We start from the raw sequence: 119,088 nt of genomic DNA, 5'->3' as shown, positions 1-119,088 counted from the left end.
TCAAGTATGGATGTGAGAGCTGGACTGTGAAGAGAGCTGATCACCGATGAATTGATGCTTTTGAACTGTGGTGCTGGAGAAGACTCTTGAGAGTCCCTTGGACTGCAAGGAGATCCAACCAGTCCATTCTAAAGGAGATCAGTCCTGGGTGTTCATTGGAAGGATTGATGCTGAAGCTGAAACTCCAATACTTTGGCCACCTGACAGGAAGAGCTGACTCACTGGAAAAGACTCTGATGCTGAGAGGGATTGGGGGCAGGAGGAGAAGGGGGCAACAGAGAATGAGATGGCTGGATGGCATCACCAACACAATGGACATGAGTTTGAGTGAACTCCGGGAGTTGGTGATGGACAGTTCATGGGGTCGCCAGAGTCGGACACAACTGAGCGACTGTCCAACAACAAACCTGGGAGGCAGCATCTCAAGTAAGCCTCACCCAGGAGGTGAGGGCGGAGACGGGTTATAGGTTTTGCAACAAAGGGCAGGTAGTCTGAACGTCAGAAGAGCATTATTAATTCAAGAAACGGAATATCCCAAGTTGAGGGATTTAGTGCGTTTGCCTGTGTGGAGGATGCCGGAGTCTGGGCTCCGCACCTCCGCTGTGGAGGCCCGTTCCCTGTGTTTTTCCACATCCCGAGCTCCCGTGGGGCTCTCTGGACGGCTGGCTGCAGCCTGAGGACCACTGGATGGCAGGCGTTCCTGTCCTTCCTGAGTGCCCTTAGCTCTCCCCGGCTCACGTTGGAGGGCTGCAATCCCAATGGTGTCACGTCCTTGTTTACTGATATGGCGGGAAATACTCCACTTCTCAATACCCAGAGCAGCCTGTGCTCAGACCCCGCTGCTCCCGTTCCCACAGTGTGAGTTCGGAACGTTTGAAAGTTCTGGATGCATGATGTCAAATCACTCTCCAGAGCCTTGTACAGAGTATCATCAACAATCATGCAAAGAAAACAAATCTCACAGTTCTTGACGGCCAATTTATTCATCTTTGACAGTCCTTTTCTAAACAGGTTTTGGACAAATTGTGAGATGCCACCCTGAGCTATGAATTATAAATTATGAAACAGCTAATATCATATCTCTCATGTTCCTGTCCTTGCTGTTGGAGTTTCTCTGCTCCCACGGTGTCTAATTAACAACCTTTAGCCCCACGGGGCTACCGAGCCCCTGAAATGTGGCTAGTTCAAACTGGGACGTACCGCTAGTCGAAAATACAATCCAGATTTCAAAGGCTTAAGCTCAATAAAGGATAGGTAATTGATTTCTTATATGGATTGCATGCTGAAGTGATAATGTTTTGGATATATTGGGTTGAATAGGAAATACATAATTAAAATAAATTTTACTTGTTTGGCCTTACTTTTTAAAAACAATATGGCCACTAGGAAATTTAAAATTAATACTTGGCTCACACTTCTGGTTTTTGCAATTTTTCTACTGAACAAACATTCTATTAGGATACATTTTTCATTTGAATCCAGAGAGCAGTAGGCCAAGATTCCTTCACAGCTGATTTCTTAATCTGTGCCTTTTCCTGTTCCTACCCTGAGGCTACTTACTACCTCAGACAATTTCCAAGGGGATTACAGTAAAACTGCTTCTTGCTTTTGAAGCCCTGTTTTACAGCTCGTGGAGAAGGAGATGGCAACGCACTCCAGTAGTCCTGGCTGGAGAATCCCATGGACGAGCCTGGTGGGTTACAGTCCAGGGGGTCCCAAAGAGTCAAATGCGACTAAGTAACTAGAGAAAGAGTGAAGTCGCTCAGTCGTGTCTGTAGCCCACCAGTCTCATCCATGGGGTTTCCCAGGCCGGAGTACTGGAGTGGGTTGCCATTTCCCTTCGCCAGGGGATCTCCCTGACCCAGGGATCGAACCTGCGTCTTCCTCATTCTGGGCGGATTCTTTACCAGCTGAGCCACCAGGGACGACCAAGTGACTAATTTTTTTTTTCTTTCTTTACAGCCACGCGAGTAGAGAGCTGTAGTTTCCGCGCGTCGCCAGTAGAGGGAGCCCTTGCCACACTTAGGACTGACAAGCTGGGACCCCGCACAGCCAGGAGCCTCAGTTACTTTAACGGCTGGTTAATTGCTTTATAGATAGATACGTTGGTTGAACCAAGAAAATTGATTCATACTGAATGGGAGAATTTCCTTAAATTTGCAGATTAGGGGACTGCTTCAACAGCCAGAAAAATTATTAAAAGGAATAATACTAGTTGAACTCCTTTTATTTTCTTCATAAAACTTTGAATTTCAATTTTAAGAATAATTTGAATTTCCCTTTCAGACCTCTAGATACTGAAGAGTAAAATCTGAAAGTTCCTGATGTAACTACTTTATATATAAAGTGGCTTTATCCTTTGTCATTTGTATAAAATATTTACAACAAAAGGATAATTTGGTAGTCAATATTTAATGTCCTGCCATAATTAATGTTCTTAATGGAAGTTACTCTCCTGAAGCTAATTGTCCTAGGGTTCTGCTGCCCTCGGAACCTTCTGGAAATGTTTGGATAATAAATTACTTTAATATGGTAATGCCATTACTCAGAGTTCTTGCTTGAGAACAGCAGCAACAAAAATCAGACTTTTGTATTTGAAACAAAGGAGAGGGAATTATGTGAAAGGATGCTCGGACCAGGAGGGAACTGAAGGGAAGCCCGGAGAATCCAGCTCAGGAATTAAGCAGGAACCAAAGGAGACCAGGGCTTCCCTGGTGGCTCAGATGGTAAAGAACCTGCCTGCAGTGCAGGAGCCTGGGGTTCAATCCCTGCATCCGGAAGATCCCCTGGAGAAGGGGTACGCACGCCAGTCTTCTCGCCCGGAGAATCCCATGGACAGAGGAGCCTGGTGGGCTACAGTCCCTGGGGTCGCAAAGAGTCGGACACGACTGAGTGACTGACAGAGGGGTCAGAAACCTCCCCTCTCACCCACCCGGGGGCCACAGCCACACACAAAGCCACTAGCCCCACTGCTGGTGGACTGTGGAGTCTGACTTCACTACTCTGGGCCGCCTGCTCTGGATTCAACGCCCAAGTGGAGTCTGTAAGTTCACAGGCTCTGTCCACCCGGCTGTGCCCCAGCCCCTCCACAAGGAGGAACTTCTGCCTCTGCTCGGGCAATCTGAGTGTTGTAGGTCGAATTGTGTCCTCCAAAGATAGGTATGTTCAAGTCCTAACCTTCAGCACCCATGAAAGTGACCTTGCTTAGAAATAGGATCTTTACAGATGCAATCAAATTAAGATGAAGTACACAAGGGGAAAAAAACAGTGGTCAGTATGTGCGGTGATAGATATTAACCATATTTATTGTGATGATCATTTCACAATGTATACAAATATCAAATCACCAGGGGCTTCCCAGGACTTCCCTGTAGCTCAAATGATAAAAAATCTGCCTGCAATGCAGGAGACTAGAGTTTGATCCCTGGGTGGGGAAGATCCTCTGGAGAAGGGAATGGCAACTCCAGTATTCTTGCCTAAAGAATTCCATGGACAGAGGATCCTGGTGGGCTACAGTCTATGGGGTCGCAGAGTCAGACACAACTAAACGAGTAACACGCATGGGCTTCCCAGGTGGCACTGGAGGTAAAGAACCTGCCTGCCAATGCTGGAGATGCAAGATCCCTGGGTGGGGAAGATCCATTGCAGGAGGAAATGGCATTCCACTTCAGTATTGTTGACTGGAGAATTCCACAGGCAGGGGAACCTGGCAGGCTACAGTCCATGGAGTCACAAAGAGTCGAACATGACTGAAGCAACTTAGCATGCACACACACACACACAAACACATCTTGTGTGCCAGATACTAATATAATGTTATATGTCAATATATCTCAGTTTTTAAAAAATTCAGAAGTCGTAATCCAAGGTGGTTAGTGTCTTTAGAAGGAAAGGAAAATTTGGGGACAGAGGTTTGGATATGAAGAGACCACGATGTGATAACAGAGGCAGAGACTGGAGTGGTTCGTCCACCAACCAAGGAGCACCCAGGGGCATGGACACCCAGACACCAGGAGAGGTGAGAAAGGACCTGCCCCGGGAGCCTTCAGAGGCAGCATGGCTCTGCCAGCACTTAAAATATTTTTTCTTTTTGATGTGAACCATTTTTAAAGTCTTTATTGAATTTGTTACAATATTGCTTCTATTTTACGTTTTGAGTTTCTGCCTGCAAGGCATATGGGATCTTAGCTCTCTGCCCAGGGATCTAATCTGCACCCCCTGCATTGGAAAGTAAAGTCTTAACCACTAAGACCACCAGGGAAGTCCCATCTGCCAATACCTTGATTGGGGACCTCCAGCCTTCCAGCACTATGTTAGTCATTCAGTCGTGTCCAACTCTTTTCAACCCCTAGGACTGTAGCCCACCGGGTTCCTCTGTCCATGGGCTTCTCCAGGCAAGAATACTGGAGTGGGGAGCCACTCCTTCTCCAGGAGATCTTCCCAATCCACAGATTTAACCCAGGTCTCCTGCATTGCAGGCAGATATTTTACCATCTGAGCCACCAGGGAAGCCCCCCAGCCTTCCTGGTGAGAAATAAAAATCTATTGCTTGAAGCCACAAAGTCAGTCCCGTCTGATCACAGCAGCACTAGGACATGAAAACACTTAAAGTAAAGGGTGACTTTGGAGCTGAAGCGCCAAAAGCCCCAGCTCAATCTTCTGCTTTCTGTGCTTAGACTTTTGATATGGTTTCTTTTGAATTATTAATGTCTTTCCATCCATCACAGAAATATTCCAGACATAACAAAGAACCAGGAAGTCTACAGACTGACTATATTTAGATTTATTCACGGAAATATGTGAATTAGTTTGTGGATAAACTCTGGAGATAAACATGTGCGACGCCCCCGGTCCCAAGCGTATATGGACGAGGGCCAGAGGGAGAGGGGACACCTCGCGGGTCCCCAGGGGCTGTCTTCTGCCACGAGCATCTTCCGTCTAGCAGCAGCCCAGCTGACACACTATCCAGCCAAGCTCACACATCCAGTATGCGGCACCCACTTTTCTTCCCTGTCTCAGGCCGAGAAACGTGCGTGGCAGACAGGAGCTGATGAACAGATTGCGCGGTAAGAACCCGCCGCGTGACTTTGCGCACAGACCGCGCGGCCAGCTCCATCCGGCCCCACGCCTGGCCTGCGCGCCCCTCCTTCGAAGGCCAGCTCGAGAGTCCGCGCCCGCCAGGAGCAGCCTGGTCCGGCCGGGAGCAACCTCTTCTCGCTCCTGCAGCATCTGCTGCCGGTAACACAGCTCACACTTGTCTCCAGGGACTGTCTACCCCGATCCCTCCAGAGAGGAACGGACGATAAACTCTGAGAACAGGAATCACGCTTTATACAAGGAGAGGCCGGGAAAGGCATCGCAGCAAATACAAATCAGTGCTCACTTGTGAGAATCAACAGGAAGTCCTAGGTTCAGGAACAGAGAATGACAGATGCTCGAACGTGGGATAAACGAACTCATTCGGAGCTGACTCCTGAATCCAACATCACTGTGTAAAATGTAAAGCGTTTCTAACTTTGCACCTCACAAGATCACTATTGCTCCAAACAAGATGAAGCAAAGAGGTGAGGTTGCCGGAAAGCTGCCTGCTGTTCTGCGTTTGTCTGAGAAAGAGGAAGCGGCATCCAGCAGCACCCAGGGGTGGCGAAAATGCAGAAGCACAGCGCAAAGGGCAGGCGACATGCCAGGGTGGCGGCAAAAAGAGGAGCCTGGAAGGAAAGATGGAGAACAGTGCCACGGAGAGAAGATTCATCCAGGCCATACTGTAGCCCTTCAGGTTAATTTTGGGGCCAACCTAACGAGCATCAAGTGTCAGAGGTAACTGTAAGATCTGAGTAAAGATATTACAGAAGGAACGTCCAATACCTTTGTAAAGCAGTGGGCTCCATCTGAAGTCCATTAACACATTTTCCTAAAATTTCATACCTGATCACCATCTCTATTACAAAAGAGAGCATTATGCTGTCCACCACAAAACCTCCCTAGAAACTGTAGACTGTTATGAAGTCTATTTTGTTCTCCCCAAGGAATAATGCTACACTTTGGCATCGGGTGGTTCATGGAGGTGAAGGTAAAAAACACTGCCTTTTATTGAACGCCCAGAATGGGCCTTAGACATTATATTTCCTTATCTCTTACCTTGTAAAGCAGGAGCATTAGTCCAGTCTTAAAGGTAAGAGAACTCGGTTTCAGAGCGGCTAAGTGCCTGTCCTTGGCTCTCACCTCAAAACCTCTAACACTTAATGTTACACCACAATGCCTCGACAATCTGGCAAGAAACAAAGGTACATCTGTAATCCACAGTCATTTCAAGGACCGTATGTTTCTGCTACGCTTTGAGGCATTGATTTAAGGCAATAAGAGATTTCAGAGATGATCTAGCTCATCCTCATCACAATCAAGCAAACTAAAAATAACAGACGCTAATAATGACTCTCCTAAAGTGTTCTTGCCTGGAGAATCCCAGGGATGGGGGAGCCTGGTGGGCTTCCGTCTATGGGGTCACACAGAGTCGGACACGACTGAAGTGACTTAGCAGCAGCAGCAAAGTCAGAAAGCAATGGAGGGGCACAGCTGAGTACACACCTGGGGACTTCTGATGAAATCATACCAAGTCTCATTTCAGCTCCTCTTAAAGCTAAGAAATGCTAGGACGCTGTTGAATGGGAGAGTTGGGCTTAGAACCTCGGACGTTAAACTTAATGCCCAGAGGGAGCTCTTTCTACCACACGGTGTGCTGAGACCACACAGTAAAAATTACAGCATCTCTTCTGGCATTTCTCAAACATATTTGTGTTGTAATACCCATTACTTAGACATCAATGCACAATGCTCACCTTTTTTGTTCGGAAAATTTAGAAGGAGCTTGGAGGGTGAGATGCCTTTCACTAACAGTCAGCTCAATTTAGATTTGTTGATTGACATATTGTCCACTGGGATCAATTACATGATACTTTACACTCTAGGGTCTTTGAAGAGAGCCAGCTTCATGTCTCCATCTCTCTCCAAGGTATGTATTTTCCCTGACTTGAGTCTACTCCTTAGGGGCTTTTACAATATCCCTCTTCTGGAATTTCTCACTGGCACAATGAAGCCACTTTCTTTGCAGCGTATTCTTTGCCTCGATAGGAGTATATACTTTCTCTCTTAAGAGGGAAACTGAACTCTTCACTTCTACAAAGCCCACCATAAAACGGGCCCTGAAGGTGAGGAGTGGAAGCTGGGTTTGTCAGTCTTTCCACATCTTCACTTGTTTTAGCTCGCTCGCTCGCTTGACGTCTCTGCTGTGGTGTCTGTAACAGCAAATACCGATCATCCCACTGTGTGGAAGGCGCTTGTCATTAACACCCAACCTGCAGCTTTCTCCCGTGACTTTCATAGGCCTAAGTGGTCTCTTGCAAAATCAATTACAAAATTGCTTCTCAGATTGCTGCTGCTGCTTAGTTGCTCAGTTGAGTCCAACTCTTGTGGCCCCGTGGATGGTAGGCCACCAGGCTTCTCTGTCCATGGGTTTTTTCAGGCAAGCATACTGGAGTAGGCCGCCATTTCCTTCTCCAGGGGACCTTCCTGACCCAGGGATCGAACTCACGTCTCTTTACATCTCCTGCACTGCAGGCAGATTCTTTACTGGGTGAGTCAATGGGAAAGATTGCTATTAGTTGTCATTTGTGTGTTACTGAGTGTGTTTTCCTTTAGAATGGACTGGTTGGATCTCCTTGCAGTACAAGGGACTCTTGAGTCTTCTCCAACAAAAGACTCTGATGCTGGGAAAGGTTGCGGGCAGGAGGAGAAGGGGACGACCGAGAATGAGATGGCTGGATGGCATCACCGACTCTGTGGACATGAGTTTGAGTGAACTCCGGGAGTTGGTGATGGACAGGGAGGCCCGGCATGCTGTGATTCATGGGGTCGCAGAGAGTCGGACACGACTGAGCGACTGAACTGAACTGAACTGAGTGTGTTTTACATTGATAAAGACAAGGCTCCGTTGCATTAGATTGGGTAAGCCTAGGAACCCTTCAAGGGTACCAGGGGTGAAGGATGGAATTTTCCAATGAAAAACACAGCCATTTTGCAACTTCAAAAGCATCACTGGCCAGCAGTTGCCCTTGGGAGTAGTTTGTCTGGCACAGAACCCTTCATTTTCCCAGCATGACCTTAGGATGTAATTCGGTAATGAGATCATCTGGCAACCTTGAGCTTTAATACAGTGAAATTAAATAATTGAATTGGCTGTGGTTTTTAACCTATCCTTACTCTTCCAAGGTGGAATTTGGCCAACATTATGAATAAACGCTTGAGCTTTCAAGACTCCCATTTTGTAGTTATAGTTTGAATAATGTTAGAGGACACCTCCCGCAGTAGCACAGAGCGTAGTTTATGAACAAATGTAAATTCCTTCGTCACTTCTAAAGTCCCCTCTCCAGGCACAGTTCAGACCAGGAATGATCATGACAGACAGTCAACATTTCTCACCACTCATTTTTAACTCATAATGCCTACATTGTATCTAGTACTCATTTTTCCTTGTGGAGATTGCTGTTTGTTAACTACTCTGTTTTTCAAACTATACCAGAAGGTGTGGGGAGAAAGGGCCAGGTTTGACCTTTCATTTGGATTTATTTCAACATCAAATGCAGGTCTGCCTGAATAACAGGAGCTCAGTCAGGAGCAGTTGGTTGGGTAACTGAAAAGTATTACGGGTTCAAGTGTAGGTATGTCACCAATTCTACTGTCTCCTTTTAAGTCTCAGTGAAAAGTGTACTGAAAGTGTTAGTCACTCAGTTGTACCCAACTCTGTGTGACCCCACAGACCCACCATGGAATTCTCCAGGCAAGAATACTGAGGTGAGTAGCCAGCCATTCCCTAACCAGGGGATCTTCCAGACCCAGGGATTGAACCTGGGTCTCCTGCATTGTAGGCTAACCCTTTACTGTCTGAGCCACCAGGGAAGTCTTTAAAGTCCCAGGGTTCACCTCTGTTGGGTCTTCCAAGATGGCACTAGTGGTAAAGAATCTGCTTGCCAATGCAGGAGACTCAGGTTTCATCCCTGGGTCGGGAATATCCCCTGGAGTAGGAAATGGCACCGTACTCCAGTATTCTTGCCTGGGAAATCCCATGGGCAGAGGAGCCTGGTGGACTATGGTCCATGGGGCAACAAAGAGTCGGACACGCCGGGGCACACCACGTGTTGGACATGTGTGCTGTCTCTACGTCCCACACATGTAAATAAGCATTCCACCCCACATGCTCTGATTCCAAATACCTGCACAATTGCAAGTGGAATTTAATACAAGTGTGAAATGTCTTATCTAGTTAAGGTATTGACCTCAAGATTCACTGATACAGCAGCTCCCAATAAAGAATTTTTTAGGTTTGACAATTCTTAGTTTTTCATCTCACCATTGAAATGTATCCTTTTTGAACCCCTTCTTTAAAATGGATAAATCACAAAGAAGAAAATTGCTAGCTAATTTTCAATCTTACGGTGGTCAAGTTGACCTTTACTCAGGGCTCCCCAATCCTGCCTCAACACCCCTGTGTACCCAGAATATCACCCTCACTCAGCATTCAGACACTCACCACAGTGCCACATATCGTTCAGCTGGTAATTAAGTCATGACACGTACACAAAACTGCAACCAATTCTTCTTTTCTGACATAATGATATCTCTTCAAAAATGTATGCAGGTGCAAGTATACACACTTTGAAAAGGAAAATGGAAACGAAGCTTAAGGTCTCAACAGATTTGCTAAAATGGATAGTAATGAGCTTCTAAAAGAGTGAAGAGAGAATGACATTACTTTCAGCAGCAGAAGGAAAAACACCACTAAACATATCACATTGGAACCCTCTCCTATAAAACACATAATGCTACTCTAAGAGTGTATTCGTTTTCTTTCTGCTTAATCTTGTGGTAGAGTTGATTTAATTTAGCAATCATGTAGGACAATGAACAACTAAATTAGACTACAATTCGTGGGAAAATGTCGGTGTAGATAACAAGACCCAAAATTCCTCTGCTAATCTAGACAGGCATTACCAGACGATGGCATTCTTGCTCTCTGGAAGTTGGTGCTATCCTGTGCTGGGGGTTAGTCAAGATAGTCCCTAAACTCTTCTCCTAAAACTAGTCCATGAGAAATAAATGGAAGTTTATTTTTGAGCTAAAAATGGTTCCACCCCAACAAATCTCACCCCAGATTTGTGCGTTAGTTTGGCGATAGCAAACGTGAGAGATTTTACCTGCTCGAAAACAACAGGGGTGAGTCATCCTGGAGAAGGAGCTCTCAGCGGACAGCAAAGGCTTCTATGTGTAAATCAATTTTGCTGCTAGAATGTGTATCGGTCTGCATATTCCTAAGATACGGAGAAGTTGTTCCTCTTCCTAAGCCGGATGCTTCCACTCCACACACTCTTCCAAGGCAGTGATATTTCATGAAGTCTTTCTTTCTAGGCGTCTGTCTGTATTCACTCCACCGCTTTTTATTTTTGGTGAGGATTATATGGTTTCCAGTGTTCAGCACAGTGATTCACAGTGTTTGTAGACCGTGCTCCCTTCATAGTCATTATAAAGTCTTGGCCAGACTCCCTGTGCTGCGCACGATGTCCTTGTAGTTTACTCCGGCCGTGTGTCCTTTGGGGGCCACCAATTCACTCTCCGTCACTCTGCCTCTGCTTTGTGAGGCTCACCTGCTGGGTCTATTTTTATACCCATGTATAAGTAACAGGTTGCTGCAGTCCTCTTTCTCTGCCAGTTACTCCATTTTCTAATCACCTTAATGATCATAATACTCATCAGAGCCCTGTAAAACGTAGATTAGAGAACCAACAAACATTTTATATACTATTTATAATATGGAATCTTACACATATCTCTTATGTTAAAACAAAATATTAATTTTTTTCATCTCCCTTACAGAGATGTCTTATAAAATATTACTGTGGTGGTCATACTCTAAGCGACCCCCGCAATGAGTCATAGCCTTATGTAATACCTTCCCTTAAGTACAGAAAGAACCTATGACTTCGTTCAAACCAACAGAATATGGCAAAGGTGAAGGGATTTTGCAGATGTAATGAAGGTCCCTAATAATTTGACCTGGAGTTAATCAAGGTCATCCTGGGTGGGTCTGATCTAATCAGGAAAACCCTTTAAGAGAGAAGTCTGAGCCTTCCCTGAAGCCAGAGACTTGAAGCAGCCAAGATCGTGTGTGTGTGTGTGTGTGTGTGTCTCTGTGTGTGTGGGGGGGGTGTATGTATGTATGTGTGTGTGTGTTTTCTTGGTTTTGATAAAGTAAACTACCATGAATTTGGCCAACAACTTCAGGGAGCTTAAAAGTAGCGTGCATGCGTGCTTAATTGCTCAGTCGTGTCTGACTCTTTGTGACCCCATGGACTGCAGCCCACCAGGCTCCTCTGTCCATGAGATTCTCCAGGCAAGAACACTGGAGTGGGTTGCCGTTTTCTCCTCCAGGGGATCTTCCTGACGCAGGGATTGAACCCACATCTCTTATGTCTCCTACACTAGCAGCTGAGTTCTTTACCACAAACGCCACCTGGGAAGCCCATCTAAGTGCCCGCTGCCAGGGAATGATCACCCAGCTTGCAAAACTGTTGAAGGCAGGCCCCTCACCTTTCCTCCTGAGCAGATGCCTTAGACAGCGTTCACTGTAGACCAGCCCCAGTGAAGAACAGACGCCTCCGTTCACACGCCCATCCTCAGAGGGCTGACTGACATCGATGGGCTGGTTCCTAAACCCACTAACCGTCCAGAACCCTCTGTAGCTTCATATGAACAAAATAAACAACAGTAAACAGGCAGGGGTTGGGTCTCCAAGTGACCAGCACGTCCAGAAAGGTATGCTGCCTGGTGCGGAGAGCAGGTTTCCAGCCCGAGAACCCAGATGAGTCACTTCCTTCACGTGATCAGCTGTCGGTCCTTTGTCTGCCTTATTGCTGTGTCCCGGGTCAGGGAGGGAGCAGGTGACTCAGCAAGCAGAAACCTGATCCTGGGTGGACGTGAAGAGCGGCCCTGCTCACGCTGTAAGGGCTTCAGACCGTGCGCTTCCTTCAGGGAGCTCGAGGGAGACAGATTGTTCCTGGACAGGCTGATGGTGAGACCCTGCAGAAGGGTGAGTCCACAGATACCGTCTGCCAACCAACCAACCTCCCAAACCACCAAAGATCATTCACAAGGAGACTTCACTTCATTCAACAAACCCTAGCTATGGGCTTCCCAGGGGGCGCTAGTGATAAAGAACACACCTGCCAGTGAAGGAGACGTAAAGACAGGCGTTCCATCCCTGGGTGAGGAAGATCCCCTGGAGGAGGGCATGGCAACCCACTCCAGTATCGTTACCTGGAGAGTCCCATGGACAGAAGAGCCTGGAGGGCTACAGCCCATAGGGTCGCAAAGAGTCGGACACGACTAAAGTGACTTAGCCTGCATGCACAGCAATTTGAGCAAATACTGCGTGTGTGTATATGTGGGAAACAAGGGCACAGGGCCAGTTCAGTTCAGTCTCTCAGTCGTGTCCGATGCTGTCAGAGGAGGAGGTTACAAAATGAACAAGGTGACGTGACGTCTCAGCCCTTACTGACCTTACGGTCTAGAAAGGAGGGCACTGTGATGTCGTCTCGTGGACAAGTTTTGAGCATCTGTTATGCTCCAGACACTGTATTCGGCACTTAGCCTCATTACCTGAGGACAATTCAAGGTCCCAAAGTTATGAAAGTTTGAAGAGTTTTTGAAGGTGTGCTGAGTAAGAGACATTGAAACAGGTCTGTGAATAGGTACGATTTCAACAGGCTGAACGGGTGAAAGCAGTCGAGGGACAGAGGCGGTCCTAATCAAGGTCCAAATCAGAGCTCCGCTTAAGGAATGCGGAATCGCATTTGGCACAGCAGATCCTGTTTCCTGACACGACAGGCTGTCGAAGTAGCCTCGTGCTTGACCTTCCTGCCTCCTCTCTTTCCCTGGTCCCTCCAAAAACACATTTTCATAAAACCAATACAGGTCTCCCTTGCTTTTTGAAAAGTTGCTCTGCACCACTTTGCTTTCATGAAAGATCTGCATCGGTACCTGTTTTTGCTAACTGAAAGAAATCCGAAGAGGAATCTTACTTTTATGAAAAAAATCAGGGAAAAAAAATACCATTCACAGTTTGTTCTGCAGTGAATTGTAGAGGTAAGCAGGCTTCCTTTGTGTCTCAAATGGTGAAGAATCTGCCTCCATGCAGGAGACCCAGGGTTCAGTCCTTGTGTCGGGAAGATCCCCATGGGGAAGGGCATGGCAATCCACTCCAGTATTCTTGCCTGGAGAACTCCATGGACAAAGAAGCCTGGCGGGCTACAGCCCATGGGGTCGTAGAGTTGGACACAAGTGAAGTGACTTAGCACAGCACATACCGAACTTCTCTTACGGACTCAGTTCAGTTCAGTTCAGTCGCTCAGTCGTGTCCGACTCTTTGCACCCCCATGGACTGCAGCATGCCAGGCCTTCCTGTCCATCACCAACTCCCAGAGTTTACTCAAACTCATGTCCTTGAGTCGGTGATGCCATCCAGCCATCTCATCCTCATCCCCTTCTCCTGCCCTCAATCTTTCCCAGCATCAGGGTCTTTTCAAATGAGTCCATTCTTTGCATCAGGTGGCCAAAGTACTGGAGTTTCAGTTTCATCATCAGACCTTCCAATGAATATTCAAGACTGATTTCCTTTAGGATGGACTGGTTGGATCTCCTTGTCATTTAAGGGACTCTCAAGAGTCTTCTCCAACACCACAGTTCAAAAGCATCAATTCTTCAGTGCTCAGCTTTCTTTATAGTCCAGCTCTCACATCCATACATGACTACTGGAAAAACCATAGCCTTGACTAGATGGACCTTTGTTGGCAAAGTAATATCTCTGCTTTTTAATATGCTATCTTGGTTGGTCATGGCTTTTCTTCCAAAGAGCAGGTGTCTTTTAATTTCATGGCTGCAGTCACCATCTGCAGTGATTTTAGAGCCCCTCAAAATAAAGTCTCTCAGTGTTTCCAGTGTTTTCCCATCTATTTGCCATGAAGTGCTGAGACCAGATGCCATGATCTTTGTTTTCTGAATGTAGAGTTTTAAGACATTTCTTAAAGACATTTCTTATGTACTTCTGGTCATCAAATATGTGAAGACTTTTCCTCATACCCAGCAACTTTCAACACGAGTTGAGTGTCTTAAACTTTAATTCAATTCTGACACTGGAGACAGCGTCAGATCCCACAAATTGAGGGCTCAGTCCCGCAAGACTGCCTTCCTGCCCGCCCCCACCCCTCACCCTGACACTCACCCTCCTCAGATGCCAGTCACAAGCCTGGGATGTTACCTGTGCTTTTGGCTGTAGATCAGAGTTTACAGTGACCTCCCTCCTCAGGTTCAATTAACTTGCAAAGCAGCTCACAGGACTCAGAAAAACACTTAACTCATTTTCATCAGTTTGCTATAAAAGGTTTGGATAAAGGATACAGCTGAACGCCCGGACAGATGTGGTGCACAGGGCAGGGTGTGTGGGAACAAAGGGCCTGGAGGTCCCGAGCCCCATCGTAGCCCACCACCCTCCCAGCACCTCCACCTGCTCACCAACCCAGAAGCTCTCTGAAGCCCGTACTTTGGGGATTTTTACAGATGATTCCCCACATCACATGGGCATGAGCAATCATTGACTCCACCTTCAGCCCTTCTGCCTTCTTAAGAGAAGGCGGGTGGGGCTGAAAATCCCAAGCTTCAAATCATGGCTTGTACTTCCTGGTGACCAATCCTCATCCAGGAGCCTACCCAGGGTCACCTCATTGGAACAAAAGACATTTCAATCACCCAGAAAACTCCAAGGGTTCAGGAGCTCTGTGTCAGGCAGCAAGGGCACAGTTCAATATGTATTTTCTATTTATCTCACACATGTAAAAGGAAAAAAGTTTCTATTCCACTACAAGGTAAGCTCCAAAGAGCAGGACTTTTTAAGGAACATTTTATCTTAAAATAATACTTACAAGAGTTGCAAAAATAAAGAGAATCCCATATACACTTCACCCTATATCTCCTGCTGTTAACATCTTTAACAACCATGGCATATTTATCAAAACTAAGAAATTAGCATCATTACAATACTATTAGGTAAAATACGGATTTTACTTGGATTTTATCAATTTTTCCACTGTCTTTTTCTGTTTTATAATTCAATCCAGAATCCCATATTGCATTTAGTTGCCAGTCTCCTGAGTCTCACTTCCCAGGTGGTTCAGATGTAAGGAACCTGCCTACCAATGCAGGAGCCACAGGAGACTTGGATTTGATCCTTGGGTTGGGGAGATCCCCTGGAGGAGGAAATGGAAATCCACTCCAGCATTCTTGCCTGGAAAATCCCATGGACAGAGGAGCCTGGCGGACTACTGTCCTTGAGGTTGCAAAGAGTCAGAAATGACTGAACGGCTGAGCACACGTGCGCAGGTGCAACCCTAAAATCTGTGATGAGTTTCTCAGCCTCCTTATTTTTTAAGACTTTCACATTTTTGAAGCACACAGTCAGGTATTTTGTAGAACTTAAAAAAAAAACCCAAAACTTTAATTTGTGTTTTTATGGTACTTTCTCATGATGAGACTGAATTTTTTAAATATCATAGGTGACACTTTTCTCATTGCACATTAGGGAGTACATTGTATCAACATGATTTATTACTGTATAGGTTATAAAAGAGAAATTACTGACTCTTTGGTTCATATCCAGAACCTAAAACAGCCTGGCACATAATGATACTCAATTGTGATACTCAAATAAATTCTCTTTTTATTATCACATGTCTGTGCCTTCCACTAAATTGTAAGATCCTAAATGGCAAAGACCACACCTTATTCATTCATATTCATAATGCGCAGTAGACTTGTCTTTAGTGGGAGTTTGGTAAACATTCAGGGAGTGAACTGAAAGGTAAATTGGAGTCTGGTTGTATCTTCGGGCAAAATCAAGCTTGAAAGTCATTAAGGAATCAGAGGCTGTTCTAAGCAGCTCAGTTAAATAGCTTAATATTTACTAAATGTCTAGCATGTGCTGCCATTCGAAGGACTGGATTCGTTATAGTATTCTATCAGTACCTGGAAGGGGAGAGAAGGGTGGGAAGAACTAGTAGACACAGGCAGAGAGGGGTCTTCAGCTTTAAGCCTGGATGATGGAGAGCTGGTGATATTTTGAGGAGCAAACAGAGATGGAAGTTTGGTGTGTATGATAACTAATTTGACTTTTACTGTGTTGGATTTTTCCTGTGGGAAAATCCCATGGCTTTTGGAGCTCTCTGGGAGGTAGCTGTCAATGATGGACAGAGGACAGGGAAGGCCTAGAGATTTAAATTTGAAGCATTTCTATTCTATTGCATCTAGAACCCAGTAAGGAGATAAGATGCGCAAAGCTTGAGGAGTGAAAGAGAAGAGGGTGTCAGACTCTGAGGGAGCTCCGGCCCTAAGAGTGGGGAGGGGAGAAGTGGAGAGGATAAAGGACGTTAGGACGATACCCGGAGGAGATTTCAAGAACTGGGCAGTTGCCGATACCAGATACGACGCAGGAGGGAAGTTCTTAATTTAGGAGACACCAGATGTCCAGAAAGAATTAGGGGAATGAGTGGGAAAGAAAACGTTGGAGTGATTAAACATCTATTTTGTTTTCCTTTGTGAAGCTAGAAAAGGAAGAGCAAAAACAGAAAGAACTGTCCCTGCAAACAACAGAACGCTGGGGAAAGATCTTATTTTAGTTTTGCCACTAATCTCTGACTTTCCATCGTCCCACATAAAGCACTTAGCACTTAACCTTCCCTGTCACAATAACTGGAATAAATAATATCTGATCTGACAGTTTCAGGGCTTCCCAGGTGGCACTAGAGGTAAAGAGCATGACTCCCAATGCGGGAGACATAACAGACGTGGGTTCGTTCCCTGGGTTAGGAAGAGTCCCTGAAGGAGGGCATGGCAATCCACTGCAGTGTTCTTGCCTGGAGAATCCCATGGACAGAGGAGCCTGGTGGGCTACAGTCCATAAGGTCACAAAGAGTCGGACACGACTGAAGCGACTCAGCAGCAGCAAACAGCTCCACAGGATTTGTTCAGGTGCCACACCCCACCAATCTACTGGAAACTCCTTGAAAGGAGGGCCTGACACAATTTTCATTAAAATCCTCGGGGCTTCATCGAGCCATGACAGTAACCATTTGGGAAAATGCTTGTTGGATGAAATGTAAAGTGTGAGCAATAATAAGTGCTAACACATCCTGAGATCCTCCTGTCACTCATCACCGTGCAACGCGCCTAGTCATGCAGCACTAGCATTGTCCACAGTCCTGGGAGAGGTACCATAATTATCCCATTTTGCAGAGGAACAAATGGTAACCATGACACCACCTTATAACAGAAAGCAAAAAGGAACTAAAGAGCCTCTCGATGAAAGTGAAATTAAAGTGAAAAAGCTGCCTTTAAACTCAACATTCACAAAAGTAAGATCAAGGCAACTAAATGGGTAAACAGTGGAAACGGTGTCAGACTTTATTTGGGCGGGGGGGGGCTCCAAAATCACCGCAGACGGTGACCGCAGCCATGAAATTGAAATACGCTTGCTCTTTGGAAGAAAAGCTATGACCAACCTACACAGCGTATTAAAAAGCGGAGACATTACTTTGCCAACCAAGGTCCATCTAGTCAAGGCTATGGTTTTTCCCGTGGTCATGTATGGGTGAGAGTTGGACTATAAAGAAAGCTGATCACCGAAGAATTGATGCTTTTGAACTGTGGTGCTGGAGAAGACTCTTGAGAGTCCCTTGGACTGCAAGGAGATCCAACCAGTCCATCCTAAAGGAGATCTGTCCTGGGTGTTCATTGGAAGGACTGATGCTGAAGCTGAAACTCCAGTACGTTGGCCACCTCATGCGACGAGTTGACCCACTGGAAAAAGACCCTGATGCTGGGAGGGATTGGGGGCGGGCGGAGAAGGGGACGGCAGAGAATGAGATGGCTGGATGGCATCACCGACTCGATGCACGAGTTTGAGTGGACTCCGGGAGCTGGTGACGGACAGGGAGGCCTGGCGTGCTGCGGTTCATGGGGTCCCAGAGTCGGACACGGCTGAGCGACTGAACTGGTAACCGGCCCAAAGGCCCCACCAGTGGGTCTGGGAGCTCGGATGACAGAGCGACAGAGCACGCCCCACGCTCAGTCGCGTGAGAGGCGCCAGAACCAGTAACTCATCTCAAAGTACACCACAGCCGCAAAAGGAAGAAGCAGGAACAGCCCTGCATCCCCAGCAGCCCCACCGGCTCAGCGGAGCCGTAGTGCGCCTGCGCCCAGGCTGACTTCCGCCAGGCCTCAGCGGGGTTCAGGGACCCGCGTCCCGGTCTCGCGAGGCCCAGGTCTAAGGCGAGACCGCGACAGTCAGAGACGGGGTGGGGCGCGTGCTGATGACGAAAGCGGAAGCTCTGCGGCAGGGGCGGGACGCGAGCGCGGCGCGGGGGGCTGGGATCGCGGAAGCTCGGTGGGGAGGGTAGGGCGCTCTGGCAGTGCCGGGCGATTTCCGAACAGGTTCCCGAGGGAGGCAGCCGCGAGGTTCCAAGCCGCCGGCGTCCGTGCGTCCGGGCCGCTCCAGGTGTGAGTCGACGTCGCCCTGTGGCCTGCCTCCGCCCCCGGCCCTCCCCGGGGAGCCGCCTCGGCGCTCAACCATGGCGTCCACCCCGACCAACCTGCAGGTACCCTCGGCTGCAACCCCGGAGCGCGGCGCGGGAGGGTGGGGGGCGCGGAGGGCGGCCGCGGCCGCGCCCCTCGCGGGGCGGGGAGGGCGGTGCCCGCGCCCCGAGCCGGGGGAGAGGCCGGCTTTCCGCCTGCTCCCGGGCTCGCCGGATCCCCCCTCGCGGCAGGACTCCTGACTTTGGTTGAGGCTCTTCTGCCGTGTGTGTGTGGTGGTTTTCCCTTTCAAACCAGCCGAGTTTGAACCGAACTGGTTGAAGCTTGAAGGAGAGGCATAGACCCCAGTGGGTGTGAGGGAGAAAGGAAAGAACGGAATGCGTACACTGCACTGCTCTGGATCAGATGAAAATAGGAAGGTTGGAGTCCTCTCCTGGTTCCTCAAGCTGCTGTGGCAAAGCCTTTCTTTCGAGCTGTCAGATGAGTAGAATCTTGAGCTCAGAATCTGAGGAATCCGTGAATTCCTGGAGCTCTCCGTTCAGGTGCGCCCTGATGGCTCCCCAAGTGTGGCATGTAAATAAGATCATGAAGTAGGCTTCATTTCAGCTCCTTTGTTAATTCACCTTTCCACCCCTACCGCAGTGAGTTCCGTGTTTTATTCGTAAAGCACGTGATCCTAATATTTTAGACAGTTGTTCAACCTCTGTGGAATGGAATTCTTTGAGATGAGACATTTTTTAAACAGTGCCTCCCGTCCCTCGAACGGATATAGGACTTAAGTGGGGTTTCAGTTCAGTCGCTCAGTCGTGTCCGACTCTGTGCGACCCCATGGGCTGCAGCACACCAGGCCTCCCTGTCCATCACCAACTATCCGAGTTTACTCAAACTCATGTCCATTGAGTCGGTGATGCCATCCAACCATCTCATCATCTGTCATCCCCTTCTCTCTCCTTCAGTCTTTCCCAGCATCAGGGTCTTTTCCATTGAGTTGGCTCTTCGCATCAGGTGGCCAAAGTATTGGAGTTTCAGCTTCAGCATCAGTCCTTCCAGTGAATATTCAGGACTGATTTCCTCTAGGATGGACTGGTTGGATCTCCTTGCAGTCCAAGGGACTCTCATCAATCTTCTCTAACACCACAGTTGAGAAGCATCAATATTTCGGCGCTCAGCTTTCTTTATAGTCCAACTCTCACATCCATACATGACTACTGGAAAAACCATAGCTTTGACTAGACTGACCTTTGTTGGCAAAGTAATGTCTCTGCTTTTTAATATGCTCTCTAGGTTGGTCATAGCTTTTCTTCCAAAGATCAAGCATCTTTTACTTTTATGGATGCAGTCACCATCTGCAGTGATTTGGAGCCCCCCAAAATAAAGTCTCTCACTGTTTCCATTGTTTCCCCATCTAATTGCCATGAAATGATGGGACTGGATGCCATGATCTTAGTTTTCTGAATGTTGAGCTTCAAGCCAACTTTTTCACTCTCCTCTTTCACTTTCATCAAGAGGCATTTTAGTTCCTCTTCACTTTCTGCCATAAGGGTGGTGTCATCTGCATATCTGAGGTTATTGATATTTCTCCCAGCAATCTTGATTCCAACTTGTGCTTCATCCAGCCTGGCATTTTACATGATGTACTCTGAATGTAAGCTAAATAAGCAGGGCGACAATATACAGCCTTGAGCTACTCCTTTCCCAATTTGGAACCAGGCCGTTATTCCCGGTCCAGTTCTAAGTGGGGTTTAGAATGTGACTTAATCTCGAGGGCAGCAGTCCACTAGGTAAGTTTGGGACAAAAGAGTGGTATGAATACCTATGTTGAATCTTCCTCTTGGTTTAACGATTGAAAAGTCATCTATTGAATACAGGCACCTAGGATAATTAGCAGAGGATCTACTTAGCCCAGAATGGTTGATCCTGAAGAAAGATCACTGAAAGTAGACCAATTTAAATCGAATCAAATTTTCACCAGAAAGGGGGTGAAGTGCTTGCTTGGGACTTTTATATTGAAAATCGACGAAAAAGGTTATAAAAATAAATGTTTTGTTTCACAAAATATAATTGCAACTGTGACTTGTTTCTTAGAAAATGTCATGTGTTGATTTTTATATGTGTATCTTTTTCAACAAGATTTCATTAAACAAAGATGCAACAATAATGTAACCCCATTCAGAAGGGGTCTTTTTGGTAAATGTACTTGGAAAAAGTATTGGTCATTTGATAAAAGTGTTGTTCCCTTGAGTACCAAAGGTGGTTTCTTTTGAAGTGCCCATCTTGCCTTCATCCTTGTTGGTTTGTCAGTTAACTGCATGGTTTTATTCCACCGTCTGTAGAACATGTTTTTTATTGAAGTTTCATTGAGTTACAGTTTTATACTGGTTTCAGTTGTACAGCGTAGTGATTCCGTTTTTCTGCAGATGATGCGCCACTAAAAGTGTTTACAAGATGAAGGCCGTGATTTCCTGTGGCCATCTGTTTCCTTGTTGCTCATCCACCTCATGCATAGTCCACCAGCGTTTCATTTGTCAAGAATTTGCATGTGACTTGGGCTTTCTACAATATAATTTTCATCTACTGACCCATGTTTTTTCTTTTGCAAGATTGCAGTTTCATTCTATAATTGTTTGCATTATATTGGAATTGGAATTGGACTGTGAATGTTCTTAAGTGAATCAGTTTAAGATTGACCCGTCTTAAAGGCATAGTTGCTAGTGTTAAACAGGAAGAGAGAAAGAGTTGTATTTTTATCAGTGGTTGGGTCAGGTGCACTTTCTCATTCAACCTTTTCGATCTTCTAATGTAGGAAATTTGGGTGAAGAATATTCAACTAACAAATAACTTTCTAACCAAATGAGGCAAAAATCCCCATAGCCAGATGCTTATAATTAAATGGAGGAATGCAGATAATGAAAAATCAAAATAAAATAATGCAACGATGCTCTCGTGAGGGAGGGCAGAAAGGAAGGGCTTGTGTAACTCTCTGAGGATAAATGAGAATGGTTCCACAGAGGAGGTGATGGTGAGCTTCGGTAAAGTGAGATCCTGACAGTAACTGTCTGCCCAGGGTTTGGTGTGACCTCGTCTAATCCTCAGAACGGCTCTTCATGGAGAGTATACTTCAGTTTCTCAGTATAAGAATCCAGAGCTTATTAAGGTTATCATTTACCCAGAGACATACAGTTAATTTGTTGAAGGTAGTTTTGAATCCAGACCTATCTGCTTATATGTTGGTGCTTTTTCATGATAAAATCATGCTTTCTTGGACAGGAGAGTAGGATGCATACCAAGCAGAGAAAAGGAACTTACGCGTCAGTCTAGAATTGTGATAGACCTCAGGGAGAGTAGGATGCATACCAAGCAGAGAAAAGGAACTTATGCTTCAGTCTAGAATTGTGATAGACCTCAGGGAGAGTAGGATGCATACCAAGCAGAGAAAAGGAACTTACGCGTCAGTCTAGAAGTGTGATAGACCACACTCTCAGGGAGAGTCGGGAGAAACTGCAAGTTCATGTGCATAGAACTCACGTTTCCTCAGTCTGGAATGTCGTTAAGAGTGTCTACGTGTGGGGGCATCATATAAAAAATATATCTTCCTTGATTTCCAAGGGCTTGTATTCTGATGTGAAAACAGAGATATACAGTGACTGTCGGGGTATCCTGTGACCTTTGGAAGGCTGTGCAGGGGGCAGTGGGCATTCGGAGGACACATGGTTAGGTCTCCTAGGCTTGCTGGGGAGGGCTGACAGCAGGACCACAGTGCCTGTGCTGAGTCCTGGAGAAGCGGGAGTTTTACAGGGAGACGCTAGGGCACAGTATTCCGGGTGGGCCGCACGCTGTACACACAGGTGCTGAGTTTGAGCCATCTGGGTTGTCCCAGTAGTTTGGTGTGACGGGAATGGAGTGTGCCAGGGAGAGGTCGAGCCTCGGCGGCCACCTCCTGAACAGCACTGCGCGCGTGCAGGTGATTGGCCCCATCCTGCTCCACATGGGGAGTCAGAGAGGGCAGGAAGCTCCCGTTTTTGTTTTAGAACAAAACCATTGTGTGTGCACGGGGACAGCTTGATGGGTGGCAGGCCTGGAAGCCCCGAAACCAGTTAGGAGGCAGGTTCTGTCTCTGCAATGGAGTGTGGCGGAGGCCGGGGTGGTGCAGTAGCTGTGAGAATAGAGGCAGGGCTGGTGAGAGACAGGCTGAAGAGGAAGGGGAGTTGGGCGCGCTCTCAAGGCCTGGCGTAGTTATTCATGGGGTCGCAAAGAGTTGGTCACGACTGAGCGACTGAACTGAACTGAACTGAACTCCACTTAAAAAGTGAGTTTTCTCCCAGATTCCTTGTTGGTGTCTGAGTGGGTTGGTTCTGGGATTACAGGGAGAGAGGGGGCAGCTTTGGGGCCGGAGGGGTTCTGAACTGTTGGGGCTTGAAGTGCTTGTGGGAACAGTCAGGTGGCAGTGTCCGCTGAGCAGTTGGGTTCGTGTGTGTGGAACTTAGACGGGTGGGGATGAGGATTCGGGGGCTCCAGGTGCACAGCAGTGGAGAAGGAGATGGCAGCCCACTCCTGTGTTCTTCCTGGAGAGTCCCAGGGACAGGGAAGCCTGGTGGGCTAACGTCTATGGGGTCGCACAGAGTCAGACACGACTGAAGCGACTTAGCAGCAGCAGCAGTGCACAGCAGAGGTGGGGCATCGTGGAGTTCATGGAACGAGGGGAACAGGGATGGAGGCACAAACCGAGTGGGCTGGCAGCGTTAGGAGAGAGAAGGGAGCCCGAGAGTGGTGACACCTGGGAGGACGGGGGAGGCCACGCCGCGGGCCTGTCTGATGAGGGCTGGGTGCTCACCTGGTCACCCGGAGCCCGGGAGTGAGAGATCGGGCGTCAGGGAGCAGTAAGACGACTGGGAGGAACCGGGAAACCGGGATGCATGCAGGGTTCTCCTTGGGACGTGGCTGTGGAGGTGAAGAGATGGGTAAGTTGTTAGTTACATGGAACCTTAGAATTAGGGAGAGGTGGTGCATTTTGTTGGTGTTTTGTAGCTGTGAGTCCAAGATAGGACTTACATTTTTACGCTAAGGGTTGCTCCCTTAAAAAAGGGGAAAGTTAGCTTGGGGAGAACAGTTGCGCTGATATAATTGAGGGGGGTAATTGTCAGAGGAGGAAGCGGGGGTAGGTTCCAGAGCACTGGGGAAAAATTAGTCTTGAAAGACGGGGGCTGGGCCACCCTTCCTCTTGAGACAGGTGGTTCTGGAATTTACTCAGGGTTTTCTCGCATGCACGTGTTGTGGTCTCCTACCTGAAAAGGGCAGTCCTAGGAGTCCCCAGCCTTTGTAACTCCACGTCAGTGACTAGATCCTGGCTGATCCCAGCGTCCAGTAAGTCGCGTGCCGGCCTCTGTGCTAGACTCTGGAATATGAAAGAGCCGTTACAACAGCCGTGACTCTTGTCCTCAAGAAGCTTATATTCTGGTAGGAGAGGACAGGCCAAAACCAAACCCACCTGCACAGAAAGAAGCTGCTGGAAGCATTTTAAACAGAAGAGTGATATGTTTGAAAATTGAATTAATTTGGGAATCATCAGCCTAAAGATAGTTTTAATCATTGAGAACAGCTCACCTAGGGAGGTAGTAAGCAGAAACCCCACCCAAGCTCAGAGGAACCGTATTATCTTTCAGTGTCGCTTACAAGAAGAATCACCAAAGGATACTGAGCAGGATCTGTCAGAGAGGTGGGAGGAGAGTGTAATATTCTTTTGTAGAATATTGTCGTGGGATCATGATGAAGACAGCTGGCCTTCGGATCTGGCGTCACAGAGAACCTTGATATGAGCAGTTTTATTGGTTAGATAAGGGACAGGAGCCCAGGTTGATAGCTGAAGGGTATGCAGAAAAAGGGAATTGGAGAGAGTAGAGGCTGCTTTGGTGAAGTTTGGGCTCTAAACAGTAGCAGGGAAACAACCAAGCTGAAGGGGTGTTAGTGTCAGGGCTCTCTAGAGAAGGGTTGATTGCAAGCACACAGAAATATCTGGTGGAGAGAAGTTGTCAGAGATGACAGGTGGAAGCCCCCGTCCTGGTGGAGGTTTTCTGTATGGAAGGAGATGGCCAGTGAGTGAGTGTGCCGGGGTGGGATGGAATAAGCACAGGGTACGCGGAGGGTGCCATCCTAAGCATGAGGATGGGACGCAGCCTTTTAAACAGGGAATCAGCCTTTGAATGGAGCCTTCCTGAGGACAGGCTTCCCTGGTGGCTCAGCTGGTGAAGAATCTGCCTGCAATGCGTGAGACCTGGGTTTGATCCCTGGGTTGGGAAGATGCCCTGGAGAAGGGACAGGCTCCCCACTTCACTGTTCTGGCCTGGAGAATTCCATGGACTGTACAGTCCATGGGGTCGCAGAGTCAGACACAACTGAGCGACTTTCACTTTCTCTGAGAACTGGTATTTGAACTATGATCTGAGGGCAGAGCATCCTCAGGAGATGGACCCGAGTGTGCAGGGACCACAGGGTTTCAGTTGACACCCAGACAGACCCAGGCCCCGCAGATCATGACCCAGCATTGGGGACAGATTGTCTGCAGGGGGAAACTGCCAAAGGGCGCCCCTCCCTGGTGCTGTATGGATGTCAGCATCGCATGTAGAGCAGGCTGACTGCTTAGAGGGGGCTGGGCAGAAAGTCCGACAGAGGCAGTAGAGGATGAGCCGGGGTGGCAGTGATTGTAACTTTGTTTCAAATGCAAAGTGCTCACAGAAATGAGGATGAAGTGAAGCATTCAGCAGAGGGAAAACAAATGCATGTCCTCAAATCCTCATCTGTGATTAGAGGTGAAACCCTTGCTGTCCAGTGTGGTCGCTACCTGTGGCAATTTACATGTCATTTAAATAAAATTTAAAACTCACTTTCCAGTCACACCAGCCAAAAGTTTCAAGAGCTATATGCTCCTGTTCTGGACGATGCAAATACAGAGGTGTACCTCATCAGAAAAAGTTACTGTATATGGAACTAGATTATTAAGTACTGACTATACAGGTTTCAGCTGGTGTCATTTTGGTTCCAGAAGAGGGCCGACTGATGCGTCCATGCTTTATATCCTGCTGGGCTGACCAGACTTGCAAATTAAGCTTTGAGTTCAACTATCTGAACTTTGAAGCATGTACTGCTACATTTGATCAACTCTGAAACACACCTGCTACAGCAGTGGGAAGGCCTGTTCCTCCCATTTATCCCATTTATATGCAGCCCATGAGCAGTTGCTTCCAAATATACTATTTATAGCATATGATTCGTTTTTGCATTATATGAATAATTTCCTAATTGTGTGCTTATTTTTGGTATAGCATGACCATGATCACTTTTTCCTACTGGCTCTTATTTCTGTTGAATATAGTTTTACTACCTAAATTAATGCAGGCAGAATGTTTCGTTAACCGTGCTTGTTCTTCATGTGTGTGCATATTTTAGAATATTAAAGATAGCTTTCTTAGTGAAAATCTTGCTGAGATGATCATAGACCCACGTGCAGCTGTGAGGAATACTGGAGCCTGTGTAGCCGCCACACTGTCGTCCGCAGGGGCAGCGTCCCGTGTGGTAGAGTCACATCCCGGATGTTGACCTGCCCAGAGTTCCCCGGGTTTACTTTGTGTGTCTGTCAGAGTTCTGACGCATGAGTTGATTCTTGAATCCCTTCCCCCCCGACAGTCACGGTACAGAAGTGCTCTGTCCACGGGCAGCTCTCTTGCAGCCTGTTTACTTTGTGTGTCTGTCAGAGTTCTGACGCATGAGTTGATTCTTGAATCCCTTCCCCCCCACGGTCACGGTACAGAAGTGCTCTGTCCACGGGCAGCTCTCTTGCAGCCCGTTTATAACCACAGTCCCTTCTCTCTCTCTTCCCCCTGCATCCCTGTCTCCTGGCGATTAACTGTTCTTCGCCTCTGGTTTGTCATTTGAGGTTGTGTGAATGGAATCATGCAGTAGGTAGCCTTTCAGGATTGGTTTTTTCACTTGTTCCAAGATTCATCCACGTGCTGTGTACCAGTAGTTCACTACTTTTTGTTACTGAACAGTACTTTCTCCCTGCTGTGGGCGTACCAGCCTTCAGCCATGCAACTTTGAAGGACATCCAGAATGTTCAAGTACAGTTTTTTGTGTGAACGTAGTCTTTTCTCTGGGCTGAACACCCAAGAGTGCAGTTCCTGGTTCGCATGGTAGCTGCCTGTTTAGATTTGTAAAACACAGACCTGTCTCCCAGAATACCTGTGCCGTTTCATGCCCCAGCAGCGCATAAGTGACTCACTTCTCTGTGTCCTCATTACCGTTTGGTGTTGTCACCGTTTTTTGTTTCAGCCGTTCTGACACGCGTGTTGTGATGTCTCCCCGGGGCGTTTAGTTTGCACTTCCCTCGAGCTAGCGGTGTTGAGCGCCTTTTTATGCTCTTACTTGCCATCTGTGTATCCTCTTTGGTGAAACGTCCGTTTATGTCTTTAGCTTTCTGCTTCAGTTGTTTTTAAACTGTTGGTTTCTGAGAGTTCTTTCGTGTTCTGAGTACTAGTCCTTTCCCTAATATGTGGTTTGCAAACATCTCCCAGTCTGTAACTTGTCTTTTCATCCTTTTAACAGGATATTTTGCAAACCAAAGGTTTTTGAGGAGGCCCAGTTTATCATTTCTCCCTCCCCCCGAGGTGTAATTGATGCATATAGCTTGTCGGTTTCAGGTGTGCAGCGTGGTTCGCGGTTTGTGTACGCTGTGAGAGGATCCGCACAGTGAGCCTAGTTAGCATCTGTCACCACGCATGCTTGCAGAACTTTTTCCTTGTGGTAAGAACTCTCTGGTAATAGCCATTCAGATGGGTGTGAGGGGACATCTCGTTGTTTTGATCTGCATTTCCCTGACAATTGCCATTCTTGAGCACCTTTTCGTGGACCTGTTGGCCATATGTGTGTCTTCTTTGGAAGGATGTTTGTTCAGGCCCTCTGCCTATTGTTTTGATTGAATTGTTTCGATTGGGTACTGATTTGTTTTCTTGGCCCGACCCCTGTCAGACACGGGCGATTTGTAAGTATTTTCTCCCTTTCAGTTGGTTACCTTTTCGTCCTGTTGATTATTTCCTTTGCTGTGCAGAGCTTTTTTGTTTAATGTAGTCACACTTATTTATTTTTGCTTTTGTTGCCTTCATTGTGTCAAATCCAAAATATTGTCACCCAGGCCAGTGTCAGGGAGCTTCTCACTTGTGTTTTTCTTCTGGGAGTTTTATGGTTTTAGGTCTCATATTCAGATCTTTAATCCATTTTGTGTTAATGCCTGTATATGGTGTAAGGTAATGCTTGTTTTCGTTCTTTTGCATATGACTATCCACTTTTCCCAGCACCATTTATTGGAGAGACTATTCTTTTCCCACCATGCATTTGTTGCTCCTTTACGGTAAATTAATTGACAGTATATGTATTGCTTTATTCCTGGTCTTTTTCTTCTGGTCCATTGATCTATGTGTCTGTTTTTATGCCAATATCATACTGTTTTTATTTTTTTCTTTTCATATGTTGTGTTTTGCTATCAAGTCCTTTGCCTAGGACTCTAGGCCTAGCCCTCTGATGGTGAAGATATGCTTTGTTTTGTCTTTTATGATTTTATGGTTTAAATCCGTTATCCATTTTGAGTTAGTTTTTGTACAACGTGCAGGGTTTGGTTTGCGATTTCTCCTTTATTTTATTTTGGCTCATGGATGTTCAGTTGCCCTGGACTCAGTTCTGAGGCCTGTCTCTCTGCCCTTAACCTGCCTTTCTGTGTCTTTGTCAAAGTTCAGTTAGATGTATTTGTACGGACCTAATTCCAGTAGTTCTTTTTATTTTTGTTTTTTTAATGCTACACAAAGTTGCCCGTTTCATATTTGAAGTTTCCAGGTCTTGTTTTATTATTTCAGACTTCTCTGGTTACTCTGCTCAGTGAACCTTTAAGTTAATTGCGGAGTTAAAAGATTGGGGTACTTTTCAGACTTTTGGTGTTTTCGCTGCTCTGTTGCTTCTGAAGGGCTTTTCCCCCGTTTAAATCTTACTGTCGCCATATGCTTTAGACATCACATATTGTCATATGCCTTAGACATAACGGCATTTGATTTTTGAGAATTTCCGTCAGTGCTTTTAAGTTGAATTTTCGTCTTACTTGATTATTCCTTACTAGCCCTGAGCTTGACTTTTGTTGAGTGAAAAATTATGTGAGACTTAGTGATTGGTACTAGGTAAGTTAGTGTTCCGATGGCGTTTACCTATGTGACAAACATAATTTACATTTTATAAATGGTTACCATTTATAACGTGATGCAGTTGTGATTTAGAGAAGAAATTAGAAATTTAGAAAAGATTTGTTTTAAAGTTGCTTTTACTTTTAAAGAAAGCTTTCAGTAATGATTATTGACTTCAGAGTTATCCTGTGCTTTGATTTTGATGGTATGGTTTTTGTCTCCCTTCAAACAGAAAGCCATAGATCTTGCTAGCAAAGCAGCCCAGGAAGATAAAGCCGGAAACTACGAGGAAGCCCTTCAACTCTACCAACATGCTGTACAGTATTTTCTCCACGTGATTAAATGTAAGGTCATCGTTTGTTTTGTTATTTTAAAAACAATGAAAGAGAAAAGATTCTATTCATTTGTGTTCCAAGGAATAGAAAAGATTATCCTATTTCATTTATAAACACTGAAATACAATCCTAGAAGATTATAAAACATCAGTTTGCAGAAAAGTCCCACTCGCTTCTTAGTAGCTCCTCAGCCCTCAGCCAGCAGGCGCGTGCAGCTTCCCAGTTATTACTCTGTGCGCCTGAGGGACTGCAGTGCCATCTGGCCAGCGAAAAAAAGGGTCGTTTTGTTGGTAACGTACCCCGATCTGTAATCTGGACTTGCTCATTTTCTAAACGCCTCTTTGAAAATAATGTTCTAAAAAGAGGTAGGGAGACGTTTTATCTGTGTAAGTCCAAATTTGTGTTCAGTGTTAACACCGCCGCCCCCGCCCCGAGCGCTGTTCCAGACGGTGGGATACAGCAGTAAGGAAGACACGGGTAGAGAAAAACCTTTCAGACCTAATGCTGAGTGTGTGAAATAAGACGTTAAGAGAGTGTGTGAAATAAGACGTTAAGAGTGTGTGTGAAATAAGACGTTAAGACAGTGTCTTTCTGTCTGTTGCTGCATTAAATAAAAATTTTAGCAGCTGGGTAATTAAGAATTTTCTTCTGAGCTTCCCTCTTTAATTCTGAGGTTTTTCTGTCAAATTAAAGTGAAACTAAGAATAGATAAGATAGATAGGGCTAATCCCATGAACTGTATATATTGCTGAGGTCTCCTTTCAGACAGCCCTCACTGGGGCTTTTATGTAATAAAATTACTGTTTTGGTGGTACACATAGTATCTGGGATTTCTGTCACTTTTTATATTCTGAAAAAGCTTACATACGCATTAGTGGGAATGGCTAATATTGCTTTACTTTTGTCTAATAATTGGTTTTGTGTGAGATAAGCAGCTTTCAGCTATCTGCACAGACTGTGAGGGAAGAGTGTGAGCCCCACAGGGTGTTACAGGATTTCTGCTTATTCTTTAACATGAACCTGAAGTATACTGTGATTCATGGGGTCGCGGAGAGTCGGACGCGACTGAACTGAACTGAACGTACACTAGTGTCTTGCTCAGAACTCTTTCTAACTCTCACTCACTGTTGAACCCTGCCAGAGGGAGGGTCAGAAAGGATTGATCCTCGTTTGATTACCATGAACCAGAGGTGACTTCTGTCTCCTCCAAAATAGACTGTCCTTGTTTGCAGCGCGTCTCAGTTTAAACCTGTGTGTAAAAACCTCTCGCATTTCCCTTCACTAGACGAAGCGCAAGGTGACAAAGCCAAGCAGAGTATCAGGGCGAAGTGCACGGAGTATCTCGATAGAGCCGAGAAGCTGAAGGAGTACCTGAAGAAGAGAGAGAAGAAGCCCCAGAAGCCGGTGAAGGAGGGGCAGCCGGCCCCCGCCGACGAGAAGGGGTATGCGTCCCAGGGCCTGCGCCCGTCTCGTATCGAGGCACAAAAGTGCAGGAGTTTGTGAGGGAAATTTCTCTTGTTGAAACTGTGGGTGTTAGAAAAGGGCGGCTCCTGGGCCAGATGTGGCCCACTGCCTGCTTCCTTACGTTGTGTGGGGTGCGGCCCCCTCCCTGCAGGGCCCTCTTGTCTGTGGCTCCTTTCGTGCCAGACCTGCAAAGCTGACTGGTTGTCAAAAGGACTGTGGCCCACAAAGCCTGAAATATCAACGGTCTGATTCTTTACAGAAAAAAATTTTTGAACCCCTAGTTTGCCAAGCTCAGGAGGTGATACCCATCAAATCGCCTCCTTGACTGGCTGGTATCAGAAAAAACACTTGGCAGGAATGCTTCTCAGTTCTTTCCCTCTGGCTGTCGTGTAATGAGGTTTAAAATTGTAAGAGTGGAGTGCAGGCTCCTGAGATCATCCCTGTGATCACCAGGCACAGGGTCCCTCGAAGGCAGTGCTTGGGGGCCTGTGGCTACTCCCGTAGGCAACTTTAAGATCTAAGAGTTGACAGGCTTCTTCAGACTGCATGGGAGAGTTGGAAGAAACTTTTAGTAGGCTCAGGATTTTTATATTCTCTGTTCAAGACGTGGTCAGAGAACCAGGAGCTCCGGTGACATCCTAAGAATATTTTATCTTCTCACAGATCTAGCGTTGACAAAAATGAGACCCTCGCTGACTTCATAGTTTACTGAATTTCAAAATCAGTTGAACTTCACTGGTTTTCCTGTGTGAAAATCGGGGCATGTCTTGTAAGTTGAAATGAAATCGCTGGGAAGGATCGGTTGACCTCGGGTCCGTGGGCCCTCAGATCTCACCGAGGCCCCTTGGCAGCAGAAGCACCCTCCTCACTGCGGGCTGAGGCCCTCCTGGTCGTGCTTGGAGAGCCTGCGGTATCCCTGCAGAGGTGATGCCCTCCTTTTGTAGGGGCAGCGGGACCCGCTTTAAACTGAGATGGGGTAAAGCGGAGAAGCCACTACTTCCTGGTGATAGAGGTACAGAACACGGAGAGCGAGCAGAGGCTCCCGGCCCCTGGTCCGCGCTGCAGCTTCTCGTGGCTGAGAGGCTGGTGTGCTTCCCGGAGGGAGCGCTCGCTGCACAGGGTCGCACTGCCTCGAAGAGCTTGCTGGGAACTCGGCGCTGAAGGCAGTTTCTGCCATTTGCCTTTCCTCGTAACAGCAGTAATCCTCTTTGGCTGTCTTGCAGTTAGTGGAGACAGGTACTGAAGCAGGACTTTTATAGAAGCACAGTGTCATAAAGCACACTCTGGGAGACCTGTCGTGTGTTCCCTTACGGGATCCAAGGGCCAGGGAGACAGGTGTGGATTCCACATGGCTAGGGGCCTAGGAATGGCAGGTTTTCTTTGAGCAAGTACAGTCTGTTAAACAAAAAAGCATGGTAGAAAGAGGTTAGAGAGTTGGTAGACCCCCAACTCCAAAGTCGAGGGGAGTCAGTTTGGAGTCTCTCCCTCACCCCACCATCCTGTGAGAGCCACGCAGTCCCGTTTTGAGATGAAACCTGCCAAGTTTTTATGTAATGACATTTTGTAAATATTGTAAAAAATGTGTCTTAAAGGCATATTTTTTGCATTAAAGATGGCAGCGTGTTCTGTGTGCTAATCCTTGTAGTCGAATGCACATTATTGCTGATTTTTTTCCCTGTTCTCAGCAACATGGGCATGATTATCCTTGCAGTCAAGTCCCTGAACTCATTTTAAATTGTGTCCTCAGAATAAGTCCCTCAATACGAAATGTCTGGATTGATCTTGTTCTTTGGGGTCGGTCATCCATCCTCTGGAACCCCCAGACTAACGTTATCGATCTTTGTACCTTAAATAGTATTCTGGGTGTCCCCCCCTAGTTATGGCTTGTTGGTCTGATACATAGTTTACCTGGTCCTGATTTTTTTAATTGTTGTTTACAGCACTCTTGTAATTCATCTTAAGTCTTTTGTGGAATGAGGAATGGGTCCTGCGTTTATGAATTACTATATCTGTAGGTATGTTGCGGGAACTTGGAGCTGGTTCCTGGCTTCATTCTGGTCTTTTCTCCAGTTTCCGTTCACGATTCCATTTTGATGGGTAACAGGCCGGCTTCCTGCTAACATGTGTCCATCCCTGGGTGGGGAAGATCCCCTGGAGAAGGGCACGGCCACCCACTGCAGTGTCCTTGCCTGGAGAATCCCATGGACAGAGGGGCCTGGCGGGCAGCAGTCCATGGAGCCACAAGAGTCGGACACGACTGAGCAGCTAAACAACAAATGCCTGCTTCCTGTTTTGTTTAGTGTGTTCTTAAAAGTAATAAAATGAGCTAAGCTTTTAGTGAATGTCTTATTTTGCCACTTTCATTACAGATATTTCTTTTCCTTCATTTTTTGCCTTATTTTGATAGCAATGAGTGACCATTTGAATGTATTAAATTCTTTTTATTAGGAATGACAGTGATGGGGAAGGAGAATCTGATGATCCCGAAAAAAAGAAACTGCAGAATCAACTTCAAGGTCGCTTTAGATTTCATTTTTAAAGTTACTTATTTTTTAAAAACTCATAGTGAATTGTCTCTCTGAGTTGGTTTTTCTTTTCCCCTGTCCTTAAATGAGGCCCAAGAGCTGGCTTTGGTCCCAGTGACCGCATGTTGGCTTTGTTTGAAACCGTGTTTGTAAGATTTCCTCTCTAGGGTCTCCGGTTGGCTGGTTTTTTCCTAGGCTGTTGTTTCACATTGTATCTGCCTTAGAAAGTTTCCTCGCTTTCATTTTGTCTTATCTGCCCCGTTTTAGAGCGTGTAGCACGTTGCACTGTGTAACGTGCTGTGAAATCTGATGGTGTTGGAGTCAGCTGTCAGAGGGACAGGACACATTAAGACTCACACGTGGCCTCTGTTGCTCTTGCTGTCACTGTTTATTTCATGGTCCCGCCTGCTCCTCCTCATTCTTTCTTGCCCTGTTTCACTGTTGCTACTTACGTTGCTCTCTCCCCTTTAATTTTCACGCCTTCCACACTGTAAAAGCCCTTTCTGTCTGCTGTAGGGAATGGGGTGATGGAGAGGGTGTAGACTGTGGCTCCATTCACGTCTGGATTCCCCTGCAGGCTGTGCTGGTTTGGGGCAAGGTCCCTGATGTCTCAGAGCCTGAGACCCCCCCAACTGTAAAATGCAAGTTAAAAATGCTTTCAGGGCTCTGAAAAGGTTAATGACAGTGTAAAACTACCTAGTATTACATCTGACAAATACTGGGGATTCAGTAAGGAGTCCCTGGAGAAGGGAGTGGCTGCCCGCTCCAGTGTTCTTGCCTAGAGAACCGCATGGACGGGGGAGCCTGGTGGGCCACAGTCCATGGGGTCGTGAAGAGTCGGACACGACTGAGCCACTTAGCACGCAGTAAATAGTAGCTCTGTGTATCTAAAAAGGCATCTCGTTAATTACTGACTTCTTTAATTCCTGAGATTTGATTGTATTAGCAGTGGTTTTTCAAGTTGAATTTTATGCTCAGTCACTGGTAGCCTGGATTTTATTCATTTGAATCTTGCCAGGCAGAAGGCGTTGTATCTGGGAATGATAGCCATCCCACAGGGCCAGCCTCAGCGACTGGTGGACGTTCCTAGCTCGGACAGACCTTTAACCTTGCTGTTCTAGACTCTTCATTTTGTTAGTATTTCTGTCTTAGCGACCCCACCGGGATGGATGGGGAATCCTATAAGGAGAGTATTTCGGAAACCCTACAGTTGGAGAAGGTGTTTTTATGTGTAGGGAGCGTCAGTGGTGGGTGCAGTCCAAGGGCGGTAACTGGGGTTCCCACGGCCTCGAGCACGGCGGGCCTGTCTCCCCCTCAGTTAGCTTTTCAGGGCAGACCCACGGTCCATGCCGAGTGGCTTCATGTTACTGGTAAAGCAGAAAGCCTTTTTCTCTCCGTTCTTTTGGTTTTGTTCCCCATCTCTCTGGCTCTACCCCACTGAAGGGAAAATTGAGATTTTTAATATCTTTAATTTTGGAAAAGATACAACCCAGTTTTAAATAAGGAATTTTTTTCTACATCTCCTATCTGTGATGAAAAGGCCCAGGGATGTATAAAAATACAGATGCTTAAAACATTTAAACGAGGAAATTTATTTGGAATTTCAGGATGAAGTAGAATATGGCAAGAGTCCTTGCTTTTCTTATCTGAGAGTCCTTTTTTCCCCATCTTTTAGTTTCATGATTTGCTGATGGATTTCATTGTATAATAGTCCTTTTTTGAATCTTTTCTCACTTTTCCTGAAATAATTTTCCAGATCTTTTGCTTCTGTTTTAGGTGATGATATTAAGTGTAATATTTAATTATTAAAATTAATGGTTTGAGTCTTCTGTTAATTTTGACATTCAGTGACTTTGAGGTTAAAAACATATTAATATCTGGAGTAGGAAATGGCAACCCACTCCGGTATTCTTACCTGGAAAATTCCATGAACAGAGGAGCCTGGTGGGCTGCAGTCCATGAGCTTACAAACAGTTGGACATGACTGAGCAGCTGAGCACACAATACAGAGCGTATGAGTGTAATAATAATACCACAGACTGGATAGATTCATTCAGGTGGGAACAATCAAAAGTGTTCGGCTTTTATTTTCTAATAATCCTTCCCTTTTAATTTTAAAAATCATAATCCATGTCTAGTAATTAATATTACTTTTATCTAGATGTTCTTTTATCAGTGAAAATTCCAAAGTCACCTAGTTTAAACTTTAAGGAGAAAAGCATTAGTTAAATGTGAAGGTAAATCATGACATACTTAGAAAATTCATGACAAAACATTTTAGTTGACGAGATAATGCTTGTGTATAAATGTACTTTTGTTTAATAGACACAAAATCCTGTCAGATGACATAATGTTTTTCTCATGTAGGGTTACTAATCAGAATGGAACATAGAAAAGAAAAAGTGAATTGGGTTTTCCCTTCAGTTCAGTTGAGTTGCTCAGTCGTGTCTGACTTATTTGGGACCCCATGGACTCCAGCATGCCAGGCTTCCCTGTCCATCACCAACTCCCGGAGCTTAATCAGACTCATTTCCATCAAGTCAGTGATGCCATCCAACCATTGTATTCTCTGTCGTCCCCTTCTCCTCCCGCCTTCAATGTTTGCCAGCATCAGGGTCTTTTCCAATGAGTCAGTTCTTCACATCAGGTGGCCAAAGTATTGGCGTTTCAGTATCAGCATTAGTCCTTCCAATGAATATTCAGGACTGATTTCCTTTAGGTTGGATCTCTTTGCAGTCCAAGAGACTCTCATTAGTCTTCTCCAACACCACAGTTCAAAAGCATCAATTGTTTGGTGCTTAGCTTTCTTTATATTCCAACTCTCACATCCATATATGACTCCTGGAAAAACCTTAGGTTTGACTAGATGGACCTTTTTTGGCAAAGTAATGTCTCTGCTTTTTGATATGCTGTCTAGGTTGGTCATAGCTTTTCTTCCAAGGAGCAAGCGTCTTTTAATTTCACGGATGTAGTCACCATTTTCAGTGATTTTGGAGCCAAACAAATAAAGTCAGCCACTGTTTCCATTGTTTCCCCATCTGTTTGCCATGAAGTGACAGGACTGGATGCCATGGTCTTAGTTTTCTGAATGTTGAGTTTTAAGCCAACTTTTTCACTCTCCTCTTTCACTTTCATCAAGAAGCTCTTTAGTTCTTTACTTTTTGCCATAAGGGTAGTGTCATCTGCATATCTGAGGCTATTGATATTTCTCCCAGCAGTCTTGATTCCAACTTGTGCTTATCCAGCCCAGCATTTTGCATGATGTACTCTGCATATAAGTTAAATAAGCAGGGTGACCATATACAGCCTTGATGTATTCCTTTCCTGATTTGGAACCAGTCTGTTCCATGTCCAGTTCTAACTGTTGTTTCTTGACCTGTATACAGACTTCTCAGGAGGCAGGTAAATTTTTCCCTTAATTTATACTTAATCTGAACTTTCAGAATGCAAAAAGAGTTCATAGTTTTATTTCATGTTAATGTATAGCTAAAGAGTTTCATAATTTAGGGAAGTTGCCAAGTATAAGCATTCTTAAAATAACAGATGACCTTTCAGAGCAAGAAAAAAGTACCTGTAAAGTTATGTCATAGGTTAGGGTGTGCTGTGTAAGTGGAAAGCAAGAAAAGAGTACCTGTAAAGTTATGTCATAGGTTAGGGTGTGCTGTGTAAGTGGCGATTTTACAGCAGCTACACATCACCTTAGAACAGGCTCCTTCGTGGTTGGCGTTGACCGTTTCTGTAGACTAGAAGATTGGGAAAGCTTTTGATGACAGATCCAGCAGTAAGCTACAGTAAGAGAAATGTTTGTGGACTGTTACTAATTTTTACTTGTTCTTACTGTGACAGTTTGCTACGACTTTTGAATATATTATGTTAAAAAACCATATCATTTAAATAGCTTTGTTAATGCACAGAATTTGTAAATAGATCTGTTTAGAAGTCGGATGGAAACTGGCAAATCTTGGGAAGTACCGCAGGTCTAGGAGCACACCTCCTGTCTCCACCCTCCCCTTCCCCTCTCTCTGTCCGTCCATCTCTCTGCCTGTCTGTCTTCAGATAAAGGGGTTAAATGTGTTTTATTTCTGTGGTTAAGGGGAGCATTAGATCACTGATTCTTTTGGTTAAAAGGAGAAATAGGAGATATTCCAGAATCAGTGTGGTCAAACATTATAAATACTTTACGTAATGTTTGGTGCTTTTCCAGGCACTCTGATATTTATTACCTCATTTGATCTTTACACTCACCTGTCTTTAGTAGTCTGGCCAGACGATGGTATTTCTATTTCATAGTGAGGTAGTGGAGATAGAACAGTTGAATGGCTTTATGCTGGATTATCCAGCTACCGACCCCAGGTCCCGACTCCTCCTCACTGCCCCCTAACAACCACTTCCTCGTCACACCCTCCTAGAACTGTCTTTAATACATAAAACTTTTCCAGACAAATTTATAAGGCATTTCTTTAATGTCATTATTTCATGTTGTTATCTAAATTTGATAGACTAGTTCTCTTTGATTGAAAGATGATTTAATTTCCTGTAGGTGCCATAGTTATAGAGCGGCCCAACGTGAAGTGGAGCGATGTTGCTGGTCTGGAAGGAGCTAAAGAAGCTCTGAAAGAGGCTGTGATACTGCCTATCAAATTTCCTCATCTCTTTACAGGTGGGATGGCTTGTAAATAATTTTTATTGATGATTTTTTAAAAAAGGCACTGATGACTGAGGTAAAGTATTGTGAACTCTCGTCACTGTATCGTAAATTGTTACTTTAAATCCTCTTCTAAGGCAGTGGTATACCCTTATACAGATACTTACTTCATATGCATATACGTATTCATAATATGTATGTATTCCAGAGCAACCTAGATGTCAAGCAGCAGGGCGTAGGGTAAATCAGGGAGATACAATGGAGTACAGTGCACTCACTAGAATGGAATGTGCCATCTTTATTATAATTGATGTGGAAGAATGTCCACCTGTATTGTAAAGATCGAGAAGCAAGTTATATAGTATGTGTTCATTATTTAACAGTTTCAGATGAAGCGCCTGTCCTCTCGTAGCTCATGATCACTGCAGGGAGAATGTTGCTAACCCACCATCTGGATCCAGTTGAAGTTATAGCGCCAGCAGTTTGTCTGTGCTGAACCATCCTTCACGTTGTCCCTTTTGTCACCGATAGCCTGTGTTCATGATATGGCTATACCGTCAGTCTTAACAGTGAAACAGAGGTTTTTCCTTTTAAAAACAAGCTGTTTTATGTAGAAAGCAAATCTGCGATACTGGCCTCAAACTGAGCAGGTCCAGACAGCAGTGTCCTGTAGAGCAGTGAGGAGGAGCAAGAGTCCGCTGTCCAGCCAGCTTCGAGCTGCAACTCAGAACCTCACTTCAGGAATATGAAATTAACTGTAAAAGTTGTCATCAGAATCCTGTAAAGGTGCAAAAGTGCAGCTGAACTTAGTTACTCATACCAGGGTTTCCCAAACACGAGTCCTATATGTCATCTTCATGAATTTTTCCATATACGTGTACTATTAGTTTTTTAATTTTCTTCTTTAAATCACTTTTAGAGAAACTTATTAAATTGGATTATAAATATACAGAGACATGCAGGAACCCATGTGCATTCAGCTTCATAGATTATCACAGGCTGTAATCATGCCCAGATGAGAAATCAGTCTGAAGAGCTGAGAATCCCCTCCCCGTGTCTTCCCTCCAGAGAGGGAATCTCTCTCTTGACTTCTAACATCACAGCTTGTTTTGCCCACATTTGAACTTTTTAGTCATCTCATTTGTTTTTACTTAATAGCTCTTCTATAGAATAATTACTTGGGGGTCTTCCCTGGTGGTCCAGTGGTTACGCTTCCACGCTTCCAGTGCAGGGGCGGCAGGTTTGGTCACTGGTGGGGGAACTGAGATCCCATACGCTGTGCGATGTGGCCACAGACATTTTTTAAAGTAATAAAAGATGTCTCTGTGTCTCTATGGATGTCTCTGTGTCTCTGTGTCTCATAGAATGCATTTTACAAATTATTCAAATGGAAAGTGTTTGTATACCACCTGAAAGCGTTTCACCTGCCACCACTGGTATATGGCCGACACTTAAGGGGACGCTGACTTGCAGTTGCAGACATTTAAACTAGGCGAATAGAATTCAAGTAAAAGTTGAGGCTTTCCTGACAACAAACATGGTGCTCAGTTTCACCATCAGTCATCTGCATACCGTTCTTTCACGGGCACCTTGTGCCCACCCACAGTGTGCACCTAGTAGTTGTTTGTTTTTAAATGTGTATTTGATACTTTATTGCCAGTTGTAACCCAGCCTGGTTTATTTAAGGCAGCATTATAATTTCTCTTTAGTAGAACTGATGTTCAAAGAACTGATTTTGTTCACTTGTTACTATCTTTTGGCAAAACTAGAATTTAAGGTGGAGTTCCCCTATTATTCTCCAATCATCAGGATGGAAATCTGCCACCTGTAATAATAACCTGTGCTTTCTGTGGAATCAGGAATTGAGTGTAACTTCACGAATCCTCCAAACTGTGTTAGTCTCACCCCTGCAAATGTCATGAGTATTAAACGAAATACTTCCAGCTGCCTCCCCCTGTGGGTATAGTTTCTCCTGCAATATTCTGAATTTGAGCAGTGCACATCGTGGATGCTCAGCACGTGCCTTTTAACTGAATTCTTTTCCCCTGAGTAGACTGGAGGCCTTGGAGGTCAGAGACGCTTGTACCGCAGTTCCCTGTCTGCACACTGGTTTCCGTGCGTGCTGGTCAAATGAGAGAGCACGCCCATGAACTGCCTGTTGGGAGGACTGTAGCTGTATAAACACAGTTTTGACAAAGTGGTCTCTAAAAAGGAAACAGAGTACATTTGAGACATGTTTACCTTAGATTGATTTATTTAAATTGTGTTTCATCCTCCTGCCAGGTTTAGAGTGGAAACCTCTTCATGGTATTCTTCACTGTGGATGACGAAGTTAAGTGTTGAAGTTCTCATGTTGGTTTTTAATGCACGTTTTAGGCAAGAGAACGCCTTGGAGGGGAATCCTGTTATTTGGGCCACCCGGAACAGGAAAATCCTATCTGGCCAAAGCTGTAGCCACAGAAGCAAACAACTCAACGTTTTTCTCAATATCTTCCTCTGACCTTGTTTCTAAGTGGCTCGGTGAAAGTGAGAAGTAAGTAGTAAATTGACTTTTTTTTTTTAAGTTTTTCTTTGCCTGGTAGTCATTATATCAGTCTATAATAGGTTTCTTACATCACTGGCAGGCATTCCAAAAAGTGCTGTGACTCAGGTGGTGTTAATTTCTCTGTCAGACTGTTCCCTCGTTCAAAATTTATTTCATAGGGAAAAGATAGCATGTGTGACTCATGTATGGTTTAGCATGTATGACACATGTATGGAGAAGGAAATGACAACCCCCTCCAGTATTCTTGCCTGAAAAATCCCATGGACAGAGGAGCCTGATGGGCTACAGCCCATGGGGTCACAAAGAGTTGGGTACAACTGAACACCTGAGTGGCATAGTTTAGTAAATCGTAAAAATCCAGATGTAGTAGTCTTATTTTCTAGATCAAAATATCATAGGCTTTTTAATCTGCTAGAGTTCCTGTTGATACATTGTTTTATTTTAATGTTTTCATTGTCATGTGTCATTGGCTAATTTGTAGAAATTGAAACTTTTAATTTATTTTTAGGCTAGTTAAGAACTTATTCCAACTTGCCAGAGAGAATAAACCTTCGATTATCTTCATTGATGAAATCGATTCTCTGTGTGGTTCAAGAAGTGAAAATGAAAGTGAAGCTGCAAGAAGAATTAAGACGGAATTCCTAGTCCAGATGCAAGGTAGTGCTCGGCCGTAGACGGATTGATTTCTGCGTAGTTGTAGTCATCTCGGTGTGAGCAGTGAAGAGACTTACTTATACACTCACCTATTCCAGAAACAGTATCAGTAGAAGGAAAAAGGAGACTTCAGATTTAAATCTTTTCAGAAATATTTTGAAAAGAATATTAATAGTATCTTCCCACAGTTTAGGAGATTCTACTGTTGGGAATATTTATGTCATATTCTAGTAGTATGAAATATGGTTAAATACAGCTTTTTCAGAGAGAGACTCTCAAGGGGAGGCATTTTTAACGAAGAAATATCACATTTATAAGAGACGATACAGATGAGGTTTAAAGAACACTGAAATGACAAGTTACCTGAAACTTATCTATTTTGCTGTAGGGGTTGGTGTGGACAATGATGGAATTTTGGTTCTGGGAGCTACAAATATACCCTGGGTTCTGGATTCTGCCATTAGGCGAAGGTATGACAATACAGGAAATACTTTATTTCTAATTACAGAATAGTAAGTGAATACTAATTCCCACTCTGTCTAGAGAGGAGGCATTGCGATAACTTTAGCATGTGTTTCAGTGTGCTTGAGCCCTGCTGACCCCTGACTTGGACAGGAGAGGCAGGCATTTGTTGTTAATGTGTGCTGGGTATTTCAACCCTTTATTACCCTAAACATGTATGTTTAATTATGGTGGCTATGGGCCCATTTAATGTATTCAGCTTAGCTCTGTACAAAAGAGAATATCTAAATATCTTGCTTAGTTCTTGGAAAAGTAATTTTTAATTGAAATTAAATATTATCATGTGGTAATATTCTTGATGTAATTTTTCTTTGATTTTAAGGTTTGAGAAACGAATTTACATTCCTTTGCCCGAGGCCCATGCCCGAGCAGCAATGTTTAAACTGCACTTGGGGGCCACTCAGAACAGTCTGTCCGAAGCAGACTTCCGGGACCTTGGAAAGAAAACCGAGGGTTATTCAGGGGCAGACATAAGTATCATCGTACGGGACGCACTTATGCAGCCGGTTAGGAAAGTGCAGTCAGCTACTCATTTTAAAAAGGTAAGGAACGTTTATCTGTCTTTTCATGTATTTTGAAAATCAAGTTTTGAGACCACCGTTGACTTGTCTTTGAAGAATTTTAGAAAGATTTCAGTTTTGTGTAATAAATAAGTGGATTTACATAATAGACATGTGTCCGTTCCACTGAAATAAATTCTCCCGACGTGTTTTAAAACTACTTTGTGTGCAGTGCTTTGGAAGCATGGTACCCATACATTTACGTCTCCTTATCATAGTAAAAATAGTGATAGCTGAACACCGTTTAGATTAACTCAGTCGCTCAGCACTGAGGCCTTAACCACTCTCCTCCCCTGCTCCTCCCGTGCACTGCTTGGCCTCATGAGTGATGGAAGCATATATGGTTTTAGAGGGAATTTTGTGCGGTCTTAGGAGACTCAATTTAAGAAACTGTAGAATAGGTAATATGGACCTGCACTCTTGCTGGGAACAGCAATCGCCAATATGTTCATGAACGTAGATGTGAAAATCCCAAGACACTGTCAGCAAACCTAATCCATCAGTATATGACGGACTAATATGTCACAACTCTGATAAACATGTGCGTGTCTATTGCATTACCATGTATTATGTCTACTGCATACCATGTCTATTGTATACCATGTATTACCACGGTAAGTAATTTCTTTTAAAAAATTAGGAGCTTGAATTAAAACCTGAATTTGAAGCCTGACTCCACAATTTACTCTTTTTATCTATTTGACCAAATTGTGTTACCTTCCTATGTCTCGTTTTATTTATCATCTCTTAAGTAGGGCTGGTAACACTGCTCTGAAATGCTGGTATGAGAGTGAAGGAGGGGGGTTCACAGCGTGGCGGCCATGGCGCCTGAACGTCCGTAAACACCACATCTCTTCCTCCATCACTTCATTACTGAGAGAGCAGTTAGCTCGGGACCACGTTTTATGCCACAGCCATTGTGTTTCTTCTGCATTCTCTTTGCCATTTTGGAAGGAACTCAGTCCTTCCCTGCTAAGAACTTTCCAGTCAGTTTTCTGTATTCCTGTTGGGGGCAGCTTATACGACCCTAAAGCCAGGCCCTTGTAGGAGGATAACGGTGCAGCCGCCAGACCTCTCAACATCAGGCCTTGTGTATTCCCAGTCCAATACATCTCTGTGGCTCCATCTTCTCCTCCGCTTTTCAATTAGTAAGAACACGTTTGCCTGTGATTTAATTTGTTAAATGTATCAGCACTAATCTGGGCCCAGAGGTGGGTCAGAAAGTACAGTAGTCGAAAAACACAAAAATCCCTGCCACTGAAATTTTTGTGAGAGAAGACAGACAATCGAATACATAACAAGTAAAGTGAAAATGTTTATTTCTCTGCCCCCACCCTAATCCTAAGACCATATTGAAGACCGATCATTTAAAACAAGTGCGAAGGATGAAGCAGCCCCTGACGATACACGGGTGTTGCAAGCTGAAAATATGTGACCGTCACAGAGGCTCTTTTTCTCGATATTATGAAAATTCTTTACTTTACATCAGTTATGAGTTACAGGTTCAGCTAGCACTGAAACTACACTCAGCATTTAATTTTGTACTTATATTTGAAGGAGTTTCTGTTGGAGAGACAATAATTTCACAGTAATAAACCTCCCAAAGATCACAGAAATTTCTTAGTATGGAAAATAGAGTAACTTAAAGGAATTTTTAAGTAGGTCTGCTTTTTATTAATTTTTATTTTATTGATACATTGGGGTATAGTTGCTTAACAATGTTGTGTTTCAGATGAACAGCAAAGTAATTAAGTTATCAATATACATATATCCATTCTTTTTCAAATGCTTTTCCCATTTTGGTTATTACAGAGTACTGAACAGAGTTCCCTGTGTTATACGATAGGTCCTTGTTGGTTATCTGTTTTAAATATAGCAGTGTGTTCTGCAGTCCTGTTCTTGGTGTCTAGGATTATTACCACTTAATAACCATTAGAAAAGAAAAAAGGTATTTTTAGGCACAGGGAATTTTTTTTTTAACTTATTTTCTCCCTATGATCATGTAAGTAATTTATTGTAGGAAATTTCAAATATAGAAGATCATCAAGTAAAACATTAAAATCAAACACAGTCTACCCCATCACTCAGAGATAACTGCACTTTTTATGTATATTCTGTTTATTTTCAGAACTAAGCATTTTAATAAAACATGATAATAGTACATGTTCAGATATCCTGATAATGGTAAGAATCTTAATATCTATTCAATTTGTTCAAGTAAATATCTCAAATGACTGTCTACTACAGGTTCGCGGACCTTCCCGAGCTGACCCTAACAGCACAGTAGATGACCTGCTCACGCCCTGCTCTCCAGGCGACCCTGGTGCCATTGAGATGACATGGGTGGATGTCCCTGGGGATAAACTTTTGGAGCCAGTTGTTTGCATGGTTTGACATTTTCTTTGCCTTAAAAAAAAATTTTTAAGCATTATATTTTATAAGTTTAAAAATGTTAGTATGGTCAGACATGTTTAATATGAACACTTTAAAGGTTATAGAGATTAATTGAATATAAAGTATCAAAAATAATTATCTTTAAATGTTTTCTTGAGCTTCAAGGAAATTTTAATTATTAGTGAATAAACTGTTTTTTAAAACATACAGGTTTCTGACATAGATCTTATAGTAATATTATGAAAAATTTTTCCCTGAATCTCTGATTTAGTAAAATATCCAGAAACACTATTGTGTGAATCATAGTATTCATAACAGTGTTTTTCTGTTTTACTTCTCAAGGCATCATAGAAAGTTTAAATAATTAAGTACTTTTTTTAAAGCTCTAAAAACAAGATTTTTATTATAAGAAGTTACATTTCTATAGTTTATATTGAAAGAATTAAAATAGTCATAAAATATTGCATTTCTATAGTTTCTTTTGAGGAAATAAAATAATCTGTAAGACTTCTGCAGGGGCACAGGTTTGATCCCTGGTGAGGAAATTAAAATCCCACACAGCATGCCGTCAAAAAAGAAAGAAAAGATACCTATTTATTATGAGCATTCAGTTTTTTCCCCAAACTTTAAACTTTTTATTTTGTATTAGTGTGTAGCCAATATGAACATTCAGTTTTAAAATCTTCTCTTAAAGATTTTGCAAATCTATATGTCAAAATTAACAGTAACTTTCATATGATATGTAGACCTAAATTTTTAGACATATATGTATATAAGCCTGTCTGTATATGTATATAATATCTGTAAACATATAGAAATATGTGTTAATTAACCACCGCTTATCTGAGAAATTATTTAGAAATCCTTTATTTTTTAAAGCTTTCATTCTTTTGATCATTTTCCCCTACTGTTTTATAGGACTCATGGCCTAAAAGTTAATTTTTTAATAAATTTTTTATATTGGTATATTTTCTTACCATTTTGATTATGATTTTAGCTAATAGTTAAACTTTTTGATAAGTTGATTTTGATTAAATGGTATTATTCTGTTTCACATACGTGAATGAGTATATCCCTTCTGAGTTGCATTTTGACAGCTGCTCTCTTGAAAAGTAAACATACAGCCAGAAGAAGGGTAGGGGTTTAATTCTAGAGGCCTCCGTCCTTGGGCGAAGAGGACTGTACTTCCTTGGGTGCTGAGGAGCCTGTGAAGGCTGTGATCAGGACAGGGCAAGCAATCGGAAGTTTATAAGCAAAGGAATAACGTAGTCAGAGTTGTCTTTCAGGAAAGCAAGAGAGTTTGTCATCAGTGGTCTGTGACACAGTGCAGATGTTCAGATTTAACCTCGGTGAAAGTTAGTAATAGTAATGCTGTAATGAAATGTCTTTTATTCAGTTAAATCAATGACTAATCCTCCCCCGTTCTTTTTCCTGACAGTCGGATATGTTACGGTCACTATCCAGCACAAAGCCCACAGTCAATGAGCACGACTTGTTGAAACTAAAGAAGTTTACAGAAGATTTTGGCCAAGAAGGCTAGACCAAAGACAGCAAGGACGACGTTTGCCAAGTGTGTTCTCTTTCATAGGTAGTTTTGCTTTTCCTGGATGGCAGTCAGATTATTTCCGGTAAAACTCGGAAAATAGAGATCTCACTTCAGTGTTCCTTTAAGTTTTATATGTACTTTTGCTCCATTACCAATTAAATCCTCCTGTTAACAAAAATTATAAAATAATGGGCTATAAGAAAATGAATGATATACAAAAACAGGAAACAAAAGAAAATGAGTGGTATATAAACAGAAAAATAGAAATTACCCAGTAAAAAGAAAATTAAAATTGATTGACATACAGATTTTTTAAATTGTTAGCAATAGTGGTCTTTCCAAAGAGCATTCTTTTTTTTTTCCCCAACTAAAATGAAATGGGGCTTATTTCATATTTTGAAAAAAAAAATCTTAAGCATCATTCTCATCAAAGTAAAATTTATTTGCTTTACTAAAAAACTTTTAAATGCTTTACTCTCAGGGATGGGCAGTGAAACAGCAGAGAGCACTGTGATCAGGCTTGAAAGGTTCTTGATTGTGTTTTAGCAAAGGGTCTTATTGATTTTTGATAGGTTGACTTTTTTCCTCCATGTAGATTTAAACAGTTTCTATAAAAGCTGCAAGCTTCTTTATATTTAACTAAGTGACACCTTTCACTGTGCAGTCTTGAGAGAAGGACTGTCTGGGTTGGGCGTTGTCTTTGTTTTGAAGAAGAAAAGTGTGTCTTTCAGTGTCTTTGTAACAAGATTGACCAAAACAGGTGGTGAATAAATATGTCCTTTTTAAATAATTCTGTCATGAAATACTGTATGGGAACCTTTACTTAAAGGAACAGATGGCCTCCCTTTGGATTATGGAAAGTTTCTTGTATGTGATATCAGGGTATGTGTGTGTGTGTGTGTGTGTATATATATATATATATATATAAATTTTTTAAATATAGCTAGAGTCTTGTCTTTGACCTTTTAAGTTCAGGGAACAGCTTGTCCTGACCACACATATGTTATCAGTGTAATGTTTCATGAAGCTTTAGAAATGAGCTGATAGTCTCCTTAAATAATAAAATGCAGACATGATTTTATGTTATTTTAATACCCTCAAATAATCTGAGGGGGTGTGCTAGACACCTCATCACCGACACTAAGTTGTGCCTTGTATGTTTGCATTGGCCTCTCCGTGCAAAGAGTTATTAAGTCAACCAGAATGAGGTAGATTTCCTTAATTTACTGTCAAGTTCTGCCTTGCAAATGCTATAGAATAACTTGCATTTTAAAGTCTATTTGCACATTTTACATATTATGCTATATGGTTGCCTTGGGGTTTTCTGTACAGATTGTTTTTGTTGATATTAAATGGAAATCATAGGCCCGAAATACGCTGTTCTTATGTGAAGTAAATTGATATAACCTACTGTTGGCTATATTCTGCGTACGCTTCTTTATTTCGGGATCTTCTGTATAGGAGAAAATATTATCTAAATTGATTAGATACAAAGAGATCATTAAAAATTATTAATTAAGGATGTATCCATGAAAATGCTACTTTAGCCTCCTCAATCATACAGAATTGCTATTAAAATCTTGTCATTAAGAGAATTAACATAACTGTATTATTGTAACCTGTATAGTAATTGAATCCAGAATTCTTTGAGGAAGTCTTTTCCTTCAGTTCAGCAAACAGCGTGTGAGTGCAGCCTCAGTGGCCAGGGGACACTTTCTCCCTCGACTCTCCCGTGTGCTCTGAAGACCTCGCCTCAGTATCTGTCACTGTCAGCCACTTCCCACATTTCTGGTTTTAAAACTGTTTCTAGAATGTCGTAATTTTAAACTTATTCATAGACCATTTCCATGTGCTCTTTATGGGCAGATAACTAACTACTCAGGAGGAAGCCGAATGTTCAGGCTGTCTCTGCCTGGGTGTTGCCCATTACGATTTTTGCTGTTGTTGAGTTGCTCAGTCCTGTCCAACTCTTTGCAGTCCATGGAGTGCAGCACACCGAGCTTCCTTGTCCTTCACCATCTTCCAGAGTTTGCTCAAACTCATGTCCATTGAGTTGGTGATGCCATCCAACCACCTCATCCTCTGTCGTCCCCTTCTCCTCCCGCCTCAATCTTTCCCAGCATCAGGGTCTTTTTCAATGTGTTGGCTCTTCCCAGCAGGTAGCCAAGGATTGGAGCTTCAGCATCAGTCCTTCCAATGAACATTCAGGTTTGGTTTCCTTTAGGATGGACTGGTTGGATCTCCTTTCAGTCCAAGGGACTCTCGAGTCTTCTTCTAAGCCAACAAGTAAAGCTGACTTTCCTTTGCATTAGCATGGTGCTTGACACTGTTTATTATGTACTTAATAAAGCCTTGAAAAAATGAAGGGAGTTATATCCATATTTATCAACTTCCCAGATTATCTGTGAGACTTTTCATAAAAGAGATAATTTGAAGTTACTTTGTTCCTGCTGGTCTCCTGCCGTGGTGGTGAATGTCAGTCTTGGTTCTTTTAGCTGAAATCAGAGGTGTGCCAGAGCTGACTCCTCTTGGCCCCAAGAACCAGATTTTCTTATTGCTGACCGCCTGTGGTCACTGCCTGGGCGGCTTGAAACCTGTCACGGCGGCTGTGATCTTCACTGCAGAATCCAGCAAGTTTCCGTTTACATGGTGCAGTACAAAGAAAGAACTGTAGTTTAAAATTGAAAACTTTGTATTTATCGTGTTTACAGAAATAAAGGAGAAAAGTTATGTCTTTGAAGAGTCATAGAAAGCATTTAATACAACTCCAGCATCATTTGTGATTTTTTTTTTAACTTCATAAACTAGGGATTGAAGAGAACGTCTTAATTTACTAAAGAACATCTACCAAAGAAACAAAAACTCTTAACAAATACTATACTTTATTGTGAACTATTGAAAACTTGACTCCCCAGACATCAGGAAGAAGACCAGGGTGCCTGCTACCACCACTCTTTTTCAGTTTTGTGCAGGAGAGTCTACCCAGTTGTAGGAAAAATAAAAGTTTAGGGGTTAAAAAGGAAGAAACTCAGTTGTCATCAGGTGACATGATTCTGTATGTAGAAAATTCGAAGTAACAAACTTAGAATCTGAATTTAGCAAGATTAGAAGATGCAGGTTAGTAAGTAAAAATTGTGTTTCTCTCTTGTAGCCACAGTTAGAAACCGAAGTGAAAACAGGGCCCGCCCCGGCCTTGCTTCTCTGCAGTTCTTACCCTCGCCCAGCGCGCTGCGTGACTGACTGTTTTTCTTATTTGTTGTCTCTCACGTTTGTTCCAGGAAAGCTGGGGCTTCCTTGACTGTTTTTCCCTCTGCTGTCCCTTCAGTATCTGGAACGGTACTAGTGCCTAATGGGTGCTCAGTACTTACTGAGTGAATGAATCTTCGTATTTTTCCTGAGTCTGAATACTTTACAAAGAGTGTGTATGATGTTTGCCCCTCTTGCTCTCCCTGTCAACCCTCCATTTCTTACTTGTAAAAGAAGAAAATTAGGAAGGAGAACACATCATGAATTTGGTGGTTTACTTGCTAAGTTGCGTCCAACTCTTGTGACCCCATGGACTGTAGCCCACCAGGCTCTTCTGTCCATGGGATTCTCCAGGCAGGAATACTGGAGTGGGTTGTCATTTCCTTCTCCAGGGGAATCTTCCCAACCCAGGGATCAAACCCAGGTCTCCTGTACTGCAGGCGGATTTTTTACCGACTGAGCTACCAGGCAAGCCCACATCAAGAACAATGGCTAAATCTGTGTGATAGAAATATGGATGCTTATTAATGTTTTAATTTGTTTTTATCTTTACATATGTTAATTCCCCCAAATTAAACGTCTTTAAGAAAGAATTGCAGTCAACTTGTCAGCTCGTGACAGGAATTTGTCTCCTCTGGAACCTGATGAAATAACAGAAAAGGAAAGGTTTTAAGGAAAAAAGGACAGGAAGGATATTCACCAAACAAATGTACTTTGGAGGAATGTTCATCCCCATTGCCTACAAGGTTGTGGGGACGCCCCGCCCCTGATCCAGGGAGTAGAGAGAGGAGGTCCTCCAGTGGCCGACCCTGCCCGGGCCCCGGATCCAGGGACCACGGTGAGGAGATCCTCCTTTCCTCCGGTGGTGGACCCCGCCTGGGCCCCTGACTGGCTTTGGCTTTTCAAGCTCTGCTGCCCAGTCCTTCAGTCTTGAGCACCGCAAAGATGGCAGGACTTTAGAAACAAGAGCACAGCAGCATCAGCAGCATCTCAGTAAGTGGATGGGACTCTGGTAGCTAATTATTGTCTGTGGCCTCATGGAATGAAGTGTCCAGTGAGGGGACGACGTACAGCAACTGCAGGAGACGGAGGTTCCATCCCTGGATCAAGAAGACCCTCTGAAGGAGGCAATGGCTCCCCACTCCAGTCCTCGTGCCTGGAGAATGCCATGGACAGAGGAGCCTGGCGGGCCTACATCCATGGGGTCACAAACAGTCGGACACGACTGAGCGTCTAAAGAACAGTAGTACTAAACGAAGGCACGAGAACTTCGAAGACTGCCAACTGGAAACCCGGGATTCTTCGTGACTGTGCTGAAAGAGACGGTTGTAGCCACAGTACTAAGGTAATCAAAAGCCAAAGTCAGCATTTGGTCCTGCAGGTTGCCAAATTATATCGTGGAATACACAAATTTCATCAAGAGTTTTTATGTGACGGTAAGGAAATTTAGCCGAGTAGGAGCCATACTATTGAAATATTTGTATTTGTGAGGATTTGGAAGATTCTGAGTATCGGACAATATGTGGAGGGCTGTGTGGGAATGGATGATGTTGGTGATGAGCCAAGAGTCTGGATGGGGAGCTTGTAGCTAATTCCTGAGTTTATCAGTACGGGTTCTGTTAGCACATTCCGGATTTAGAATTTCGGTCTGAGCACCTGAGACTGACTTCAGCTGTTTGCTAGACTGGCTGAAGAGACTGAACTTGACCGTCAACTGCTCTGAACCCCAGTAAGGGGATCCCTGGGTTGGGAAGATCCCTGGAGAAGGGAAAGGCTCCCCACTCCAGTATTCTGGCCTGGAGAATTCCATGGACTGCATAGTCCACGGGGTCGCAAAGAGTCGGACACAGCTGAGCGACTTAAAAAAAAAAAGTGTTGTAAAAGAAAGAATCCCATATCTAGGAAATAGGAGTGCTGGAGTGGATTTGTCACATGAGAACCACTCATAAAACCACACGTTCCTGGAAGAGACCCAGAACCCAGCCCCTTGAGCAGGGCACTGATAGGTGAAAGGAGTGCCTTCCAGAGTGTTTTCCAGTGTCCTTGCTTTCATCGGAGCTGGAGCAGTCTCTCGGCTGCAGAAGTCAAGTAGAAGCAGTTAGCACAAGCCAGGGGGACTGCAGTGATAACAAGTGGACTTTCCTGCAGAGATCATGACCAGTGGTTCAGTGATGGCAGGATCCTTAAGACCATCACTAAGGCGCTGCGGCAATAGTATAACCCAAAACTCCGAGCTGGGTGAGCAGAGGTCCGGCCGTCGTGATTCCCAGACCGGAATCAGGTCATAGAGTCTGTGCCACTTGAAAGAAGTGGAGACTGTATTGTTGAGAAAGGCTTCTGCCAGAGCATCTCAGGTTCAGTGGGAGCTTTGCCTTCAGCCTTCCCCAAAGGGTGTGGGGCTGCTTGAGGCTGCTGTGAAATAAAGAGGAGTACTTGGGTTATTGGACATTGACTCTGAGCTAATATTCTCTACTGGAGAACCAGGAAGTCCTTGTCCACTGTTCAAGAGAGGATTTATGGGGAGGAAGTGATAAGTGAGGTGGAGTTTTGACCGGACTCTGCGCCATAGCAGGCCCAGGGGAACTCTGAACAAGTCAGCTGGGGTCAGGATCATCTTGGCCATTCACTGGTCCAGGGAGTGAAGGTTAATGGAAAAAGAAGGGCCCCTGGAGCTCCACCCTCCTGAGAAAACAGTGAAGTAGTATTTACAGCCCTAGGAGAAATCCCACAAATTCATTCCACCATTCAAGACAAGAAACATGCTGGTGTGGTATTAGCCACCAGGGGCCCATTTAACTCCTCAGGATGGACAGTGCAGAAAAAGAGTGAGTTTTAGAGAATATCAGGGCCTACCTACTCACCTGTTCTTCTGTTTGCCTAACGTATCATTAAGATGCATCTGAGATGGTTGAGAATTGAAAGAGGTGTGTTAAAAAGAATACAGACTCATGTTCCCTGGTGGTCCAGTGGTTAAGATCAATGCTTTCGAGGGCCCAGGTTCAATCCTTGGTCAGGGAGCCAAGATTCCACAACGCGATGCGGTCCCCACAAAATAATAAAAATATTGAAAAAAGAAAAAGTCCTTAAAAGGAAACTGGTATTATATAAGCTTAATCTTACAAAATGGGTAGTAATGCCAGGTTTCAAAAATTGATGGAACAAGAAATAGAGATTTTAAAATGGTGAGAGTTTCAAATGTAACCAACGGGAATTCTAAATGGTGGTATTTACTATGAAAAATTGGGAGGGAAAAGAGAAAGGTTAATGTAAGTGAGCTAAGGTCGCATCTATCAAAACAGGAAAGAATGCTGTCTAAGGTCAACAAATCAGGATGTAATACAATAAGCAGACACAGTGATAACCCCCAAATGACTTCAGCTCTCTTACTGCGTTAGGCATCCCAAAACCTCCTGGTTGAAAACACTGCTTTTTCTCTCAGTTTTGGTGGGTCAAGAGCCCGGGAGCATGGCTGAGCCTCTTGCGCGGTTGGGGTCAGTGGCTGGAGCTGGGAGCACGTCTCGGGACAGCGGCCATCTCTCTCCAAGGCTCAGGTTCTCTCCAAGCGATGGGGTGCAGCACCAAATACACTCAGAAATTGTTCCCACCGGAAGCGTGTAATCTGAATCCAAACCACAGACCTGGCTGCTGGTTACAGGAAATTCAGCGGAGAGAGAAATAAACCACATCATGGGGAACCGGTCTGGCCAAAGAGCCTGTAGGACATCTGCCAGACAGCTGGCCTGGTCTCCAAAAGGTCAGGAAGGTTGAGGGGATTTCCTAGGTTAAAAGGATCCTTTAGGCCAGAATACTGGAGTGGGTAGCCTTTCCCTCCTCCAGGGGATCTTCCCAACCCAGGGATCCAGGTCTCCTGCACTGCAGGCAGATTCTTCACCAGCTGAGCCACGAGGGAAGCCCTAGGTTAAAGGAAACCAAGGACAACCCAGAACCTAATCATGGTAAGAACATTGATTTGAATCCTGATTTGAGGGAAAAACGGCTGTAACAGACACTGGAGGTAACTGAAGAAATCTGACTACAAACCAGATAGTAGATACTTGCGAATCGCTCCTGTCTTGGGTGTGATCGTGATACTGTGATTACGTTGGTGTCTGTGGGGCCCCTGTTTCCAGGGGATACACCCTGGATTCTACACAGAGAGAGACGGTGGAGGAAAGCCCACGATGTCCGCAACCACTTTAAAGTTGTGCCTCCCACCTTCACACCCCACAGAGCAAAAGTGTGGCTGAGCAAAGAAACAGGACAGAAGGGTCGGTCATTTCTGAAGGAGACAAAACTGAAGAGTCAACTTTAAAAACACGTAGTGGTTTTCAGAAAATCATCACCAACTGATCTTCATATTTCCCAAGCACGTAACACAGACCCAGGACTTAGCTATGAACAAAGTGGTGGAACTGTCCTTGTCGTATACAACTGAGCACAACCCTGGTTGAAATGGTGCTTGAGTGTAGGTATTCCTTGATATGGGAATAGTTGTGTCTTAGAATGTTGTCAAAACTCTTAAGACTTATATCCTACTTTTCCAAAGACTTCTATAAAATTGCCAGTGGCTTCTTAAAAGATTTATGGCCTAAGACATCCTGTGTTGCAACATTAAGAGGCTTTCCTATATTTAATTGCAAGGTATGATGTCTTAGGCCATAAATAATTCCTTTAAGAATTCACTGACAATTTTATAGAAACCTTTAAACATTTCATATTAAAAAGTAGTAACACAGTATCAAAGGAGTTTTAGGTTATTAAATAAAAACTTTGAAAATGGAAGAAATTGGTGGCAACCACAGGTAAGTGAGGGTTTCCTTGGTAACTCAGACAGTACAGAATCTGCCTGCCATGCCCAAGACCTGGGTTTGATCCCTGGGTTGGGAACATTCCCTGGAGAAGGGAAAGGCTACCCACTCTATTCTGGCCTGGAGAATTCCATGGACTGTATAGACCATGCAGTCCCAGAGTCAGACACGACTGAACGACTTTCACTTCACAGGAAAGTGGGAAGGATGATGTTAAAAGTGTTTAACATCAGGGATATGGTGGGCACAGCACTGGCCATTCAGAATAGCCGTCTGCTCTCAGTACTGGTCAGTCTCCAAGGCGACAGGTCTAGAATCTTAATAAAAGTACACACACACCTTTCCAATAAGAAGTAGAACCTGTGTTCTCAGATTCCTTCTGCTACAGGTTTGACTACAGAGTAGAGAACACCCTTTGACAATTTTGTCTGTTTCTTTAGGGGATGCTGAAATTATGGGAGCTCGCTAACAGCAGTCTAAATTTCAGTTCACAGACTCCAGACAGAAACATCATATTTCTACACTATCAGTAAGTCAAACCCGAACCTGCTGTGCTGTCTGGAAAATCACTGTTGGTCTTCATAGACCTTTTCCTCCAAGGATCACACTGAAGTTCTCTGGAGCGGGAGGTAGATCTCTAGCCCAGAACCGCTGCGGCCGTTTTCATTCTTGAGGTTCGCTGATGTCCCTGCGCTCTGGTTTCCGCCGCGGAAAGCAGGCCGAGAATCTGCTCAGGCGGGAACCCAGCGCCACCGGGTGTGAGGTCCGGCCCTGGGGCAGCAGGTGGGCCAGCCCTCGGGTCTCTGCAGTGAGGAATTCCCCTCTCCCGCCCGGAGCCTGCAAAATCTCCTCTTTCTGCTGTTGCCCTCGAGGGTATTTGGCTTAACCTCCTCACTGACAGGAGAGGTTAGCGTCTGTTGGTGAGGGAGCCAGAAGGAAGGAGAATATTGCACAAGAGATTGTGTTTCAGCCTCTTTACTCAATGCGAGGGAAGCCTGCCATTTTCAGACAATAGGGGAGGAGAAAATAGAAAAAATAATAACCCTGCCACACAGGGTTAGGTCATCCCAGGAAGGTGTCTCCAGTAAAGTCTGGAGCTAAAAACAGCTCCCTCTGAGTTGTAGAATTGCTAATTAAACATTTTTTCTTTATGCTCTTATTTTCTAAGTTTTATGAAGGGAGCATATTTTTATTGAGGTAAAATATGCATAATATAAAATTTACCATTTTTTAATGTTTTTGAGTGCAATACAGTTCAGTGGCATGAAGTCCATTCACAATGTTGTGGAACCATCAACTCTGTTTCCAGAACTTTCGACCCAAATAGAAACTCTCAGCCTCACCTCCCCTTTCTCCCTTCCCTCCAGCCCCTGAGAACCACTGCTCTGCTTGCTTTCTCTGTGAATTTGCTTATTCTAGGCACCTCATATGAATGGAGTCTATAGCATCTTCCCTTTTGTATCTGGTTTATTAATGCAGCATGTATTAAAGCATTCAGACAGTTTCAGTAAAGATTATCCCTTATGAGTTACATTGTTGATAACTCAACCTACATTAGATAAATTAAGGAGAAAGGATCAAGCTCATGCCTCACAATAAAAATGCTACATAGTGTAATTATAGGCGTGTAATGAAAGATTGAAGGCAGGAGGAGAAGGGGACGACGGAGAATGAGATGGCTGGATGGCATCACCGACTCTGGACATGAGTTTGAGTGAACTCCGGGAGCTGGTGATGGACAGGGAGGCCTGGCGTGCTGTGATTCGTGGGGTCGCGGAGAGTCGGACATGACTGAGTGACTGAATAGCAATATGAGCCATTGCTGCTGCTAAGTCGCTTCATTCGTGTCCGACTCTGTGCGACCCCATAGACGGCAGCCCACCAGGCCCCCCCGCCCCTGGGATTCTCCAGGCAAGGACACTGGAGTGGGGTGCCTCTTCCTTCTCCAGTGCGTGAAAGCCGTTGCTAGCTCAGTCATAATTTTGTCATGAAAACAAAATGATGGAAAGCCATCAGTGTCATCGTGTGTCATTTACTTGTGCCCGACTCTCCGCGACCCCATGAATCACAGCACGCCAGGCCTCCCTGTCCATCACCACTCCCGGAGTTCACCCAAACCCATGTCCATCGAGTCGGTGATGCCATCCAGTCATCTCATCCTCTGTCGCCTCCTTCTCCTCCCACCTTCAATCTTTTCCAGCATCAGGGTCTTTTTTAATGAGTTGGCTCTTTGCATCAGGTGGCCAACAACTATTACAAACTGTTGCTTCATAGTAACTCCAAAATTCAATGGCTCAAAATAATTTATTTTGCTCATGAAACAATTTATTTGATGACCATTTATTTTGCTCATGAAACTGCCAGGTGTATGGGCTCCATGCGCTGTCACTGTAGGCAGAGGATGCTCTTTGAAAATGGCTTATTCACACAGCTGGCAAGTTGGTGTTGGCTAATGACTGGGAGTCCAGTGGGACTGTGGGCTGGAGGCCTCAGCTCTTCTTCGAATGGACCTCTCCATAGACAGGCTGAGCTCACTCAGAGAAGAGCGGATCACTGCAAGGGCGAGTGCTCCAAGAAAACAAGGGAGAAGCTGTGGGGCCTCTTCCAGGTTTTACTACAAGGCCTGCCGTTTCACCGTGGCCACAGTCCTTTGGTCAAGGCAGTCACAAAGGCCCACCCACGTTCACAGACCCCCTCCCCGCTGAGTGTGATCACACTGAAGGGACATATGGGATTGGAGAGATTGTGGCCGCCATCCTTGGAAAATACAGTTTGTGGCAAAAACAATTCTCTGTATTCACCACTTTTATGCACACTTTCCATGAACGGCCTGGACAATTGTGTCCCCCTTCTTTACGATTGTTCAGATTACATTTATTAAAATGCATTTTTAAGTCTGTGGACTCACTCTTTGTTTTGGTTTGCTTTCATTTTTCTAATTGGTTGGCCACAGAAAGGAAATCCAAAAGGAAGCTGGACATGCAACACAATTTGAGAAGCACCGGTCTCGTTGAAGAGTGGAAAGGGCAGTATTGCCTGGGGGTCTCCCGTGAGTCCTGCAGAACACGGAGGGTGCTGAAGAGGCGGAGGCGGCCCAGAGGCAGAGGCAGATGGGCGCTGCTTGTGGGGAGTGCTGCCCTCCCTCCGCCTTCTTCTCTCTTTATTTTGGCTGTGCTGGGGCTTCCCTGCTGCTTGCGGGGAGTGCTGCCTTCCCTCCGCCTTCTTCTCTCTTTATTTTGGCTGTGCTGGGGCTGCCCTGCTGCTTGGGCACAGGCTCCAGGCTCATGGGCTTCAGAAGCTGCAGCTCCAGGGCGGCTCTCAAGGGCTTAACTGATCCAAGGCACGTGGAATCCTCCCTGATCAGGGATCGAACTGTGTTCCCTGCGTTGGCAGGCGGATTATTTACCACTGAGCCACTAGGGAAGCCCCTCTCTGCCTTCTTTTTATAACCTCTTATTAGCATAGTTTGTAGTAGTGTTTGCCTGTATAATTATACCTTATTTAGCCCGGGATCCACTTCTTTGATGGGATCTCTGAGTCTTTACCATAAACAATGATAAAATTTGCATACTTCTTTTGAGTCGATAATACATTTCTGCTTTTATTCATTTGGCTGTGTCGGGTCTTTGTTGCAGAGCGTGGGATCCTTCTCTGTGGCGTGTGAGCTCTCTGCGGCCTCCCTGGCTGTGGCGCTCCCCCGAGGTTCCCCCGAGGTCTGTGGGATTTAGTTCCGCAACCAGAGACCGCACGTGTGTCCCCTGCATTGCAAGGCAGATGCTTAACCACTGGCCACCAAGGAAGCCCCAATATATTTCTTAATGTTTACCTTTACCGTGGTAAATATTTATACTTCTGTGACTTGACTTGTCAACTTTAACCAGTATCTTTGGGCATCAGGTGCAAATGAGGCAGTTAATAAAGTCATCCTACCTTCCAGGTGTTTTCCTTCTTCCCCTCCCAAAACGTTCTATTATCTCTACCTTGTTAAGGTATAACACGTATATACCGTCTTTACCCTAGACGCTACATTTGTTTTCATCTTTGTTATACAGTTAAACTTGTTTCATTTGCCAAATTCTCCAAAGACGGTCCTTCCACTCTACTCTTCTCAGTCATCTTGTGACTGGCTGAAGTTTCTGCTGGAAACTGAAGGTCTGTGCCCCAAACTCACATGTGAAACCCTGGTGCCCAAAGTGATGGTATTGGAAGGTGGGGTCAAGAGAGGTGGTTTTGGCCTCACGAATGGGATCAGCAGCCTGGTTAAAGAGACCTCAGAGAGCTCCCTGCCCTCTTCAAGCGAGGCCACAGTGAAACCATGGCCTCCAGGGACCGGGAAGTGAACTCTTACCCAACACCCAACCTGCCAGTCCCGTGGTCTTGGATTCAGACGCTAAAATAGAGAGAAATGGGTTTCTGTTGTTTATAAGCCTCCCAGTCTATGGTCTTCTGTTGTAGCTGCCCAGACAAACTAATATAATAATTATAATAATATAATATTATAATAATATAATGCTCTTCTCAAGAGGCACTCATGGGAAAAGTATTGATCATTACACGTTCAAGGGTGAAATTCAGATTAGCTAGATAGAAAACTTTGGCTCAACATTTCCTTCCTGGAGGATCTTACGGATGTGTCATTGTTCTCACACATTGAAAGTCATTGTGGAGAAATCTGAAACTAGCTGGACTGTTTTTTTAAACAAGTAACCTGATTTTTTTTTTTTTTTTTGGCCTGATTGGCCCAAGTTTTCCTTCTTTTAACCACTGTGGGTTTTTTCCCTATAGTTTTACATTTAAGCTCATGATCCATTCTGTATTAGATTTCTCCAGAAAACCAGAACTAATAGAAGATAAGAATAAAGATGTATATGAAACACAAGGTGCTGGCGCCCATGGTTTTGGAGGCTGGCGTATTCCAAGGTCTGCAGGGTGAGTTGGCAAGCTGGAAACTTAAGAAGAGCTGATGTTTCAACTCAAGTCCAAAGGCAAGAAAAATGGGCGTTGTTCCAGTGAAAAGTTCATCAGACAGGAGCAACGATCTCTTCCTTGGGGGAAGGTCAGCCTTTTGGTTCTCTCCAGGCTTTCAGATGATTGGGTGAGACCCTCCCACACTGGGAAGGCTAACCTGCTTTACTCTGCCTCCTGATTGAAATGTCTGCCTCATGAGATACACTCTCACAGAAGCGCCTAGAGTAAGGTTTGACCAAAGATCTGGGTCCCTAGTGGTCCAGTCAATTTCTTTTTTCTTTTTTTTTTGTAGTTAATTTATTTTTTATTGGAGGCAAATTATTTTACAATATTATATTGGTTGGTTTTGCCATACATTGATATGAATTTGCCCCGGGTTTACATAAGTTCCCCCTCCTGAACCCCCCTCCCACCTCCCTCCTCCCTGTATCCTCCCTCTGGGTCATCCCCGCATGCCAGCCCCGAGCATCCTATAACATGCATTGACCCTGAACTAGTGATTCGTTTCACATGGTCCAGTCAATTTGACACATAAAATTAACCATCATATTACCTGAGTCAATTTTTGCAGAAGGTGTAAAGTTGAGGTTGAGTTTCATTTTTTTGTCGATGGATGTCCAATTTTCCCAGCATTATTTTTGAAAAGGCTACATTTCCTCCATCAAACTGCTTTCACAACTTTGTCAAAAGCCTGCGGCACATGTGGGCTCTGGGCTCTGCTGCTGCTTCTCTCTCTGCGGCTACCGCACCGTCTGTTACTGTAGCCATATAATAAGTCTTGAAATCAGGGAGACTGATCACTCCCTCTTTCCCCCATGTTTTAGGTATCTAGTTCTTTTGCCTTCACATATAAATTTTAGAATAATCTTGGCTATAGCTACAAAGAACAATCTTGCTAAGATTTTGATGGGAAAAACATACTTTATAATAAAATAATAAAATAAATATTAAAAATTGAAAAAATAACAGCAAAAAAGTAAAACTAAGCCCATGAAGTCCAACAATGGGCAAGGAGCTATCCCATCAGGTGGATGTCATGTGTGGCGTGCCGTCCTCAGAGTGAAGGTCTCAGAGAACTGGAACGGGGATTGGAACGGCTGTGACGGGGAGTGGGGCAGGCTCACACGCTGTCCTGAGTGTGTGCGGACGTCAGCGTGAGGAACCTAGAAAGGGGCCGCTTGATACACTTCTCCCCTTTTCTGGGGGTTCTGGAGGAGAAGGGGTGCGGAGAACGCTGACGTGACTATGCAGCTCTTCTCACAGAAAGAAGATGGTGTGACTATGGTTTACTCTTTCTTTCTTCACAGCGCCTCAACTTTCTTATTTTCCCACCTGGCACAGTATTCCCAAGGACCAGTGCTTAGAGTGTGGGTGCTGAATCAGGGATCATCCCTAAGCAAGAGGCTGTGACTATACTTTGAAACCTTTATACCAGAATCCCTTATGGCTTATGGGTGGGTAACACCTTCACTTTACCTGGCAAACTCATGAATTGATCTACCTGACTGACCGTGAATGCAGATATATTGCCTATGCTGCGCTGTGTGCTATGCTTGGTCCCTCCGTCATGTCTGATCTTTGCGACCCCATGGATTGCAGCCCGCCAGGCTTCTCTGTCCACGGGGTGCTCCAGGCAAGAGTACTGGAGTGGGTAGTCATTCTCTTCTCCAGGGGATCTTCCAGACCCAGGGATCAAACTCGGGTCTCCTGCATTGCAGGCAGATTCTTTCGTGTCTGAGCCACCAGGGAAGCCTCCGTTCCGTTCTGTTCTGTCGCTCAGTCGTGTCCGACTCTTTGCGACCCCATGGACTGTAGCCTACCAGGCTTCTCCGTCCATGGGATTCTCCAGGTAAGAATACTGGAGTGGGTAGTCATTCTCTTCTCCAGGGGATCTTCCAGACCCAGGAATCAAACTCGGGTCTCCTGCATTGCAGGCAGATTCTTTAGTGTCTGAGCCACCAGGGAAGCCTAGTGGTTGCCGAAAGCTCACTAGCGGCGTGCCGGCGCCACCCTACCATACACAAGTCAGAACGGACTGAGAGGAGGGTTTCTCTAGGTTAACGTCTGCGCCAGCAGTCTGGAAAAGCGGGCACTAGGCTGAACACAACGTCCCTCCCAGTGTGTTCAGTACTAGGTTGAACACAGTGTCCCTCAAACACAAAGATTTGAGCAAAAGCAAATCATAAATAGGAGGAGAAGTGGTAACCAAAGAAAAAGGAATGAATCAATGGATTATGTGACAAGGAAAAACCAGCGTTACACAAATTCCTTGAGGGAAGCTCAGAGCACGAGATGATGGTCTCTGAAACCTGCAACCCTGAGCAGCATGCTTTGGGAGACACTCTGGTCAAATGATGTGTTGATAAGCTGGACCAACTGTTGATAATTGAGTGAAACTGTAGCAAATGTGACACTATCTTTGTTAAATCGGGACAAAGTTGCTTTACAATGTGTTGTTAGTTTCTCTTCTACAATGAAATAAATCAGCAATGTGTATTCATACAGCCTCTCACTCTCGGACCTCCCTCCTACCCAAGCCCCATCCCATCCCTCCAGGCCCCCACCGAGCACCAAGCTGCGCTCCTTGTTCTGTCCAGGGGGCTGCGCGCCCACGTGCTGTCTGTCTGACGCACGGTGGTGTCTGTACGTCAGTCCCAGCCTCTCGGTTCACTGCTCTCCTCCCCCCAGGTCCACGCATCTGGTCTCTATATCTGCACGTCTATTCCTGCCTGCAAACAGGTTCGTCTGGACCGCACGTATATGCGTTAACATGCGCTGTTTGTTTTTCTCTTTCTGACTTACTTCACTGTGTCTGACAGTCTCTGGGTCCGTCCACGTCTCTACAGGTGACTCAGGCCCACTCCTTTGAGTGGCTGAGGGACAATCCACTGTGTCTGCGCACCACATTCTCTATCCACTCACATGTCAGTGGACCGCGCGGCTGCCTGTGTCCCAGCCGTTATAAACAGTGCTGCAAGGAGCACTGGGGTGCATGTGCTTTTTTGAATTATGGTTTTCTCAGGGTATATGCCCAGTAGTGGAGTTTCTGGGTCCTCTGGTGGTTTTATGTTTCATTTTTTAAAGAACCTCCACACTGTTCTCCATAGTCGCTGTGTCAGTTTACATCCCCACCAGCAGAGACAGAGGGTTCCCTTCTCTCCAGAGCCTCTCCAGCGTTTATTATCTGTAGATTTTTTGAGGACGGCCGTTCTGACCTGTGTTTTGAGTTGCGTTTTTCTAGTAACCCGTGAGCTGAGTCTCCTCTCTCGTGCCTCCCGGTCGTCTGCATCTTTTCCTGGAGAGGCGTCCGTTTGGGTCTTCAGTGCATTTCATCCTCTTTTCCAGGCTGCATCTACTCCTTACACCCAGACAGGGCTTCCCAGGTGGCTCACCGGTGAGAACCCACCTGCCAGTGCAGGAGACGCAGGTTTGGTCCCTGGGTCGGGAAGATCCCCTGGAGAAGGAAATGGCAGCCCACTCCAGTATTCTTGCTGCAAAATCCCATGGACAGAGAAGCCTGGCAGTTCATGGAGTCACAAAGAGTTGGACAGGCCTTAGCAACTGAACAACAACGAGAAACACACCTGGATATGACGTAACGCTGGCATCATCTCAGCAGCAAGACTGCAGTATGGATACTGGAGGTTAAATCTGTTGGGAAATTGAATTAAGAGCCTGCACATTGCCTCCTCCAAATACTAGGCATATGTTTGTTCTGTTGTAGAAGAGCACTGGGTGGCCTGGACCCCAGAGAAGTTCTTGCCATTTCCTTTGGCTTCTTGCAGGTGTCCTCCCTCAGACCTGGTGGAAGTGTCCTTGTTCGGATGAGGGCTGGCGAAACTGGACTTTAGGGTGTGGCCTTCCCATTCTGGAAAGACCAGTCATGTAGGTGGAAGTTCGCTGTTATCTGCTAACCTGGAGACTGCCTTCAGCCACAAAGGCAATCAGTCAATTCTATTATGAATGAAGCCCCTATTAGTAACGAAGCCCCAGTATAAACTCTGGACACCAGCAGAGCTTCCTTGGTGACCTGCCCTAGTTCGCAACTCTCCATGGGAACTGTCACACCCAGTGTTGGGAGGTCCACGTCTGGAGATTGCCAGACTGTGCCCTTGTTGTTGTTTAGTCGCTAAGTCATGTCTGACTCTTTCTTTGACCCCGTGGATTGTGGCCTGCCAGGCTCCTCTGTCCATGGAATTGCGCAGCAAGAATACTGGAAACTTCTCCACAGGATCTTTCAGACCCAGGGATTGAACCTGCAGCTAAGCGTCTCTTGCATTAGCAGGCATATTCTTTACCAATGAGACACCAGGGAAGCCCAGACTTTGCCCTATGTACAACTTCTCTTGGCTGACCCTCATAAACCATAATCACGAGTGTAACAGCTCTCACTGAGCGCTCTGAGTCCTTCTAGCAAATAATCACACCTGAGGGTGGCTTGGGAACCCCTCCTCCAAACATTCAACTGATGTCAAAAGTCTTGGGGACGCAAATCATGTGATTTGGCTAATTCTGGGCAATAAATTAAGAAGAAAAACTCAAGATCAATTCCTTTGTTTCTGAGCCCTCTAGTATTTCTCAGAATAACTTCAAAAATAGTAAAGCACATAAGCAAACAAAAAACACGTGCCTTTTGCAAACTAAAACCTTAACAAAATGTGACTCTGCACCCACAATGGAGGCTGTAATTAAAAAGACAGATAAAAACAAGTGTTGGTGAAGATGTGGAGAAACTGGTATCCTTATACACTGCTGGTAGGGATTATAAAATTGGGCAGCTGCTTTGGAAAACCGTCTGGCAGTTCTGGTTAAACAGTTATTATAAGATCCAGCAATTCCACTCCTAGGTATACACCCAAGAGAAATGAAAAACTTCTACATGAATATTCATAGCAGCATTGTTCATAATAGCCAAAAAGTAGAAACAACCTAATGTCCATCAATTGATGAATGGATAACTGAAATATGGTTTGTCCACACAATGGAATTTGGTCATAAAAAACACGAATTACTGACACACTGCACCACATGGATGAACCTTGAAAACGTTATGCTGAAAGAAGTCAGCTACAAAAGGCTATAATTCCATTTATAGGAAATACCCAAAGAGGTAAGTTCATGGAGACAAAGATTAGTGATTACTTAGGACCCGAGGGGGTGGGAGGCAATGGGGAGAGACTGTTACGGGGTAGGGATTTGTGTGTGTATTTTCGGGGTGCAGCTAAATGACGATAGTGATATTTGCACGACTCTGACTATATAACGCACTTTAAACAGGTGCATTGTATGGTAAGGGAATTAGATCTCAATAAAGCGTTTGGCTTTTTTAAACCCTGCCCTGTTAACAGGTGAACTCTGAACTCAAGGAAGCTGAATGACCTGAGCGATTCTACAACTCCCTGTCCAGGCCTTCCCGGTCCTCGGCAAGCGAAAGTGCGCTGTGACCATTTTCTAAGCACGAAAGAAAATACGAAATGGAGCCCGCGACTCGCGGGCCTGATGCCGGGCCTCCCGCGCTGGAGCGAGGCCCGGAGGTCCGGACCTGCGCGCAGACAGCCCCGGGCCGCCGCCTCCGACACGGGGAGGCTCGGCGGCCGGCCCTGCGGCCCTGAGGAGGCCGCTCCTCCCTGGCGGAGGGCGCTGGTCCCGTGCGCGCGCCGGGGAGGTGCAGGGTCCCGCTCCCAACATCGGCTAAGGCTCCGCCCCCGACCAGGCCCCGCCCCGGGCCCGCCTCCAACCACGCCCCACCCCGGCCCCGGCCCGACCAGGCCCCGCCCTCCAACCACGCCCCCGCCCCGCCCCGCGCGCCGCCGAGCCCCGCGCTCCTCCGCGCCCCGCGCCCCACCGCGCCCCGGGGCCAAACACCGGCTAAGATTCCGCCCCCGACCAGGCCCCGCCCCGCCCCGACCAGGCCCCGCCCCTCCAACCACGCCCCCGCCCCGGCCTGACCAGGCCCCGCCCTCCAACCACGGCCCCGCCCCGCCCCGGCCCCGCCGCTCGTGACCGCCGAGCCTGCGCCGAGCCGCGCCCGGGCCGCCGGCCGCGCGATGCTGCTGCTGGCCGCCGCGTCCCTCGTGGCCTTCGTGCTGCTGCTCTACATGGTGTCGCCGCTCATCAGCCCCAAGCCCCTCGCCCTGCCCGGGGCGCACGTAGTGGTGAGTGGCCCCCGAGGCTGCGGAGGCGCCGGCCCCGGAGCGCGGGCCCCAGGCCGGCCGCTCCCCCGCGGGCAGGCCCGCCGCCCCGCCACCCCGCCGCCCCGCCGGCCCGCGCCGTTTCCCCCGCGGCCGCTGCGCCCCCGGGGTGGCGCGGGCTCGGAGGGCGCGCGTCCGCGCCCGGGGCGTCCCCGGGGCCCGCGGGTTTGGGCGTTTCTGTGCTCGCGGTCCCCGGTGGGTCCGCCGAGGCGCAGAGGGGCTGCGGGGCGCCCCGGAAGGCGGCCTGCGCGAGTGACGGCGGGCAGAGCGGTCCGGGAAGTGAGCCTCTCGGGGGAGCGGCTGGGGCCCTTCTGCGCCGTCTGCACGGCCCGTCCCTGCTGGACTCGGCCTGGCCGGGGCCGCCCCCGTGCAGTCAGACGCCAGAGGACCTGGCTTGTGCGTTGCGAATGAAGGGGACGTCGGTCGGTTGGTTTGTTTCTTACAAGAAATTCTTGTCTTCGACGATCCCTTTTCTGCACGTAGACCACCTCACTTAAACAGAAAGCCTTCTTTTTTGCGCCCAGTATGCCACCATTTGCTGTGGCTTTCTGGGCCCTTTTCTTACTTGATTTTTTTTTTTTTTTTTTTACAAGCCCGAGGCACAGAGAGGCGGGAGGTTATGAATAAGAAAAGTTAGTTACTAAGCAGTTAGCGCAAATCCTTCTGGTGTGGGAGGTGACATATGGGTGTCCTGGCTAAGATCCGAGCATCGCTGGGATGAGATAGGATGGGATGGTCGTTGCTTTTAGCGTGTCTGACGTCCCGCGGAGAGTTTGTGAATGGGAATGTATATTTTGTTTAATTTCTTTCGTCAGACTATCAGTGTACTTCCAGCTCCTGCCATTCCTGATGCAGAAGGTAGATAAGGAGATGAGTTGTTAGTTCATTAGCAAGCCTTCTGAAAGGGTCACGTCTGCGAGAGAACTTCTGCCTCAAGAACTGTGGCTTTAAAACTTGGGTTTTTTAGCATTGATGTTTGCAGCGCATACCTTGTAGTGTTTATAAGGGACTCTCACTTATCAGCGACTCTGGTCCTACCAACCCCATCATGCTTCTGCAGGCCGTGACTAAGATAACGGACACGTCTGCTGGGGTAGATCCCACAGAATTTCTTCCTTTCACCGTCTCATTTGGCTGTGCCACTGTAAATAATGACGACATGAATAATTCACATGATGTCACCGTCTGTCTTCTTTTTTTAATGACATAAAAACAGTAAAAGTGTAATTGTTTTTCTTGAGATTTGTTAGGACTGCACCCAGTCGTTTCAGGAAGGGGGTCAGTGTTTATTCTTTTGCTTTTAAAACAATTCTGATTGCCTAGTGTTATCTCTCTAATTACAGTGGTAAAGCTGTGCAGCAAGTCTTACACAATATGTGTGTGTGTGTGTGTGTGTGTGTGTACACGCCCCTGTGCAGACAGTCACTCAGTCGTGTCCGACTCTTTGTGACCCCATGGACTGTATGTAGCCCACCAGGCTCCTCTGTCCACGGGATTTCCCAGGCAAGAACACTGGAGTGGGTTGCCATTTCCTTCTCCAGGTGATCTTCCCGACCCAGAGATTGAACCCACATCTCCTGCATCGCAGGCAGATTCTTTACCATCTGAGCCACCAGGGAAGCCCTCTTATACAGTATATACTTATTTAAATCAGCTGTTTTTTAAACAAAACTGTTAAGCTGATTTGGTGAGAACTAGAAAATCAAGCCCACCCTTTTGGGGAGATGGATGGAGAAGCTGTTCTGACAGCATAGCGCCCTCTCTTGCCCTGGATAAGAGGTGTGTGGTGCAATTCAAGAGAGATTAACATTTAAAACAGTAGTGGCAAAAAATAGAGCGAGTGATAAAGGCATTAAACTGTTATCTTTAGGGTCTCATGTTTCAAGTTACCAATGGTCAGGCAACTCAGTACGTATTTATGGTTTTCTCAGCCATTAGGAAAATCTCTTATTATGTTTTCTTATACTACTCAAGGGTAACGTAGCCTCGATTAACTTACACATGTTCTTAGATACCGTCTGTGAATTAGCTGGCTTGGACTGGAAGGTCAGTTTCCCATGAACCATGACTCAGAAGTTGAAGTCTTATTCTTGTTTTTATGGACAAATCTTATAAAATTACACCCTGTTCTTCGTTGTGCAGCAGTTTGACACAGCTTGCTTACCTGTTTCAGTCTAGAAAAAGGACGGTAACAGTCGTAATGTCTACAGAGCCCTGGAGAGCATATACATTTTCTCAGTCACCTCATCACTTCAACTTCCATGTGTTCATTGAATAACAGGGAATTTTTACTTACAAGCTTTTTGACTTTTTTTTTTTTCCAGGGAAATGGCATCGTACACCACTTCGCAAATTAATGGTAGGCAAGGATTTATTTAGCAGCTGTTTGTTAGCGGAATGAGGGGTGAGGATGTTAGCAGGGATGAGGATGGTAGCTCAGACTTGATCCTCAGAGTCTGACCTGGAAGCTCAGGCAGGCACAGAAGGAGCTGCAGAAGGAGCAAAAGTGACAGGACAGACGGATGGAGTCCAGAAAGGCTTCCTGGAGGAAGAGACGTTGGGACCGGCCTCTGCAGGTTCCATAGGATTTGGAAAAGCAGGTGTGTGGGAGATGTTAGGTGAAGGGACCTGTAGGCAGCAGTAACAGTCAGGGACATTTTTAATGATCTTGCTAACTGGAATGTCTGATAAAAAGTAATAAGCCAAAACCACCTATGAAATATTTATATTTTTAATACTTATCTACATTGACTCAATGGACATGAGTTAAAGCAAACTCAGGGAGATGGTGAAGGACAGGGAAGCCTGGCGTGCTGCAGTCCATGGGATTGCAAAGAGTCGGACACAACTGAGCAACCGAACCACAACGTTTATTTATATGGATAGTCTGGATCTTAATTGCAGCAACCACATTCTTTGTTGTGACATGTGTACGCTTAGTTGCAGTTGTGGGATCCAGTTCTCTGACCAGGGATAGAACCCCGGGCCCCTGCACTGGGAGTCTTAGCTACTGGACCACCAGGGAAGTCCCCCTATAAAATATTTCGATAGCAAAGAGCTCTTCAGAGGTGACTCTTAGGTGGGATAGCAAATGTATCTTAACAGTAACTGGTAGATAATTGGTTAATTAACCCAAAGAAATCCCTTCATTAGTGAGAAGCTGAGGCTCAGGAGAAACTGGGAGTTCCATGGAGATAGGTACATTGTGTCGGAAGGAGTCTTGATGATCTTTAAAGTCATGAGATGGGATCAGAGATATTCTTTACAGCAAGATTTATATCTAATGATAAAATATTCAAAACAATCTGGATGTCTGAATATAGGCGAATATTAACTAAGTTTTGATATAGCTGTCTGATGCAGTGTTGTGTGTCCTTTTAGTTTTTTGACTATACATTTTTTTTTAAGGTAGGATACAAAAGTGTGTAAGGGCAGATGCCTCTCTTACTCCTCTTCCTCCCTCACCTGCTCCCCTGGCCTGTGTTATATCATGTGCGTAGGAAAAATGAATAGAAAGATAATGTTACATTTGTATCATTAAGTTAAATATATTTTGAGCCCTTTCTGTATGCCAGGCATTATACTGCTGCTGCTGCTGCTGCTAAGTCACTTCAGTCGTGTCCAACTCTGTGTGACCCCATACACGGAAGCCTACCAGGCTCCCCCATCCCTGGGATTCTCCAGGCAAGAAGGCTAGGAATATAGCATGTGTGTTAGTTGCTCAATTGTGTCCAACTCATTTCGACCCCCCCCCGCCGCCCCCACCAGGCTCCTCTGCAGGAGGAGAATTCTGCAAGCAAGGAGACTGGAGTGGGTTGCCATTTCCTTCTCCAGGGGATCTTCCCGACCCAGGGATCGACCCCAGGTCTCCTGCACTGCAAGCAGTCTTTACCATCTCAGCCACCAGAGAAGTCCAGGATACAGTAGGGAGCCCAAATAGAATTGGTACTTTTAGGGAGTCTGTGGAGTAGTAATAGGAGAGGTGACTGTGAATCAGACAGTCACACAGGCAAACACATGGCCGTTTGGTTATGGAGTGCTGTAAAGGCAAGGGGAAAGGCTGCAGTGCTGAGAAGCGGGCTGGGGGCGGGGCCTCGAGGGCAGCGTGTGAGGCTTTCCTGAGGTTGTGGTCGTTTGCTGCTGCTGCTGCTAAGTCACTTCAGTCGTGTCCGACTCTGTGTGACCCCATAGACGGCAGCCCATCAGGCTCCCCCGTCCCTGGGATTCTCCAGGCAAGAACACTGGAGTGGGTTGCCATTTCCTTCTCCAATGTGTGAAAGTGAAAAGGGAAAGTGAAGTCGCTCAGTCATGTCTGACTCGTAGCGACCCCACGGACTGCAGCCTACCAGGCTCCTCCGTCCATGGGATTTTCTAGGCAAGAGTACTGGAGTGGCTTGCCATTGCCTTCTCCGATAAATTGGTATAGATACTATGAAAAACAGTATGGAGATTCCTCAAAAATTAACAACAGAACTACCATATGATCCAGTAATTATACTCCTGGGTATTTATCCAGACAAAATGAAAACACTAATTAGGAAAGATCTATGCACCTCTATGGTCACTGAAATATTATTTACAATAGTCAAGATATGGAAGCAACCTAGCTGAGATTTATTGGGTAAATAGATGCCAGTTGGATGAAAAGAGGGGAGAAGAGCGTTTCTGGCAGGGAAAATAGAATGTGCAGAGGTCCTGTGGCTGGAGAAGGCATGACTGGGAGCCAGCCAGTATGGCTGAGCCGTGGACGGTGAAGATGAGAATAGTGCCAGAAGGAAAGCTTCACTGTTTCCTGTTCCCACGTGATCATGTGTTGCTTTATACTAAGCAGTCGTTTAAAAGATCATAAGATACATGCTGGTGATTATGCTTTTCATCCCCTGTAGAACTGGTCATTCATAGATGATATATAGAAAAACAATGTTCATTTGGATTTGGACTCAAAGCCAAAATAATGTGTTTATTTTTATTTTTTAATTATTGAAGTATGGTTGAATTACAATGTGTAATTTCTGCGGTATAGCACTGGGATTCAGTTATATATAAATATACACATTCGTTCTTTTTCATAATGGCTTACCACAGGCTGACTGTGATTCCCTGTGCTGTCCAGTAGGCCCTTCTTGCTTATTCATTTGTGTATAACAGTTTGCATCTGCTAAAGCCAAACTCTGAGTCCATTCCTCCCCCCGCCCCGCCACCGCCCGGGAACCGCAAGCCTGTCCTGTGTGTCTGTGGGTCTGTTTCATAGATAGGTTCATTTGTGTCATATCAGATTCTACGTACAGTGATGTCACGTGACACTGATATTTGTCTCTCTCTCTGCTTACTTCACTTCGTACGATAATCCCTGGGCGCGTCTGTGTTGCTGCAAGCAGCATTCTTTCTTTCTTCGTTAAAGCCAAGTGGTATCCACTCCATTCACATGTGCACGCATCACACGTCTTCTTTATCCGTTCGCGGACGTTTAGGTTGTTTGCACCTCTTGGCTATTGTGAATAGTGCTGCTGTGAACATAGGAGTGCATGTATCTTCTCGAATTATCAGACTAAAATGTTGTTTGTTAGCTAGATGTATAGGGCTCTTTCCCCACAGTGGACTCAGAAATACAGGTGTGCAGTGGATAGTTGAGTACTGGAAACAGTCAAAACCACACGCCCTACTGACAGTTTGTTCTTAAACTCCATTCGTTCAGTCTGGGATGACGATGCCACGGTAGCTGAAGATGTAGTTTCTGTAGGTTAGATTTTGCAGCCCATCACAGCTGTTTTCTTTGTTTGTGTTGGGTCTTGGTTGTGAGGCACAGGCTTCGTTGTCCCGGGGCATTTGGGATCTTAGTTCCCCAACCAGGGATCAAGCTGCCTCCTCTGCCTTGCAAGGCAGATTATTTTTTATTGTTATTATTTATTTATTTTTAACTGGAGGGTAATTGCTGTACAGAATTGCGTTGGCTTCTGCCAAACGTCAGCGTGGATCAGCCCTGGGGAACCGCGCCCCTGCCTCTTGACGCCGCCCCGCTCGGCTGTTCCGGAGCCGGGGCTTGAGGTCCCTGCGTCAGACGGTGAATCCCCACTGGCTATCTGTTTTACATGTGGCGGGTTCCTCACCCCGGACCACCAGGGAAGCCCCCCGTCCTAGTTTGTTTAAATTTCCCACAGAAGGGAAGTGTCAAGTGCTAAGATTTCTTCCTTTCTGCTTTTAGGTTACAGGAGGCTCTAGTGGCATCGGAAAGTGCATTGCTATCGAGTGCTATAAACAGGGGGCCTTTATCACGCTGGTCGCGCGGAATGAGGTAAGTCTCCCGGTTATGCTGTCAGAGGCTCAGTGAGCACGACGTGGGGCGTGGAGGCCGAGTGAGCCCCGCAGTGCTCACGCCTCGTCTCTGCTGGCGCTGTGGTTCCTGTGCTGTGCTCAGCCGTGGCCGACTCTGCAGCCCCGTGGACTGTGGCCCGCCAGGCTCCTCTGTCCATGGGATTCTCCAGGCAGGAATGCAGGAGTGGGCTGCCATGCCCTCCTCCAGGGGATCTTGCCGACCCAGGGATCGAACCCAGGTCTCCTGCATTGCAGGTGGATTCTTTACCATCTTACTGGTTATTTGTGTTCTGGGCAAAAACTTCCTGGTTGAAGTCAGGTTATCTCCACAGATATTTATTCAGGGCCAGGAACTCTGAGGCGACATTGCAGAGACTGCAGACCTGGGAGAAGCAGAGACTTAGGTGCACCCCTGGCCGTAGGCAGCCAGGGAGGCTGCCCCCTGCCCAGAGCCGCCGGCAGCGGCGTGGTAGGGCCGATCTGAGTCCTGAAGGGTGACTGTAGGCATTTCTCTGTAATTTGCTTCTGACGTCATCTCCATCTCTAGTGAGACCCAGGCTGCACAGGGGAAATCCCCCTCCTCCCCAGCAGTCCCACACACCCCGGGTTTTCTGTGCCGCGTCAGCACCAGATGGTGTCCTTTTCTGTTCAGTGTCTGTTTTGCTTGCCCGAGCCCCGGGCCGGGCGCTCTGGTCTCTCCGACAGTCCCGCATCCTCCTGCTCCCCGGATGGGGGGACCACGGAGGGCCTTCTGGGCTTGGCCTCGAGCTCGGGGCACAGTGGGCACTCGGGACGGCTCTGTTGGCTGAAGAAATGAAGGGAGGGTGATGGACTGAGGGGCAGGTGCCACGCAGCGTCGTTGGTGGGGTTTGATCCACTCGTGAACAGGGAGGGTGGCAGGGTGCTGGCTGCCCCGGGGCGGGGCGCACAGCTCAGCAGTGCCCCGGGGGATGACCGGCCACAGGGGTCCTGGGGGACTGTGCAGATCAGGCTTGGGCAGCCAGCATCTCCTTAAAAATGAAGAAAGGCAGAATTAGCTCCCTTTTATTTCTCCCCGGACTCCTCTAACAGCGCATCTGCTTTGGCATTGAAACCACCTTCCACAACTGAAAACCCGGCTGTGATGAAGGCATCCTGTGAGATTTGTCCAGTGCTGAGGTTTGACAAAAGACACAGGAAACGCAAGGCAGGGCAGGCCAGCGTGTCAGGTCCTCCCAGGCTTTCTGTGGCTCCTGGCATTGCTGGGGGTGAACGAGCCTTCTTGGCACCAAGAAGGCCTTGACTTTCCAGTCGGGTGGTGTTCCTCTGTATTGATAGAATAATATGATTTTATTCAGGCACATTCTTGTTTAGAACACCTCCACGTCTTTTGAAAGGACTCGCCTCTCCTTTTGCTATTCTCTGCTGTCCTGCTGTATTTAAATTCTAGCATTTATAGCAAATTGAGGTGCTGTAAACTGACCTCCGTCTTCCTGAAAATGACTAAAACAAGTGCCATTGAGACCTTGGGAGGGTTACTCAGTTACTGGACAGTTTTGCTTGTCCTCAGAGTACCTTTGGAAGTCGCCAGCCATAGGTTTACCTCGTCCATCTCACAAGTGATTTTTACTTTATTAGCTTTTTTGGTGGAGGAGGGACTCTTTAGATGATCTTGTAGGAAATCATTATGCCATGAAATCACACACACCCTTCAGTTTGGGAATATGTTTCATATCTCCGTAATGTCAAATGAAAACATTTATTAGAATTGATGGGAGACCCTTAGCAATTAATACTGATGATTGGGACTTTGAGGTTCATTACTTTTTTTTATTATCTTTCTCTGCAGTGAATTTAAAACTTCACGATCCCTCAGTCACAGCTTAGCCTGCTTCACAGCCGTGCAGTCCGTAGCTCTGCACAAAATTGCTTTTTCTCTCCTTTTAAACAAACAAATGGACAAATAGACCATCACCAGAACTAATTGTTCTCTGTTGCTTTCAGGACAAGCTGTTGCAGGCAAAGAAAGAAATCGAAAAACACTCTATTAATGATAAACAGGTAAAGTCACAGTGATCGTGATATATTTTCTGTCTAATCAGTACAGGTGTGCAAAGGAAAAGACCGTGACTGCATCTGTGAATAGTTCATTGAAAGCACGTCAACTGATCCTATTACATTGTTTTTAAAATGGTGAAATGGTTTGAATTGTCTTGGATTTCAGGTTATCACCAAAGCAGTGCATAGACTCTCACACATACACACACTCAAGTGATCCAATAACAGAATGCTTTCCTAGAAAATGATTTCATTTCAGTTATGTATTCAAATTAACAAAGGGGAAGGAGGTATTAAAAATATTTTTTGATTATGCAATTTTTTGATGAATGCAATGGTATGTGTATGTATATAATATATATGTTAGGCTAAAATATAATGATGAATTAATAGCCACACACTCATCATGCAACTTAAGAAATGGCATTTTCTGGGACCCCTGAAATCTCCTCTGTTTGCCCACATCAGCCTTATTCTTCTGTCTCATTCCTAGAGGTAACCCCCAACTTGATTTTTATAGTTTTTTTTTCCTTTTGTTTTTTAGTTTTTTGGCTGTGCTACATGGCATGTAGAACTTTAGTTCCCTGACCAGGGATCGACCCCTCGTCCCCTGCATTGAAAGTCTTAACCACCGGACCGCCAGGGAGTTCCTTTCCATTGTTTTTTTTTAAATAATTTGACCATAAGTGCATGTCACCCTAAGAAGAGTATAGTTTTCTTCTGCTTCTTTTTGAACTTTATGGCATCATTCTTATTTTGATAGCTTTGTTGAGATAGAATTTCACATACCGTTCAGCTCCCTGGTTTAAGGTGTGCAGTTCAGTGGGTTTCAGCATATCCAGAGTTGCAGTTGTCACCAGAGTCAGTTGTGGAACACTTTCGTCCCCCATAAAGGAGGTCCGTGCTCTTCAGGAGCCGGTCCTTGTTCTCTCCCAACCCCTCCTGGCCCTAGCCAGTCACTAACCTATTTTGTCTACATTTATACAACTCTGTGTATTCTTAGGCAACTTGAAGACATCTGATAATTGTTGTTAAAATCCCTCTCAGTTGCTGCATTAAGTAATGGTTCATTTTTTTTTGCTGCTGTCTAGGGTTTTCTTGTTTGTATAGACTGCCCTCCATTCATCAGCTCTACTGTGGGTGGATATTTAGGTTGTTTCCTTTTTTTCCGTTGGCTTTCTTTCTTGCTCTTTCTGAGGTTAATCTCTGTGCGCTCTGTACAGGATGGAATGCGCCTAGAAATGAAATTGCTGAGCCGAGTGTGTGCGTCAACAAACGGTGACACTCCTGCCAGTATGGCTCCTTGCCAATACTGGGTATTAACAGACTTTCTAACTTTCGCTTTTCTGATGGGTTTTAAATGGTGTTTCACTGTAGTTTTAATTGCCTCATTTTTTCCCTCCAGAAATACATTAGAGACCTTTGTTGTTTTTGTTGTTAAGTCGTTAAGTCACGTCCAACTCTTTGTGAGCCCATGGACTGCTGGACTGCAGCATGCCAGGCTTCCCTGTCCTTCACTGCCTTCCGGAGTTTGGTCGAACTCATGTCCATTGAGTTCGCAATGCGAAGATGCTAAGGTGGTGAAGCAAAGAGGACTTTGCACGTCAGTCAGATAAATCTGCCTTGTGTGTTAAAACAGCTGTGGCATAATCCTGGGGACCCCAGAGTTTATTGAATCAGTTCCCTTTTGTTGGCTGTTTGCATTTTTCTTCCTTTGCATTCCGTGCTGCAAGCAGACGTCCTCATCCACCTCTCTCTGTGTGTGGGGGGGTTTCTCTAGGACCAGGGCCTCTGCCTGTACCCCCTTCTCTGAAGCCCACAGACATTGGAAGGCCGCCAGCTCGGCGGGTCCCCCAGTTTCTTTCTTTTGTCTTCCTGTCCTGTGAGCTCTGGCAGAGAAGGCGCCTCATCTGGACCGCGGATCCGCAGCGTCCTGGTGAAGGCCCGTCTCGCTGACGCCGCGGCCGCTCCCTCTCCCCCTGTTAGCCCTGCTCTTCACCCGGCAGGAGCCTCAGGGTTTGTGGAAAGTCCTTGACTTGCACGTCCAGTAAGGGGAATGTCCTCGGGGCTAGGGCGTGCAGGAGGGGGCCGGGGTGGCCTCCCTTCCCAGAGCTGGCCTGCCCCTCCGCATCTCCCCGCGCGGCGTGTCCCTCCGCATGGCGTGTTTCTCCGCATAAGCAGGGCCCTGGCGACTTCACCTGGTAGTTTGTTAACAGTTTTCCCCCCTGCCAAACATTGCCCACGTGTGCAGGCTGAGTTGCTTCAGTCATATCCTACTCTGTAGCCCCCCAGGCTCCTCTGTCCATGGGATTCTCCAGGCAGGAACACTGGGAGTGGGTTGCCATGCCCTCCTACAGGAGAACTTCCCGACCCAGGGATCGAACCCCAGGCTCCCGCATCTCTGGCATTGTGGGCGGAGCCTTTTACCGCTGAACCACTGGAAGAACTGCCCTCCCATCCCCAATTTGCCCTTCCTAATTGCTGATGACACTACCCTTATGGCAGAAAGTGAAGAGGAACTCAAAAGCCTCTTAATGAAAGTGAAAGAGGAGACTGAAAAGGTTGGCTTGAAGCTCAACATTCAGAAAACAAAGATCATGGCATCTGGTCCCATCACTTCATGGGAAATAGATGGAAAAACAGTGGAAACAGTGTCAGACTTTATTTTTGGGGGCTCCAAAATCACTGCAGATGCTGATTGCAGCCATGAAATTAAAAGACGCTTGCTCCTTGGAAGGAAAGTTATGACCAACCTTGATAGTATGTTAAAAAGCAGAGACATTACTTTGCCAACCAAGGTCTGTCTAGTCAAGGCTATGGTTTTTCCCGTGGTCATGTATGGATGTGAGAGTTGGACTGTGAAGAAAGCTGATCGCCGAAGAATCGATGCTTTTGAACTGTGGTGTTGGAGAAGATTCTTGAGAGTCCCTTGTACCGCAAGGAGATCCAACCAGTCCATTCTAAAGGAGATCAATCCTGGATGTTCATTGGAAGGACTGATGCTAAAGCTGAAACTTCAATACTTTGGCCACCTCATGCGACAAGTTAACTCACTGGAAAAGACTCTGATGCTGTGAAAGGTTGGGGGCGGGAGGAGAAGGGGACGACGGAGAATGAGATGGCTGGATGGCATCACCGACTCTGTGGACATGAGTTTGAGTGAACTCCGGGAGTTGGTGATGGACAGGGAGGCCTGGTGTGCTGTGGTTCATGGGGTCGCGGAGAGTCGGACACGACTGAGCGACTGACCTGAGCTGAATTGCATTATCAACAGGTTTCAGACCCTGCTCTCGGAACCTCCAAACTGGGCTCCTTACCTACCGGAAAAAATTGACTTTAATGTTTAAAAACAGTTCTTTTAAAGCCCTGCATAACTTTGATCGTTTTTTTCTCTTCCTAACAGGTGGTGCTTTGTATATCGGTTGATGTATCTCAGGACTATAGCCAAGTAGAGAACGTCATAAAACAAGTAAGAGGCTGGGTCGTTTGGGGTTAACGCGTTCGCCTTGTGATTGGTCCTTGCCAGTTTGACGTGTGGCTTGGAGTTGGCATGTCTTCCCTGTAGGTCTAGTAGCTTTACAGATTCTATTTATTGGCATTGGTTGGCTACTAACGGATTCTTTGTTTCTCTTCCTTAATGCCCGATTTGATAAACTTCCAGGCGCAGGAGAAGTTGGGCCCAGTGGACATGCTTGTAAACTGTGCAGGAATGTCACTTGCAGGAAAATTTGAAGATCTTGAAGTTAGTACTTTTGAAGTAAGTAAAAGTTTGTTTCTTTTCTCACTGTGGTAGCCATGCACTGAAATGGCTAACTAGTTTATGGCTAAAAGCTTTGTGAATGAAATAGGTGAACTGCATTCCAAGTTAACAGAAGCTTCAGCAAACTAGAGGAAGGCTGGGCAGGGTTTCAGTCCCAGTGACCATCCAGCCTTAGAAGTTTACGCAAGCTGCTGGACGTTGGCTTCCTCAGCTGTAAAATGGGAAAGCAACCTCCAACCTGACACAGATTAGTATTGATTCGCTGAGGTCATATTATCAACAGAGCTCTCTGTAAGCCAAAAGATGCTGGATTTTCTTGTCAAGTATCAGTGTTTTTAACAATGAAAACCCAAAAAAGTTGAAGAGCAGACTCTGGCATTCTCAAGCCAAGAGAAAAAGACAAGGCATCATATTTTTGTTTATGTTTTTTAAAAATGTCAGCCAAAGAAGCGCACAACAGACTTGAAATCCTTCTTAAGTGCGTCACACGTTTCTCTTCATTTGATGTTGCGTCAGCTGCCTCTCTCTTACTGGTCTCTAGAGCCTTCATGGTGGTGATGGGCTTTGAATGATCTTCTTGGTGAAGTTAGAGTGCACCCGCTTTTATGGAAGAGGAGACTCCCAGAGTGCAGTTCAGACGTCCTGCTCTGGCAGGCTGGGGGAAAGCACTGTAAACTCTGTGATTTCAAGTCAGGCTGGGCAAGTCCAGTGGAGGCAGAAGCAGAGTGATGCCTTATCTGGGACTCTGGTATCGTAAGGCTTCTTTATCAACTCAGCAGAAAAGATAGTTGTTGGATCAGGACTTCCTGGTGGTCCAGTGGTTACGACTCTGCCTTCTGAGGCAGGCACTGTGGGTTCGATCCCTGGTCTGGGAACTAACATTCTGCATGCCATTCAGCACAGCCGAAGGTGGGGGGACTCAAAAGATAGATGTCTTGACCTATAAGCCTTTATCTCTAGATATTGACAGGAGATTTTGAAGATTATCTCAACGGCTGTGTAAAGAATTAGTTGGAGGAGGTAGCTGTAGTCTAGGCCTGAAGTGATGAGGGGAAAGACTTCAGAGGTGGCCAGCGAAAGAGCGGTGTGACTGTGTGTGCCTGTGTGTGGAAGATGATATGAGGGAGGTCGGCAGACTCCCCAGTCGGCCGTGGATGGCGGAGAGGACAGGTGTGCAAGGGGCTGTGTGGCTGCAGCATGTAAACACACAGCTGTGCGGCCGGGCGCCGGGAAGCAGGGAGTGGGGGGGGTACCCGCATCTGTGTCTGATGGGGTCTGGAGGCCACTGAGTCAAAGATTTGTGGGGTCATAACCGAGAAAGAGCAGCAGGAGCTAAGCACATAAGACCAAGGGACTGTGCGGGCCTGCCCTGGCGGTCCTGGTTAAGACCGTGCTTCTACTGCGGGGCTCACAGATTCGAGCCCGCCAGGGGACTGAGATGCTGCCTGCCTTGTGGCATGGCGTAAAAAAAAAGTTGAGGCAGCTGCGGGTGGGTGTCAGTGACAAGGAGAAAACACGAAACGGGTGAGGTGAAGGAAGACATGAACACACGTATGGAATATGACGTGTGCCGCAGCATTTTAAAAATGGTGAATCTCATCTTTCTAAAAACACGAAACGGGTGAGGTGAAGGAAGACATGAAACACACGTGTAGAATATGACGTGTGCCGCAGTATTTTAAAAATGGTGAATCTCATCTTTCCAAAAACCTCTTTTATTCTCAGCCTGTCTCCCATCACCCTGTCTCCTCCCCTGTCTCTCTCACTTTGTTTGGAAAAGCAGTCACAGTCCCTTTCTTTGGCACCCCGCGCCCCATCCCCACCCGACACCATCCCCACACCGGCACCGCTGCACACGGACTGTTCACGCTCTGTCCGAGCGGTGGGGTCGTGCGGGCTTCTCTCTGAGTTGAGGCTCTTGGGCTCAGGCGCTTCACAGCATGTGGGATCTTAATTCCCTGAGCAGGGATCAGACCCACATCCCTGCATTGCAAAGCGGGTTCTTAACCATTGGACCACCAGGGAAGCCCCAGTAGGAGTTATTTTTGATTGGGATTGCACTGACATTATAGAGACACGTGAGGGAAACTGACATCTTAACGATATTTGGTCTTCTAACCCATATAATGTTATATATATGTTCATTTATTTAAGTTTTTAAACAAAATTATCTCAATCATGTTTCATAATTTTCAGTGTGTGGAGCTTGCAGGTTGTTTTCCAGTATTTTTTGATGTTAGTGTAAGTGATTTTTTTGTTTCAATTTCTTGAGTTTTCATTGTTCATGTAGAAGAAACTACAATTGATCTTTGTGTATCGATCGTGCAGTGTTGCTGAACTCAGCTATTAATTCTTGTGTTCACTAGACTGTCTACATCAAGATCATGTCATCTGCAAGCCTTACCTCTTCCATTGCTATCTAGATACGCTTATTCCGTGGCCTGGAAGTTCCAGTGCAGTGTTGACTAGAAGTGGCCAAAGTAGACATTTTTGTCTTGTTTCTGACTTTAGGGAGAAAGCAGTCTTTTACTCTTAAGTATTTTTTAGCTGTAATTTTGTTTGTTTATTTTTGGTAGATATCCCAGGGACAGGGAGCCTGGTGGGCTTCCGTCTATGGGGTCACACAGAGTCGGACACGACTGAAGTGACTCAGCAGCAGCAGCAGCAGCCCTGTTATCAAGTTTAGCAGTTTATCCTAATTTGCTGAGAGTTTTTATATGAAATGGATGTTTAATTTTGTCAGGTGCTTTTTCTGCCTCTACTGTGGTGATCATAGAGTTCTTTTTTAGTGTGTTAATATGGTGAATTACACTGATTAATTTCCAGATGTTTCCAGCCTTGTGTTCCTGGGATAAACCTCCTTTGGTCAGGATGTATTATCCTTTCTGTGTTCTTGAGTAACATTAGCTGTAGCGTTTTGTAATGTTACTTTTTGGTTTTGTGTTACTTTTTGGCCTCACAGCATCAGTAGAGGAATAGTTTCTCCTTTTCCGTTTTCTGGAAGAATTTGTGTAGAATTGATTTATTTTTCCTTAAATGCTTGGTGGAAGTAACCAGTGAAGCCTGAGGTTTTCTTTGTGGGAAGGTTTGAACTTTAATTTCTTTGATGTAGTGTGTGCCTGCTCAGTCGCTTCAGTCGCATCCTACCTTCACGACCGCACGGACTGGGGCCCACCGGGCTCCTCTGTCCATGGGACGCTCCAGGCAGGAATCCTGGAGTGGGTTCCCACGCCCTCCTCTGGGGGACCTTCCCGGCCCAGGGATCGAACCGCCTCCCAGCCTCCTGCATTGCGGGCGGGTGCTTTCCCTCTAGCGCCACCTGGAGGGCTTCCCTGATAGCTCAGCAGGACACGCAGGAGGCATGGGTTCCACTTGGGAGCCTCTATTATTTTTTCTGTTTACATTGCACATGGTGACAGACCTAGTTTTTTATGAGACCTTTAATGTAGAAGCGTTGTAACACAGTATCGCGAGACTTCAGGTTGAAGATGTAAACGTTTTTAAGAGTTCCCAGGGTGAGGGCAAAGGAGACCCTTGGTACCTGTGCGAGCCCATATATTCTGGGTAGTCACTGCGGGTGGGGCTGGTGGGGTGCTTATCTTCTATTTCTTCTTTCAGTCCTCGCCGCAGGCCTGTGAGATCACACCCTGTGAACCCAGTTTTCGTGGAGGAATTAAGTAGAGTGTCCGACTTTGCCGTTCGTCATCAAATAGGCGTGAATGGTAGAGCCTGGCCAGGCAGTCCGCACTCTTAGCCTGTCCTGCTCTCTGGCCTGTGTCACTTAGAACTAACAGGCCTGGGAATATTTAGAAGCTCTTTGCTCCCGCTGTCTTTCAAAAGGATTACCTGCACTGTGCAGTGTACTTTTTCCAAGGAGAAGACTAATTTTGTCCAGGCTTCAGCAAAGACCTAAGTGCTGTCGTGTGAGCGTGAGGTTGGAGTGAAACAGGAGATTGAAATAGGCTCTCACAGGCGGACACAGGGGAGTGGGTGAACTGGAAGGTTGAGACTGACCTGTATGTGCACCAACCCGTGTAAACAGGCAGTGGAAGCTGTAGGCCAGGGAGTGAGCGCGGCGCTCTGTGATGACCCAGAGGGGCGGGATGTCCGTTTGCACGGAGCTGATTCCCTCTCTTGCACAGCAGAAACTAGCGACTGTACGGCAGCAAAGAGGAGGGAGAGAGAAAGAAGAGAAACGGGCCCCAGGGGGAGCCCTGCGTGTCCCGGTCACTTCCGGACCCTTTAGTTCCTGTTTGTCCAGCAGCTCCGCTGAGCGCCCAGTGACTCGGGCTCCGACTCTGGGCAGGGTGCCCGTGGGGTGCACGCTGGTGACTCGGGCTCCGACTCCAGGCGGGGTGCCCATGGGGTGCACACTGGTGACCCGGGGCGGGTGCCCAAGGGGTGCATCAGTAACCCAGGCTCTGACTCCGGGCAGGGTGCCCGTGGGGTGCACGCTGGTGACTCGGGCTCCGACTCCGGGCAGGGTGCCCATGGGGTGCACACTGGTGACCTGGGGCAGGTGCCCAAGGGGCACGCTGGTGACTCGGGCTCCGACTCCAGGCGGGTTGCCCGTGGGACACACACCAGTGACCCGGTGCCTGTGGCGCGCGCCCTGCTCGGGCTCCCGGCCTCTTTGTTCCCTGCAGAGGCTGATGAGCGTCAACTACCTGGGCAGCGTGTACCCCAGCCGGGCAGTGATAGCAACCATGAAGGAGCGCCGCGTGGGCAGGGTTGTCTTCGTGTCCTCCCAGGCCGGGCAGCTGGGCCTATTTGGTTACACGGCATATTCTTCGTCCAAGTTTGCCATCAGGGGACTGGCGGAGGCTTTGCAGATGGAGGTAAGAGCATCTTCACTTTTACGTTGATTACTTTCAGCCCAGGGGGACATGTTCCCCTTTCAGTTCAGTTTAGTTCAGTCGCTCAGTTGTGTCCGACTCTTTGTGACCACATGAACCGCAGCACGCCAGGCCTCCCTGTCCATCACCAACTCCTGGAGTCCACCCAAACCCATGTCTATCGCGTCAGTGATGCCATCCAACCATCTCATCCTCTGTCGTCCCCTTCTCCTCCTGCCTTCAATCTTTCCCAGCATCAGGGTCTTTTCAAATGAGTCAGCTCTTTGCATCAGGTGGCCAAAGTATTGGAGTTTCAACCTCAACATCAGTCCTTCCAATGAACACCCAGGACTGATCTCCTTTAGGATGGACTGGTTGGATCTCCTTGCAGTCCAAGGGACTCTCAAGAGTCTTCTCCAACACCACAGTTCAAAAGCATCAATTCTTCGGCTCTCAGCTTTCTTTGTAGTCCAACTCTCACATCCATACTTTGAAACTAGAACTTCGTATATCTGTCTTCAGTGTAAGAGAATTGATTCCACCCCTTGAATTTGCAGTTATCCTGTTTTCATTGCATAAAAGATGATAGGTGTTGACAGAAGCAAGATGGCTGTGAGGTATTTGGCTTGCTTAATTTAATACACAGTTTGCTTCTGAACTGTGGTCTTGGAGAAGACTCTTGAGAGTCTCTTGGACTGCAAGGAGCTCTAACTAGTCCATCCTAAAGGAAATCAGTCCTGAATATTCATTGGAAGGACTGATGTTGAAGCTGAAACTCCAATAATTTGGCCACTTGATGCGAAGAACTGACTCATTTGAAAAGACCCTGATGCTGGGCAAGATTGAAGGTGGGAGGAGAAGGGGACGACGGAGGATCAGATGGTTGGATGGCATCACCGACTCAATGGTCATGAGTTTGAGTAAGCTCCGGGAGTTGGTGATGGACAGGGAGGTCTGGCGTGCTGCAATCCATGTGGTTGCAAAGAGTCAGACATGACTGAGCGACTGAACCTAACTTAGCAGTACTAACATCTTCATGGTATTACGGGCAGACGGCAGAGCACTTGTATTTCAGACATCTGCAATGAAGTGAGTATCACAATAAAGCAAGTCGCATGAATGTTTGGTTTCCCGGTGTTCGTAAAGGCTCTGTTTACGCTATACTGTGCCATTAAGTATGCAGTAACATTGAAAGAAACAAGATACATTCCTTAATTTAAAAATACTCTATTGCTCAAAAATGTTAACCATCTCTGAGCCTTCAGTGAGTCTTAGTAGTAACATCAAAGATCACTGATCTCAGATCACCATAACAAATATAGTCCTGATGAAATGCTTGAAATATTGGGAGAATTACCAAAATGTGTCACAGAGTCTTGAAGTGAGCAACTGCTGTTGGAAAACTGATCCCGGTAGACTTGCTCAATGCAAGGTTGCCACAGACATTCATTTGGTAAAAAGTGTGGTATCTGTGCATGAGTGCTAAGTCACTTCAGTCATGTGTGACTCTGTGCGACTCCGTAGACGTAGCTCGCCAGGCTGCTCTGTCCATGGGATTCTCCAGGCAAGAATACTGGACGGGGTTGCCATGCTCTCCTCCAGGGCATCATCCTAACTCAGGGATCGAACCCTCGTCTCTAATGTCTCCTGCATTGGCAGGTAGGTTCTTTACCACTCTTGCCACCTGGGAAGCTCAAACCTTCAATTGGTAAAAAAATGCAGTATCTATAAAGTGCAATAAAGTAAAACACAATAAAATAACTGTGTCAGACTTCCATGGTTTTCCAGTGGTTAAGACTCCAAGCTCCTACTGCAGGCAACACGGGTTCAATCCCTGGTTGGGGAAGTTCCGCATGCTGCACAGTGAGGCCAAAAAATAAATAAAAATAAGAAAGATGCGCCTTGATTAAAATAGTAATAAAAATTTTAAAAAACCCAATAAGCCACGACTGTATTGACCTAATACTGTGTGAGTATGCATAGGGGTAACCAGATGCTTCACCTCCTTTTCTGTCATTGTGCTCTAACACTCTTTAAAGACACTCTTTTAATGAAAAGATCCGTCCTTTATGCGTGCATATTCAGGTGTTCCGTCGTCTCCGACTCTTTGTGACCCCGTGGACTGTAGCCCACCAGGCTCCGCTGTCCATGGGGTTTCCCAGGCAAGAACACTGGGGTGGGTTGCCCTTTCCTCCTCCAGGGGATCTTCCCGACCCAGGGGTCGAACCTGCGTCTCCTGCATCTCCTACGTTGGCAGGCAGGTTCTCTGCCACTGAGCCACCTGGCCTGCCTAATAAAATGAGCATGTGTGCGAGGGAAGAGCTACTGTAGAGCCCTCAGTTTTTAGGCAGATCATTTAACGTGATCTCATCATCCTTGTTGGTAAAAATCAGAATAAGACTTGGACTAAAAATTGCACTTGGCTCTCCTGATACTTATGTTTTAATATCCTAAAGAAATATTGGTGAACGGGAGTGCTTTTTATCTTCACGGTTAATGGAACATGTCGTGGACGGAGGGTGTGGTTAGGGTTGGCGTCGAGTAGGCACCTGTCAGGTGTGTGCAGCTCCCTGCCGTCTGTGCTGCTGTCACGGGGGTGCTGAGAAAGCATTGCGTGGGTCTTTCCAAACATGTACTTTAAGGGGAAATTCTTTCTAATTCTATATATAGTTGACTTTGAACATCACGGATTTGAATTTCACAGGTCCACTTGTGAGTGGCTTTCTTCCAGTAAAGATGATAGAGCTACCTGATCTGAGGTTGGTTGACTGCTCAGATGCTGCACCGTGGGTGTGGTGGGCCCCTTGGAAAGCTAAATGTGAATTTTAAAATGTGGTCATGCAGGGAGTCAGTACCTTTGACCTCCACGTTGTTCAGGGGTCAACTGTGTACTGAAATGTAACACTACCTCATGATGTTAAAAGCCCAGAAGAAAATTAATTGTGGCCGTTTCTCTTAATGGAGAAGGAAATGGCAACCCACTCCACTATGCTTGCCTGGGAAATCCCATCGACAGAGGAGCCTGGCAGGCTGCAGTCCATGGGGTCGCAAAGAGTTGAACACGACTTAGCGACTAAACAACAGCAGCAGTCCTCTGACAGTAAGAGTGTGGTTTGAGGATATCATTTCATGATTTAGATTAGGAGTGGGTACTTTTTTTTTCATCCCCAAAGCACCAGAGTGAATATTTTTGCCTTTGAGGGCTAGATGGTGCCTGTTGAAACTATTCAGATAGCAGAAAGCAGCCCTGTGGGAGGTTTAAATAAACAGGTATGGATGTGTGCCAATAGATCCTCACTCATAGAAACTTAAAGGGCCAGATTCGGTCCTCAGGCCATAGCTGGCCGACCTCTGATTCAGAAAGCCCCCAGAGAGCCCTGGGTGGTGCTGAGCAGAGTGCCATGCTGCCCCGGCACTGGATGAGCTTGTGTGACACAGATATGTCCCGGGTCAGTGAGAGTCCCCACCGGCCTCTTCGGGACCAGCACGCTGTGCTCGTCTCATCCCACAGGAATCGGCCACAAATTTCGTTTTCATCAACGTCCTTGATAGGCTAATTTGATAACAGGTCTCTGTAACGTATGCTTAGCCAGTGGGGCACATATGGCTGTGAAATTTCCAACAAGAACACCAGTGATTTCTTTTGTAGCTTTCACTTCGATACATCCCTCTATGAATAACCATCTTCTTTTATAACAGTTTCCTGAAATACATGAGGCAGACGTCCTTGTGCCGCCTTCTAGGTAATAAAACTGAGCTTTCCAAAGTTCTGTAGGGTTGCTGGAAGCCAATCATGACTTTGTAACAGAAATAGTAACAAAGTCTGTGCCTTTCAGCTCCCTGTCTGCTCTATGATGTGTCTGTAATTTAGGTCAGGGTTGCCTCAGCCCTTCCCCTTGGTCTCAGAAACCCAGCAGAAGGCACATTTGGGGTTTGAAAGGCCTGTGTCCGAGGGCTTTCTGTCCCCAAGTCTGTCTCGCAGAAGGACTCCAGGAATCACTCAGGGCACATCTCTGATCTGCGTGGCCTGGTTCCCTTTTGGGTGGAAGGAAGATGCTAATAAAGAAGAGGGAAGAGGCAGGAGCTGCCCTTCTGAGCAAGTCCCCGAAGCCTCTCAGTGACATGTGTGATTCATAGGCTGCAAGTGGCCGGTCTGGACTTGCCAGTTGGCTTAACTTTGCTCCATAGTTGGACTCTATTAAAATAAAATGTCCTCACGTAAGCAAAAACTAAAATCAACATGTGCCATGGAAAATAGAGTTGAAGGGAAGTAAGTTCGGTCATCAGAATCTAGCATGTTCATAGCAGAACCTCCACTGACACAGTTGTCTCCTTACAAACTTGCCCCGCTGTGTTCTTGTCGGTCTGTTTAGCCAGGGTGGTCTGTGGTTTCTGTGAATGAAATGGTCTGTGCTTCAGACTCTCGGGGCCTGTGGTTGTTGCTTCTGGTTTAATGAACTCCTCAGCCTTCTTCCACCACACCCATGCTCCCTAAGCTAGAGCTGCGTCTAGAAAAGCTTTATGTGCAGTGACTCAATCTGGAAAAATGCTTTGTTGGCATTTGTTTGCTTTCTTTTTTAAACTCAGTCTTTTAGGTATAAAGACATCACTTAAAGATCTTAGAAGTTTAGGAAAGCAGACTCTTGAGATGGGAGTGTAGCCAAAGATATGGCAGCAGAGACCAAGTAGAAGAAATCTAGGTATCCCACTTTCCACATCCCTGCTCCCGATCACCCCCCACCCCTCCCTCATCTTTTCCTGCTCAAAAAGAAGCTGAAGCTTAAGTTCTGGAGCTTCACTGTCAGCAGCTCTAATGCTTTCTTTTTTAATGGTTGTTTGTTACTTTCTTTGGCTGCGTCGGGTCTTAGCTGTGGCACAAGCTGTGGCTCTCTGGTTGCGACCTGTAGGCTCAGTGGTTGCAGCTCAGGCTTCATTGAGGGCTCTCTGGTTGTGACCTGCAGGCTCAGTGGTTGCAGCTCAGGTTTACTGCCCCGAGGCGTGAGGGATCACAGTTCCCCGAGCAGGGATGGAACCAACCCTGCGCTGGAAGGCAGGTTCTCCACCCTGGGACCCCCAGGACGCTCCTCCCCACTCTCTGCCCTTGTCTTTGCTTTGATGGGATGAGGACCAGCACGCCTTTAGGTGAAATTGTTTTGGTAATAAATTAGGTCCTGAGTAAGTGGGCATCTCTGAGAGTGAGGCCAGGTGGAAGACAGGAAATGATGGGAGGGTGGGAGCAGGCAGACCTGGGGTGGAGGCGGAGAGGAGAGTTGGTCAGCAGGGCCAGGGAGACGCAGACAGTGGCTAAACCAACAGAGAATCAGTGCAGTCCTGGCTTAAATTCTTTGCAGAAGTGGTCTTGAGGGGTCAGCACTATCTTAGCAAGAACCAGTGAGGCCACAGTGCCCTCATTTCCTTTTCTGTTGAGGTCGGGGGTTGATGTGTCCCCTACATGCAAACCTTCAAGCTGTGAACTTTCAGAGATGCGAACGTGCCTTGGCACGCCGTGAGCGAGGCTGTGCCTGGCCCTCCGTCCCCTCCTGCTGGCGACCCTTCAGCTCTGCCGTCCCCCGCCCCGTCTCCCGCCCCCGGTCAGAGATGCTCCTCGCTGTTCACGCAGTGCCAGCCCCTGTGTGCCAGCTGTCTGCACTTCAGTACTGTTCAAGGTACTGTACTGTAAGATTTAAAATGCTTTATTTTTTATGTAAAGTTTTGAAAACTGTTATATACCTACTACAGTGCAGGACTGCGTAGCCGATTGTGTTGGTTGGGTACCTAGGCTAACATTGTTGGACTTAGGAACAAATTGCACTTAAGCGAACTCGCTTAGAGTGGAGCTCATCCGTATGTAGGTGACTTACTGTAGTTAATTAAATCAAGGTGTGGAGTTAATTTTGGGGGGCTTCCCTGGTGGCTCAGATGGTAAAGACTCTGCCTGCAGTGCAGGAGATCACCTCCAGCACAGGAGACCTGGTTTCGATCCCTGGGTTGGGAAGATCCCCTGGAGGAGGAAATGGCTACCAGTGTTCTTGCCTGGAGAATCCCATGGACAGTGGAGCCTGGTGGGCTACAGGCCAAGGGTTCGCAAAGAGTCGGACATGACTGAGTGACTAAACCACACCCAGAGTTAGTTTGTTTAGATTTTAACAGATTATTTGACCAGAAGTTTCCGGAGCCTGTAAGCCCTATGAGGGCATAGAGATGGTGCAGCAAGCGTCTGCTGGGCTGTTGCTGTTTATCAGTCGCTCAGTCGTGTCCAGCTCTTGCGACCCTGCAGTCGCAGTGCGCCAGGGCCTCTGGTCCGCCACGGTCTCCTGGAGTTTGCTCACGAACCCACGTCCATTGAGCCAGTGATGCTATCTAACTGCCTCACCTTCACTTGTTGGATAGATAAATGCAATGGGGACTTCCCTGGTGGTCCAGTGGCTAAGACTCGGAGCTTCCAGTGTAGGGGAAAGTGTGTTTGTCTCTGTCAGGCCCGACTCTTTGCAACTCCATGGACACTAGCCCGCCAGGCTCCTCTGCCCATGGGATTTTCCAGGCAAGAACACTAGAGTGAGTCACCATTCTCTTCTCCAGGGGATCTTCCCAACCCAGTGATCAAAACCAGGTCTCCTGCATTGCAGGCCGATTCTTTACTGTCTGAGTCTCCATGGAAGCCCCGAGATTTGGCACAGCCAAATAAATAAACAGAAATTAAAATAAATACAGTGGTTAAGTTCATAGCCACTGGAGGTATCCAGCCATAGGCTGAGAGGGTCATCTGGCTCCAGGATTATACCGATGATACCAGTCCTCAGAAAGGGGCTGGACTGGTTTCTCCCAACCCCACCCCTGGGAAAAAGCTGTTCTGAAAAGCAGTAAGCTCTTCTGGCAGCTCAGCCGTAACCTTGAGTTAGAGAAACACCATTCTGACGGCCTGCCATGGCGCTTACAGCCCCACCGTCCTGGCCCATCGCAGGGACAGGAGGACTATCCCTGCAGCGGCCGCGTCTGAGCCGCCCGCTTCAGGCTTCGGGTGGGCTGTCTGATTCCCGCTTATTGACTTTTGTTTTTGATTCCCGTGGTGTTTTTCTCTGGTCTGTGCACAGCGAAGGGCAAGGCCGTGGGAGACACTTTCTAAAATCGTTATCGTGAAAACAAGTGGAAGAGAAATTGCTTGCTCATCAGCCTCCCTGCCTGGCCCGAGTCCAGAGCCGTTATGAGCTGGGCCTTGGGGCTGCCCGCCCCGCGGTGCCGAGCAAGTGCGTCTCACACCTGGGTGTCCGGGGCCCAGCCAGCGGGGACCGTGTCCCCTGCTGGTGCCCGTCCCGGGCTGAGCGATTCGGCTCCCCTGCCCCTGCAGCTCCTTCCTCGGCCTCCAGGACCGCGCTTCACGGAGGGAAGCAGGGGGAAGAAAGGCCGGATGTCAGACAGGACCCCGGAGTGCTCCGAAGTGTCATGTGACTCGTGCGGGGCCTCCCTCAGGGCCAGTGCCTGTCCGGGTCCCCTCGGTGTTCCCGTGGGACTCAGCAGTGAGCCAGGAGCAAGCAGAGTCGTGGCCGAGGTTCCGAAGGTTTGGATCAGCCCCCTTAGCATCACTGAGCCGCAGGGGTGTGCAGCAGGGGTCCCTGGGGGGCCACGTCCCAGCCGGGTGGCAGGACAACCTTGGGGGTCGTCGGTGTGTTCTGAGTGGAGAGGTTCTGGGGGGGACACGCGGCAGAGAGGGAACCGAGCCTGGGATCCTGTTGAGGTCGGGCAGGGGTGCTGGAAGAGGAGCTGGGGAGGAGTTTCCGTGTTTAGATGCGGGTAAGGCTGTCCTGGTCTAACCTGGGGGAAGCCCTGAGGAGCACCCTGTTTGCTGAAGAAGTGAACCCTGAGCCCTCCCTGGTGCTGGGGGCTCCTGGGCCAGCAGGCTCTTGGGATGGGGTCACTCTCCACCTGGGTCTGGAGCAGAGGGGAGGTGTTTGAATGGTCTTAGCCTGTATCGTCGGAGAAGGCAATGGCAACCCACTCCAGTGTTCTTGCGTAGAAAATCCCAGGGACGGCGGAGCCTGGTGGGCTGCAGTCCGTGGGGTCGCTACGAGTCAGACACGACTGAGCGACTTCCCTTTCATTTTTCACTTTCACACACTGGAGAAGGACATGGCAACCCACTCCAGTGTTCTTGCCTGGAGAATCCCAGGGACGGGGGAGCCTGGTGGGCTGCCGTCTATGGGGTCGCACAGAGTCGGACACGACTGAAGTGACTTAGCAGCAGCAGCAGCAGCCTGTATCGTAGGTGAGATTAGCAGAGCGGTAGTTTGAGAAGCACCATGAAGGATAGCAGCTTTGTAGCCGGCTGGCCAAGGGACAGACTTGCCCATGACTGTGGCTGCCGTGCTGAGCGGTCGGGGTGGGGTCGGGGTCGGGGACAAGTGGGCTTCCTTTTAGCACAGTTTGCTGTCCTCACGGCAGCTTCCAGGCCCTGGTCAGTGGGAGCGAAAGAACCTCAGAAGGAGGTGAGAGAACCTCTATAGCTCAGGGCCAGCCGTTTTCTGGAACAGAGGCTTGGGTGAGCTCTTTAACTTTATTTCTAAATGATCTTCAGGGCCGAGAGTTTCCTGATTCAGCCAGTGGTACGGGCTTCTCCGCTGTCTCAGCGGGGAAAGAACCCACCTGCAATGCAGGAGATGCCAGAGACACAGGTTCAATCCCTGAGTGAAGGAAACGGCAACCCACTGCAGTCCTCTTGCCTGGAGAATCCCATGGACAGAGAAGCCTGGCAGACTGCAGTCCATGGGGTCACAAGGCGTCAGACACGACTGCGCACACGCACGCTCCGCTCCTCGTATAGAACCACCCTGTTGGTCTCACCACCTTTGAGAAAATCGGAGCGGCGTGCAGAATGTCTGCCTGGCAGCCAGTGCAGGTTGATAAGGGAGGGTGTGAAATGGTATCTTGCTTTACTAAAGGGCCGATGTTGTCTCTGAAATACAGGTGAAGCCTTACAATGTGTACGTCACGGTCGCCTACCCGCCAGACACAGACACCCCTGGGTTTGCAAAGGAAAACCAAACCAAGGTGAGTGTGCCTCTCTGGGCCCCGTTTCCAGTCTTGAACTCTGGAGACCTCTCTTCCTGTTTTCTGTCTTTCCGCCCTTCAGCTTGCAGGCATTTTCGTCAGAAAATTGAGCTTCTTTCAACTTATGTGCTTGCAAGAGGCCTCAGAACTTTCTGGAACTTTCACTTGAAATCTTGGAGGCTATAGCCCTATTTTCTTTGTTATTTTTTGGCAGTGCTACACGGCTTGTGGGAATCTTAGTTCTCAAACTAGGGATTGAACCCAGGCCTCTGCAGTGGAAGCACTGAGTCCTAACCACTGGACCAGGAGGAAAGTCCTGGTGCGACCCTGTTTTCAAAGGCCATTTTTGCTAACTCTTCAGGCTTGATGTAATGAATAAAGTGTTTTCTTTCTGATGGAGAGTATAGCTTGTATTTTAAACTAACAAGTTAATAGTCTTTGGCTTCCCAGGTGACGCTAGTGGTAAGAACTGGCCTGCCAATGCAGGAGACTTTAGAGGCGCGGGTTCGATACCTGGGTGGGGGAGAATTCCATGGACAGAGGAGCCTGGTGGGCTACAGTCCACAGGGTCACCAAGAGCCCTACATGACTTACTGACTTAGCATGACACACAATACTCTTTACTGATAATATTTTCTCCTCTGGACTTAATTTCACCTAAGGACTTGAAGTGGTTACTGATCCATTGTCTCTGCCTGGAGGTCTAATGGGCGCCTTAGACGTAGCATTTCAAAAACAGCACTTTCAATTCCTCCTCGTTGCCACTTACTATTTTCTGTCTCATTTCTGGTGCCCACCGCTCCCACAGCTGCTCAGGCTGGAGACCCTGAGCCAGTTTTGATGCTCCCTTGCACAGCGCCCTGCCTCTGCCCTCAGGACCTATCCGCAGTCCGACATTTTTGTTTAAACTGCAGATGTCACTACCATCCCAGCTGCGTGAGTCACTCATGCTTTCTCCTGATCTGTTCTAATGGTCTTCAACTGCTCCTAGTTCTTACCCCGCTGGAGTCTTTTTCATAGCATAGCTAGTGATCCTTTTAAAGGACAAGTGAGCTCTTGTCACTCCCCTGTTCAAACCCCTCTTGTGAGTAAAAAGCCAAAAAGCAAAACTTTAAAAAAAAACACACAAAAGGTCAAAAACTCTTGTGCAGCATGGTCTAATAGAATGTTCTAGAATGGTGGAAATGATCTATGCAGCTCTATAATGCAGTCACATTGTGGCTGTTAAACACTTGCCATGCAGCTAGTGTGACTGAGACACGGAATGTCTAATTTTATTTAATTTGAAGTTAGAATTAAATGCCACACGTTGGTGCTGATGGCATTCTGCAGCGTGAAGCTCCCCGGGCTCCCAGCCTGCTGGGAGTAGAAGCCAGGGGCCTCAAGCCGTTTGGGACCCCTTCTAGACCTTGGCCACCCGCCCTCCGCGATTTCTCGTCTTCTGGGCCTCAGCCGCGCCGGGGCTCTGTCCACCCCCTGAGCCTGACGGCCAATCCAAGTGTGGGCTGCGCTCTTGCCGCCCTCTCTCTGGGTGTTCGAGTGGCTCTTCCTCCTGTGTCTCTTTTCATCTTTGTGCAGCCGTCACCTTGGAGAGGACTCCGCTGATTTGCTGCATCTCAGCGTCCCTCCCGTGGGATGCTAACCATCCTCCGCCCCGGCCTTACTGTTCTCCGTGGTGTTTGCTCGCCTCTGGACTTTAACAGGATACAGTGACTGTCAGTCATCCCAAGCTGACAGCAGGCTCTGTGCTTTGTTCATGTGAACCTGCCTTGTCGCCTTGTAGGCACTCTCTGAGCAAGCGAAGCGGGGAAGAAAGAACTTCCCCTCTGGAACTTGGCGTTGATTGGTTTTCTTCTCTTTTGTAGTGATTCTCACTAAGTGTGAATCTGCACCTCATAAAAACTAGCACTGAAGCTCCTTGGGCTGTGTATTTTCAGAAAGATGTCTATGGTTTAGAAGCTTTTCCCCCATTCACTTCTTTTTGACTCTGCTTCATAAAATGACTGCTATTTCAGAGAAATAAAGTTAACCTGAATGCCCTGTTTTAGAATAAGGGAAATCTGCTAAGCAGATTTGCAACATTCGATAAGTGGTCTTTTAGGTAGAAGCCATAGCTGACAACAGGTGGTGATTTCCCCATGAAGATTTGATTTTGATGTTAAATTGCTTTTTGTTTTTCCTTGTCTAAAATGTTGGGCTGACTTGTATGGGTAGATAAAATTCAGCCTTGCTCCGTGAGTCCTGCAGAGGGCACACAGTGCTTTGACTTCTGCCGTGGGTCTGGCTGCACTTGGTCATGTTGGCCTGGGGACGTGGGAGAGTGGTGGCACCTTCAAAAGACCTTTTCTCTTCATTCAGGTTCATCAGGAAACACTTGACTTTTATGAGCTCTACGCTTTTCTATTTTAAGGAAATATGTTCTGGTTTTTATTTTTTCAAGCCCACATGGTAAATAAAATTTATCGTTTCATACCATTTAAGGCCTAAGTTTTGAAACTTGTAACTGAAACTCCCTTCTAAAGAATTTTTGGGCACATGGGTTGCATGTGGCTCCAAAGATTTAAAAATAAAAATGACAAGGCAGGGTCTTTTTTTTTTTCACATTTTAAATGAAGCTCTGATGGTTCTCACTGGAATTAGGACTCTCGTCCCACAGAGTAACTGGGGCGCTGAGGGGCTGAATTTTACACGGTAACCAGGTAGAAACTGATCTGGAATCCAGATGAACTTAGTTCTAAAAATAGGAATCCGTTCAAAGGTAGAAAACTAGAATTGTGTATAAACTAGGCGAGGAGGATTGTCAAAATTACTTACTTTTTAATGCAGTGGGTAGTAATGGTATTGATAATGTCTATTTTTTTTTCACCTTTTTAGCCTTTAGAGACACGTCTTATTTCAGAGACCACGTCGGTCTGCAAACCGGAACAAGTAGCCAAACAAATTGTTAAAGACGCCGTAGTAAGTAAGCCTTGTTTCCTTGTGAGTAGTCACAGTGCTGTATTTCCAAAAGGTATTTGTCCCAGGGTTTATTTCAAAATATAAAATTACTAGCATGTGTGTGTGTGTGTGTGCATTCAATCCATCATATCTAATATCATAGACTGTTTTTCTTCCCTGGTTAATTCCATGTTAATTAACAAGTTCTGGAACTAGTTATGTATCTTTTTACTCTTGAACCTAACTTTTTGTTTGCGCTGGGTCTCTGTTGGTGCGTGCCGCCTTCTCTGGTTCTGGCGAGCGGAGGCTCCTCTCCCTTGAGCTGCAGAGGCGTCTCACCGCGGCAGCCTCTCTGCTGAGGCGTGTGGATGCTCCAGGCTCTGGTTTCTGGCTCTGGAGTCTGGGCTCAGCAGTTGTTGGCACACAGGCTTAGTTGCTCTGTGGCATGTAGGATCTTCCTGGACCAGGGATCTAACCTGTGTCCCCTGCGCTGGCAGGTGGCTTCTTACTCACTGGACCACCAGGGAGGTCCCACAGTTGTGTCTCTTAAGCTTAGGAGCAGGCTGATCAGTCTGAGAACCTCAGTTCTTTGAAAGGAAAACGAGACTTGCCTGTGATGTGTGAGCGATTTGCACTGTAGACTGTGTGTGGCATGTTGTCACCTTCCTTCTCTGCCACAGTATTTTCGGTTCTAGGTCAGTTTAGGTGTCTTACTGCCACCCTGGGTTAAGGATTTTCCTGTCCCTTTCCTGCTTCCCGGGATCGTTTCCGAAATGTTTACTCAGAAGAAAGTGCTGCCAGCCCCCTCGGCCATCATCCTGTCGACTCGGCTGCTGCCCCTCCGCGTTCCAAAGTTGATTCAGAGTCCAAAACGGTCTTTCTCGAAACCAGGTGCTGTTCTGTAGGACGACGTGTGGGCCACACTTTTTGGCAGCGTGTTCCTATTAATTCACATTCAGAAAAATATACACATCCCGGGGACATGTAAGCAAACATGTAATCCTTAGGCCCACATTGGATTTAGGAGACTCAGGGACGATCAGAATGAGAATTGTCGGCTGGCTGGACCTTGGCCTTGAAGGAACGTCCGTTGCATGTTCAGGCCGAACCCAGCAGAATACAGGAAACCTTAAAGGCTATTAAAACATCTGTGGATGTGGGAAGGACTTTGCCCTGATTGTGTTCAAAGGCGTAGGAAGATGGCACCAGGGGACTGGGCGGACTTTGTTTTTCCTGCTTATCTCAAGTCAGAGCAAACACGCTCCATGTTTTTAATGATTCGAAGCAGCTCTTTGTATTTTGGCAGGGTTCCTTTAATCTGGAGGTTCTCATGCTTTTTTCAGCTCTTGAGCACTTTCCACCCTAAACTTTTCCACGGCCCCAGAGAACTTTTGTTTCCATGGCGTATCCTTATCAATATTTACTACATCAGAAAGTGAAATTGTGCCATTTAAAAAGGATTTATTTATTCATTTAAAATGACAGTGATAAATTCAGTGTATTTTACTGTAAAATTTTTATAACAAGTATTTTTCAAAACAAAACTTCGGGGGAAGGGGGCATTGTTTTTCGTCCCACCAGCCTCTTTAACGTCCATGTTGACGGAGAGCAGCTGCCCCTATGCTGCTCCTGCACTCCGTCTGTGGGTCATTCTGCATGAAGGGTGCGAAGTGAGGCTGCCCGTGCAAAGACGGTGGCTGGGAAAGGAAGGGAGACTCTGCAGGCGCTTCAGGTGATTGTGGACATTCCTTTTTTTTGATATAAACCTAAGCTAGATGAATAGTAGTTTCTTAAAGTTGAGTTGCAATGTGAAATTGTGAATTCTAGCAATGAACTCTTTGTTCTCTGTTCCATGACAAGCCATCATTCTGCCTTGCACTATTTTGTACCCATTCATGATTTTGTGACATTATGTATTTGTCATTGGGAAAATATGGATTCCCTGAGTTACCGAAAAAAATCGCATTCATTCACATCATTGCTGATCTTATGATAGAAGTCTTTCTGTAACTGAGAAGCTGACAGCCTCAAAATGGCAGACACACGTTTTTCCCAATTCTGGCTCAGGTTTGCACATGGACTACAAAAGCTGCCAGTTTTCCTTGAAGCGACGGTCATTTCATTCATTTTCTGCTAGGAATCTTCCAAGTCCCCTGTCTGAGTGACCACAGATTGTCAGTCCTGGTTCTTGCTGCAGAAACGGCCTGTGGAAGCAGCGGGACCCTTCCTGGCGTGCACAGTGGGAGCAGGGCTCCTTCCTGGCGTGCACAGTGGAAGGCATCCATCCCCTTCCGCTGGCGCGGAGCACGGGGCACGCCCGTGTGCCTCTCTCTGTCGCGAGGAATAGGAAGCTGGCACGTCCCGAGTGCTGAGCAGCTCCCGCGCTGCACGGCGGGCTCGTCACGGCCTGTTCGCCCGCAGTTGGGACACGCGGCAGTCCCGATGGCCCCCTTGGCCCCACGCCTCCTCTCTCCCGTGGTCGTCTGTCTGTTTGTTCCCTACACCCGTGTCTCTGTTTCTGCTTTGTAAATAAGTTCATCTCTACCGTGTTTCTGGATTCCACATATATGCATTAATACGCAATGTTTGTTTTTCTCTTTCTGGCTGAGTTTTCTGTGGGGACCTAAATGGGGAGGGGACCCAGTGGAGGAGAGGGTGTGAGCACACGTGTGACTGGGGCACTGGACTGTCCAGCAGAAGTAAACACGCCATTGTAAAGCAGCTATACACCAACTGAAAAAAATCAGAAAAAAAAATGTCCTCCAGGGTCAAGATTGAACAAAAGGATTAATTGTACTGCTTAACAAGTGCAGCTTTAAGCAAAACTGACCTTTAAAGTTTTCTTTGGAGATTTGAACAGTTTGTTTTCTTCCTGTGGTTATTGATCACTGTACGTGTTGGGGACCGGGGGAGGCGCCACCACTGTAGGCCGTGCTAAGCAGACAGTGGCATTTCCCGTCAGTGCAAATGCCGGGGTGAAAAAGGCGATTAACCTCTTAGTGTTGGCGTGACTGTGGTTTTGTCTTCGGGGAGGGTCTCCCGACACTCAGGGTCCGTGGCCCACATTTTGAGAACTGTCTGTCCAGCCTCCCCAGCCTGTCTGCCATGGCCACGTTCATCCCTGAGCTCACGCCTGTGCCCGTGGCCGCTCCTCCTCCCGACGTGGACAGACACGGGTCTTCATCTCTGACGTGCTGAGCTGATTCCTTCCCCTGATGCTGCCACTGCTTCTTTCCTGTCTTTCTATTTCAGCAAGGAAATTTCAACAGTTCCATCGGCTCCGACGGGTACATGCTCTCATCACTGACCTGTGGAATGGCTCCAGTAACGTCCATCACGGAAGGGCTCCAGCAGGTGAGCCGTGCCTGGGCCTCAGGACAGACAGACAGCTGGGCCTCTCACTGAACCTCAGTGGGCAAAGGCTGAAGGGAGACATGGCAGCTTTATCTGAGGATGCGAAGGGTTGTTACTGAAGTATCAGGGTTTTTCTTCCTCTACCTGGGAGAAGTAAACAGGAAATATTTTAACGTTGTTTAGTCACTAAATCACAGCCCGCCAGGTCCCTTTGTCTGTGGGCTTCTCCAGGAATACTGGAGTGGGTCGCCATGCCCTCCTGTAGGGGATCTTCCTGACCCAGGGATGGAACCCACGTTTCCTGGGTTGGCAGGCAGATTCTTTACCATCTGAGCCACCAGGGAAGCCAGGTTAAAGATGTACCGTGAGGAATTCAGACTGGAATAAGTCTTCCCATGGCACTGCGGGTGTACCAAGAAGGCACCTTGCTGTGCTGTTAGGGTGCTAATCTGGTTTTCCTCTGAGAACACTTCATCTTCTGGGATTGAAAAATGGAAATCTCTGCCTTTAGGGGGTGCGTGCATAAGTTGCTTCAGTCATGTCCAACTCTTTGTGACCCTCTGGACCGTAGCCAGCCAGGCTCCTCTGGGATGTCCGTGGGATTCTCCAGGCAATAATACTGGAGTGGGTTGCCTTTCCTTTTCCAGGGGATCCTCCCCACCCAGGGTTCGGACCTGGGTCTCTTACGTCTCCTGTACTGGGAGGCAGATTCTTTACCACTAGCGCCACCTGGGAATCCTGGTAAGTCTCTAGGGGTTAGAGGTGGTCTTGCCTGAAAGTCCCAGGATATTAGACCAGAAACTTTCCAGTGAGTCAGACCACAGAAGCTCAGTGAGGTAAGTCAAGGGTGTGATGCAGTCCCTGCTCTCATGGAAATTACAGTTCATCCGGAAGAGACATAAAAATTAACTGCTCCTTGATGCGGAGAAGGCAATGGCAAGCCACTCCAGTACTCTTGCCTAGAAAATCCCATGGATGGAGGAGCCTGGTGGGCTGCAGTCCGTGGGGTCGCTAAGGGTCGGACACGACTGAGCGACTTCACTTTCACTTTTCACTTTCACACATTGGAGAAGGAAATGGCAACCCACTCCAGTGTTCTTGCCTGGAGAGTCCCAGGGACGGGGGAGCCTGGTGGGCTTCCGTCTATGGGGTCACACAGAGTCGGACACGACTGAAGTGACTTAGCAGCAGCAGCAGCAGCAGCTCCTTGATGAGCCTGCTGCTGTGTCTGCTGTTGGAGAATCAGAGGTAAGGCAGCAGCCTCTGGACACCAGGAGGCTTGCGGTCTGGCGGGAGAGACTGAGGAGACTCATGAGAGAGTACAGTGCCGCGTGATGAGGGTTTTCACAGAGGGACCGCTCCGGAAAGACCAAGCGCGGGGACGGCAGGGAGCCGGGGGCCGGGGAGCCCCTCAGGGGGCGGGTTATGACAGAGGGATGTGTGGTCAGCCTCATTCACCCCGTAAAGTCCTGACGAATCGGGTGGGGAGAGGCTTCTCTTCTCACTCTGCTTCTCCCAGGAGGAGTGATTCTCCCAGGAGGAGATCCTCGGAACCCCCGGGTGGTCCAGTGGTTGAGTCTACACTGTGTCCACGGGGCTTGCAGAGGCAACCCCTGCTCAGGGAACTCAGACCCTGTGTGCCTCTGGGTTAGCCAGCAAGAACAAAAAGAGCAGTCCCTCAGTTTCTTTTAGGTGTTCATAGAGAACGTGCGTAGAAGCCCGTGGGTTCCCACAGACCTGCTCTCCACTCCCCAGTGTCTCCTGTTGGTCACGCCTTGCACGGTGGTGTGGCTCTCTGCTGCAGCTGATGAGCTGGTATCGATACGTTATTACCACCCGAAGTTCAGTTTGCCTTGAGGTTTATTCATGGCGTCATCCATCCGTCATCCATCCATCCTGTGGGTTCTGACGACTATAGAGTGACCCACATCCAGCATTAAAGTGTCCTACAGATAATTCGCTACCCTGAATATTGCACTGTGCATGCTAAGTTACTTCAGTCGTGATCGACTCTTTGTGAACCTGTGGACTGTAGCCCTCCAGGCTCCTCTGTCCATGGGATTATCCCAGCAAGAACACTGGAGTGAGTTGCCATGCCATCCTCCAGGGGATCCTCCTGACCCAGGGACTGAACCCACGTCTCCTGCATTGGTAGGCGGACTCTTTACCGCTGGGCCACTGGAAGCTCCGAATATTCCCTTGGGTCCACCTGTTTCTGAAACCCTGGCAACCACTGATGCTTTCATGTCTCCAGAGTTTGCCTTTTCCAGCTTCCCTTTGGTTTTTACACTTTTCAGAATTATCTTTCTGCCTTCTTGAGAGAATGAGGTCGTTTTTGAGACTTGATATGAAAAACAGCAGACCCTCATCCCGTATCCCCCGTTCACCCTTCTCAGAAGCAGTCGGGCTGTCCTTTCAGCTGGACCTTCTGACCTTTGCGTCCTTCTCCCTGGAGCGGACCCTTGCACGGAGGCTTTTGGCTACGTTCTCGGTTCTGGCTCAGGTTGACATCCTGCTGACGGGCGCACATGGAGCTCTCCTTTCTCACTCTCCTCCCCCCGCCCACTCTTGCCCTCCCTGTTTAGTGATACTGAGATTGTGGTTGGATCTGGACTGAGACAACCATCATTAGGCCTGTTTCAAGGCTGTTCATAGCTGAGCTGTGTAATACACACAACCCAATCTCCTTTCTCCTTTCTTCTACAGTCTTTTTAATTTTTCCCTGAAACAAAAGGTTAGCTGGCCTTTTACTAGGTATTACTTCATGGGAAATAGATGGGGAAACAGTGGAAACAGTGTCAGACTTTATTTTTTTGGGCTCCAAAATCACTGCAGATGCTGATTGTAGCCAGGAAATTAAAAGACGCTTACTCCTTGGAAGGAAAGTTATGACCAACCTAGATAGCATATTAAAAAGCAGAGACATTACTTTGCCAACCAAGGTCCGTCTAGTCAAGGCTATGGATTTTCCCGTGGTCATGTATGGATGTGAGAGTTGGACTGTGAAGAAAGCTGATCGCCGAAGAATGGATGCTTTTGAACTGTGGTGCTGGAGAAGACTCTTGAGAGTCCCTTGGACTGCAAGGAGATCCAACCAGTCCATTCTAAAGGAGATCAATCCTGGGTGTTCATTGGAAGGACTGATGTTAAAGCTGAAACTTCAATACTTTGGCCACCTCACGCGACGAGTGGACTCACTGGGAAAGACTCTGATGCTGGGAGGGATTGGGGGGCGGGAGGAGACGGGGACGACAGAGAATGAGATGGCTGGATGGCATCACCTACTCGATGGACATGAGTTTGAGTGAACTCCGGGAGTTGGTGATGGACAGGGAGGCCTGGCGTGCTGTGATTCATGGGGTTGCAAAGAGTCAGACACAACTGAGCGACTGAACTGAACTGAACTGATTCATAATGATTGTGTTCATCTCCTCTTAGAAATATCAGATACCCTGTCAGTTTCACCTTCTGGAAGGACTTCCTCGCGGAGCCTTCTGACCTGCCATCAGGACTGGCCGCCACCCCTGAGTCTGGCGCTTGGGTGACCCCGGCCCCCCCTCCGCAGTCACCCCAGGGACCCTCCGTCTCTTTTCAGCGTCGGGTCCCCTGCTTCCTTGTGTCACAGGACGTTGCCTTTCTCTGTCAATGCCCTTCTCTTTGGCTGTTTCCCTCTTCCAGTAGCTTCCTGAAAAACGGGTGCTGCTTGGGTAGCAGTTTTTTTGTGGCATTTCTGCATGGCTTGTGGGATCTTTGTTCCCTGACCAGGGATCGAACCCAGGCGCTCAACAGTAAAAGAGTGGAGTCCTAACCACTGGATGACCAGGGAATTCTTGGGAGGCAAATTTTTTGATGCTTTGTATCTTTGAAAATGTTTCTGTTTGTAGTTTCCTGCCTTTTAAAAGTTGCATTTACAGGTGTTACAGTGAGAGTCCCTTACTGGAAAGGGCGAGAATTAATGGGTATGGTTAATTGCTTTCTTAACCCTGAGACAGTAATTGCTCTTTTTCAGTTGGTTGTCTGCCCAGGTCTGGAGCGAGCTGGTGGCGGCTGGCACTAGTCATTCTCAGCGCCTGGCATAGGGGCTCCCTCTTACAATCAAGATTGTAGTTTGGATATTTGAGGTGCTTCTCTGGATCCTTCCTAGCTCGGAGAATCCTAAGACTACTAAGAATCTCTATTTTCTTCTTTGTATAATTTGTATATGTTTTTAATAACTGGACAACGGTTTTGTCATTACCTGTCTGCAGGCCCTGTGCTGTCCAGTGGCACAAGCAGACAGCTTCTGTTCTCTGTGCTCTGCGGGTGCTTACGAGTGTGCCGCCCGTCGCGTGAGCTCACAGTTCCGTCTGTCTTGCAGGTGGTCACCATGGGTCTCTTCCGCACGATCGCGCTGTTTTACCTTGGAAGTTTCGACAGCATTGTTCGTCGCTGCATGATGCAGAAGGCGAAATCGGAAACTGTAGACAAAACTGCCTAATTCTTACCCCTTGGAAAAAGACTGTGAATAACTTACCAGCTTGCTGCTAAGTGGGGCACAGTTTTGGGCTTGCAGACACGTATGTCTTGCTTTCTAATCTGTGAGATTGGACCAGTGATCTTCCGAAACCTGGCTGCAAGCAAGGGGATCGCCGTTCAGCTCCAGACTGTTATTAACACTATGCAAATACAGAGGAGACCCCTTGACTCGGAGAGGTGATGGTAAGGGAACAGATGGCGTGTGAGCAGGACCCCAGAAGGATCACTGAGATGTCTCTTCTGTTCTGTCTTTCCCATCAGAAGTCACGTCCAGAAGTGGGTCTCTGGGGCCTTTTCCTTTTCTCTCGCGCTCTCTCACCTTGGTGTGTTCTACTCCAGAGGCGTGTTGCACGCTGCCGTGGGGTCTGAGGCGGCGGCGTGGCCCTGACTCACTCCCACGCTGCTGGTCCCTCGTGGTTTCTGTCTCTTTGATCCCATAAAGCTGCGTGGGGGACGGGAGAGGGCCATACGGAGGAACGAAGGAGATAAATATTTTCCAGTAGGAAAAAATAATGATTTTTTTGTCTTCTTTAGACTCGAATGCTTAGGGCACGTCTCATTTTTCATTCATGGAGAAAGGCAGCCTTCTAAAATATTTTCTGAAGAGAAGTAAAAGCTTAGAAGCTTAAAAGTTTACAGTTTCAATGGCCATAATGACCCGAAGCTCACCCATTGCATTGTAGCTTCTTATCCTTCCCATGCCTTCCTTTCCAATTTTGCTTAGACTGCTATAATATTTTTATAAAAAAAGAAGAGACAGACCGATTTTTTTTCTTGACTTTTTAAATTAATTAATGAATTTATTAAAGCAAATGAAAACGTTAAAAAGTGTGACCTTTGTCTCCTAGTAGCATATATGTAGCTTTTAAGAAAAACTGAAGGGGGACTTCACCAGTGGTCTAGCGGTTAAGACTCTGCCCTTCCAATGCAGGGGCACAGGTTCGAGCCCTGGTTGGGGAACTAACATCCCACATGCCATGTGGCACAGCAAAAAAGAAGTGCTGGCAGCACATTTCAGCCTGGGGTTTCTCCTGAGACGGTCATGTGGGTTTTCCCCCTTTGCTGCGCTCGTGTGGTGCCTTACACTGACCCAGGTTTGTGTTGGGCCTTCCTTGCACCGCACAGGTAGGTTCCATCTGGCCAAGGTGTACAGTCCTTTTGATATGCAGCCGAAGCAATACTTCTACGGACCCACCTCCTTATAAACCAAGTTAGAAAAGCCCCCCTTCCGTTTTCTGCCGGTGTTGGGGGGACTCGTGCGGAGGCGCGCACTGTCAGTTTACTCGTTAGGAAAAATACTGTAGGACGCCAGGGCTGCGCGGTGTGGAAGACGCTTGTTTCTGAAATGAAGTGATCGCCCTGTTCTTTCCACGACTCCACTGACCTTGAGAACGTCTCCTACCGCGTGTTAGGAAAGCCCAGCCGTTGCCTGGACACGCCGTTCCCCTCCGGACGCGGCCCGCTGTCCACCAGCGGAATTCCGCAGCGAGGCCCCCAGGCCGCTGCGTCAGCCGATGCGCTCTGCCGCCCCGAGACGAGGGCGGCCCCTGTACCGAGCCCTGCGCTCTCGCTCACGCGGTGAGTTTACCCATCTCCACCCTCCAGTTCCCGTTATAAGAGACCACTGCTTTGGAAGAAGGAATTTGTGTTTTCTTGTTCAGAAACAGCAGCTGTACAAGAGATTAAAGAGTGAACACTATGGCAAACCTTTTTTGCTCTTGAGTTTTTGAACTCTTGACTTTGAAATGTCTTAATTTTTACAAAGTAAGATGTTTAATGGCTTTTATCCACAGTGTCTTTTTAAAAGACACGAGAATGGCACATGTTCAAACACTGACGGAGACAGAAGAAATTATTACTTAATATATAAGTTGCTTGGGATGACTTCATTGCAGTCTGTGGGGGTGGGTTGAACCCATCAAGTTTTCATGAATCTTTCAGCCTTGAGGAGCCATCATCTGCAAACTCTGTTGAGTCATATTGGGCAGCTTCTAAAAGGGAGTAACGACTGTATTTTCCTCATTGGAAGAAAACAGATACAAAGTAAAAGCTGAGTGTTTCTCAATTTTATTATTTTCTCCTAAGTGTTTCTTGAATGTGGGTATCTTCTACTGATGGTCTATATTAAAGTCTAGTCCCAAATGGTGCATTCTTTAATTAAATTAACTATTTTACAGTAGTTATTTCAATATACATTTCTCAAGGTATCCTCAGAGACAGTTCAGCCATTCCAGGTCACCTGCTACCTGAACACATCTAAGATCCCACGTTCCACAACAGGGAGATATCCCCAGCTGAGATGAAACTCAGGCATGAGAGCAGATTCGTGGAAATCATAGCATCGGGGAATTGTAGCATAAGATTCATGGAAATATAGCATCTCTTTGTCAGAGATGGCAAAAGTCTAGGTTTGTAAACAAAAAGGTTTGGAAACTGAGGTGTTCCTTTTTTTCTTCCTACACTTGGTGCCATAATTCTCTTGATAGCAAAGCCTGACTTGAGATTCCTATAGTTTTTATTTATGTCACACCATGGACTGTGCACTTGTCTGAAGAAATACCAACGGTTCTGGTTACAGGGATTGCCCCAGACACTGTGGAGATGTTTATATACTATCCAGTGTAGACCCCACATTACCTTTTCAAAATGTTAAAAAAATTTTTTGTTTTTTTTTGGCTGGGAAATTGTAGATACTTAAGAAGCATCACACAGTGACCTGGCTTCATCTAAATCGTGAAACTATTACCAGGCAAATTCTATTTTTTATCTTTTTTGGCTCAGTTCTTGTTAACCCTTTTATTACACTGATTTCTTTTTTGCTCGTAAAGAAGAGAAAGACTGGGTCAGACTGCAGATTGTTAGGGAAACTGTTGGCTTTTTTTAGGATCACATTGGTTCAGCACTTGCTGTTGGACCCAGAAGTGGGTAAGTCTTACTTGTGGCAGAAGAAGTTTAATCTTAATTCTGTTGAAAGGTGGGTTCTGTGTATGTGACCAACAATAGCTTATTATGTGAGTTTCAGGTCTGATGTGTCTGCCTCTGCTAGCTTGGGTTGTACTATTTTATTATAATGTATTTGTGAGTATATTTATTTTAATGTTTAACATTATTCAGCCATTGAAATTGCAAAGTATGTTCAAGGACCCTTTATCATTGAAGAAGGTATAAAAATTCTCATTTATTTTTGCCAAAACAAAGTCAAGAGAGTTGTTCTTTTTTATATATTTTAAAATTTAACTTTGACAGCTGAAAAGAGAAGAAATTAAAAAATGCTGTTGTTGATGGCCCCTTTACATGAAATTATATTTGTTTCATTATAAGTCTTTGTTTGGATCCTGTAAACCATTTATTGTTGATTCTTGGAAGTAAAAAATTTGAGAGACCATTTCTAATATTAAATGACAAAACCTTTTTGATAACAGTTGCTTTGATTCACAGAATTGTATGTCTTTGTCTTTTCAGAAGAAGGTAGTCCCATAATAATTTTTTTAATGAATTGTATCAACAGATTTAATTTTATTGTATCATATTCCAATTTAAATATGTCTTAACTTACTTGAGGACACTTAAGCTATTCATACTTTTTGACTTAAAATGTTTTGTATCTTTCTCATTTCCTTAACTTCTTAGTGACTCAAAGTTGAAAAATACCTACTAACTGTAACCTTCCATATTCTGGACTAAATCTTGTTTAGTTCAGGGCAGTGATGGCAGATTTGGTATTTTGAAGAGGAGAGACTAGCTATTATATTTTTCAATTGCTTGAGGTGACAACTCTAAAGGCATTTTAAAACTGATAAGAGTGCATATGGCTATTTTGATATATAATAGAACCTGTGTTTGCTACTTTAGAAGCTTTTGTGGCAGAATTGTAACCTAATTTTCATATCTTGTACTTCTGAATCACGACAAAAAATAAATGGGGAACATGCTTTACAGATTTGAAAACTTATTTCTTAGAAATGAGTATTTTTAAAGACACATTTAAACAAAACACCGTCTCTGTCGTGGTATCACTCTAACCCTGCATCTTAAACACGTGACAAGGCTTAATTTTTTGGAAGTATTATTTTCACAGTAGATGTCTTGGCCCTTGTTTCAAATATGTTCTGGATTTGTGTGACTCTTGTGTGGGGTATATGAATGAAAGGAAGAAATACGGAATTTAAGAGAATTTCTTAGGTAATTATGTTTCATACACAAATTGATTTTCTATGCATTAAGCCTTCATATTCCAACAAGGAAATATCTTCTAGACTCTCAAGGGCATAGAAGAGAGAGACGGGAAAGAACACAGCTTAATATTTCTCGGTCCTTATTTTCGGCCTGTATTTATCGAATGCCTATGAGGAGCTTGGTATCCAGGCGCCGGTGATGTAAACGGTGCTGGGTGTAAACAGTCTGCCCCTCCCCATGGGGATCCCATTTCTGGTGTGTCCCCCGGTCACTTCTTCGTCCCTCTGAAGGCTCTGACAAGTCTTCCTGGAGAAAGAGGAACCGCTCCCCATTCCTCTCTTCAGGCTTCTGAACGTTATGCCACCATCATTTGAATGCCAAGCTCTATTCTAGGCTGGGAATGTACATGGAAAATATGGTCCCTGTCCTCAAATAGTTTATAATCTGGCGGGGGGGATGCATGGCAGAAATTACATGGTGGGGTTTCCCTGGTGCTCCAGTGGTTAAGACTCCGCGCTTCCCATGCAAGGGGTGCAGGTTCGGTCCCGGTTGGGGAACTAAGGCCCCATGGTGCTGCGGAGTTCTGCAGGAGAAAAAAGGAAGCAATTACCTGGTGACCCGACAACAGTCAGGCATCGTAACTGACGCTTGCAGATGCAGCCCGTGCCAGCCCCTGTTGTGAGCGCGTTCCGTCTAACTCACCTAAACCATCACTAACCCTGCCAGTGGCACCCTTACACCCCATGTTGTAAGTGAGAGCACAGGCACAGAGGTTAAGTCACTAGACCAGGGTCGCAGCAGCAAAGCGATGAAGCCTGGATCCAGATGGGCTTTCTGACGTGGAGACTTCTGGCCTCCACATGAAACCTCTTTTAGCGGCATGAAGACAATCCTCGGACTGCCCGGGACAGGCGGGGAAGGTCACATGGAAGGAAGTGGCTGAGATCAACCTTGAGGAATGAATATGAATTTGCCACAAGAAACCTGGGTTCCTTTCAGGGAGACAAGCATGTGTCCACGGAGAAGAGTAGAGAGACCCCGGCGCCTCCCAGAAAGCCCATGGCGGTGACGCAGCTCCAGGAGAGGGCGAGCAGACTGGGGGTGGTCTCGGGGTGGGGGCCTCGGGGAGAGGCCTGGGGGGCAGGCTTGGGCCACATCACCCCACGTGGAGGAGCTGAGGCTTCGGCCTCTGAGGAACTCTGAGCACAAACGGAATGGCTGGAATCTGGAAAGAACATGGCTCTTTGAAATTTAGGGGTTGCTGAGCCCTTGAGCTTTGGAATAAACATTCCTCATTAGTTTGGGGAAAAAAAAAGTCAGATACATATTGTTATGGGTTGACTTGGTGTGTTCTTAAAAGAGGCTGATGTCCTCATCCTCAGAACCCCTGGATGTGACCGTACTGGGAATGGGGTCCTCACAGATCTAAAATGAAAGTGAGGCTACTAGTATTCTCATCTGATAGGACTGGCTACCTCATGAAAACTGGAGAAAACAGAGAAACTGGGAGAACGCAACGGGAAGACAGTGGCATGGATAGAAGTAATGCAGTTGCAAGCCAAAGATTGCCAGCCTCCAACAAAAGCTAGGAAGAGGTTGGAAAGACCTAGAGCCTTCAGAGGGAGCATGGCCCTACTGACACCCTGGTTTGGGACTCTGAGCTGCCAGAGCCGTGGGAGGATAAGTTTCTGCTCCAAGCCACCCAGTTAGTGGTCCTTTGTTACTGCAGCCCTAGGTAACAAATGTACTGACTGTGCTTTTCCTAAACGTGTTCATCAGCAGTTCATGTCTGGGAGATACTGTGTCTTGTGCTAAAGAGCATAAGCGGGGGCTTGCCTAGTGGTCCAGGGGTTAAGAATCTGCCTGCGAGTGCAGGGGACACCAGTTCAATCCCTGCTCCAGGAGGATCTCACGTGCCCCGAGGCAACTAAACCCAGGTGCCTGAACGTCAGTGCTCCAGAGCCTGCGTGCTGCAACTGCTGAGGCCCGTGCACCAAGAGCCTGTGCGCCACAGCAAGAGGAGCCGCTGCAGCGGGAAGCGCCCACACCACAGCTGGGCAGAGCCCCTGTGCGTGCAGACCTGGTCCAGCAAGGAGTAAAGGGCACGGAATCGACAGCAATCGCTGCGGGTGAGAACATGGCTTCTTTGCCTGTTCTCGGTGCCGAGGTGCTTCGTGTTACTCCAGCAAGAGGAGCAAGCTTTTGAGAAGGCTGAGTTCCTAATCTCCGTTTATTCACTTCAAGTGCCGGTCACTAATCCGAAAGGAAACAAATCGCACGAGTTTACTGTGCTTTCCTTTGTAACGTCCGCTGAATTCGCACAACACAGTGATCCACCTGCGCTTCACCGCCTGCGTTCAAACATTATTGCTGAATTATTCCAAACATTTATTGAGCTTTCAGTTCAGTTCAGTTCAGTCCAGTCGCTCAGTCATGTCCGGCTCTTTGTGACCCCATGAATGACAGCACGCCAGGCCTCCCTGTCCATCACCAACTCCCTGAGTTCACTGAAACTCATTGGGCTTTCAGTTCAGTTCAGTTCAGTTCAGTCCCATTAAAAGTTAGCAAGGGAGGCTTCCTGGTCACATCAGGGCTTGTTGGGTTAGATCCCGTAAAAGAGGGTCCTGATGCGGACCAGCACGTTCAGAAGAGGGGCTCTGGAGTGTAAATGAGTCAGGAGCTATTGCTGTTGCTACACTAACGAATGCGGAGTTAGCATTATAACAACATTATCAGGCAGTGTTTGCCACGAAGTGTGCAAACCGTCTCAGAGCACATGGCACTGTGCAGCATAAGCACTTATAATGTTTAAGATACTATGTCAATTATATGTCAGTAAAGTTGGAAACAATGTCGAAATACTTGATATTGGAAATTAGTGTTTTGGATTGCTTATCTATGCCTGTGAGAAGTTAGTTTTTAAGCAGTTCATTTTTCTTTTGTGCAGGCTCTCTGCTTGTTTTCACGCTCCTTAGTTCGCTTTATTTATGGGCTCATTTGCACTTGTTTGCCCACTGGTTTGGGGTCATGTTTTATATTTTTCACTTTCATCTTAGCTATTGCTAATATCCACTCAGTTCACACTATCTTTCTATTCTTGCTTTAAATAAAAATTTTAATAGTTTGGAAGAATTTGATACATACCTATATTAAATATTAGTATGTTTAGATTAGAATAATGTCCTTTTGGGTTTCATAAACTTTGGGAACATTTATATTGGTGATGAATAGACGGGGGGTGGGGGCTGGAAAAAGTGACAGATTTTTCCTTGGGCTTCGAAATCACGTGGATGGTGACTTCAGCCACAAAATTAAAAGACACTTGCTCCCTGGAAGAAAAGCCACGACAAACCTAGACAGAATATTATAAAGCAGAGACGTCAATTTGCTGACAAAGGTCCGTCTAGTCAAAGCTATGTTTTTTTCCAGTAGTTATGTATGGATGTGAGAGTTGGATTGTAAAGAAGGCTGAGCATCGAAGAATTGATGCTTTTGAACTGTCGTGTTGGAGAAGACTCTTGAGAGTCCCTTGGACTGCAAGGAGATCCAACCAGTCTATCCTAAAGAAGATCAGTCCTGAATATTCATTGGAAGGACTGACGCTGAAGCTGAAACTCCAGTACTTTGGCCACCTGATGCAAAGAGCCAACTCATTGGAAAAGATCCTGATGCTGGGAAAGGTTGAGGGCCTGAGGAGAAGAGGGTGACAGAGGATGAGATGGTTAGATAACACCTATGCTATCCAATGGACATGAGTTTGAGCAAACCCCAGGAGATAGTGAAGAACAGGGAAGCCTGGCGTGCCGCAGTTCATGGGGCACAGAGTCAGACGTGATGACTTGGCAACTGAACAATATTGGTGATGAAGAGAACTTTCTGAATGATACTGTTAAATATCAACCAGTAGGTGGCGAAAACTGGCAATAAAACCCTTTTTGTTTGGCAGATTGGAGAATAAAGAAGGGAAGCGGAGGCCTTTGAGATGCTGGATATGATCTCCATTCCCCGTGTCTTTTCCTTTTCTCTCCCTGGTACCACCCATCGCTAGAACCCAGCCAGTAAAGCTGGGAAAAGGACCAACCATCGGCTCTTAAAAGTGGAAGATGTCTTGGCAAGTGAAGTCCCACAGTGCCTACATTTGGAAGGTTATTGGAAGGCCTCTAGGTTTGTACCTAGGACGCCCGACTCAGACCAGCGCTCTTCCGATTAGGTCACCAATACTCGTAACAGTTAACTCACACACTTCTGAAGAGTACCTGCCCTGACACTTTCGGTGGAATCTGATAAGCATGCAATCTGAATGGAGCAGTGGTTTCACTGTTTTGATGGAAGGAGTACCCAGAACATTCCTAGGGAATATTTAGCTTTAGTCAAGATTAACGCAGACCTGTCCTGAGAATGTTGGATTATGATTAAGGTGCCACTTAAGTGTGGAAGGATCTGTGGAGTAAAGGAGAGAAGAAAGCAGGTTTTCCTTCACTCGGAATGGGCTCTGTTTCCTTCTGGTCTCCCCCCGGCAGAAGGACAGCCTGGTCCCAGCTCTGGCCTCGTTTCCTCACTCACATGCTGGGTCGCAAGCACGAAGGCTTTCAGGAGTGAAGGCAAGTTCTGAGAAGACTGCTACCCCAGGGCGGGTGGCCGCCACTGGGCTTTCCTCCGTTTCTGAGAACAGACCCCCAGGCCGGTCTGCACCCAGTGCGGCTCTCCCAGCCTCCGCTCCTCGCCATCACGGCCGTGGAGAAAAGGCCATGGTCCCAGCAGCTGGAAGCAGGAAGGACCTTCTTCCTTCACTCCTTGCCTGGAAAAGACATTTGTACCAGGTACACATTCCTACAGGCAACAGGTGGGCTGGCATGTTGGCTGACTGGCTTTGATAAATGAAGAAATGAAAATAATTTGCTGCGCTTATTTTACCAAAGAATGAATGTGTTGATTTTAGTCTAGGAAGGAGACCAAATAGTGTGAGAACGTCTGTGTACACACGGCAGTACGCAATCCTTGTCACTCAGTTGTGTGTGTGCGACTCTTTGCAACTCTATGGACTGTAGGCCGCTAGGCTCCTCTGTCCATGGAATTCTCCAGGCAAGAATACTGGAGTGGGTAACCATTCCCTTTTCCATGGCATCTACCTGACCCAGGGATGGAACCCTGTTCTCCCTGCATTGCACGCAGATTCTTTACTGTCTGAGCCACCAGGGAAGCCCAATTAACTAAGCCGCCATGCTATTAGTAAACATTTTTTTTCTTGGCACTTTGTCAAAGACTTTTAGAAATAAAAATAAGCACATGCAACTTGTCTGCCCTCTATGCTTTTTTACTGGAGGCCATTTGCACTGATGAATTTTTTTAAAAGTTTACGTATATAAAATGTAAATATATATGAATGTGTATAAAAATATTAAAAATGTGTACACATATGTGATGAGAAGGTGCGGACGTCTAGAACTGAGTGCTGGACAACCACGGGGGCCTTTAGAAACCCACCCGCCGTGACTGTGGGGCTGCGGGCCTGAAATTGCCCGGTAGCCCCCGCGGCGCCTAACCCAGGGCCGCAATGGTGGAGCGAGGAAAAAGGATCTGCCTGCAATGCAGGAGACCTGGGTTCGATCCCTGGCTCAGGGAGATCCCCTGGAGAAGGGACAGTCTTGTTGCCCGGAGAATCCCATGGACAGGGGAGCCCGCGGGCCGCAGTCCCTGGGCTCGCAGAGCCCTCCGCCACCACTCGCAGCGGACAGCGCTCGGCCGCCCGGGGCCGGCCGTCCGCGGGCCCCGGGAGCCGCGTCTAGCCTGGGCCCGGGTGGGGTCTCCGAAGCGCGCGCTCTGCGTGGACAGCCAGGAAGCAGCGGGAAGGAAACGCGAGGCTCGGGGCTTCCCTCGCGGAGGCGCGCGCGGCGTGGCCGCTCTTCTCGGGAGGCGGCGCCGAAGCCCCCGCTCGGGGTCAGCATCGGCCGCGTGTGGACACCCGGGGTGCGGGCGCGCGCGCCCGCGGCTAGAAAGGGTCCACGCGACTCCCGGCGCCGGTTTTCTCGGTGTCCCCCGCTCCCCGCCCCTGCCCCCGGCAGCCGACATCGGCCGCGGGCGGTTCCTCGGGCGCCCCCGGCCCCTCGCGGCCACGGAGACCCCGCGCGCGCGCCCGGCCGCCGCAGGCCCGAGGAGGCCCCTCGCGCGCCCACCGCGCCGCCCGCGCCCCCCGGCCCGGCCGGGCGCGCGGAGCGGGCGGGGCTTCCCGCCCCCCGGCCCCCATCCACGCGGCCCCCGGCCCGCAGAGCCCCGGCGGGGCGCGCGCTCCGCGCCGGCCGCGGCGCCTTTAACCCGGGCGCGGGGCGGCTCCGGGGAGGGCCCGTCCTTTCTTCTTTTTTTGAATGAACCGTGTGACGCACGCACAGGAAACCGGGCGGTTCGCGCGGAGAATGAAGTCAGAGGCCGGGCCCCCGCGCCGCCCCCTTCCTCCCGCCGCCCCGCCCCGCGCCCGGTCCCCCCGCCGCCGCGAAGGTGCGGGCGCCGGGCCCCCCCGGGCGGCGTCCTCGGCCGCAGCGCGCGGCGCGGGGGCGGGGAGAGGGCGCGCGGCCCGGAGGCGGGGTGCGCCGGTGGGGTGCAGCGGAAGAGGGGTCCGGGGGGAGAACTTCGTAGCAGGCATCCCTTTTTAGGAAAAGAGGGGGAAAAAAAATAAAGCCCTCCCCCGCCAGCGCCGCCTCCCACCCTCGCGGCACCACACACAGCGCGGGCTCCTCGCGCTCGGCACCGCGGGGCCGGCGCGGCCAGCCTGCGTCTATCGGCAGCTCTTCGGAAAATGCATTGGCCGTTCGGAGTTTGATCCGGAGAGGATCCCCGCCCGCGTCCGCGGCTCGCCCGCCGGCTGCGGCCCGGCGTTCGCTCCCCGGGGAGGCGTGAGGCGGCCCCGCCGATACAGACCCATGTGTGTGCCCGCGCGTGTGTGCGCGCGTGAAAATTGCCGAGAAGGGGAAAATCACAGGACTTCTGCAAATACCGACTGAGAAACGGTAATTCATCCGCCGCCGCCGCCGCCTTCCGTTTGCTCGTGCTCTTGAGATCTCCGGTTGGGATTCCTACGGATTGACATTTCTGTGAAGAAGTCTGGGAATCAAACTGGAAATTCTCCTAATATTTTGCACCCCCTCCCCCAACTCCTGATTCATTTGGAAGTTTTCAGAGCAGCTTTAACTGGAGAGTTCTGAAGATTGATAGAATCTTTTTTGCCTTTTCATTTGTTTTCACAAAAAAAGGAAACTTGACAGAGGATCATGCTGTCCTTAAAAAATGCAAGTAAGTTCTTTGCACAGGAAATTGGTTTAATGTAACTTTCAATGGGAACCTTTGCGATTTTAACTTTAAGTGCATTGGCGTAAGTTTAATTTCCAGGCAGTTTAATATATTCGTCTCAGCGTGTAACTTGTAGTGTGTGTGCCCTGCTTTCAACCAGCGTATAGAGGGAAACGCACCTGATTTTGACTGATTAGTTTTTTTAACCTTTCAGCATCACGGAGGAGGTAGACTGATATTAACAGTAATCAGTAATGTGCCTCATGAAATAAAGATCCGAAAGGAATTTAAATAAAGATTTCCTGCATCTCATGCCAAGAGGGAAACACCAGAATCAAGTGTTCCGCGTGACTGAAGACACCCCCTCACCCAGGAATGCAGGGCGCATCCAATGAAGTAGCCGGGTGGTAACTCTCAGCCCTCTTGCGGGGCCGTGGGGCGGCAGCGGGGGGCGAGGGGAGCTGCGGGGACGCGGCTGCCCTTCCGCGGCGGAAGGATGGCGCACGCGGCGGGCACAGGCTACGATAACCGCGAGATCGTGATGAAGTACATCCACTATAAGCTGTCGCAGCGGGGCTACGAGTGGGACGCCGGGGACGCGGGCGCCGCGCCCCCCGGGGCCGCCCCCGCGCCGGGCACCCTGTCCGCCGCGCCGGGCCGCGCGCCCGCGCCCGCCAGGACCTCCCCGCCGCCGCCCGCCGCCGCCGCCGCCGGGCCCGCGCCCAGCCCGGTGCCACCTGTGGTCCACCTGACCCTGCGCCAGGCCGGCGACGACTTCTCCCGGCGCTACCGCCGCGACTTCGCCGAGATGTCCAGCCAGCTGCACCTGACGCCCTTCACCGCGAGGGGACGCTTCGCCACGGTGGTGGAGGAGCTCTTCAGGGACGGCGTGAACTGGGGGCGCATCGTGGCCTTCTTTGAGTTCGGAGGGGTCATGTGTGTGGAGAGCGTCAACCGGGAGATGTCGCCCCTGGTGGACAGCATCGCCCTGTGGATGACCGAGTACCTGAACCGGCACCTGCACGCCTGGATCCAGGACAACGGAGGCTGGGTAGGTGCTCGTCTGGCTGTGGGTCTGCGCGCGCCGCCTCGGGCCCCAGAGCGGTCCGGGTGGCGGGGTGTGGTCGGGCCCAGGGGCAGGGGCAGGCCGGTGGAGTGAAACCAGGTGTGTGGCCTCCCTTTCTCTGCCCCTGCAGAGAGCTCTCCCTGCCAACCCTGCCCTGATCACTCCTTCCCCGGAGACATTGCTTCCTTTGCGCCAGCCGCTGAGGTCCAAAGATCCAGCCTTTGCTGCTCAGTAGAATTTGGGGATAAAGGGCACTCCCAAGATTTCCCAAACTGGTAGTCCAGGGGGCCCCATGATCACAGTACCTGGTGGAGTAGCTTATTGAAAAGGAGCATCTCAGGGACAACTCATAAACTGGACGCCAGACTGAGTCCTGGCTGTCTGCATCAGAAGTAAGCTCCCCTGGGGGTTTCTGCTTTGTCCTAAAATTTGAAAACCACTGGGTTAGAAGAGCAGACTTCTCTAGAGGCCCAGGGGCCTGCCTTCTCTGACACACTTGGTAAAATCTACCCCAAGAGGAAAACCAGTTTAGCCCCTTTCCCTAGAAAACTTGGTTGATTGTGAAAAGGTAAGTTGACTTCCAGAGTCCAGTGACACTGACCTCCAATTTGTGCCACGTTCCTAGAGGGCATGACCTTGTGTCTTGAAGAACCCTGGGCTATGGGTGTTTGTTTCATCACTGACAGATTTCGCATTGGCCGCCTGCCTTGTGTTCTATTTCTATAGCTTGTGTATGATTTAGAAATTTACTGAAATTTTCGGTATATTTTATTTTCCACCCTAACCTACAATGCACATCGTTTGGTGGGATCCTCTGCTGGGCAAGCTTGCGTCCGGAGTGTCTATACAGAGACAGAAGAATTGATTCTTAGCTGTGGATCCTCATGCTGTGACTTTAGTTGAACTGATTGATGCTTGTATTTTTGAAGAACATCTGTGAGCTGTTGTTTTCCCTGGTCTGTTGTGCTAGACAGAGCCTCCGTCATGTCACCATAAAGTTCGTTTTGTGAGCATGATTCTTTGGGGGAGGGGTATAGCTCATAAAACTGAAGAAGTGTCACTGACATCTATACCTCGTATCTGAAATGATTAACTTATGAAAAAGTGAAAGAGGAGTAACTCTGGTTCAAGTTGTTTTGCAGACTTTTTGTTTTAATCCGAAGAGCCGTCTTTGAAAAAGGATGCCATTCAGTGCTTCCTTTTACAGTCTCCAGGAGGATTACCAATATTACTATTTTATAGGACCTAACAGGAGCAAAGTCCTTAGAAGTCACTACACGTGGGTTCGATTTCAAGAAGCACATTACATATTTTATACAGCTTACATAGTGTGCTAGTACCAGGGGACTGAAAAGAGAAAAGTCCAAGAGAAGTAGATGACTGACATGAACATCCGATCCTGCTTGACCAAAGCTGACAAAATGCTGATGCCACTGTTCAGTGTGTAAAAGTAAAAATCCCCATTTAATCTCTAAATTTTATTAATAAATGCTTTTTGTGAATTGTCTGTTTCTTTGAGATCCCGTATTATCAGATCTTTAGTAATTCTGGAAGAGTTCTGTAGAAGGTGTAAGGAATATTTTTTTTAAATGTTTGATTAAGTAGGTGGTTTTGTTTTTAACCACTATAACCAAAGAGGTAGGGACTTCCAGACGCCAAAAGGATCATTTTGAGACCAAAGTAAAACTAACTGAACAGTTTGAGTATTACATAACTTTTGTGAAAAAATATTTAAAAATTTTTCTTTCTAGTTGAAAGAAAGCCAAGGTGGTAACTGTCATGTGTCAAGTAATTCAATAAAAAGATGGGAAACGGAGACATATGTTTATGATAGAAATTAAGATGTAATCTTGATCTTTGTTGTCAAGTTGTGGTACATTAACATCTCATACAATTGAATTTTCTTTTTAAGTGAAGGCCTGCTCTTTCCTCCTTTCGAAATAGAATTTTCTTAGTAGAGCCTGTCTTTGTGGTCAACAGGTATCTGAGGTTGATAAATGTAGAGGCTACATTTTATGATGCCAAACCACAATGACGTACCATAGAACGTGATAAACTTTTTCTTGACAAAACCTCTTATAGTAAATATAAATCATATAGAAGCACAAATTGCTGATGGTAAAATGTGTAGCTTTCAGGGCAACATAGAGATGGATGACTAAATAGGAAAACAAAGGACTTTGGCAGAAAAAAGTGTGAGGAAATCCTATCACAAACGGACACTTTGGAATAATAAAAGAGGTAGTATCATTTATATTTGGGAGACTGATTTACATGTCCTTTCCAAAGATGCATTATGAACCTAAATTTTTATTTTGAGTATTTGGCATCCAGACAGTTTTTCCTCCCAATTTGCACCAATCAGAGTTGCTTCTCGCATAATAACGTGTCATGGTATGGCGTGAAGGACTCGGTGAGGATGGGCAAGTTTCAGAGGAGAGCTGGCACATTCTTTTAACGTTGGACAGTAACTTGCACTGCTTACAGGACTCAGTGGATCAGCCCATCTGCTGAATCTGTTATGATGGGGGCTTTAGACTCGAAGTCACACTTGTTCTTTGCTGCTGCTGCTTCTGAGGCTGAGGGAGAACGGTTTGCATTCCATGCTCCATAAGCTGCGGAAAGCAGGGCCTTGGATGGCAAGTGTCTGAGAGGTGGCCTCAGAAGTCTGCGCATTACATACACACTGAAGAAGAAATTGGCTGTGGAGTGGACTGTGGCTGTATCCCTGAGTCTGAATAAAGCATCCGGAGGGAGGCAGGATAGCAGAGCAGCAAGACGGCAGTGGCAGTGGTCCTAGGAAGCGTCTGAGGCCTGCCTCTCCACGTGTGGGAGCTCGCGTGCGCCCCCTGGGGGCTTCTTGGAGGAGCAGAGCCTCAGGTCCCACCCAGAGCCTCTGAGTCAGGGCCTGTGGTTCGCACATCTTCAGGTGCTGGGGCGCCCAGGGGTTAGAGGTGCCAGCTGCCAACACCAACCACTGATTCCTCTGACGTCTTCTAGGAAAAATGAGAGTCCGGGAGGGGTCCTGCAGTGTCCCCTTCCAGGGCCTCCTGGGGTCCATGGTGTTACCGAGGCTGCCGAGCATTTCCCAGGTGTCTGCTAGAGTGGTCTGAGCTTTGGAGAAGAGAGGCTGGAATTCTGTAGAGACAGGAGCAGAATGATCACAAGCTCTGACCTCTCAAGGATGTTTTCCGTGGTAACTATACAATCTGTGGGCCTTCCTCGGTGGCTCATTGTAAAGAATCCACCTGCAATTCAGGAGACAAGGGTTCTGTCCTGAGTCAGGAAGCTCCTCCGGAGGAGGGCATGGTGACCCATTCCAGTTCTGGCGGGCTACAGTCCATAGGGTCAAAAAGAGTCGGACACGACTGAAGCCACTGAGCACAAGACGATATGTATTGGCACTGGTGGCCCCCTTTCCCACTCCAGTTAAAGACAGGAAACTTAACTTAATGGCTGTATTCAGTATTGTTTTATCCTCCTGTAACTTAGTTCAAATTTCTGTAGATAGTTTAGGGGCCCTGGGACCACTTCACAGCCAAGGTGGCTTTTGCAAGCAACAGGGTTGAGATGTAGGCAAGTTGGTGAACGGTGCGCTCTGAACTGAGAAACGTGACAACATTTTGCTTCATGTCTTAGGAGGGAGGGAGATGTCTGAGAACTGCAAGGATAAGATGCTTTAACAGGCGATTGGCTTCCTTCTGTTGAGATGGTGGGGCAACTTTTTTCGTGTGCTCATGTTTTGGTCTCTGTGGTTTAGGAAGACAGGAACTTACTTCTCCACATCCAGTAGAGGTTAGCTTCCTTTTTATTAGTTGGTCAGCAAGCAGTTTCTCTTTTCTGTACATAGTCCACGTCCACTCAAAGATTTGATTAACTGGAAAGCAAGACCGTTCTCAGGCCAGTGTACAAAATACATGAGAAAACATCGTTTTTCCAGTGGTTGAGCATTAGCTGCTTAAGGCCAATTTTGGCAGCAAAATGATAGGATTAAAAATAGCCCGAAGATGATCCAGTCTTAAATAATATATTTAATGATGAACTTTCCTTGGGAAAGTGCATCTTTCTGCCTGCGAAGAATCATATGACCCCTTTCAATAATTTATTTTGTAGAGAAAAGATGCATTATGGCTCCTGGAGTTTGCAGTCATGTGCTGTTGAGCAATCACGTTTGGGGACTTTTGTAAAATTTGACGGCTCACTCAGTTCTCTTTTCTGTGTCAGGGCCTTTGCTGCTGTTTAATGTCAGTCGAAAACATGGCTTCCTCCTGTGCATGCTGTTACTTGTGGCTGTGCTTTCTAGTGAGAAGGGTTTGATCTTTTTAGGAATCCTTGGTTGAACTGGTACATTTCAGAGTCGCTAAATGTCATTGGCCACATAGTACACCAGGTAAGTGAAAGCCACAGATTTTTTTTTTTTTAAGTCAAACTCTTAGAGTTTTTCTTTTCTCCCAGGCCTAGTCAGCTTTTTG

General features: G+C 46.9%; 3 protein-coding genes across 11 annotated transcripts in view; all 3 read left to right on the top strand.

Annotated features, from left to right (window-relative positions):
• Nucleotides 1–18,477: 18,477 nt before the first annotated feature.
• VPS4B (vacuolar protein sorting 4 homolog B) lies at nucleotides 18,478–47,508 on the top strand. Its single transcript, XM_055417501.2, has 11 exons — nucleotides 18,478–18,749; nucleotides 29,131–29,242; nucleotides 30,519–30,675; nucleotides 33,146–33,213; nucleotides 37,763–37,882; nucleotides 40,244–40,400; nucleotides 40,921–41,069; nucleotides 41,455–41,536; nucleotides 41,911–42,130; nucleotides 44,396–44,536; nucleotides 45,981–47,508. The coding sequence occupies exons 1-11, from the start codon at nucleotides 18,723–18,725 to the stop codon at nucleotides 46,080–46,082; spliced, it is 1,335 nt and encodes a 444-aa protein (XP_055273476.1). The 5' UTR covers nucleotides 18,478–18,722; the 3' UTR covers nucleotides 46,083–47,508.
• Nucleotides 47,509–65,100: 17,592 nt separating this feature from the next.
• Nucleotides 65,101–106,041, top strand: KDSR (3-ketodihydrosphingosine reductase). 3 transcript variants are annotated; one of them, XM_055417499.2, is made up of 11 exons: nucleotides 65,101–65,265; nucleotides 71,504–71,593; nucleotides 73,597–73,653; nucleotides 77,054–77,119; nucleotides 77,312–77,407; nucleotides 82,057–82,248; nucleotides 91,204–91,287; nucleotides 94,162–94,245; nucleotides 97,477–97,578; nucleotides 98,226–98,319; nucleotides 101,936–106,041. In XM_055417499.2, the coding sequence occupies exons 1-11, from the start codon at nucleotides 65,158–65,160 to the stop codon at nucleotides 102,103–102,105; spliced, it is 1,143 nt and encodes a 380-aa protein (XP_055273474.2). In that variant the 5' UTR covers nucleotides 65,101–65,157; the 3' UTR covers nucleotides 102,106–106,041. The 3 variants fall into 3 exon arrangements, with proteins under 3 accessions (XP_055273474.2, XP_088689617.1, XP_055273475.1); XM_088833491.1 differs by lacking the exon at nucleotides 82,057–82,248; XM_055417500.2 differs by lacking the exon at nucleotides 98,226–98,319.
• Nucleotides 106,042–112,748: 6,707 nt separating this feature from the next.
• BCL2 (BCL2 apoptosis regulator) overlaps nucleotides 112,749–119,088 on the top strand; it is a 198,371-nt gene continuing 192,031 nt past the window's right edge. The window contains exons 1-2 of one of the 7 annotated variants that reach the window (XM_088833516.1): nucleotides 112,749–113,270; nucleotides 113,765–114,601. In XM_088833516.1, coding sequence (XP_088689642.1) covers nucleotides 114,047–114,601 — 555 coding nt within the window. In that variant the 5' untranslated portion in view covers nucleotides 112,749–113,270; nucleotides 113,765–114,046. Of the gene's footprint in view, nucleotides 114,602–115,442; nucleotides 116,119–119,088 lie in introns of those variants that run through there. The other 6 variants (XM_088833515.1, XM_055417498.2, XM_088833514.1 and 3 more) reach the window with 6 other exon arrangements.

This window comes from Moschus berezovskii, chromosome 28 (genome assembly GCF_049115385.1).
Source record: "Moschus berezovskii isolate FMDL1 chromosome 28, NW_MosBer_1.0, whole genome shotgun sequence".
NCBI lineage: Eukaryota > Metazoa > Chordata > Mammalia > Artiodactyla > Moschidae > Moschus > Moschus berezovskii.
This window is presented reverse-complemented; position numbering and strand designations above follow the sequence as displayed.

Bases quoted from the DNA above. Each gene is read 5' to 3' on its own strand.
- VPS4B (XM_055417501.2), top strand. From the start codon at position 18,723: ATGGCGTCCACCCCGACCAACCTGCAG. The intron at 18,750-29,130 runs GTACCCTCGGCT...CCCTTCAAACAG, and splicing joins CCACCCCGACCAACCTGCAG to AAAGCCATAGATCTTGCTAG. The intron at 40,401-40,920 runs GTAAGTAGTAAA...ATTTATTTTTAG, and splicing joins TGGCTCGGTGAAAGTGAGAA to GCTAGTTAAGAACTTATTCC.
- KDSR (XM_055417499.2), top strand. From the start codon at position 65,158: ATGCTGCTGCTGGCCGCCGCGTCCCTCGTGGCCTTCGTGCTGCTGCTC. The intron at 71,594-73,596 runs GTAAGTCTCCCG...TGTTGCTTTCAG, and splicing joins CGCTGGTCGCGCGGAATGAG to GACAAGCTGTTGCAGGCAAA. The intron at 94,246-97,476 runs GTAAGTAAGCCT...TTTCTATTTCAG, and splicing joins AAATTGTTAAAGACGCCGTA to CAAGGAAATTTCAACAGTTC.